We start from the raw sequence: 105,317 nt of genomic DNA, 5'->3' as shown, positions 1-105,317 counted from the left end.
CACAAACAAGCATTTCTGTTGCTGTTGAAATGGCACCTGCTTCGCTGTTATACTTTATATCTGTCCGTACCGGAAAATATATTCAGAATATTGCGAGTGCAAAAAGTCTTTTAATAAAGGAGCCTGAATGCATTTCAGTCAAAAAAAAGTGAATCCATGCTATTGATGTTTACATGAGGATGAGATTCAGACGTTCAGAGCCTCTATAAATTTAACTGAAAAAGTAGCTCAGCTGGGTACATTTTTGCTTCACAGACCCAGGGCTCAGTGCCTGACGGCTCAGATTTGTACTTGCAGGATTTGCCCATATGCTTAGTTTCCTGAGGGATTGTTCAGGTGCCACTTGCATGTAAGATTTGCCCTTTCTGTGAACTGGTGACCACAAAAAGTGTTTATAGTATGACTGAAGGTGTGTGTCTGTGTCTGTCTGAGTCTGTGTGTATGTGATTATTACATTATGCAGACTAGATTTAAACTCAATTCACTTTATTTTATATAGCACCTTTTACAACAGAGTCATCCCAAGGTGCTTTACATGGATGTGTTGTGATACATTAAACATCATTAGAGGGAGTAATACAGAACAGGAAAAAGGAAGGAAAGAAATGAAATAAAGAAAACCAGATGACAACGGAGGAGAGGAACCAAAAGCTCTTAGGTAAGGAGAAAAAACCTCGGGGGTCCAAGGTCAACTTTCCCCATGTGATAAAAATCTGTACATTTTTACATTTCTTTTGTCCCTATGATGATATCCCCAATTTTATAAAAATCTGTGAATGCAATCAAGAAACTAAACATGTAAAAAAAAAGTCATTTGGTTACTTATTGTCACGGTACATGCAGCACGGATCGGGAAAGCAGGCGAACAGAAGCCAGGGATCGGGGAATACGGAGTTTAATGCCAAAACACAGAGCACGCAACAAAACAACATCAATGACCAAACTGGGGATACAAACGGAAACGCGGACTAAATACACTGAACTAATGACAACAATCCGAAACAGCTGTAAAACACTGGGATTCCACATGAGGTTAACGAGGGGGCGTGGCACACATTAGGATCGGACGGAGCGGGGTGTGACACTTATGGTCAAGGTTAGGGCTGGGTAGGGTTAAGGGTGTCATTGCTGGGATTAGGCTTTTCCCATAAAAATTAATGGAGAGTCCCCACAAAGATATAATTACAAATGTGTGTGTATGTATGTGTTTGACAGACTTTGTATTTCCAATACAAAGAAAAAAATAAAACACATGAGATGCACTTCCACGTTTAATAAGCATATTATTTGATTTCCTTTCAATCTATGTGAAGTTGTATAATGATCAAAAAAAACAAGCACAATATTGTTTTGGGGTGAAATTTTCATTTAATGAAACAAAGTATAATAAACTGGCTCTAATTATATGATTTTTAAGCTGGAAATTTCTTATTGTTTAAAACCATGCAAGAATTCAATTGAATCTGCTCCTTCAGTCAGCAGCCATATATATTGCTTATTTATGTGATTTATGTGATCAATAGACAGACAGTGGGGGTGAGGGGGGGGGGGTTTAGAAAACTTACATATCTATTATTTTAAGCAGGTAAAATCTTTTTTGAGGTTATGCAATGGCAATAGAAGGGTAAAATATCTACTTATGTATGTGCGAAAGAAACTGATCAAAGATGCTGTCAGTGATGAGCAATTTCTTATGTTGTTTCCAATCTGGCCTTAAAGTATTTCATAGCCAGCGGGTAACTCAAAGAATTATCTTCTTTGGTTGGTAGACAGTTGTGTTTATGGAGTAAAAAGAGTCGATATCTGATTTGGGCAATATTTTTACACAGCAGAGACAGGGATCAATACCATCACTCAAGTCACAGCTAGATAAATAGCCAAAGACGGGCAGGAGCTCTGAGCACCACAAAGCCCATGAGAAGCCTGGGGAGGGTTTGCTGCAGTGAAGGCCTGTTTCGGGCTGTTTAATTGCATGGGAGGGTTTCCTGCAGGGGGGCGGCATGGTGGTGCAGTGGTTAGCGCTGTTGCCTCGCACCTCTGGGACCTGGGTTCGAGTCTCCGCCTGGGTCACATGTGCGTGGAGTTTGCATGTTCTCCCCGTGTCGTCGTGGGGTTTCCTCCGGGTACTCCGGTTTCCCCCCACTGTCCAAAGACATGCTGAGGCTAATTGGCGTTGCTAAATTGCCCTTAGGTGTGTGTGTGTGTGTGGGTGGCTGGTGTGTGAGTGTGCCCTGCGATGGGCTGGCCCCCCGTCCAGGGTTGTTCCCTGCCTCGTGCCCGTTGCTTCCGGGATAGGCTCCGGACCCCCCGCGACCCAGTAGGATAAGCGGGTTGGACAATGGATGGATGGATGGGTTTCCTGCAGTGAAGGCCTGTTGCGGGCTGTTTTATTGCATGGGAGGGTTTCCTGCAGTGAAGGCCTGTTTCGGGCTGTTTTATTGCATGGGAGGGTTTCCTGCAGTGAAGGCCTGTTTCGGGCTGATTTATTGCATGGGAGGGTTTCCTACAGTGAAGGCCTGTTTCGGGCTGATTTATTGCATGGGAGGGTTTCCTGCAGTGAAGGCCTATTTCAGGCTGTTTAATCGAATGTCTTTGCGTATCCATGCAGGAACCAGGCTTCACACACACAGCTGTTTTGATTATTACTCTCCAGCAGCTTTGTTACACACTTGATGGGCTTCATGTGATGCAAATATAACGGTGTCATTCTCCTTTTATGGATGCTTGGGGCAGAACATTGGTCTGTGATTTGCTCTGATTCTTGCAGTCGCCCCTCCCCATTGCTGCATCCTACTGAGGATAAATGCTGGTTTTTTATCACATGAAATAAGCTCTTGTAATTACTGAGGATAAAAATTAGGGACCTATTTGTTGTGTCTAGATGGCAGCTGCCGTTACATGGTGGGATCAGGGCAGCATAAGGCACCAAGCATCACCCCCTGTCACCACTGTTAGGGTGACAAACGCAGAACTGTGACCCCATCAGAATAGAATGGTGCAGGGACAGATGCTCTGTCGCTCACTCCGTCATATTAAACTTGCCTTGTGTGATGAGAGCCTCGTGCATAATGCGTGGAGTGATCCGAAGGTGAGAATGTCCCAGCCCTGCGTTTCTCTCGCCGCTTGCAGGGTCCATCTCCGTGGCCTCGGGCCTCAGCTGTCTGCTGGCTCCTGTGCCGGCTGCTGATGCAGCAGTAGGTGCACTTGCAGCCGCTGTGCGCCGGGCACATGTCGGAGCGACAGCCGCAGGGCTGCCGGACTCAGCGTGAGCATTCTCAGCACCCTGTGTTATTACTCTTTTCAGGTCTGTGACGACAGATGCACAGCATAAGGTAAGCCCCTCTCATACTTTTCTCCTGTGAGCCAACCCCCCCCCGCCCCCCCCCCCATCCCTCCCTCCTCCATCCACTGTGCTCATTCTCCTGTGCCTTCGGCACTGCTGGGTGCTCCATGCTTTTCCAAGCTGTTTAAGGCAGCCAGGATCGAGGAAATCCTCTTCGCAATGTGCCGAGAGGCTGTGGAAACAGGGAATCACGCAGGAATTCTGTAATCCCATCTACTGCGAATGAGATTTTGGCTTAATAAATGGTGAGTGTAGAGAATGCTAAAAAATATGTAGCCTATCATTTTGCGATGTGTCTGAGCTTGTGAGGATACATATGTGGGCATGTTTGTGTGCATATATGCAGAGTTTCCCTGTCGTGGGTGCTGTGAATGCATGCCTACAGTAATCATGTTGTGTTTAGCAGACAGTATCAAGCTGCATGTAAAAGTGAAGGAAAGCGAATGCAATGAAGGAGCTAAATTGCCAGTCATTCGATCAGATTGCATCCTTTCAGGGTTTAAGCCATAATTAAGGAAAGATACACAAAGTCTTACACAAGAGCTGTGCTTAAGCTCTGAGTTTTGTAAACTCAGTATGAGAAAATTGCTATAGATAGATAGATAGATAGATAAATAGATAGATAGATAGATAGATAGATAGATTGCAGTGACAACATATTTTGTTCTGTATTCTGGTGTCCATTATTTCCATCGTGCCTAACAGCATGCGAGTTTATCCTGGGAAAACCTGCGAGCCTGTGAATCTAAAAACTAAAATGCTGTTGTGGGAGGAGAGTGTGTCAGTCCCGTATTTCAAGTTCTTTCCATTAATTGCACAGAGCGAGAATTGAAAGTAGACTGTAGTTGTTTCTCAGTCACTATTAAGATACAAATATAATAGTTAATTATCCATCAAGTCAGGAAGTGGTGTTGAAGTCCAACTACTGAAAATTTTACAGGCAAAAAGAAGCGTGTGTATTAGAGACATCAATGTGATCATCTTTCACCCAGAATGATTTGATTGACAGCTGTCTATCAGTGCCAGTATGACTGTGTTCCGCAAAATATTGTCAGCCTTGACAAACATATTCCTTCAAACTGCTGTCATGCAGGGCAGTAAACCATTTTGTCTTATTACTGTTATCCCCACACAGAATCTTTAAGTGATCATAACACAGGCCTGCTCTGGATGTGGATTTACCCCTTCAGTCTTTACTGGGGGGTCATTATAGTGCACATGTTTGAAAAAGGCACATCAGGCTGTAATTTTTTTCTTACATACTCATATAAGAGAATAAAATGATAAATTGTACAGTGGGTGCTTGATAACATAAAATAGTTACTAGTAGATACCCAGATAAAAAAAAGCTAATTGCCTGGCTATTTACAAAGTTAATTTTTCTTACTAGCAAACAGCTATAGTATATTTGTTGTGACATTTCAATTAGCAAATAATCTTAACATTTCATCTGACTTGGAATAATTATCGCTGAATCCCTCCTGCATGGTAATTGCAATTTTCTTTTGGCATTAAAAGACAAAACAAATTAAGCAAAGTGAAATATGAAATACCATTACTGTTATACACTATATGGCCAGAGGTATGTGGACACCCCTCATAATTAACGGGGTTTGATCATTACGCCACAGCCATCGAATCTGCAGGAATAAACTCTGGCAGCAGAATGGATGGTTGTACCATTGAGGTTAGTGACTTGGCGTTGCTGCAGGACACCTGCTGCCTTCCATCGTGCCACTTTGCCAAATTTATGCCGAGCTAAAGCTCCCCTGGTGAATCTCACACCAAATGCTTTCTGTACTTTTCCAGCACAATTGCACATCCTGCAAAGCAACCTCATCCCCATGTCGTACTGCCTAATTATTCATCACGTAATTCTATTCCTATAATGTTTTGCACTGTTGTTTTTCCGACCCCCCCCCCCCCCATGCACCCCCACCCCCACTGTGACACAAGTTCCCTGAATACATGTGACATTAAAACTTGATCCTTGAAGTGATTATGAAGTGCAAACGCACTTGTGAACTTTTGAGGCACACAAAGTCCCAGAAAGGAAGCTGATCAGTCAACATTAACACACAACCTGAATGGCAGCATCTCCATTCAGCGATGTTCCGCTGTCTGACGGAACATCGCTGAATGGAGATGCTGCCATTCAGCGATGTTCCGCTGTCTGATGGAACACTGCCCCAGAAGAGCAAAGCCTTTTACAGCAGCAAGGGCAAATCCATGGCATATTAATACCCCCCTTTTCAAAATGAGAAGATGGTCTACTGCCAAAGCTGACAAGTTTTATTGAGAAAAATATGCAATCATCTGTGTCATTATGACTGGTTATGTTTCAGTTATGCATGCAATGAAGATACTTGCCCTCTGTAACGTTGTTTGTGCTGAGATTAAGTCATTACTATCATGATTAGAAACACAACTGGAATTCTAAAGCTAGAAGATTTGATTCATCCCGCTCATTGTCCTGCGCTTGTGCAACATTACAAATCTGTAAAAAGCTCCCCAATAATGCACCGTTTTTAGAGTGGAAAGAGAAATTTCTCAGTCAGATCAGCACGTTCCAGGGAAATTGCTGAATATTACCTTCACTGTGGGTCAGTTAGGGTCAGTGTTTTAATCCTATTATTTCTCTTTACCTTTTTTTCTTGTGTCATGATCTATGCCAGGTTTAGCAATAAATGACTTTCTTTTTAAAATGTTTAACAGCACTGATTATTTAGTGGGTTATTGCCTTTTTCATCATGACTACATTATTCTGAGGGTATAAATGTATTTTGCATATATAAAAGCATCACATGATGCTCATCTACAGTAAATGCATTATATTTGACATTTAGGGCATTATGCTCTCCAAGCTTATGCTATATCTTACACCCGAGTCTCAGAACTCCAGTCACATACATAAACAAAAGAGGCAGCAGACAAATAAACAAGTGAATTAGCCAACTAATAGACTGCATCACTTTGACAAAATACTTGGGCAACTGATCAAAAGCATGTTGTGTGGATAAGCAATGTGAGCGTGCAGTTTTATTTTTACAGTTGTTTGCAGTAGGAGGCGCTATGATGGCACAGTGGTTGGCACTGTTGTCTCACACCTCTGGGACCAGGGTTTGAGTGTCTGTCATGTGTGTAGAGTTTGCATTTTGTCATTGTGGGGTTTCCTCTGGCTCCTCCAGTACCACCCCAACCCCCCTAGTGAGTGACTGGTGTGTGGTTGCCCTGCTATGGGCTGGCGCCCCATCCTGGGTTGTTCCCTGCCTTGTGTCCTGCGATGGGTTGGTGCCCCATCCTGGGTTGTTCCCTGCCTTGTGCCCTGTGATGGGTTGGTGCCCCATCCTGGGTTGTTCCCTGCCTTGTGCCCTGCGATGGGTTGGCGCCCCATCCTGGGTTGTTCCCTGCCTTGTGCCCTGCGATGGGTTGGCGCCCCATCCTGGGTTGTTCCCTGCCTTGTGCCCTGTGATGGGTTGGCGCCCCATCCTGGGTTGTTCCCTGCCTTGTGCCCTGTGATGGGTTGGCGCCCCATCCTGGGTTGTTCCCTGCCTTGTGCCCTGTGATGGGTTGGCGCCCCATCCTGGGTTGTTCCCTGCCTTGTGCCCTGTGATGGGTTGGCGCCCCATCCTGGGTTGTTCCCTGCCTTGTGCCCTGTGATGGGTTGGCGCCCCATCCTGGGTTGTTCCCTGCCTTGTGCCCTGCGATGGGTTGGTGCCCCATCCTGGGTTGTTCCCTGCCTTGTGCCCTGCGATGGGTTGGTGCCCCATCCTGGGTTGTTCCCTGCCTTGTGCCCTGTGATGGGTTGGTGCCCCATCCTGGGTTGTTCCCTGCCTTGTGCCCTGTGATGGGTTGGTGCCCCATCCTGGGTTGTTCCCTGCCTTGTGCCCTGCGATGGGTTGGTGCCCCATCCTGGGTTGTTCCCTGCCTTGTGCCCTGTGATGGGTTGGTGCCCCATCCTGGGTTGTTCCCTGCCTTGTGCCCTGTGATGGGTTGGCGCCCCATCCTGGGTTGTTCCCTGCCTTATACCCATAGGCTCCACCACCTTCAAGTCCCAGAATTGGGTGGATGTTTACAGTAGCCTTACTGTATGTGTGTCGTCAGGAACAGAACATATTCCTGCCCCCGCACCCCCCTTTCTGTGATCTTATTGCAGACTCTTTAATAAGCCCATATTATAGGATGGGGAAATGAAACAGAGCAATAAAATATTATTATGTAGACAGTTTAATATGTTGGTCTGAATCTTTACTGGCTAACTGGGGCTATGAGTCCTTGAGGTTCTGGTTATTAAGTTAAGTGCTGTAAAATTTGAATAGAAAAATCTGTATGCATAAAGCGTTCTTATTGGCTGGATGTTCTGGTGTACATAACAACACTTCCAGATGTAAAGGTTTATAATGCATACATTGCGTACTACATGTGTACACCTGCTTGACTGTGCAACAGCGAAAGACGAGAATACCCAAAACATTATATATAACAATACAATAAATGCAATATTTGTTTTAAAATGACAATTGATGTTTGCATATAATAATCTGTCTGGAAAACTACAACAAACTCTACCCCAGCAAGCTCGTGGTGAACATCTGCCCAACAGAGCAGAAAACTAATTAACATCCATCACTTTTCACCCCCTGCATGTTGACTGGTGCACAACACGACTGCAGCAGAGAGCATGCAGTGGCCGCTTTGAGCATGCAAGGCTGCAATTCAGTGTAATAAAGTGCAAGACATGCTGCATGTCATGGATAATGTTTGTATGACATTTACTAAAAAAGAAGAACCATAATTATTATGCACTGAGGGTTACCCCTGTTATAGGGATCCGAAAGCATGCTGATGTGTGGTTGGGCTTCAAACTGTTCAGGAGAAGGTGTACATTTGGGCTGTTTACTGGCACAGAGTCGCTTCAGTCTGTTCTGAGCACATGCATTGTGCAGAAACACATAAATGTTGCAGAAACAGGTTCATTAAAAATGTACATATGCAGAGCACCATTTGCATACCCCTGGAGGAAGCAGGGAGGGAGAGAAGACGCCTAATCAGAGCTGCTCTGGTACTTATTCATATACAGAATATAGTATGCCCTGTTTTCACACCTACATATCTAGCTGCCAAAACGCCCCCAGCTTTCATTTAGATGGATACGCGATACATGCTGCACTTCCCCAGCTCTTCCTCAGATGGCATCCTGCAACGTCTGAAATGCTGGAGCTGCGGATTTTTTTGCATTTGATGTAGGACGTGTTTGGAATATAGGAGTCCCTGTGGCTCGGGAGACTCAGACAGAGAGGCTGGAGCTCTGGGACGCTGCTTGCTGCAGCTTCTTCACAACAATGACTCTTCTCTCCAATGCCGGACTTCTACAGCCCAGCTATTACTTTATCACTGTCCCCTCTGATTTCTCTGAGTTGTGTGCTGAATCCATTTTAATTGCCAATTTCCAGTCTCTGCTTTCGGCTCCTCGTAACAGGCAGGTTGGTGCCTCCCAGGAACGTCCAGTAGATATCTGACCGAATGGCTGCTACGTCTCATTACCCGTGTAACGATAATGAGAGCAGACATGCCCGTGTTCATCCTGATGCTAATCACAAAACCCTCTGTGTTTTTCTGTTAGATTGTCCATAGTCAGTTAATATCATCAGGTTAGATATGCTGGTGGCCAAAATGTTGGCTGGTTATTTCAAAACGTGTTTGGGAAGATTTGATGTGTTGCATAGACTTATTTAATGATTTAATGATTTAATTTAATGATATTCTTTCGAAAAATGAACAATATTAAACCTGAAACCCATCATTGTTGTTTTTATTAAAAGGTTTATGTCAGTTTAGTAAACTAGCTGGCACTGAAACACAGTGCTGCTGTAACATACAGAAATTTTATTTTTCTTTTGTTAGAATTAAAATTTGAATTATTTATATAAAAATATGAATGTAATGCTATCTAATTTCTTATATATAAAAAAATATGCAGAGATAAATATTGTGGACGCCACTAGCATATATGCATTTTTAGCTAACTATTCTCCTACGTTAATCTTTCATTGATTAACCTGTTGCAATGTCTTTAACTGGCTGAAAAGCCTGTGATCTTCGACATGATCAAACTGAAACAGTTACACTGTGTTTCAGTTTCATGCATATTGTTATTTTATTTCACTAGGGTATAAATTATTGGCGTGGTTACCTTGCCGTTTCATTAGCCTTCAATGTTACTGGTCGCTTTAGTCCTGTGAGTATACAGACACAGTGATTTAATGACATTTTAAGTCAGTGCAAACCTGCATTTCATTATTTTAATAAATCTGTAAATGATAAAAGGGGATTCCTGTGATATAGATGGTTGTTCAGGTTCTAGCGCTGCAGCCTTACCCAGCTCAGCTCAGTGTACTTGTTCCACCCCGTGTCACACAGGCTTGGGATGTGGGGTTTCCCTGGGCCGAGGGAACGGAGGACTTGGGTCTCTGTTTCAGGCAGCGTTTCATGTGACAATCAGCTATCGCATCTGGCCTATTTCCCTGAAAGCTCAGAGTGGCGACTGACTGCGCAAATGTATCACGTGTTTAAAAGCAGCTAGTGAGACTTTCAGATGAAAAGTCACCCACTGAGACATTTACTGCTGGGGAAGCAGGTGTTGGCTCCAAGGAAGGAGAAGTCGAATAGCGATTGGAGACCGGGAATGTACAGTTAATCTCCTAGCTGGGGATTGTGGAGCCATCTTAAGATGAGGTCTCCTGCGAGGCAGGGAGGGAGAGTGTAGCGGAATGTGGCGTGATTGACAGAGTTTCCTGGGGGGAGTTGGCCGTCAGCGTCTGCAGCAATCAGTGCTGGGTGAGTCATGCATCCTGACAGAGCCGCACACTAATCAAAGCCACGCACAGCCCTGCACCCACGCCTCTAAAGAGAAGCCCTGTTTCCGGCTCTGATATCCCTAATGCATGTGTGTGTGGCTGTGTGTCTGTGTCTCAGCTTTCTCAGCTTTTGTCCAAAGTTCTTTACATGTTTGTGGAGATGTTGTGGAAATAGACAAGCTTGGAACCAAATATGTTCTTTCAGTTTAGAGATTACTTAATGTATATATGACTATAACAGTTCTGCTCCTATACTTGTATTACCTTAAACTGACTGTTTTTTCAAACTAATGCAGGCTAATTGGAGTGTCTGACTTGCCCATATGGAGTGTGTGTATCTGTGCCCTGGTATCCTGCCTGAGGTCTATTCCTGCCTCTTGTCCTATGCTGCCTGGGAAAGGATCCAGGCACCGTGCAAATCTGTCCAGGATAAGCAATTGGAAGGTGAATGGATAATTACAGGGTGATTAATAGTTGAGCCACAATAGCTGACGCTCCATATGCATCTATATTTCAAGAAAGATCAATGAAACGGAATCCATCCCCAATGAGTTACAATTCATTTTGAGCTCCCCTAATAGAAAATAATATCCTGCATTTCAGAAAAGGAGATTCAGGGCATCCTTCCCAACTATGTGCACAATATACAGACAGGGAGACGTTCAAAACCATGGCTAATGTTTGGATACAGATCACAGGGAGATGAGGCCAAGAGCCTTCCCATAATCTTCACGCATAAGAATCTAAGACGGAGTATAAATGTGGTTATTTATTTAAGAGACACTTTTTTTCCAAAGCAGCAGATACGTGAAAGAGATCATCACAGGTTTGATCGTCACATGGTTCATGCAGACTTCAAAGAGTTCCCGGAAGTGCTTGGATTTGAATGCATTAAATACAGAGAGATAGAAAAACACTCTTTGGTGATTAATACTCAATTAATGCATTGATTTACAATATTTATGTAACACACCAACATGTGTATGTAGTTACAATATGTTTATAAATAAGTAAAATTCGGTATTATTAACGGTTAAGGTTACCTTCATTGCTGATGTATTTTAGTCTTATCTTGGTCAAGAGAGCTCTGCTGGTGTTTATTGCTTTGAATTCTTTTTCTTTTTAATTATTATGTTCATAAATTTGCATGGTAGTTGAGAGCAATTGTATTCTGTTGTTTGATATATTTCGTCGGAGGGGGAGGGAAGAAACGTTTCAAAGGTCAGATCAAATAAAATTTTCTAAAATTTCTATAGTTCATGGTGGTTTCAGTAATACTTTGCTAACTGAGGACCTAAATAATCTTAATGACTTAATCACTAATAAACTCAAACATGAATAGCCTTCCACTTTGTGCCCTGTCCTTGCATATAGTCTCCACCACGGGGATGTTCCAATCGCTCAAAATAAGGAATAAAAAAGTACGGAATTTCCCAGTGACATGGAGAGGATAAAAAAAAACAGTTGTGTCAAGTCAGCAGGAGAAATCTCACTGTAACTAAACATTACAAAAAGAGTGAGGTAATCATATTCAAACACTGCATTTAGACATTTTCATAAAGAGGACAACACTGGGAGGCTTCAGTGTTTGGTTTATTAAAAATAAAAAACGGAGCAGCTTGCAAAACCCAGGGAGTTGTGATCCAATTCTATATTTAACTCCTGACACCCTGCAAAAAAAAAAAATCACGTTTAGAAGCATTTTCTCTAATTACATGACATTGGGTGAAACAGCATTAAGGGAACAGAATTTACAGTTGTGGCCAAAAGTTTTGAGAATGACACAAATATTGGTTTTCACAAAGTTTGCTGCTTCAGTGTTTGTAGACCTTTTTGTCAGATGTTTCTATGGGATACTGAAGTATAATTACAAGTATTGCATAAGTGTCAAAGGCTTTTATTGACAATTACATTAAGTTTATGCAAAGAGTCAATATTTGCAGTGTTGGTCCTTCTTTTTCAAGACCTCTGCAATTTGCCCTGGCATGGTGTCAATCAACTTCTGGGTCAAATCCTGACTGATAGCAGCCCATTCATGCATAATCAGGAGTCTGTCAGAATTTGTGGGTTTTTGTTTGTCCACCTGCCTCTTTCGGATTGACCACAAGTTCCCAATGGGATTAAGGTCTGGGGAGTTTCCTGGCCATGGACCCAAAATGTCGATGCTTTGTTCCCTGAGCCACTTAGTTATCACTTTTGCCTTATGGCAGGGTGCTCCATCATGCTGGAAAAGGCATTGTTCATCACCAAACTGTTCTTGGATGGTTGGGAGAAGTTGCTCTCGGAGGATGTTTTGGTGCCATTCTTTATTCATGGCTGTGTTCTTAGGCAAAATTGTGAGTGAGCCCAGTCCCTTGGCTGAGAAGCAGCTCTACACACGAATGGTCTCAGGATGCTTTACTGTTGGCATGACACAGAACTGATGGTAGCGCTCACCTTTTCTTCTCCGGACAATCTTTTTCCCAGATGCCTCAAACAATCAGAAGGGGGATTAATCAGAAAAATGACATTACCCCAGTCCTCAGCAGTCCAATCCCTGTACCTTCTGCAGAATATCAGTCTGTCCCTGATGTTTTTCTAGGAGAGAAGTAGCTTCTTTGCTGCCCTTCTTGACACCAGGCCATCCTCCAAAAGTCTTCACCTCACTGTCCATGCAAATGCACTCACACCTGCCTTCTACCATTCCTGAGCAAGTTCTGTACTGGTGGTGCCCCGATCCCGCAGCTGAATCAACTTTAGGAGACGGTCCCGGCTCTTTCTGGACTTTCTTGGCCGCCCTGAAACCTTCTTCACAACAATGAACCTCTCTCCTTGAAGTTCTTGATGATCTGATAAATGGTTGATTTAGGTACAATCTTACTAGCAGCAATATCCTTTCTTGTGAAGCCCTTTGTGTGCAAAACAGTGATGACTGCACATGTTTCTTTGCAGGTAACCATGGTTAACAGAGGAAGAACAATGATTTCAAGCATCACCCTCCTTTTAAAGCATCCAGTCTGCTATTCTAACCCAATCAGCATGACAGTGTGATCTCCAGCCTTGTCCTCATCAACACTCTCACCTGTGTTAATGAGAGAATCACTGAAATGATGTCAGCAGGTCCTTTTGTGGCAGGGCTGAAATGCAGTGGAAATTGTTTTTTTTTGGGATTAAGTTCATTTTCATGGCAAAGGAGGACTTTGTAATTAATTGCAATTCATCTGATCACTCTATAACATTCTGGAATATATGCCAATTGCCATTATAAAAACTGAGGCAGCAGACTTTGTGGAAATTAATATTTGTGTCATTCTCAAAACATTTGGCCATTGCCGTACAATTGATAGGCTGTTTGTGGTTAATGTTACGTGTTGCTAACTTTATCTGTTAATGTTCCCTAAGTCTAGTAATTTGGCGGGGATAATCCACTAAAATGCTTTAATGCACATCTTAATTTGACACTGAGGTGCTGATAATATACAAATTGTTTTTTTTTATAACATCTTACCCTTTTAAAGTGCATCACAAAAGGTCTTTTCTGCTGCAACTCTATTGCGCTGCTAGTGTTTGATGCTAAGACTGGGAAGTATTGAGAACAAAAGATGTGATATGTGGATGTGGCTTTGGTATTTTGTATCTAGCACAAACTGATACCGAAGGTAACGAAGATCGTTATGCTGTCACTCATTATTCCACATTCCTCTCAGTTGATATCACGCCCCTACACCAAGTCAAGGTCAAAAGTCGAAACTGAAAAAATATAATCTGAAACTGGAAAAAAAAATCTGAATGTGAAAAAAAATCTAAAACCGAAAAAATAAGATTTGAAATCGGAATCTGAAAACTGAACAAACTGAAAAAAAATGAGATATCAAATATACATGAAAATGTACAATGAAAATAAAACATTTACTTAAAAAAAATCAGAACTGAATCAAAATCATATTTAAACCAAAAAAAAAACTTTCAAATACTTAATTTTAGTTTGAGTACATTGTTGTTTTTTAAAGTTCAACACCAAAACTTTTTTTTTCATATTAACATGTAACAAAACTACTGGTCCTGATTTAGCACCATAACCCTTGTTCAGTGGAAAACCGAAGGGAGCTGGAACCGCGCTATAACTAGTCTAACTAGTCTTCACGGCCCAGCTCGGGTACAGGTCGGTTCCCGTATGCCAGTGGAAAAAAAGCCGTAAATTGCAATGAAATATAATATAAAGAAATACAGTGGTAGAAAGCTCATTGAACCCAGTCAGACAAGCATGGCTATTGGTATGGAATGTCATGATTCTTTATGTTATTTAATAAACAAACCCCAGGCAGTGGTTTAATTCATTTGATGCATTATGTTTGTATGTTTTCAACTCTCTAATATTTCCCAACCATTAGCTATTACTGTGGACTCTGGAGTGAAGTAATATGCAGTAACCTAACAAGGCAATGAGTTTTTATGCCCGAAAGGCACCTATGATGTTGTGTATTTATTTGAAGATGGCAAACATGTGTTTCTACTCTGTTGGCAGGATCACCACAGGTAGACGACTCTCAGAATCCACGGAGAAAGCAAAAAACTGTGGGAAAGTGTGAGCTGGCCTCAGGGAATAGATTCTAGGTCTGACTTCAGCTTTCTGTAAAGAAAATGGTGACACATGAACTTAAGCGATAAAGGAAAACATGAAAAAGATATATATTGGGAAAACAGCATTAAAAAACGCCAGAAACAGTGGTAAACATCAGAAAAAGAGGTAAGAGCTATTTCAGATATTTTTATTCATTGTCATTCTCCAGAATGAACTGAATCATTGAACTGTCTCACAATACGGCAGAAACATCACATTCTAAACCTTCAAACTTCCGTCCTTTTTATATATGAGTAAAACAACGACTTTCAATCTCATCGACCACCAGGTAGCATGTCCTCTGGCTCATTACGGGTCTTCCATATCCCCCACATCCTTCATAACAGCCTTATTTGTCAATTGAGAGGAATCCTCTGTACGAGTTCTATAACTGACATAATCAGCTGCTTGTTTACGCTGAGGTCAGGTGATGCCCTCTGGCCAGGTGGGATCTCCATATGCCGCGCTGTCCAGTGAGACATAAACACAATCAGTATCTTGGCTTATATGTGCTACTCCTTGTGAAAAGTGGACAATTTTCAAAAAGATAATTTACATTAATGGTGATGACATTTTGTATCTATAAATGTAACCTCTTCTGTGTTTTATTCCAGTTTGATCTTTTAACTGTGATCTGAAAAGTTCAAATTACATTAAATTCCACTAAATAATTTTAAATAGATTTATTATGTAATCCTCTGATCAAGAGCAAATTGCCCGTAAAGTATTAATCACATTCATCTTGACATTTTCCAATACTAGAGATACATGAATATTGCTGTTTTTTAAACACACGAGTGGTGTGAACGTTAAAAACAGGAGCTGACTTTGATATCAGATAAAGGACGGATACACCTGACCCAGTGCTAGTACATGATTCACTTCTCTGAAGTCTTTCCACTATTGGGCTTTAAATAATGTCACATTGCTCAATGTCAATGCTTATAAGACATTATGAATTGGGTAAGAAAACAAGGGTGACATATTGTTTACAGCACATTTAGTCTTTAAAAAAGTAAGAGGAGGCATTTTTTTGGGGGGGGGGCATGCAAAATATATAGGCAATATAAAACAGCTCTGGAGATTCTAGGTCAAATGATCCCCTCTTATCAATCCCTTATCACGACCAAGAAGGAAAGATAGTCCGGTAACTGAACTTTAACTTTGTCATATACAATCAGTGAATGCTATATTTATACGAAACATTTTCACTTTCAGAATTACCTACCATAGTCTGCTGTGCTGGCGATGGGACAAAGCAGAGAGTCTCTATCTATGTCTGGCTTAACCTTCTCAGGGCTGCGGGGGGGGGGGGCAGCACCAGCACGATATTGAGGGAGGCATGAACAGAAAGAGCAGGCGTGCTGACAAATTAGACAAAAGGATTCATCTTGGGCTGAGTGCCGAGGAACACAAGCCTGACGACAAGAGAAGAGATTTGTCCTGGGATCTGCACTGGGGAGAGAGGAAAAGGCATTATAATGATTTAATGCCAGCAACACTTGGGGGGGGGGGGGATGAAGCAACAGAAGATTCCTGATTACCTTCAGACCTGGCCACACACATACACACTCACACACACGCACACACACACACACACACACATACACATACACACACATACACAGGTTTGTAATTATATCTTTGTGGGGACTCTCCATTCATTTTTATGGGAAAAGCCTAATCCCAGCAATGACACCCTTAACCCTACCCAGCCCTAACCTTGACCATAAGTAACCAAACAAGACTTTTTTGCATGTTTAGTTTCTTAATTGCATTCACAGATTTTTATAAAATTGGGGATATCATCATAGGGACCAAAGAAATGTAAAAATGTACAGATTTTTATCACATGAGGAAAGTTGACCTTGGACCCCGGAGGTTTTTTCTCCTTACCTAAGAGGTTTTGGTTCCTCTCCTCCGTTGTCATCTGGTTTTCTTTATTTCATTTCTTTCCTTCCTTTTTCCTGTTCTGTATTACTCCCTCTAATGAAGACTTTTGACATTTTTAGTTTTATGATTGAAGTCACATGTTTTTATAAGATTGAAGTTATCCTTGTGGGGACCAAAACAATGTCCCTACAAGGTAAAAAGGTAATGGTCCCCACAATGTAATAATTACAAAGAGTCACATAGAAATACTTGTGTTTTATAAAAATTTTGTGATGACTGTGTGTGAGTTGTTCTTACAGTTTTTTACAGTTATTTTCAAGCTTGTCTCAGTATCATGTCTCCTTTTTCATAACACTTAACATATGCACCAAGTTAGTAGACTCTACGTCAACTAAACGATGAATGATTTTGCAATGCTTTGATACAAAATGCATTCAATCACCACTTCTTCCAAAAATCATGAATATCTCACTCATTCAATGTTCCAAAGCAAAATTCTGTACAACTATAGCAATTTTTTTCAGACATTTAGATACGCTCTTCGAAGCATTTACGTTTCAGTTCAAAACATAAAATTTAGATCACTGTAGATGGAAATATGCTGCATGTTGACAAATGGAACTATATATACGCTTGACATAAGATAGACTATTCTGATTTTAGCAAAAGTTTATTCAGTTTTTTGGTTTGCAGCTTTGTTACCATCTTTCTGTCTTTACGGACCTTGCTTTGTGCACTGGGTCATGCTGGAAGAGCAAAGGGCCTTCCGCCTTCCCCGAACTATTCCGACAAGGTTGGAAGCATAGAGTTGTCCAAAACGCCTTGGTACACCGGCTCCATATTGATGCCTATGAATTCAGAATGGGAAGCCGTAGAGGTTCCTGTGGGTGTGATGGGCAGGTGTCCCAATGCTTTTGTCTATATAGGGTATAAGGATAAAATGTCAATGTACTTTGTCCCAGAAGAGATTTTTCCATTGTCACAGCTGTATATGTTTTCTTTTATTTTGCATAAATACAGAGAAACACATGATACAAGTATTTTGTGATGTTTGTATTTGTGTTTTTTAGTCTTGTGGGAAACAGCATTTGCTATAGTGATGATTTGGTGGTTGAAGTGTATTAAAGGTTAACGGTTGTGCTCGGGTGCATTTTGTGAAGCAGACTGTGTGAAGAGTTTTGGGAAAATGGACATGGTACTGAGACGCCAAACGTGTGAAAATTATTGTAAAAAACTGTAATTAATAATCTTTTAAGATTTATGTTGCTTCATATGAGCTTTTGTTCCGGTGATGTAAGACTGTAGATGTCATTAGGTTGTTGTTTCTGTCTTACTGGAAGACTGCTTGTTATGTGCTGTAGGTATGCTGTTGCAGTTTGAAAAAAACTGACTGCTCAGCAAATGAATGCAAATCTTATGCCATGTTTTGAGCCTGTGTTCACATTTCATTATTCCAGCAAGAATAATGTTCATAATGTCCATAGACATAACAAACCCTTATTTCCATTTGCCCAGAAACCGATTTCAGAAACTGTATTATCTTAGTATATAATGATGCTATCAGTTTTACTCATTGTTTACCAATGATATCACAGGAGTGGACAGATTGACAGCTCTGAATGATGTCAGAAAATATAGGATGTAAGAGAGAGCCACTGGTGAGGCCTCTGGGTCAAAGAGAGGGTCACTGGTGAGGCCTCAGGGTCTAAGAGAGGGTCACTGGTGATGCATTGGGATGTAAGAGAGGGTCACTGGTGAGGCCTCGGGGTCTAAGAGAGGGCTACTGGTGAGGCCTCGGGGTCTAAGAGAGGGCTACTGGTGAGGCCTCGGGGTCTAATAGAGGGCTACTGGTGAGGCCTCGGGGTCTAAGAGAGGGCTACTGGTGAGGCCTCGGGGTCTAAGAGAGGGCTACTGGTGAGGCCTTGGGGTCTAAGAGAGGGCTACTGGTGAGGCCTCGGGGTCTAATAGAGGGCTACTGGTGAGGCCTCGGGGTCTAAGAGAGGGCTACTGGTGAGGCCTCGGGGTCTAACAGAGGGCTACTGGTGAGGCCTCGGGGTCTAACAGAGGGCTACTGGTGAGGCCTCGGGGTCTAATAGAGGGCTACTGGTGAGGCCTCGGGGTCTAAGAGAGGGCTACTGGTGAGGCCTCGGGGTCTAAGAGAGGGCTACTGGTGAGGCCTCGGGGTCTAACAGAGGGCTACTGGTGAGGCCTCGGGGTCTAACAGAGGGCTACTGGTGAGGCCTCGGGGTCTAATAGAGGGCTACTGGTGAGGCCTCGGGGTCTAACAGAGGGCTACTGGTGAGGCCTCGGGGTCTAAGAGAGGGCTACTGGTGAGGCCTCGGGGTCTAATAGAGGGCTACTGGTGAGGCCTCGGGGTCTAACAGAGGGCTACTGGTGAGGCCTCGGGGTCTAACAGAGGGCTACTGGTGAGGCCTCGGGGTCTAATAGAGGGCTACTGGTGAGGCCTCGGGGTCTAAGAGAGGGCTACTGGTGAGGCCTCGGGGTCTAATAGAGGGCTACTGGTGAGGCCTCGGGGTCTAATAGAGGGCTACTGGTGAGGCCTCGGGGTCTAAGAGAGGGCTACTGGTGAGGCCTCGGGGTCTAATAGAGGGCTACTGGTGAGGCCTCGGGGTCTAATAGAGGGCTACTGGTGAGGCCTCGGGGTCTAAGAGAGGGCTACTGGTGAGGCCTCGGGGTCTAATAGAGGGCTACAGGTGAGGCCTCGGGGTCTAAGAGAGGGCTACTGGTGAGGCCTCGGGGTCTAATAGAGGGCTACTGGTGAGGCCTCGGGGTCTAAGAGAGGGCTACTGGTGAGGCCTCGGGGTCTAATAGAGGGCTACTGGTGAGGCCTCGGGGTCTAATAGAGGGCTACTGGTGAGGCCTCGGGGTCTAATAGAGGGCTACTGGTGAGGCCTCGGGGTCTAATAGAGGGCTACTGGTGAGGCCTCGGGGTCTAAGAGAGGGCTACTGGTGAGGCCTCGGGGTCTAATAGAGGGCTACTGGTGAGGCCTCGGGGTCTAAGAGAGGGCTACTGGTGAGGCCTCGGGGTCTAATAGAGGGCTACTGGTGAGGCCTCGGGGTCTAAGAGAGGGCTACTGGTGAGGCCTCGGGGTCTAATAGAGGGCTACTGGTGAGGCCTCGGGGTCTAAGAGAGGGTTGCTGCTGTGAGACTGGGGCGTAAGAGAAGTTCACTGTTGTGATGTTGAGGTATAAGAGAGGGTGTCACACCAGCGTCCCACTCTTCATATACATATATAAATGAATGGTGTGGATGTATTGACTGAAGTGACTTACTGCCTGTGAGCCCCGCTAAGTGCATGCTGGCCTGTCTTCTTTGTGCAGCTTCTTGCAGGAGCAGAAAGAGGATTTGCGCAAGCGCCTGTCCTACACCAGCCACAAGCTGGATCGGCTAGAGACCGAGTTTGACTCCACACGCCAGTACCTGGAGACGGAGCTGCGGCGGGCTCAGGAGGAGCTTGAGAAGTTTATTGACAAACTGCGCCGGTAAACACTAAGAATCAGGGGAAGCTGCATCCCCCCCCAGCGAGACACGCCGAGGCTGCATGCAAACCTCTCTCTCTGTTATTGATCTATAAGAGGCTTCTTGACTGTCAATGTCTTGAATTCATCATGAGCACATGGATCAGGGACGGCTAGGTTCTTACAAATACCAAAGCCTTTTTAGATGAACCAAACATCTTGAATTAAACCCTAAACCCTAAACATGGGAACTCCTACAAAAGGTTGCTATTTTAGTGAAACAAAAATAAGTGAAAATGGTTATTATGATTTTTATTTGGAAACAAATAAAATAACTTGTGTTTCAGTAGCAATAGCTTGAAGTCAATTTATATTAACTGTTTACCATTTACAGTGATTCCCCGCTATATTGTGGTTTACTATCGTGGTTTAGCTATTGCGCCCCCGCTATATACCGGACTTTTCCCTGACACGTCCCAGTTCTCTGCGTATCGTGTACCTTGCTTGTGATCCGATTGTTTTCGTTTTGTTTTAAGCCCTACGATGGCTCCCAAGCGTCCCTGCATGTTATAAGCCTTCTGATAGTAGTGAGCCTGAGCGCCAGCGCCATTCAGGAGAATGTAAAACTCCTGGATATGCTTTGGGAAGGAAAGCGTTACACGGACGTCACTCGCCATTATGGCTTGAATGAATGGACGGTACGATACCCATTACGTATACAGAGAGAGAGAGTGGGAGAGATGTGTATATATATATACATATACATCACATATTATTATTATTATTATTATTATTATGTTACTCCATATATCACGGATTTTCACCTATCGCTGATGGGTCTGGAACGCATCTTCCGCGATAGGCGGGGCATCACTGTATTTATAAGGTTATTGTTTTGCAATTAATATGCTACTGAATAGGATGGGAGAGTTGAAACAATGTTATATGAAAACATGCTGCTTTTTTGGACCCCATGATTAGGCTACGCTGAAGCACAGCCAAGTAGTTGATAAATAAAATAAAATATAATTATCTGCTAGCTCAGGAATAGTGCTGTCTGTGTTTCACACTCTGAAACAGACTAAATGCATATTCTGCATTCAGAGGCATTGTGACCCAAATCTTGGTCATGAAATATTCAGGTGGAAAATCCAAGCCAGTCTTCCAGGCGCGTGATGATGGGGATGGAGGGCGTTCCTGTGGAGCAGCAGAGGCTGTCTGTGCTCCTGCTTCTGCCTCCCTTCCCCTTCGCTCTTCCTCTGCCCTTCTGCACTCTTCTGAGCGAAGGGGAAGCCCAAACATTCTGACAGCCAAATGTAATTTAAAGGCTATTTTGGGCATCGGCTCGCTTGCTTTACAACTGCACCTGTCACAGTAGCGACACGTTTCATCATTAAAATCACTCTCTCCCTTCAGCAGCTCAGGATCTCTGGCTGGAATCCAGAAAATTAGGAACATCCAGGGATGGAGCTCCTCCCTTGCTGTCCGTCAGCCAGTCCTCACTCAGTAGAGTAGCAACACCTGGGACACTGCCAGCCAATCATAATGCTCAGGATGTGTTAATTGTGCGTGAAAACGTGCAAATACATTTTAGCTTAACCACGGCAAATGCACAGAGGATTGTAATAATGATTAATAAGGATCAATGGAAAGGTTCCACAAAACACTGGGTTTAATGTGCTCCTGTCAAAGTCATGCACACATCTCTGAATTGAGACATTCTGCCTTATTACATTCATTAAAGCCCAAATGACTGCCCTCACCCAGACCCTCACTGCTAACGTTGGATGGATCTTAGTTGAACAGGTCCCTGATTCTGAGTATCAGTCCTAAACACTGTTGTTTTATGCATCTGGTCTCTTATGACTGTAGGTAATTTGCTTCGTTTTTTTTTGCTGGGTAAGAGACATCAATCTCGTTCTTGCAGCATACAGAGCAGCTATGCAGCACTGCAGAGGATTAACCAGGATCTGGAGGATAAAATACAGAGAACGGTAGGTGCCCCCATATACGCCGAGAGGGGACCGACCTCTGCTCAGGAAGCCTAATTGTTTACTCAGGCCAGAGAGCAGGGTTTCCAACTGTGGTTGGCTGGCTGGAGTGAGATCTGAGAAAGTCTGCACAAACATTTACATGTATGTAAGAGTTTTATTACCTTGTAAATAATCTGTAAGGTTTGCAAACTACCTCAAGGAATTTGATGTAGGTCATTTTAGGTTTATAATGAACAAATATGTATTTGCCATAAGATTTTTTGCGTGAGCATGAGAGCAGGAAAGTGTGAGTGTCACGCCAGATGTGTGAGAGCTGGTGACCCAGAGAGAGGCAATGATCCTTCGGAAACAACTGCGAAGTGAATCATGATAGTAACCACCCAGAAGTGCCCCGCTGCCCCCACTGTAGGATTCGACCAGGCCACAGCCGGCGCACGCTGCTGCGGTCACGGTGAACAGCCACACTTCAATAGTGAGCTTGTGCAGTTTGTTTAATTAAAATGCTTTACTGTCTAAGCCTGTACACCCTTTTTTAATTTCTGAAAAATCTGAAATATAAAAATCTAACTAAAATGTGATATATCTTTAACAAAGAACTTATACTTTGTTTCTTTTCCAATTTTGCTTTTGATTTTAGTAGGAGAAATATCATCATCATCATCACCATCATCATCATCACCACCACCATCATCGTCACCACCACCATCATCGTCACCATATTCGTTCTCCTGGTGAGAGCCACAGTATTTAGGAGATATACTGAAACAAAAACAAGTATCTCTAGTGCTCTTACAAGAACAATGTGGAGTCTGGATTGTGGCCAGAACACGTTCTAGGGATGTCTAGAACATGAAAGTGCCAAATTTACTGAATGCTATCCACACTGCAGGAAACCAAGCATGGAGTGCTAATGTCATTATTCATGAAAATTAACATGTGCATTATTATTATTATTATTATTATTATTATTATTATTATTATTATGGTGCTGTTGTTGTTAGATTTCTGCTGCAATATCAAATTTAACCCTTCTATATTCAATTTTACATTCTAATAAATCAGCACATATGGATTCCAATAACCTGCCGTGTGTTAATTTCAGCATGTGGGACAGTAATGACAAACAGTAGCACATCTCCAGTTTCGGCAGAATCCAGGCACTGCGTAGCACTCTGACATGGTGCTGCTGGACGGGGGGGGGGGCTCTGTGAGAGGCGCTCGCCACTTAGTGCCGCTTCCTGTGCCTTAATGAGGATCCACCCGGCAGCAGTAGCGTTTCACAGCTCGCTGTCACTGTAATTTCATTTGGTGCTAATGGTTGGGGCTCATGATGCCAAACACCCACACGCTTCACGTTTCACACCCGACCAAAATGAAAACTTCCTATAGCAGTTGTTTAGAAAGCTCCCCGTTTCACTTTGCATTATAGGTGCTAAAGAGTTTCCTAATATTACAGACTTCCAGCATGACCTCACATGCTGCATGGAGAATGTTATCACTGGAAAATTGGTGTTTTTGTTTCCATCAACTTACCATAAATCCATCCACCCACCCACCCATTCATCCTACCACCCTCCCATCCATCCATCCATCCATCATCCATCCTCCCACACACTCATCCATCCATCCATCCATCCTCCCACCTCCCACACACTCATCCATCCATCCTCCCACACACTCATCCATCCATCCATCCATCCATCCTCCCACCTCCCACACACTCATCCATCCATCCATCCATCCATCCTCCCACCTCCCACACACCCATCCATCCATCCATCCATCCATCCATCATTTTCCATACCCAGTATCCAGCACCTGGTTGTGCCGTAAATTGTATCACTTTGTATCATTTATATCCTTCCACTGACATCACTCTGATTAGAATTAAAAAAAAAAAAAAAAAAACAGTCTCCATGGGATGCATTTGCAGACTGTCTCTAGGTTACCAGGCATGACTGTTGTAATGATCAAATAAATAGATTTCCAATTGCAACGTAAACATATTCCTTCACATTTATCAGCAACATAAAACTGATCTGGAGACTGTGGGAATTTTATTTGGATTTCTCAGTAAACTGGTGATGCTGTTGGGCCATTAGCCATTTATGCATAAAACTCTAAGTTACTCTGGATAAGTATATACGCCTCTTTTAGAGACAAACAAATAGTTAAAAGTTGAGTTAGGAAATAAAACCTGGTGAAAAATTTTAGTGGTTCATGAAGCCAAGTAATTGCATATTCCTCAACATGACAATAACTACGAAAAATCAATTTAAAGGTTAAAACACTGTTATGGTTCAGTAGGGGTTGTCTGGAATGTTTTATGCAGCTTCAAAAAATAGCAAAAAGCTGTGTGTTTGTGTGGGAGAGTGGCAGAGAGACACATTAGGTCAGTCTTATCCATTCCAACCCCTGGCAGACAATCAGAAACTGCGGCCCTACTACTTATGCAGTGTTGGTACTTAATGTGGCTGAAGATACAATACACACTTCAATGGGGCTGAGGTGTCAGGCTTGCAGTAAGTGCAGAATCAGTGCAGCCCTGTCTCACACCTTTGATTCACTAAGATCCGCTGTCATATTATCCAAAAACCATCCATCAGCTCAAGCATTTTGCTTATTCATGACACAAAGGATGTGCTTCTTCATGATTCTGCAGGCAATGATTTGCATGAAAAAATACAAAAGCATCCAGTATTCACAAGAATCCATAATCAAGAGATGGCAGATGTATGCAGATTGTTCTACCTTTGAGGGACAACAAACATGAAAGGAGTTAGACTTATTTTGGCACAGAGGACGCATCTCCAGGGGCTGTTTACTTGCTGGCTGAATGAGGCAAGACCAGTCTTGATGAGGCTCAGTGGAAGTGGGGGCTGTATCATTAATGACCCCAAAAGCTTGATGTGAGAACCTGTGATGAGCCAATGGAGGAAAAATGCGGAGGCGTGTAACAAAAGAGCATTTTGGCCACATGAAAATCAGACATGCTGCTGCATTTTAAATCATCACAGAATGAGCTAGTTACCTTATCAGTATGGAGTTGCAATAGTCAAGTCATGAAATGACAAGTGCCTGTACTTGGAACTGAGCTGCATACTCTGGCAAATAAGGCCCGGTAGGATGAATACACAAGACAGGGAGATAACTATAATGTGGTGGCTATCGTCACACCATGGTTCCTGGCAGACCTTGATGGAGACCACCCTGATGACCTAAGTATAATGACCGTGTGGAGGATGGTAGAGATGGCAGAAAAGAGAATAAGCTGAAGGTGATGGTCCCTCATCCAGGCCGCAGTGTTGGTGAGGCATGTGGAGATGTGAGCAGAGATGTGAGCAGAGATGTGAGCAGAGATGGCGCTGTCCTCAGGAGGGAAAGTCTCGAATTTGAATGAACTGTCCGGCATAGCAATGAGTATCTGAATTGTAATTCAACAGTTTGGGCAGCGTAGTACTTTGAAGGAACACGAACCCTGTCCTGGAGATACTGTGGATGCTGTGAGCAGCCTGGTACAGTTGGTGGTTAGGAGTGGAGGAGACAAGAACTTTTTCTGTAGAATATGCAACTTACTGTCACTCCGATCTAATTGGATCTTAGAGTGCTATTGCAAGCAGCAGCTGGTTACATGACACATCATTCTTTTTAGTCATGACCTTAAAAGCCCTCTAGGTGCAAAAGAAGAAAAGAAAACATAAAGGTTATAAAATATTCTAGCTATATTTTGCTAGAATGTCGTAAAATTTATGCTGAATCCAGTGTGAATTAATGAGTCTGTTACCATGGAGACTATGAGGTCTGTTTTGCAGTAATTAGCTTGATTGCTTTAGTGGCCCTTTTGAAGTCCCAGCTCTATCACAGGCTGCCCCCTTTGGGCCATCATCAGTGGTGTCAATATGGAAAATGCTGCTGCAGGAAGTGACACATCTTCCCACTCAGTGTTTCTGGTTAGAGGCAATAATATATACTTTGCATGTAGCATGAGGAAATGTTAGGTTCCACTAGCATAAACCTAAGTACATTTTATAGATGTACTAGAATATCTAGTGGGCATTGCATTGGTGTGTGGTTCAGTGGGTTGGATGGTTGCTGGTTTGAATCCTAGCCTTGGTGGAATAGTCACATTTCTGATGAGTCCTAGAATAAGGCCCTTAATCGCTGGAAAGTGCTCCAATGGTGATGAATGAATGTCCTGACCGTGTGTGTGTGTGTGTGTGTGTGTCTGTGGGAAGTGGAGCACAAGGTGGAAAGTGTAAGAAGCAGCGTTCCAAGGTACCTCTGCAAATGGCAAACAAAGGATGTCTGCATCTTATTCATTACAATGCGCAAGTTATTGTGGAGAGTCAACACAACTTTGGAAAAAAGTCATAATCAATGAATGATACATACAGACACAATAGCGGACAGCAAATGTACTACAACAGTTACTTACATTGATCAGTATTATCATGTCAATACTCATAAAATAATAAAGAAATTGCAGGTGGATTGAGGATTTTATAAGATCCCATGGCATTTTCTTCAGTAGTACTATTGGAATTTAATGCTAATAGGAAGTTGCTCACCAGTGTGTTGGGCGCAGAGGACAGACTGAATGCAGGTGTAAATTAGAGCTTGATGGTGAGGTTAGAGAAGCATTTCACTATCAATGGCTGGTATTGCTAATGCTGACGCTAATTATACTGTATCACAATGCCACAATCCATCCAGTGACAGAATCATAGCAAGCCGATTTTCAACATGCACTCTTTCTCGGATGCAGCTTTGCAACACAAAGGCTCAATTAACCTGCCAGCCTTTACACAGGAGAGAACATCACTATCTTTCACAATGATTAGGATGTGAGAAGTGAGTTGGTCTTCCCTTTTTTCATGTGTTTTGATGATGAGTCATTTTTCACCAAGATCTATAGTCCAAAACATGTTTCAAATGTTCACATAGGCCAAGTTTATTCCTTGAAGAATGTTTGTTCTGTGTTGTGCTTGTTCTGCTATGACATTTGCGGCTCGTCCTTTGCATGAATGTCACACCTTTCCCTTCACTCTGCTGCCCCTTGCTTCATCTGCAGTCTCAGCACCATGATGACGAGAAAAGAGCCCTCAGTCGCGAGATCGTCATCCTCAACAACCATCTCATGGAGGCTAAGATGACCATCCAAAAGCTCCGTGAGGACAATGTAAGTCTGCCAGCGTTTTGGTTGCACTGGATGTGAGAGGGCATGGACCCCCAATAAGCTGTGAGATAGACAGCTGCACTCTGGGTGATTTTTAGAGGATCACCAGTCACCGGTAACTTCAAACACGTCGGGTGATGGATTTGTCAACAAGGTGGATGCTGCTGAACTTAAAGGGAAGCTGTAAGCTGTTCAACATTTGGTGTGATGTAACTCAGCTCTGCCACTGTTATCTGTTCGACGCTGCTGATTGGGCAATAATTTTTAAATATTAATGGATTTCAAACCTAAATATTACATTTTTAAGTACAGCAAACTAAAAAGATTAGTACTTTAAGAAATGCAAAGATTCTTTCAAACAGAATCATTAATTAACAAATAAGTATGAATTAATTGAGTTTAACCTACCCTGATGTCTTGCCTTCTAAGTAGCTCAATGTCTATGCAATAAACATCATTTTACACATTTCAAATTCAAATGCACTTATCTTCATTTAATAAGAATTAAAAATAATGTACTAATTAGCGAGCTAATTATGCCATGTCAGCTGCGGTAGCATCTGCTGTGCCTGACAGAAAGGCAAAGTGGATGGTTTGCAGGGGGCTTGGATGTTCCACTGGCCTCTGTGTGACTCTCCTTAACATTTGGGCTCCGCATCAGTAGTGACACACAGCACAGCTGCTCCGTCGTGCGACCCGCTCTCACTCTCACTCTTCTTTCACACCTTCCATGCAGTTGATATCACTGTCAGAGGAAAGCCTGACATTTAGCTTTTTTTTATTGTTTTATTTTCCATGGCTTTCTCATTAGGCCATTTATTTTTCAGCAACGTTTGTAATGTATTTCTAGACGAACTCCCACGTTTACCAAAATTGCCTTCTGAGGAAATGCCTGCCCACAACACAGAGCCCAGCAGTAAACAGCTCTGGCCTGGTTAGCGCTGAGTTGGTGTAACGTTGCCGCTCAGCCTGTAAGTGGCAGCTAATCCCGGCCCAGACCCTCGCTCTGCCCACGGGATTGTTAACATGCCAGAAGCTGTTAGCTGCGGGATAAACACTTAAAGGTATGACTCACATTCTAGCGTTCGCTTGTAAGCACGACTCCCCAACACAATGACGAGAGATTTTTAAGCACTTCAGTGTATCTAGTATTGTGCAGGCTGTTTTGCTATGTACTAAATATACTTGGACACTGCAGCAAAGTCTGTTATACACCATCTGCAAACATTTAATACAGAGTCTTCCACAACTTCAAATCCACAATAAAATAAGTTATCTAATTTATGCCTGATATGAGTTTATATGCACTTGTGTAAATGACAAATCAAGGATCATTTCCTCACTGCAAATACAAGATACAATCAATAATTAATTGTAGTAAAGGACAGAAAATACATTACAGAATAGTGAAAATATAACTGCATGGCATCAAAAAGACTGTGATAAATGTATTCCTAATTCGGTGTAAGTGGACCAGAGGGTCCCCCTTGACTGAAACTTTGCTTTGATCTGTTCCCCTGGTTTGCCTGGGATTGTGAAGACTGTCCATCTTTCTTATTAATTTGGCCCACAGATGGTTGTAATTCAGCAGGTCTTTGTATAATTTATACATCATATATAAAGAGTTGTGAAACTGTAGAAAGACCCATTGGAAGCACAGGAGACATTAAAACTGAAACTCTGCTCCCATTTGATTCAAGCACACTAAGCAGATCTTCACAGAGGCATTCACTCTTTATATAAGCACTCACTTCACAGAGGCACTCACTCTTTATAGAGGCATTCACTCTTCATAGAGACACTCTTTATAGAGGTGCTCATACTTCATTGAGGCATTCACACTTCATAGAGGCACTCATTCTTCATAGAGACACTCACTCTTCATTGAGGCATTCACTCTTCATTTAAGCATTCACACTTCATAGATACACTCACACTTCATAGATACACTCACTCTTCATAGAGACACTCACTCTTCATTGAAGCGCTCTTCATTGAGGCACTCATACTTCATTGAGGCATTCACTCTTCATAGAGACACTCACTCTTCATTGAGGCATTCACTCTTCATTTAAGCATTCACACTTCATAGATACACTCACTCTTCATAGAGACACTCACTCTTCATTGAAGCGCTCTTCATTGAGGCACTCATACTTCATTGAGGCATTCACTCTTCATAGAGACACTCACTCTTCATTGAGGCATTCACTCTTCATTTAAGCATTCACACTTCATAGATACACTCACTCTTCATAGAGACACTCACTCTTCATTGAAGCGCTCTTCATTGAGGCACTCATACTTCATTGAGGCATTCACTCTTCATTTAAGCATTCACACTTCATAGATACACTCACTCTTCATAGAGACACTCACTCTTCATTGAAGCGCTCTTCATTGAGGCACTCATACTTCATTGAGGCATTCACTCTTCATAGAGGCACTCACTCTTCATTGAGACACTTACTCTTCATTGAGGTGCTCATACTTCATTGAGGCAGTCACTCTTCACAGAGGAATTCATTCTTTCATTCACTCTTCCTCAGCACATAGTAATGAACTCCATTATAAAAACCTGCATACAGTCTGTTTCATATACCTTCATTGATTTTAGTGTCTTAACTTTCTTCACATAAACACTTCTATTATCTGTTTGATGCAGTGCAGTTCATTGATATATCTGAATGCTTCTTTGTTTCAGACAAGGCTTGAATGTTTGTTTCTGGTATATTATGTTGTGGATGATGTATAATACTGTAGGGCCCAAATTTCCTCTTTCCAGTGCAATGTATATGTTCTGGGTGCACACAATTATCTTAAATTATATTACAATTGTATTTTACATTTCAATGTAAAAAATATACTTTATAATACACAAAGGCCATGTGGAAGTGGTGGCACTCGAGCTGCCAGCCTGCACTCACACTGACGGCAAACTGTCCTCCCCTCAGGACCTGTACAGGAAGGACTGTAACCTGGCTGCACAGCTGCTGCAATGCAACAAGTCTCACTACCGAGCCCACGAGCTTTCGGAGGTACCTGCGCTAATGCTAATGCTAATGCTGTGGCATGTTTTTATGACAGTAGTAAATATCAAATGTAATGAAGTGGTATCAGTGAAATGCTCAGTGTCCTCACCCCTCTAGCACATGGGTTTCTATCCTGCCGATTACCCCCGTCACAGTGAATGCTGTCAAAGAACTAAAAATGCCAAAAGTGTTGTATTTAGTTAATTTGGTTACTTATGGTTAAGGTTAGGGCTGGGAGGGGGCTAAGGCTGTCATTGGTGGGATTAGGGTTTTGCTTATGGCTGCCACCCATCACTTATAATACAAGATCGTCCCACACTGAAAAATTAACTGTTGCGTCCCATATTATAGGAGATGATCCCGTATTATAACCCTAGTTACGCTTAAGTTAAGTTTGAATGTGTTTCCTCTGCTTTTCTCCAACATTCCAAAAGTAAATGCTTAGGCAAATGTGCAGCATTGTTTGTCTGCATGTGTGTGACCTGCGATGGACTTGCATCTACTCCCTCAAGGGTTTCCCAGGGTCTGAAGGGTCACCCTGACCCTAGACTAGATAAATGCAATGGATTATGGGTGGCTGTTTAAGAGAATGTAACAGTAAGGCATGCCAGCCTCTTGCTGCCCTGTCCCTTTGCCCAGCTCCCTGCAGAGTTCCAAGAGCGTGTCAACTTGCAGATGGAGGCGTCCCCCCTCCGCCACTCACCCTACTCCGACTCGGTGCCCACCTCCGTCATCGCTAAAGTGCTGGAGAAGCCAGAACCCGGCGTGGCCTCCAGGGCTGCCAGCCCCATGCCCCCCATGCCCCCCGAGCTGCCCCGCCTGCCCGGCAGCCCGGTGAGCAGTGAGCGCCTCACCCTGCGCATGGTCTACAGGTCGGACGTGTATAGCAGCGACACAGCGCTCTACTGCTCCGATGAGCATGAGCACCAGGAGCTCTGCCAGAGCATGGAGCTGCACGAGCACCAGGAGCTCTGCCAGAGCATGGAGCTGCACGAGCGGGAGTCCAGCCCCTTCCAGGCCCACAACTCCACCGACAGCAACCCTGAGGAGGAGGCTCTCCTCCACTCCAGCTTTTCCCAGGAGCCATTTCTGGAGTTTGCCGGCTCGCTGCCGCCGTCCAGCTCCTACTCCAGTTTCAGTGGTGCTTCGGACGAGAAGCCCCGCCCCCCCAGCAGCAACCTGTCCTCCCCCCAGCAGGCCGCATACATGGAATGGCGGGATGGCGACTATGAGCACAAGAGCAACTCGTCCTACGAGAAGGACAGCCCCGGCTTTACTGAGTCGCACAGTTTCCAGCAGGTGGCTCACGCTTACCAGAACAGCAGCTCACCGGCGACGGTGCCGGACTCCCCGCTGCACATGCGTGCTGCCTCTGCCTGCTTCGGCGAGCCCTTTCCCGCTCGCCGCATCCCATCCTCCTACAGCGTGGGCTCTTACAGGCGGTATCGGGATCCCCGTGGCACTACTCATGACCCCAGTGATGAGCTGGGTGTCCGCTGGAGGCAGCTGAGTGTGGAGGACCTGAACGCCTACTCCTATGCCAGCACCGGGCGCGTTTCGCCTTACAGTTTCTCAGAACAGCACTACGTGGTGCGACCCGGGAAGGTGAAGCTGGGCCCCCTCTACAGCAGTCTGCAAGAGAGCGGCAACGTCTACAGCAACGTGCCAGAACCCGAGCCGGCTGCCTCCAGCCCGAGTCCGGAGCACGACCCCACCCTGTCTGAGCAGGAGCACCTGTACCTCGTCAAGGAAGATGACCTTTTCGACTCAGGAAGCCCCAAGGACGAGGAGAACATGGCAGGCAGCATGAAGGAGTATGTACACATCAGTCCCAACAGCTCCAACGAGTCCCTAAACCCGAGGGCGCTGGAGGTTCGCGAGCTGCAGCCCTACCCGGTGGAGAGGCAGAGCCCGGCCCTGCTCAGCCAGTCTCTGCCACAGTATCAGCAGTTCGGAAGCCTGGGACTCTCCAGGAAAGACAGCCTGACCAAGGCCCAGCTGTATGGGACACTGATGAACTGAAAGCCTGCTTCCCTGGGCTCTGCTGTCATGCGTCTCTTCTGCTCTGAACTTTGGGTCCAGTAGTAGGTGAGCTGACTGAGCATCCCAGCTGATTACTGCAGGGATTCTGTAAGTGACAGGAAATGTTTTAGTTTAAATGCCATTAAAAGTTATAGAACAATATTTATCAATACAGAGAAGAACTATACCTTTTTAAACATTTTACTGAATTGCAGAAATGCAACTTTATAGAGAGCTCAGTGAGGCACTATCAGTATTGGAATTAGTTTTCTAGATTTCACTCATTCATTCTTCTAATTTAAATTATGTTATATTGACCCAGGTCATTTCAATATATTAGTTATGGTAAATCTATACTTACCTATTCATTTCAAAAGCAATATACATCGGTGCACCTCTATAACTATGGTAATGGTAAATGAGCTACAATACACTACATCTACACTACACTACAATACATCTGGCATGACTTTACAAATCATTCAAATTCTTCAGCTTGGTTTTTACTATCGTACATTTTTTGATGTACTTAATTTGAAGCTGATTGTTAGAAAGTTAAATATTATTTTCCATGTTCAGTTATTGTTATTCTTTTTCATTTTTACATATGACCTAAAGATGGATTTATTTGATGTTAAAATGCACATCAGTGGCCTTGGATCTATGTAAGACCTGAAGGGACCAGTTTTGCCAAAATGGCAAAGGACCCTCTAAGGGGATATTTGCAGCTTGGTTTGTCTGGGATGACAGAACATTCAGACTGTTCCTGGTTCTTCTCTTTAGAATGATCTTATATGGGCTACTCTAATCTCAAATTATTGAAAATAGAGAATCCCCCTATTCATTTTCTAACAATAAATTACCACCTTGAGAGATTTGTTTTTTAATGGCTTTGAGAGATCTATTTGTTAGCCAACTAATAAATAGTGACATTTCTGAGTGCTTTTTTTCTCACGGTGCGTTTAGCCAGGCAGTCAGGGGCAGTTACAGCCCGCATTGGGTGGCCTGAGAGCAGAGAAGCATATTCTGTTGTTGTATAATGAAATAACAGTTCTGGTTTTGTACACTAGCACAGTGTGTGTGCGGCTGTTTTGATGCTCTTTGGTCTGACCCGAGCCCCCCTCCCCATCACCCCACTCTGCCTCAGGTTTCACCCCGTATCCCTTTGGAACATCCAGCACTGTTTACGTTGACTTTTCTCAGCATGTTTATACATTTTTACAGTGTTTCTTTGCTAATAAAGAGTGATGGCAGACCGTACATTTACAGACCCTCTGAAATTACTAATGCGTTTGCTAAACATCATTTGGAAAGAATACTTGAACATGCTTCATTTTGGAAAACAGGATCACTCGATGTGCACTTGATCAAAGATGCTTTTTGAGGGATACAGTCAGACCTGAAGAATCAACATGAAGCATGTGTGTCACCTTCCTGCAGTCCTTCAGACATACATAAACTTCCATTGGATTTCGTATTATGACCAGGATGAATGCAAAAAGTGACCTTGACATTGAACATAGTGTAATTGTAAATAATCAAAGTGCACTGAAATGCCACTAGATTAAAAAAGTTCATGTTGTGTCTAATGAATTTTATGGTAACACTTTACTTGACGGGGCACAAATGATGTAGTATTATACTTTTACTTACATATTAATTAACCACAAACTAAGTATTAGTTACATACTAATCTCATGTTAATTCATCATTAATTGTGACGCATATTTTATCTCAGTTTCTATATTTGTAAGTATATCTGTTAATTATGCAAACCATTGTGAACTACTGAAGGAAGTACTGAAGGAACAAGTCATGAATAAAACAAATGAAATACTGATCTCATGTTTGTTCATCATTAATGAATGGTGATGCTTCTTTTATCTCAAGTAGCAAGTATATTAATACTTCAGTAATAATTTGTACTTCAGTAGTAACTGAGTTATTACTAAGTATCTATACCCTGTCAAGTATAGTGTCACCAATTTTATTATTCTGCTGGTATTGGTTTTGTAAAGTCACGGGGAAAAAATGTGTAAATAAAGACTGACCTGCAACCTGACCTACAAATAGCCAGAAACATTCTGTTGTGTGTATAAACCAATATATTTCTATGGTTGTATATACATATAACCCCTCTAAAAACCCCATGGTCTGTATGTTCTTTAACCAGAGGCAGTACAGACACATGTATGTTTTCTTCTTTCTCCCTCTGCAGGGATGCAGATATTTGATTGGCTTGTGAGGCATTTATCTTGGATCTTTGCTGGTAGAACCTGGAGACAGACAGCATACAGCCTGCCATAGCTCAACATAAAATAGCATCCAATGGTGAATGTCTGCCTATACAGAAGCCAGACTCAGACGAATCATGTCTGCTTTCACAGAAGTCAGAGAGTGATGCAATTCACGGCAACAGCACTGAGCTATCAGTGCTTCTACGTGTATTTTACGTTGCAAAATAAGAAATAAGGCAAAAATGGCAAAATGCAAACATATAATAATCAGTGGTTTTATCTGTATCTAAAGCATGATCAAAGTATCAACAAAACTTAGGCGGTTCAGAAATTCCAGATTAAATTATCAGCATCATAAAAAGTCAATTCATTCATAATTCCAGTACATTCCCAACTTTACTATGCATTTTACCCCAGAGTTATAATGAAAAAAGCACATTCATTAATTCATCCTTACTAGGCGAAAAAATAAGCGTCTAGCCACAAACTGGCAGCACTTTTTTACAGTGATTCATTATAGTTTCTGTATCTGAGAGATAAAAATCGTTCGAGTGCCTAAGGGACTAGACACATTCTAAGTGTCACTGGTCTAGGTGAGAAGAACGACTTTCTCTCAATCCTCAGAGGCCGAGATTTTTTTTTCGGTACAATGTTAATGCAAAATCTCTCAGGCTGGAAAAAAATCTCTAGTCAGACCCTAAAATTTAAACTGCTTGCTGACTAAACAGAAGAAAATATTTATGTTGCTCAAAATATAACAATGACGATGATGTGTAGTTTTGTATGAGATTAAAACTAGAAACCGTGAACTGGATGGAGTTAAATAACAAAACTGTTGAAGAGGCATGGGAATTTTTTAAAAGCACATTATTGCAAGTACAAGAGGACTTCATACCTGTTTCTAGCAAGAATAAATCTAGGAAATTGCAACCTAGGTGGTTTAATAGGGACATAAAGTATAAAGTAAGGAGGAAAAGGGCTTTGTTCCAGAGATGGAAAATAACTGATGATGACATAATAAAGCAAGAGTATCTAAATCTACAGGCTGAATTAAAAAATGACATTAGACGAGATAAAAGGAATGTCGAAAGGAAGATCGCATTGGAGGCTAAGGATGACGTTAAAAGTTTCTTCCAGTATTTTAACTCTAAAAGAGCTCTAAAAGCTGAAATTACTAATCTGCAGGATAGTAAGGGTCTTATAATTGAAAACGACATTGACATAGTAAATGAGTTCAATGATAGTTTTGCACGGGTATTCACTGTCGAGGACACTAGTAACTTACCAGTTCTTATTACTAATTCAACATCGTCTATAACTAATATATATATAACTGAAGCTGATGTTTTGCAAAGCCTAGCTAAGCTCAAAATAAATAAATCACAGGGCCCTGATGGCATCTTACCTATAGTGTTAAAAGAGATGAGGGATATTATTTGCCGACCCTTAACATTACTGTTTCAAAAATCCTTATCTGAAGGTGTGGTACCTTCTGATTGGAAGCATGCCAACATAACGCCCATTTTCAAAAAAGGGGATAGAAGTAATTTGTCAAACTATAGGCCAATCAGTCTAACTTGTATAACTGGTAAAGTTATGGAGGCTATAATCAAAGAGAAAATGGTAGATTACCTGGACTCAAATAACATTTTGAGGGATAGCCAGCATGGATTTAGGAGAGGTAGATCCTGTTTAACAAATCTGTTGGAGTTTTTTGAGGAAGCTACTCAGGAAGTTGATGATAAGAAGGCCTATGATGTCATCTATTTAGATTTCCAAAAGGCTTTTGATGTTGTTCCCCACAAGAGGCTCTCACTTAAACTCAAAGCGACAGGTATTTTAGGAACTGTAGCGACTTGGATTGATAACTGGTTAACGGATAGGAAGCAGCGAGTAGTTATAAGAGGCTCGATGTCACAGTGGGCCTGCGTTCATAGTGGGGTACCGCAGGGTTCAATTTTAGGACCACTTTTGTTCCTAATTTACATAAATGATATAGACACCAATATACAGGTTTGGATGCTGTTCAACCGAATAGTTACTTCAGCATTAGTTCAAATACAAGAACTCGTGGCCATAGGTGGAAATTAGCGGGAGAACATTTCAAACTGGATTTAAGGAAGCACTTCTTTACACAGCGTGTAGTCAGAGTATGGAATAGTCTTCCTGATAACGTAGTGCAAGCTGAATCCTTGGGTTCCTTTAAATCAGAGCTAGATAAGATTTTAACAACTCTGAGCTATTAGTTAAGTTCTCCCCAAGCGAGCTCGATGGGCCGAATGGCCTCCTCTCGTTTGTATAGTTCTTATGTTCTTATGTTCTTATATACAGTAAACTGGTGAAATTTGCAGATGACACCAAGGTGGGTGGTGTAGCAGATACTGAACTAGCGGCTCAGCAGCTACAGCGGGATCTTAATTTAATTAGTGACTGGGCTGACACCATAGGTGGAAATTAGCGGGAGAACATTTCAAACTGGATTTAAGGAAGCACTTCTTTACACAGCGTGTAGTCAGAGTATGGAATAGTCTTCCTGATAACGTAGTGCAAGCTGAATCCTTGGGTTCCTTTAAATCAGAGCTAGATAAGATTTTAACAACTCTGAGCTATTAGTTAAGTTCTCCCCAAGCGAGCTCGATGGGCCGAATGGCCTCCTCTCGTTTGTATAGTTCTTATGTTCTTATGTTCTTATGTTCTTATTCCAAGATTAAATTTTCGTTAATGTGGTTTCCAGAACTATGAAAGTGTTTTCACAGAAAGTCCAGGTAATTACAAGAAAACAGGCTCCGAAGAGATGATTAAACCACATTACGAGGAAGAAGCAACTCCAAAAATGAAAGAATAAAGGACTTCAGCAACCACTGTGGCTTTTTTTGCAGTTAGTGATGCTCCCACAAAGAGAATCGAGGCTGCCTCTGAAGTCAGAGAACTGAGAATCCTGAAGGCCGTTGCTATGGTGACAGATGAAGGACCATGCGGCAGCTGTCTAGCAAAAAGTTTCAAAGGTGCCTTGAGAAAAGAGATTCAGAATCACCCCCCCCCCCTCCCGGGTGTGACAGATGCCCCTGTTAACGTGGGTGGTGGGTACTACACACCTACAAGCAAGTGCACCCACTAAGAGAGCCCTACACATTCCCACAGTCCGACGCAGGTCAGAATATGAAATGATTTTCCCAAGATCTACTCACAATCTACGTGACTGTTACATGTGGTCTTCAAGATGTTACACCCCCAATGATCACTATGTATCATATAGGGTAAAACAATAGCATAGAGCATAAAGATATGTGTGTGCTTGTGAGTTAGATGTGCATTTAAAAAGTAACTACGACCCCAATGAATGCAGTGATAGTAGTAACCCTCGAAAAGAGCCGATGTCCAGAGAGCAAGGCTGTGGTGTGATTTAATCTGCCGGAGCTGAGTCACTAGCAGTGGAGTCATGCGAAGATGATTCACAGTCACCAGACATGGAGGTCAGCCGGGGGGGGGGGGGGGGGGGTGCCCTACGGTCCCCCCCCTCCCCCCGTATAATGCTACCTTGCCCATCTGCTGGTCACTGATATTTACACCACGGTTATAAAACAGGATATGATTAGTATTTGGAGAAAAGAGATCTGTGAATCAGACAAAATTCAACTCTGCTTTAATGTAAGTGCCGTGCATATTTTAACTTTCCGTGCATTTTATATTTTTGGAGGCAGTACAAAGTTAATAAAATGATTCACATTCCATTATTTTCTAATAAAATTTAAGAAGCTTGTCTGGCTGATAAAAGCACTGTGTTTACAGTACTGTGGTCTGATCATGCATGTGATAAGTTAATTAATTGAATTACATAATTAAGTGATTAAGTAGATGTCTGGGGAGACCCCGAGGAAAGGTTTCGGAACTGAATCGATGTTCCTCTAGCCATCCAACAAGATACCAGTAATTTTTTGGAGAACAACATAAATTCCTGTTACTTTTTATTGCTCATTTTTGTATCTTTTGCTATATTCTCTGAGCAGTAATACTCACTTATTACCCAGATAAATAGCTTTAAACTTTTACAACCTAAGACTTTTGCACAGAAGTATATTGCCAAAAGTCAGAAGTGGGTTTGTGAGAAACGTAATTTCAATTCCATGTGTGTTCTGTACATGTGGCAGAATTGACAATAAAGCTGACTTTGACTTTGATACACTTCAAAGAAAATGTAGTCAGCATTATCACAAGAAAGACAAATATGAACTATAATCCAACTGATAATAAAGCAACCCCTTACATAAAAGTGCTTCAATATCTATTTCAGCTGTAGGTTTAGAATTTTTTGCTTTAGGATTTTTTTGTCATTATGAGAACACACCGCCCTCTATTGACGAATAAATATAAGTGCATGTTTTGTTATATATACACTTACGATAGTCTTCTCGAGGAAGGACATGCCTGTTTTTGAAGCAGATTTCGTGCATTTCTACCTAGCAGGGTTTCTGTAAAACACTGCATGGTGTCGATCATTTTGTCAAAGTTGTGTTTGCATTTCAAGGTGGCACAAAATCCGCTCCACATGAGCTGACTTTTGACTTGTAGGCGGTCAATATGCCAATTATAGGAACTATTTCAAAAGCCATCGCTCAGATATCTAATTTAGTCATAAAAACATTGTTTTACAAGTTCCAAATGTGTTTCCAGCTCAACCCCAAATACCCATCCACCCATCCTTTCTGTAACCACTTGTCCTGTTCAGGGTCGTGGAGGGTCTGTATCCTCTCTCAGAAGCTACAGGCGCGAGGCAGGGCGCAACCCAGGCAGGATGGGGCGCCGATCCATCTCAGGGCTCAAACTCACACACTCTGTGGGTTTCAGCTGCGGGGGAAAACCAGAGTACCCAGAGAAAACCCCACAACGACACGGGAGAATATGCAAACTCCACACACAGCCATAACAGAGACTTACACCATGGATCCAGAGGTGAGGCGACAGGATCCAGAGGTGAGGCGATAGGATCCAGAGGTGAGGCGACAGGATCCAGAGGTGAGGCGACAGTGCTAACCACTGCACCAACAGACTGCCTCACCCTAAACCTCCCTTTTCCCAAACATCCATCCATCCATTTTCTGTAACCACTTTTCCTATTCAGGGTCATGGAGGGTCCAGAACCTATCCTGGAAACTATGGGTGCAAGGCTGGGAGCAACCCATGATGGGGCGCCAACCCATCACAGGCCATTCTCACACAACATTCACTTACACACGCACACCAATGGACAATTTAACATGTTTTTGGACTGAGGGGGACACTGGAATACCCAGAGGAAACCCCACGACACAGGGAGAACATGCAAACTCCACACACATGGAACCAAGGTGGAGACTCGAACCCTGGTCCCACTGCCAGCAAGCTGCCCTTTCCCAAACATTATTAGTATATTACTAGTGTGATGGATAGATAAATACGGGCCGTTTTATGTATATACGTTATACAGATGTACATATACATATATGTAACCGGGTGGAAATACAGGGAGGAACGTAGTCCCTTTAAGGGAGTGACGCTGCGGAGTGAGGTCATCACTCTGCGTAAAGGGAAAGGGAAGCGTGTTTGGGTTTGGTGGACATGCGGTTACTGAAGAAGAGGGATCCTCATTTGGTCTGAATTATTAGTGAGATATTTGGGGAAATCCCTGGGGTTTATTGTAACCAAGGAGAAATTGGAAGCGTCAGATTTAGGAGGACGTCAGATGAGGGAGGATTGAGCGTGGACGCGGTGGTGGTCTGGCCTGGTGAGCTCAGCAGGTGGTAGTTGCTGGGTGAAGAGAGGTGTTGAGGAAGCCACGTGTGGAGAAACGGCTGATAAAAGGGGACTGTCACTACTGTAATTGTACTGGGGATCTTTTTCATGTTTTCTTTTTTTTATTATTTTCTACTTTCGAACGAGAATAAGGGGTTTATAAAACTTCTGGTTTGCCTGATTTAAGGGTTTTCTTAAATTTGGATTTTTTTACGGAGGGCAAATTGTAATTTTCTTTTCTTTATTTAATAAATGGGATGGTTAAATTGTCCCGGTTCGGTGTCCCTGCATTGAATAAAAGATCCCACATAAAAAGTTGCTTGTTGTTTCGTGGATACTTTACCCGGCAACACACACACACACACATATGTATCTCAAGGCTAAACAACCCTGTGTTGGATAATCATTAGGGAAGATGAATAGTTGTATTTGCAATATGATATATTAACAATTTCGTTTTAAAAGCTCTAAAATTATATAACTGTGATGAAGTATTGGGCAGATATTTTTGTTTTCAAATTGCAATATATTTAACAGTATGTGTGCTTGAAATTATGCCATTGATGTGTTAGCAAGTCAGTGTATACATTTGTGCGATAAGCTCAATAAAGCATGAAAACATTCATTTGCGGTAAGCATTCATTCTATAATCACAGAAGGAACCGTGACAATGGTAAGAGTCACCTTATTTATTTCTACCATTATTTAGAAATTGGAAGGATGACTGATTTTTATATCTGGTGTGGACCCTGCTAATATCTAAGAACCTGTATGGATAAGCACCCCCCTGCTGAATAACTGACTAGACTTCCCTGAGCTGCAAAGGCTTCTCCTCCAATTTTGTCACGCTCCTCTATTCAGAGCTGCTTTAGCTCAGTGATATTTTCAAGCATGAACGCTTCTTTTCAATTGCTGTCACATTCCCCAGCCATTGTGCTGTTATCTTCCTTGTATATATGGAATCACTGTCTTGTTACATTCCCTTGTGGATAGATGCAGAATTAATGATTCCCTCAATAAGGTGCATTGTCAAGGTCCTAAGGCAGCAAAACACCCCCAAACCATCACACCCCCACATTACTCACCACTGGTACACTATTCTTACTGCACCACCACATACAGTATACTGACATTCAGGACAGACCCAGGTACTTTTAAGCAAAGTGAGAACCAGTTTTCATGGTATTTTTTTATTTTAGCAGTGGTTCCTGCCTCCTGTATTTCCAGTTTAATCCATCTTTATTAGAGAAACCATAATCACAGCACAGCCACAAGCCAGTTTAAGAGAGGTTTATTATCCATTGTGTTTTGTGCATTTGGATTTTTTCATGCAATAAGATGCTTCCAATTAGAAATTCCAATTTTCAAATAGGAGTTTCCACTATAAATGACCAACTTCCACAAATTGTCATTCATACCAGGAGGTACATTATCATTACATTCACTTATCATCCTGTTGTCTATCCATCTTGTGTCTATGTTCATTGTCTGCAGGAGCACATGCAAGCAAGCATGTCATTGTACACAGTACTCATACTTGTACACAATAAAAAGAATTGAATTGGAGTTTCTAGTCACTGCAGAGATCTGGGGCAAAGTCATGTGTACCTGGGGCTTGACTTTTTTTTTGGAAAGATTAGATATGGCCCCGAGGTCTCAGACCTAAAATGTTTGTAATTTAAAATTTACACAATAAACCCATCTTACCACAGATTTGTAGTTGTGCACACACACACACACACACACACACACACTAAACGAAAACAATCATGCAAAATAGAAAGTACGTTCACGTTAAGTTTCACTTACAACGGAACCAGCAAGTAACCAACTGAGAACTGTACTAGGTACATTTGCTTTTTTAGGAATATTGAAGTGGCTCTTAAAAGAGCCTTTGGTTTCTCTCCGCACAAACTAGGGAGGGCGGGACCGTCAATGAAAACCAGTTTATGCACGTTCACCACGGATACGGCGAGCCAGCTGAATATCTTTAGGCATGATGGTGACTCGCTTGGCATGAATGGCGCACAGGTTGGTGTCCTCAAACAGACCAACCAGATAGGCCTCACTTGACTCCTGCAGCGCCATAACAGCCGAACTCTGGAAGCGCAGGTCGGTCTTGAAATCCTGAGCGATTTCCCTCACCAGACGCTGGAAGGGCAGCTTGCGGATCAGCAGCTCGGTGGACTTCTGGTAACGCCGGATCTCTCGCAGAGCCACAGTTCCGGGCCTGTATCGATGAGGTTTCTTGACGCCGCCTGTGGCTGGAGCACTTTTACGTGCCGCTTTGGTAGCCAGCTGCTTCCTAGGCGCTTTGCCGCCGGTGGACTTACGCGCGGTCTGCTTGGTTCTCGCCATTGTGACGTTACTCTGCTTTGGTTTTCAAATGGCTCCCAGCTTTATAAAGCGGACACAGACAAGCTGATTGGATGAAATTATTCGGAGCTTCCATTGGTTCGACTGAGACCCCTAGTTCCGCCAAATATTCAAATTACTATTGGTACCCCATCCGTTTCTGCTCTGAAATTATATCGATACTTAAAGCATATTTGGGCAAGCGTTTAAAAACGGAACTGGTTTTTGTAGCATGCATAAAAGCTTACATTTAAAACACTAAGACACTAGATGAACTACTAATCTTAGAGATTAACATGCACACTTAACATACACTACTAATCAGTGATCACGTTGCACTAATAGTTCCTTCAACGAAATCGCTTAATATTGGCTTAGTCGGGGAATCTTTGAGGCCATGGGTTTCCGCAGTTCTCGACCTACAATCCCCACTATGTGGTTGAAGCATGCAAGCGTTGCCGCGCGCACAAACAATAGGCCTATTCATACATGGTCACAACAGTAAATCCAACAAATAAAGTTTTATATAAGCCTAGCGATTAAATAACAATCGTAATTGTTTAATGAAGGTCGGCGCCGATAAAATCTCAGCATAAATAGGTAGATCCAAACTGGATTTAAAGTGCCCTTTGAACGAAATGTACGATTAACCAAGTAAACGAATCATAAAAAAAAATCAATTTTAAGTTAAAACATTTAAATGAGATTTAAAACTTTTTGCTGTTCGTGGAATTTCAGTTTTAATAGTTAATTTATTTTCTATGATCAAACACCAATAGTAATTATTTTTAAAAAGTGAATGAAACCACACTATTAACAGAAGCATGATGCAGACATAACATTGTTGAGCATACTGCAACACTGAAGCAACAATAGTCAAAATTATGAACGCATGTAAAATGAAATATTAGCTAAATGTCAACGTCATATACTAAAAAAAAATCTGTTACTTGTTTGCATTTCGGATAGGTGACCCTTATATAAAGCGCGAGATATCGTTGAGGAAGATGTATGCATATCTTGTTGGCCAAAGACGCAACACGCATATTGCGAAACGACATTTAGCATTTTTACGTTATAGTGGGGGGGAAATGGTTAGTCATGTATTCGAGTTTGCCACTTTTAAACATGGGTAGATGGTTCTTAAAAGAACCTTTGAGTTATGCCGTCAAACAGATCCGATTGTCTACTTGGTCTTAGCCGGCTTCTCAGTCTTCTTGGGCAGCAGCACAGCCTGGATGTTGGGCAGCACGCCGCCCTGTGCGATAGTCACGCCGCCCAGCAGTTTGTTCAGCTCTTCGTCGTTACGAACGGCAAGCTGCAAGTGACGAGGAATGATGCGCGTCTTCTTGTTGTCGCGGGCAGCGTTACCAGCCAACTCCAGGATTTCAGCAGTGAGATACTCTAGCACAGCAGCCAAATAGACCGGAGCTCCAGCACCAACTCGCTCAGCGTAGTTACCTTTGCGGAGCAGCCTGTGGACACGGCCAACAGGGAACTGCAAGCCAGCCCTGGAAGAACGAGTCTTGGCCTTAGCCCTAGTTTTGCCACCGGTTTTACCTCTTCCGCTCATCTTAGGTTTTGTGTTCTGCTTATACAGGGAAAAGCTCAGTGAATACCGTACTTATAGAGAAATAGTGTGTTGTGATTGGTCACAACTCTAAATGTATTTCGTCCAATCATCTGAAAGAACTGGGGCAGCCAATAATAAACGTTGCTAAAATAGTGTGGCGTTATATGGAAGTATTGCTGATAGAAGATATGATGGTTATAATGTATCTAAGTACAATCACTTTTAATATTTACCACCCCCCTGAAATAATCTTCTAATAATTAATGCTTTATAATAATAAAATAATAATACTAACACATATTCTACTGCTTCGTATTGCAGAAGTCTTAAAACAATTCAGCCAAGACATCAGCTTTACTTAAGTATTCAAATTACTTGTGTTGCCTTTATTGATTCATGACAAGATAAAAATCTTTTGCTTTTTCTTGAAGATGGTAGATGGTTAATGTAAAAGATTCTTTATCGCAAAGATTAGATCGATTTAAGTTGTCTTTTTGGGGTGCGTGTATTTTTCGCATTGCTAGGCCTGGGTTTAGCGACTACTTTTGCGTTCTTTGGGCTCCTGCTGACCTCCTTCGCTGCCCAGGCTCTTCACCATCTTCAAGCTGTTACTATGTTTGTGAAGGCCCGTTTCTTCGGTTCCTCTTGGGATACTTCTAAGTGTGCATGTTCATGTATTTGAGTGGATTCATCCCCCGAGCTGCGAGTGTTATGTTAGAAACAAAACGTTTTTTTCTCCCCAAATGGAGGATTATACAAGCATTATTCAGGAGCATAACGTTACTTTTTATTCAATGTTCCATTTCTGATTACATCATATTGATCTTCTCTCCCTATCAAAATTGATTAAAGAGAATTACCCGTCTCTAAACTCTGCAAAGAAGCTAGTTGCCATCTCCAAATTGTCCATAGTATATTATTGTGTGTGTGTGCCCTGTTGGAGGCCATCATCCTGTTCAGGATATATCCATGCATTTTGCCTCTACCAGTGATAGTCTCCAGCTTGGCTACTTGAAGAGTTCCTATTCCTTTATATTTGCAGTTCCCAGCATTGTGTGCTCGCATATGAAGGACCTTTCGATTTGCGATACCTTTAATCAGCCTCGGAGCGGCGCCGCTCTTCTGCCACCTACTGTTCCCGCCGGTTTCTGCCCCATGCTTTCACCGCAGTGGCTCCGCCCAGCGCCAGTAAAACTGTCCAAACCACAGTGAGGTAAAAGGTTGCGGTGTTTACATCCAAGATGGCTGCCGAACCAAGCAGGGAGTGGAGTGACGAGCAGCTTCAAAGTGATGATCTTCCAAAAAAAGATATAATCAAATTCTTGCAGGATAACGCGGCCCAGTCGGTATGACCAGTGTTTGAGTAATGCAGCGGTTTGCGCGCTAGCTTACTGTTTAACTAGACCGATTCACTAACCGAAGTGCGCACATGTCGCATCAGGTTACTGCATGGAGGCTATAGGCAGTTAGCAAGTAAACTAAGTTACCATTCCAACCTCCGTGTACCAGAAAAATCTGATAAATATTAATGCCAATAAATGTCAGAGTCGGACAGCAAAATATATTACCCATACGTACAATACTTATTTAGGTGCACAATGTATTAATATCATATATACTTTTGTCAATTAGGTTGTAGTGTCTTAATTTTTTATGTCCGATTGTTCTTATTGTAAAATTTCAATACTTGTCACCCTGCAGTTTCTCGCTGAACATAAGCTACTGGGAAACATAAAAAATGTTGCTAAAACAGCGAAAAAGGACCGTTTGATTGTAGCCTACAATAAGCTGTTTGAGAGCAAGGTAAGTGTATTGCCTGTTACATAGAGCACTAAGGCTGAGTAGCAGTTATTATTAGTTGTTGTTGTTATTAGTATTAGTCTTACGACCCGGATTGTAATAGTCTTTTATAACTCCGCTGCCCTTTCGGTGAGTTCGTCTGTGTTCGCCATCCCTCACACTATTACAGCCTTTACTTTTCCATTCTAATAGGCTGATTCACATTTGATCAATTCCTTTATAAGGCCTGACAAAGACTGAAGGGAGAAGGTCATTACTTTTAATTTTGTTCTGCTTCTTATGATTCCTAAATACTCTGATTGTGTTTGTCAGAGTTATAGTTTGACTGCTGTTGCTGGTGGAAGGAATTTAATAAAAAAAAAAAATTTTAGGAAAAGTTACGCACTTGCCTGAGGTCAGGGGTGGCTCTACAAATATTGGGCCCCCAATCCAGTTATGTTCCAAATATTTGAGTCCCTCTTCCTAAGACCCCGTCCCCTTTACTGCACCCCTGCCTGAGGTAATTGATGTGCCTGATAATCCATGATGGGGGGCACTATAAGCTACTTCAGGTTTTACAAACTACTTTAACATAAAGGCTCCTGCACTTGGCTAAATAGTTCAGTTCTTATTGTGCTTTGACTGGTTTGTTTCCTTGATTGAAAGACTCATCCAGTTGATTGACGTTAACATTAGTGACACGTGCATCATTATAGGAGACTGACCAATCAGCGCACAGCAAGAACTCAGTGCTAAGTGAAATCCTGGTCTTATTAATTGAAATGGTCCTTTACAAACCCTGTCTGAGCTCAAAGTGCCCCCCTGACAGGGATTATCTGGTCATCTTATGCGCCCGAGTTGAGTGAAGATGATACGGTGCCATGGGAATTCCCCACTGTGATCAGGGCATGCGAGGTGAGGTGAGCTAACGCTGAACCTTTCTGAGTCGCTTATGTGAGAAGATTGTTCAAACACAGGACTATATGCCCTCACCCTCCCGAATGATGTTAAAGATAATTCTTGTGAAGGAAAGTATGGTGGCATGTTCTCTTTCGGAAGGGCATAGCTGGCTCACCCCAGAGAGCTGTGGCCTGTACTACGAAGTGGGGTTACTGGCTTATCGGGGTAACTTGTCGGTACCACAATTTAAATGGACTTCATATTCGTTCACTTACATTTTGCCCAGACTACCTTAAATCCGAAAAGTTCCCCCGATAAGCCAGTAACCCACTTTGTAGTGCAGGCCCCTGGTGTTTCACTGTCCTGTTGCCACGACATCCTGTAACATATTTCTTTGGTAATGATGTGCTCATGTCCAAATGAACACCAACCAACTCTGAGCATGAATGGAGTTCAGTGTTTCAATTTGCTGTTCCCAAGTATGGATGTTTATTTCAGATTTTTTTTTATCACTGATTGTCGACACTCATTAATGGACTTTTAACTGTTAACTCATAAGAAAAAAATGTACTATTCAGAATTGATGCCTGTCTGTCATCAAATACCAACATACTAAACAAAATAACAAAAAATGCTTTCAAAATTAGAAGTGCTTTATTTTTTTCAAGTGCAAGCACTTTGGCAACTTGTTGATTACAGTATTTACATAGGTCACAGACTTTGCAATTGACAAAACAGATTTACAAAATGAAACAAACATTTAATTCTCCAGCGCCAAGTGCACTTAGCTGGCAGGTTTGACACAGCCTACATCTCCCATGTAGCAAAATATTGTAGAACTCAAATGACCTGCAGGTCCCTGCACACTTTCTAACGTATAGCATGGAGAATGCTGTAACAAAAACCAGCTCCGCTATCAGGTATATTTAATGTAGCCTAATTAATGATCAACAGCCAACTGCACATGTCAACACGCCCTCATGAGCTGATGGAAACATACGCTTGGATATACAGCCTTTTTCCCTCTGTTAACCAAACTTAACCAAACTTTTAACATCCTTTTTGTAAGTTACAGCAAATAAGCAAAACTGAGTTGCATGTTTTCTTTAGATTCAGAAAAAGAAGTGAAGCCTGCTGGCACACAGCGCAGGGGGGGGAATCTTATCCGCAAAGGGCCGGTGTGTGTGCAGGTTTTTGGGATAACCTGTAGGTCAGCTGTTCAAACCCAGGTGAGAGGACTCTTCAGCCAATTAGTCCTCTGATTAGTAATCTACAGGGTTGCAGCGAAAACCTGGATACACACCGGCCCTTTGCAGATAAGATTGCCCACACCTGCATTAGCGGGATGACTTTTTTTTTATTCTGTAGAGAACAAGATCAGTGATCAGTGAGCCAGATTCAATAACGCATTATAAACATTTTGTGGGCCAGCGTGTTGAGATCTCTAAATTAAAACCCTCAACCTCCACTAGAACATTATCGTAATTATTTCAGTAGTAGTTGAGGCTAGAGGTGCTAACATTGAATTTTGATCAGGTTGAAACATAGGGCTGCAGTTTTGACATGTTAACCAATATATCGTGCATAACGAAACCAACTAAAACCGTCATCTTCCACTATGAAAATGGCTGATCTTCCAATGCAATTAGCTCCATTATTTCTTTAGTAACTCTAGTGCTGCTAACTTTCAATGTTGATAAAGTTTAAATATTGGATTGCAATTTCGGTATGTTTGTTCCATCGTCATTAAGACAATATGCAATGGAAAATAAGAAATAAAATGTATTGTTCAAGAATTGTGAGAATTATAATAATACATTTTATTTATATACTGCTTTACTTTATTCTATGCAAGTGTCTTCGAGATCTTGTAAACAAACAAAACAAAAACAACAAGATGTGTTATGGATACGGTAGGTTATACGCTTGAGCAAACAAAAAGGTTTTTAGCCTGATTTTGAAATCTGAGACCGAGATCAATTGATGAATTGCAGTAGGGAGGGAGATCTAAAGGTGGGGGAGCTAAATAGGGAAATGCATAGTCACCATAGCCATGGAGTTTGGATGGGGGATGAGGAGAGCCAGAAGAGGAGGATCTATGACTGCAGGAGGGAGGAGAGCCAGGAGAGGAAGATCTATGACTGCAGGGAGGCTGGCAGGGGAGAATCAGTTCAGAAAGATATGATGGGGCTTGGTTATTAAAAGACGTATTTTAAAGTGGATGTGTTCTTTTATAGGGAGCCAGTCCAGGCTCTGAAGTATGGGTGTGAAGTGCTGGTAGGAGCGAGTGTGAGTGAAGAGGCAGACGGCAGAGTATTGGACTATCTGGAGTTCATGGAGAGATTTAGCAGTGATACCAGCGAGTAGTGAGTTGCAGTAGTCAAGATGGCTAGAGATAAAGGCATGAATGAGGGACTCCGCAGTAGAGTTGGAAAGGAAGGACCTAAGGATGCTGCGAAGATGGAGGAAAGCTGTTTTACTGTGGAACGTATGTGTGGTTTAAATGAGGGTTGGGTCAAAGGTAACACCAAGGTTGGGAACCAGAGGAGAGGGGGAGATGGTGGTGTAGTCCCAGTGGAGGCTAATCGGCATCATTTTGCTGAATGTGGAATTTGACCCAATGACGATTAATTCTGTCTTATCACTGTTAGGTTTTAGAACATTGTGGCTTGAGCCCTTGACTTTGAGACCCTCAACTTCTGTACAACATTTTGTTTTCCAGTTAGGGCTGCAGTGCTGTTCTACTTTCACGGTGCCCCACGGTATGAAATTCGATGGTTATCACCATGTACATTTGCTTATTACTGGTATTGTTAAACATGCAAGCGAACAGAGGATCTTACCTGAACGTGTGGGTTTCTTTCTGGAATCTCTTACACCGTGTTTCTGCCCAATCAGTACCACCTGTCCAATCTGTTCATCCTGCCATTTTATGATAAACCCATATTGTCTCCAGTAACAGCAAACTACAGTGGTCACTTTATTGCAGGGGTGGGGAACCTGTTCCATGGAGAGCCAGTGTGGATGCAGGTTTTTGGGATGACCTCTCAATAGTGTTAATTTCGTCAGACGAGACGAGACGAAATATATTCGTCAACGACCTTTTTTTTCATGACTAAGACGAGACGATGACAAGACTGCACCACTGTCCAAAAACGCTGACTAAGACTAAATTAACATGGATTATTGTTGACGAAAAAAGACGAGACGAAAATGTTTTGCATAAAATAAAAACTAAGATAAAATCTCTCTTCATTTTCGTCTACAATCGTCTCTGCTTTTTCATCAGCTGTTACGGCTTTAAAATATTCAGAACGATTTCGCGGCTTCGCGCTGTTGCTCAAGTTACAGGTCTCATACTCCTGCTGAACACACAACACACAAAGCGAACACGAGTGACGAGCGACGACGACATGCTAGGTCGAAGGAAGAGGCTCGATATTTGGTCGCATTTTAAGTACAATGATACTGACAAAAAGTCAGAATGTGTCATCATAACTGACGGGAAACATTGCGGACAAAGAATTTCGGGGAAAACACCACCAACCTTAAACGACATCCTTGTAACTTAAGTTGTCAGTCGGAGTCTGTTGGGACCCAGCTTTTGAATTGTGTTGGTTAAAATAAAATGCTCTTCAGAACAGGTTAATCATTTGTGAATGTGTCTCCTAAATCAGAAATTGAAAACCAGACACGTTTAACATTTGCATTCAACAAAAATCATTCAACAAGTGTATTTTGTCAGGTAATTATGACATTTAACCAATGTTTGAGATATGTGAAACACTTTGTTTTTTTTACTGAAATGTGTATCAGTAATAATCTCAGTAATAATGTGTTATTTTAAAAAAGACTAAAAATTTTTGACTAAAGCTAGACTAAAATATATTGAGTTCTTTTTTGACTAAAACTAGACTAAAATTAAAAGACTTTTAGTCGACTAAAACTTGACCAAGATACCTTGAGTTTTCTTTTGACTAAAACTAGACTAAAATGACGAGACTTTTAGTCGACTAAAACTTGACTAACAAAAAAAGATATGTGAATGACTAAATATGACTAAAACTAACAAGGACATTTGGCACAAGACTAAGACTAAGACTAAATTAAAAATAGGTGACGAAATTAACACTACCTCTCAATCAGCCAATAATAAAACAGTAATAATAAAACTCCAGTCCTGGGGACCCACTGTTATTGGCTGATTGAGAGGCCAGTCCTGTGGACCCACTGTTATTGGCTGATTGAGAGGCAAGTCCTGGGGACCCACTCTTATTGGCTGATTGAGAGGCCATCCCAAAAACCTGCATCCACTCCAGCCCCCCATGGAACAAGTTCCTCACCCCTGCTTTATTGTTTAGTGAGAACTGAAGTTAATGATTTTGCTGACTGGAAAAAAAAATGCTTTCTTTGTTTGCAATATTAATCATTCCCTCTATAACTGATTTCAGAATTCACTCCGGTCTTCGGTTTCCAGTTTTTGCATCAACGGTCCCTAAATATCCTGTATATAAAATAAATATCAGTGTATAATTTGATCCATTTAAATTGGATCAGTGGTTCAGTGTTTAAAAAGGTGTGATTTGTTCATTATTGTTAAAATCAGTTTCATTCAGCTTGATAGTATAAGCAATATATTTTATTAGATCATTGATGTATATTTAGTTCATTTGCGACATGAGGATCAATAAAGTATTGATTATTATTATTTGCAATGTGCCTTATCAATTATCATGCCTTATCGATTATCATGCCTTATCGATTATAAGACATCCTGCTCCACATTTCCTCCTCATTTCTTTTGTTCAGATGGGAGACATACAGCTTTCTTATATCATTTATTTTCAAAAGGGAGACTTTTACACATACTTCCTTTTAAAAAATTCTTTCAGGTTTCAGCTATAATAAAGTGTTTATCGATCCAAAATATTGAGGGAATCCCGCTTCATTGCTTTGCCATTCGTGACACATTTCAGGAATGATTTTGATTTAGTCCAGCAGAGTTGGTGTTTGGACATGCTGTCCGTGGTCCTTTAAATGTACTGCAAGAAAACAGCTTCTGTTCTCCATTTGGTTACAGGCCTCTTCAAAGAGGTGCTAAGTGTGTGTCAGTTCTTTATGTCGGCACTTGCCTGCTGTGCGTGAGCGAGCTAAACACTCCCTAGCTGCCTCAGTCCTGTATGAAGTCAGTGCATCTCTCAGGATGCACTTTATGAGAAAGCAACCAGAGTATCTCATTCAACATGGTCTTGCTGCCTCTAGTTCTAGACCTTGGAGTTCCCTGTGTTTACTGGTACCCAAGCCAGATGGTACATTTAATTTCTGTACCAGCTACAGAACAGTGAATGCTTTGACCAAGACCAACTGCTTTTACCTACGCAGGATGGAAGACTGTGGATCGCACAGGTCAAGCCAAGTTTGTTAGAAAGTTAGACTTTGCTGAAAGGCTAATAAATTAACTCCTAGCTAATACTGATAAATAATGAAGCTTGCCGGGATGATGTGGTTTATTTGGAAACTTGGGGAACATCGCCTCTGTATCTATAATACTGTGTATTCATGTCTCCAGTGAAGCTTGCTGAATGTGAGGTTTTTTTTTTTTGTGCTACTGTGACATACTTGGGTAAACCAGCACTAAGGCTGATGTGCTGGTGTTTTGCGCTGCCAAATTTCAGTTTTCTTACACCTGACCCTAGACCGGGATGTAACAGTAGTATTAATAATAATAACCAAAAACTGTTAGTCTGTGTCCAATTAAAAATGTTATACTGATGTATGTATCTTTTTCCTTACAATAACTAGCGGTTTAAAGGAACAGACCCAGTGGAAGAAGTGACAGAAGAGATGAAAGAAGTTAAAATTGAAAATAAACCCAAAGAAACCAAAGCAGATCCAGCTGATGAGGTAAAGGAGCCTCGTCTATATGATTAATCACAGAAAAAAAAGCATTGATATGATGGATTATGTGGAAGCGCATGACACCCAGGGATGAAACATATCCAGCACACAGCTGCGTCTCTTCTCTTAATGTTCCAAAATTAAGTAAAAGACTGAAGATGAGTGGTTTAATAAAAGGTCAATTTTGCACTAAAAACCATGTTTTTTTCCATCAGCTTTGATGTTAATTTTCCTTAGTAGTCCGATGACACTTGAACTGCTTCAACTCCTGATCACAATCACACTCGATAAGCTGCAGTTAAACACATATTCCTCAAAAGGGTTGAAATGTTAGTGAGTGCTGAGCAATTTATTTGTTCCTCCTGAGCTTTTGGCTCTATCACTCAGGGCCCACCGAAGTACACCAAGTCAGTGTTAAAGAAAGGAGACAAGGTCAACTTCCCCAAGAAGAGTGACACCGTGAGCTGCTGGTACACTGGCACCTTGGAGGATGGCACAGTCTTTGACACCAACATCCCCGCAAGTAAGGTCTGCCAAAGACCAAAGGATTTTGGTATCGCGGACTATCCGACGCCTAGTAGAATGGATGAAGTGAGACATACTACACATTTCTCAAATAGTAACCGCATTTTCGTACATCAGATTTGTTTGACCATATCTTGTAATTGAAGAATGAATGTTCCATGAACTCCAGCCTTGGAATCTTCAACTGGCTGTAAAATCTGAGGGATTCTGTCTGCCGTCTCTGCTATAGCTGCCAAGAAGAAGAAACAGAGCAAGCCGCTGAGCTTCAAGGTTGGAATGGGCCGTGTCATCAGAGGGGTATGGATGGAGCCCTGTCTTCCTGAGTGGCGGTTTACCAGTGATCTAACCATGTTACATGATGTATCTTTCTTGATTCTCTGCTTGTGTATGCCTATGATGTATTTATCTTTCGTACAGTGGGATGAAGCACTCCTGACGATGAGCAAAGGGGAGACGGCTAAGATTGAGATAGAACCAGAGTGGGCCTATGGGAAGAAGGGCCAGCCGGACTCAAAGTATCCTCTAGCAGTCTTACAAATCGCCCCGTAATCTTCAAAAGTACAAAACGTGTCGCGTCTCCAATTAGCCTGTTGCCTTTGAGCATTGCAGTTTCACACAATCAGGAATCGTGACGGTTGGGCCTTCTAGTGTCCCAGCTGTTACAAAGTAGTCTTCCAGAAGCTCTGTGAGTTTTACAATCTTTGCAAAGGTTTAACTTTTCGTATTATCACTGTAGATAAGATTGGTCAGATAGCACTTCCCTGATCTGCACTTTTATATTGGGTTGTGGGAGTAGTGTAGGCCTCTATCAGGACTGGTAACATATACTGTAGATTTGCTCAAGCTTGTGTGTATGGTACAGATTTAAAACACACCAGTAATATGAAACCGTCAGCAGTGTCTTTACCTTAACCTGCATTTTTTTAAATCAGAATTCCACCAAATGCAAAGCTGATCTTCGAGGTGGAGCTTGTGTCCATTGAGTAAAGAGCAGAACCCAGGGAAAGAAGTGACCATGCAGTGAACAAGAACTCAGTGCTGCACATCTGGATCCATCTTTGTTTGGGCCACAGCGTTAAGACAAGTGCAAAAAAAAGCTTTATACAGTTTTCACAGCATTATACAAGCTTGCATGGTTGTTCTTATGCCTGTCCAATCCAGGCGAAGCTCTAATATGTTTTTTCCCTCTATGGTCCCTGGACTTTTCCCCACATCAGATAAATGCAAATAAAGTTTGGTAAATTAAGTACCAAATAGAATGTGATGCAGTTAAGGTATTACAAAGTGGTCAGTATGCAAGGAGTACATACCTGCATCTGGTAGATCATGGGTTCAGATCCTATGGTCAGAAGAGTCTCATCGCCATTGGGCACTTGGACAAGGCCCATAATGCCGACTAAGGAATGCAGGCTGATTCTCACTTGTCTTTATATGAAACATGGAGGATTTAAAGTGATGAAACTGTGTTGATTTTAGTATAACCTAATGATGAAATGTTTGAAAACACATTTGTGCAATATTATTGTGCAACAATAACCCATTTAACAGTGGGAACCAGTAATTTAAGAATTAAGGCAATATTTTCACCTCCTGACACTGGAGTTGAGCCTTTTGCCTCCTATCACAAGGACTTGATTCATGTCTTTGGCATTTTGATATTTCCACTTTATTTGAATGTTTATCAGAAGCACATGAGCAGAAATGATTCCATGTAAGTTTCCCATTCAGCACGCCTGTGTCATGACAGTAAGCGGGAAGAACAGAATGGCTTTTCCTCTCCATAGGGGAGCGGATCACTCCTTCCAGACAGCGTATCCAGTCCCGCTCACATGCCCCCTGACTCCACGCTGAAAGGGCGGCTCTTTATGAGTTGGCATTCGGACCTTTCTTCTTTCCGAATGTGGGCACCACGTTGACAAAGCGGCGGTTGTACTGGATGCGGCGCTTGGCCCGGCCCGTTTTCTTTTTCTTCTTTTCCTGTTTGTCAACCTGGAGTAGAAGAAAGTTAGCAGCTCAGAGCTGAGGCTAGATGCAGCACCACACACGCATAGCCTTGGTTTAAAGGCACACAAAAGCAGATCAAGTCCCACTGTCCACTTACCTTGGGAGTCTGTCCGCGGACCTTACCGGCACGAGCCAGGGAGCCGTGAACCTTTCCTGTGAGGTCAAGGCGACGGGTTAGTTAAGTCACTGGGGGGGATTGTGAGATCAAACTGAATTTGCTCATGTTCACAAGAACATTAAAAGTACATCAACATGTGACATTGCTCCCTGCTGGAGACTGACTGAATTCTACTGTGATGTAGACAAAACCTGGAAATGATCAGACCATGCTAAAAAAAAAAAAAAAAAAAAGTTTTATATAAATCAGAATCAGTACTCATTAAGAGAATCATTCTAATCAATTTGTAATCAGAATCAGTGTTCCAGAGCCAACCAAAATGTTGAAAATTACATCTATTGTGATTCTAACTGGGATTCACAATTGGGTATTACACTAGAAAAGTACAGAACCATGTGCCATCTAGAATAATCCAACCCAATGGGTCGACTGATAACACAGAGACGAAGCAAGGCCACTGTGGGACACTAACCTCCAAGCATCCTGGCCAGCACCTCCAGGGTGCAGTGCTCTGACACGCCACACTGGCCCAGGCTGGCTGCATCATCCAAGGGGGAACCAGCCAACAGCAGCACCTGCTCCTCAACAGGCACGCCTTCTAGGAGCTGCACCTGGAGCTGAAGGGCAGCACAAGACAGCACTGAACTGGCAGGCGGCAGCAGAACACGCACACCGCCATCCAGCCCCCACCGGCATCACCGTTTATGAGGCTCTCATTTCTGATTGGGTTAATTCAATCCAACTTCCCAGTTGACTGATTGCTGCAAACAAAATTTGTTAAGAACTGGCCAAAATCCTATCATTTTACGAGGAAAGCAACGAGCACAAGTGAGCAAAATAGTGGTTTCCAAGGACTGAGTAAAGATTTGGACATAAAATGTGGGTTTAATCTAAAATTAATGACACTCTCTGTTCATTATACAATTGCATGCAAAAAAGCAAACAAACATTCAGAGTTCAGGAGAGCCTACGGAAGATACAACAGTTGACGCTATGGGAACATCACAAGAGCTTAGAAGCCTCACCTTAATGTCTCTGACAGTCTCAGTGCCCGTCACCTCCAAGGCGTGGGTGTTCTGCGCCCGCAAAAACAGCTGCATGGTCACCTGCATGAAACATTTACATTTAATAGAGGCTTCTGTCCAAATTGACATACAACAGAGGATCAGAGAGCACGGTCAGCCACCGTCCATGGAATATTACGGCTTGTGCGATTTGCTCACGGACCCAACGGCACAATGGTTACTCCGGTGGACACAGAATTTGAAAGACCTTCCCGACATCATCCCATATACTCGCAGATAAGAGCTTCAACTGAGAATATGTAAAAGCTATGCGATCGTAAGTTGACAATATATTTTATTGATCTTTCTAGTGCTCCAGGATGCAGTTCCCATTTAATTCAACTAGACTCATTTGAAATTTCCAATTATTTACCAAACGATATCACATTTCACTGTAAAATTTATTCTTAAGTGGCTACAAACATTGTTAAACGCTACTGACGGTATTAGTACAGTGAGATATCAGCGAAAATAGAAAATGCAAAACGCGTGACACTAGTCGTTTATATATACATATATATAAAACATAAACAACAAGGCAGATTTCTGCTCTTTACGATAAAATGAAAAAAGAGCGATCATTTAATTAGCATTAGGAAACTACAGACTGGGTGACCTGCGTTACTCGCCATGGTAGAAACACGCATTTAGGCCTCTTCGATATTATTTTTAAAAGAACACTAAATAAACACCTCGTCTTTTCGAAAACAATTTCAGGTCAACGAAGCATTAGCCTCAAACGAGCCGGAGTCTGTCTTACCTTCTAAACAAGTCAGTACATACAGGAACTAAAGAGAATCTCTTCACTTTTTATATCTCCCCCTGCGTACCCTCGCCACACTACGCGACGAAAAGGACCAGCGGCTCAAAGCGTGCGCACAAGTGACCCTCAAAGCATGATGGGAAAAGTGACGTCAGCTTGTAGGCCTTAAGTCTTCTGGGCTTCTCACGGTTGCGTGGTACCTGCGTTAAACGATCAAAATCGGGGGTGCGTTTCCCAAAAGCTCCCTATAATTACATAATTGGGCCCATTCAGATGCAGTTCCAACATTGTTAATTGATAAGGTAGTGAGCAGCTATGCTTTTCGGAAACGCACCCGGATGTTTACATTTAGGCGTCCTCTCCTAGCAATGAGCTGTTGTCAATCTACTTCCAGATCAAATTCCTTGAATTTTGTATAATTCTTTTGCATTATAATCTTTCAGAAGCCTGCTTTGAAGTTTGATAAATGTACCACTGTATGTGCATGGTTGTGTTATACCTCAGTGTTTTACACTGTAGCCTCCAACCTCTAGGACTGTAAATTAGCATATTATATCCATATTTACACCCCTACACCACACATAAAAAAAATGTCTTTCTAAATAGGCAACATGCACATACCTTGTAATTATCCGGCATGACATTGAAGGACCCCAGCCTGATGACCTTAACCTGCTGGGGTCAAACCCAGCCTCTCCACAGTGCCATCGCTTACCTACTGCAGTGCATAGTACTGAACAGTGCAGCAGCTCATTTAAAGATGTCAAATTTAATGCTGTTTTCCCCCCTTAGCTTTTATCTTGCCCAGTTTTTCCACTAGTTATTGTTCAACAGGGTGGGGCTGCCACCCCCTACTGCCATGGGGCCAGCAGTTTGCCCACACTAGTAACTGTTGGCCATTGGATCTGATATTATCATTGCGATAGTCACATGACCTTTCACCACATGCAGATTCATTTAATTTCCTCCATTCCATCTGGGTGCTTAGCTTTTGCCACGGAGTATATTTTCACTCACAAACAACCAATTTGAGTATCCCACCATATTATGCACAGAGTATATTTAAAAACACAGGACTCCTAAGACGTATGGTTTATTATATGTTGGTTTTCACAGCCACGTTACATTCATTTTGCTTCATTGCAAACTCATGTGTACAAGGAATATACTAAAAGAAAAGCACTTCAAGCTCATGTCTACTCCGACCCCACCCCACCCCAAAACCCAAATCATTTTGAATACAGGTCTTATTCTGATGACACATCACATTGGTGGAGGGGTGTAGTACTGGCCATAGGCCCACGAGTTCTGGTAGCTGTAATTCTAAGAGAAGAGAGGAAGGTGTTATGTACAAGGAAAAAAAAAGACCATTAAACTCTCACTCAAAATAGCAGACATGAGACACTGGAGACTGAGCATCCAGGTCGGCTGCGGGACTCGCCTGATACCAGCTGTAGCTGTATGACGCTTGGCTCGCCTGCATATCGGCACTCATATGGCTGAAGTTCATACTCACATCTTCTGTGCACCGTCTCTTTACCTCCGGCTCCTGGGAACTGCATAATGAATCCAGTACAGTCCAGACTTAAGGGAAGGTCAAATAAACCTTCAAGACTAGGACTGACCACTCAAATGGTCAAGTTTGTATGACATCGCTGTTCCTTACTCATTTTCAGTCTCTCTCTTAGAGGACTCGTGTATTTTCAAGAGCTTCTGATGTTCCTCATACGAAGACATAAGCCTAAGAAATAGTGAAAGAACAGATCAGGAAAATCAGATGGAAAACAAATGCATATGGGTTCTCCACTGAGGGAGAGAGACGTACATGTTGATATCACTTCCAAAGTCCTCTAGAAACTCCATCTTGCGCTGGGAAAAGGCGAGACGAGATTCTAGGGGCAGAGGGCTTCTCAGGGCCCTATCAAAGCAGGCCACAATCTGGTCTTCATTCTCCTGCACATCCCCACTGTACTCCAGCTCCAGAAGGTTTAGGTACAATTTTGGACTCATCTGGGATACATACAAAGAACAAATCTCAAGTGTACTTTTGCAATAAAGACTGCAAATACTAATTTTGGATACTTTCCTGAAACTAAATATTATATGAACCCCTTTTAACACGTTATACATTACTTGACCAAAATTGCAGCATGACGAACATGTAAATGTAGCTTGGAAATGCAAGCATTTTTTATTTCAGCTCACTTCATCCACTTTAATGGCATCCAGCAGCACATTTCTGGCCTTCAGCAGATCGCGCTGCGTTTTGAAGAAAAGTCTCGCCAACTTAAGGGAGTAAAATGCGGCCTCACTGGGCGTTTTCCCATTTTTAATAGCTTCCTGCAGTAGAGACTCTGCCTTCTCCATGTTGCCCCGGCGACGCTCCAGGTTGACACGCCTCAGTCTCACCACAGCCAGGTGGGGCAGCAGATCTTCCAGGGTTCTCAGGATCCTCCTGGCTTCTTCCACATTACCTTGGAATCGTCAACCACTTTAAGATGATCGTTTACATTGAACTGCAACTGCAGCTTGATGAGATCTTCCAATGTTCTAGTGTCAGACTAGTTTTTGTACAACTATCAAAAGCAAGCAACAGTTTAACTTACCCTGCTGTTCCTCAAACATTGCCCACAGCAAATGAATAGAGGGCTTTTTGGGCAGATGTGTCAAACAAGCCTTCGTATAAACATCACGTGCCCCATCGATGCTGTAGTTCATCATAAACCTAGCATACTTCAAAAGGGAGAGAGTGACAGAAGGGAGGGGGGATAAATTGCCACCATGAGGCACATTCTGGTTGTCCCACAATGATACTGACATGAACACGGAATTCTCAGACCCGTCAGCACCTTCATGGAACCATTAAGATTAGTTTCTGTAAGGTAGGATGGAGAGATGCAACGTAGCTTTCAAATTCAGCAGTCAAATCTGGTGGCAAGGAGGCCATCCCCTAACACAACAGAGCCATATATCATCATAAGGTATTTGGGCAGGAAGGAATCTGAATTTTCCTAAGGAAGGCAAAGCCAGAAAAGACTGATACCTTGATCCAGAACTCTTCATAGAGAGCGCAAGCCACCAGGCATCTCTCAAAGAGCATCACCACTCGCTCAAGGGACCCATTCTCCATCTCAAAGTCCAAGTACTCTCTCCATATAGCCAGCTGAGCTCGTTCGAGGGGTTTCACGTGGAAGTAAGGCCGCTTGATCTGGCCAGAAGAGAAGAGATTTTAGAACGCCAGGAAGAATCATTTGCGAATTTAGGCAAACTGAAGTGAAAAAAGTCACACTGAAGCAAAACTGATGCTGCCCCTCAGAATACAGGCAGAATCTTTAACTGGCTCCACAGACTTACCCCATCCTCAAATGTCCAGCGTTTGCTAACCTCATTCTCATTGTGATTAAAGATTTCTTGTCGCAACTCAAGTACTCTATGGCGCATATTCTCGATCTCAGTCACACGCTGCACAGAAAGACATTTGAATTGAGATCTTACTTTAACCTAGGAACAGAAACAGTGCACCTCCATCAGACGTTGTTCAGGTACAGTTCTCACCTTGGCAGGGTCGGCCAAGTCCTCAGTTCCCAAAGGGAGATCTTCACTGGGGGTAACCTCCTCCCCACTCAATTTGTCCACAGAAGCCAGTTCCTTCCGGAGCTTTGAAAATTCCTCCAGTGACAGAAAATGTTTTGGCAGGTTGTTCTGCACATGCTCCTTAAACCTAGAGCAGCAAGAACACACTTAGGGAGCCATGTTTATTCCACCCTGTAGTATGTATGAATTTTAATTATGTAGACTACAGAAAGTAAACCCCATTGTGCAGGCATTCCATATTTAAAACAGCCAAAATCCTAAGAATCTGTCACATTGAAAAATGGAGATATATCCCCAATGTCGCAGTAAAAACTCCCTGACCTTGATAGAGACACTCATAATACATTTAACCATGAGCACATGTCTGCTTCACCTCTGATGGTGTTGGCTGTACAGTTGGGTGGGAATGGCCAGGACACGGTCATAAAGAGCTGTAACGGCAGCCAGGTTGCCCACCTCCGTCTCCCAGGCAATGTAGGCTTCCCAGAGACGGTCAGAGCGGAAATCCAGGCCCGCAGAGAACACTGCGTGCTCAAACACACTGCAAAGTCATCAGTAAAGGCAGACTACAGGCAAGATCTACACACCTCACCCACTGACAGAATTTAATGTACATGCAAGTTAGACACAAAAGTCTATTACATGTGAGAAGGCTCACAAGTGAAACAGAGGGCCGGGCTAAGCGTACACTCACAGTCGCACACGGCTCTCAGCCTCAGCACCATCAGCAACCTCCCGCACAAAGTCAACGTAGTGCAGCCACAGGTCCACACTGACCGGGATGGCTTGTAAACCACGGCGATACACCTACAAGGAGAAAGGGCACCGTGCATGTCACCAGGGGCAGTGGGGAACAAGTACGGAAACTGAGGATGACACATTTAACTTAATTTGTGATCAGAAAATATGGTCACAAAAGACGACGTACGGGAATTAGCCGAACATTTTGACTACAGGAAAGCTGTAATAGGATGAACCAGAATATGTGCATGGGAAGGCTTCATATTCCTTGCAAATCTAGAGTGGCACACCATGCAGGAGGAGGCCTGCTCTACACGAGGAGATTGACTCTGGAATCAATGCCCTCAAAAAAGCAGCAGATCCTGAAGTGTTCCAGCTCCAGGAGGCCTGCTGGAGGAAAAGTTCCTCCGCAGGTCCTGCAGGTACCTCATCCGCCATCTGTATCCCACTCAGCCTCTTCTCCGTGTCAGCATACTTCTTCCAGTAACCATAGCAGAAAGGGTACTGGGAGAAAAAGGAGTCAAAAGCCTTGCGGGCAGCACCTATGTGATTCTGAGACAGCAGCAGGAATAGTAAGTTTATGAGCTACATGGACATAGCATGTTACAGCCCCAGATACAAAAACCACACCTCCTCCTCCACATGCTGAAGTAAGTAGGTCCAGCCATTGAAATCTTCAGGGTTCTCCTCTACTGCTCTGAAGAACCTTTCAGACTCCTCAGGGAAAGGAACCTCCTCAGTTATTCCAACCTTGGATGAGTCTTCCAGCTCCATGTTGGTCGGGCTTCCTGGTACTGATCCCACAGTTAAATGTGCACCACACCCTGAAGATTCTGCTGGCATGATGGCTTCCTGCCCTGGCGGTGCACACTCTTCCATGTGGCCACATTCTAAAGCCTCCGGCTGCTCCTCTGTGTGGGACGGCTGCATGGACCCCGAATGCTCATCCTCCTGGGACGGCTGCACTGAATGCGGCTGCATGGACCCCGAATGCTCATCCTCCTGGGACGGCTGCACTGAATGCGGCTGCATGGACCCCGTATGCTCATCCTCCTGGGACGGCTGCACTGAATGCGGCTGCATGGACCCCGTATGCTCATCCTCCTGGGACGGCTGCACTGAATGCGGCTGCATGGACCCGGAATGCTCATCCTCCTGGGACGGCTGCACTGAATGCGGCTGCATGGACCCGGAATGCTCATCCTCCTGGGACGGCTGCACTGAATGCGGCTGCATGGACCCCGAATGCTCATCCTCCTGGGACGGCTGCACTGAATGCGGCTGCATGGACCCGGAATGCTCATCCTCCTGGGACGGCTGCACTGAATGCGGCTGCATGGACCCGGAATGCTCATCCTCCTGGGACGGCTGCACTGAATGCGGCTGCATGGACCCCGGCTGCTCTAACAGTTGTAAGGGCTCCTCTTCAATCAGTTCCGAAGTTACCAAATGTTCCACCTGATCAAATCCCAAAATCTCCAAGCCTTCTACATGACCCAGCTCCAAGCGTTCCAGCTGCCCTACCTGATCCAGTTTGGGGGACCGTGGCATTTTGATGGCATCAGGGCACAGGAGTTCAGCCTGTAACAGACTGGGCTCATCATCTGGTATAGTGCTGACAGTTACAACAAATGGATCAGAAGCCATCTGCAGACTTTCAATCCACAAGGTATCTTGAGTGGGGGGATCAGTGGGAAAACCATCAGCCAAGTCCAGAGAGTCACAGCTCCTGCTTGGGTCAAAGCTCAGCATGCTTGTCAAGGTTTCCTCCAGGGGGGGTTTGTCTGGAGAGGGAAAATGCCACAGGCCCTGTATCACCAACATTATAGTATCTTCATGCACTAAAGCCTGCACTATAAATACATGTCATTAAGGAAAGAAAGGTGGTGTTGATGGACATGCATTAAAGTAGCCCTTTTTTTTAAACAATTTAAAGTATAATTCAAAAGCTCCTAAAACTGTCTACAAAATAGGCCTACCCTCAAAGTCGTACCAATTAATATTGGAACTGCGGTCTTTATTGAATTGTTAGATTATGTAACCGTGACGTGCTTACATTTAAGCGCTGGTAGTTTCAGACGCAGTATAAGAAATTATCCGATTACTTCCAAAACGCATAATAAACCGCCTCACCAATATCATACATACAACTAAATTACCCGATGCGGCTACTCAGGAATCACATTTAAATTACAGCATGATGTATCATTTTTCATTAAACTTACCAAAACCTTCCATCTAAATTTATTTTGACTACAATAAGCACGGCAGTCAAAATCTAATTAAGTGCAATCTAACACACGAAACACCGACATTCATTTAATTCCCAACAACTCGCCAAAGGGCGTAAGTTTGTACGCTTGCGCTATATTACCTATGAAGCAGAGGGCGGCTCTGAGAGCACGGATGGTTTGCAATGAGTGACGTTGCTATGGTTAAAAAGCACTTATTTTAATTATCATAAAAGACTGGAATTAAGACTGGTTGCAAAATATAAAATTTGACTTGCATTATTCTATTCTAATAAAACTTATTTCCACCATTCTACATTTTTTTCAGCTCAAACGGTAAGGACGATTAAACGTTATATATTATGACTTGAAAGAGATTAAAATAGATCTCAGAAAGGATACAAACAAGATGGAAGAGTCCGTCACCTGCGAGCGGCAATCCTAATCTATTTTTTTCTATTGAAAAGCTCATCTGCCAGATTTTGTTCCAAGGGATCAGCAATCAGCTACAACAGGTGCAGAAGTTCGTTTATGTCGCTATACGTCTGAGTCAGTTGTATTTTTTAAATTATATATTATTTGATAATTTGTAGCAGATTATTTTCAGTTCATCTGTTAAAAATGGGGCTTTTCTGAAATCAGTCAGAATATAGGTATCATCGTCTGCTGTGCTTATAACAGACCGCAATGCATTAGCGCATTCCGGATGCTTAAAATCAGAAAGCCGTTATTCCAATCTAATGTCGCTATTTTACAAATGTATTTTTCAGAAATTATTGGTGTTAAAACATTTTAAGAGAGAAAATTCTACAGATCTATGATTTTCAAACATTAAATGTGCAACTGAAATGGCATCATCAATCTTTAAAACCGGAACATTATCTGATTGTCATTGCACTTGACAGGTTGGGAGGAGTCATTATGTTGTCTGATCATCTCTGATGGCAGCAGGCAGGAAGGACGCCCAGTAGGGTGGAATGAGCCGGTGGCTAAATGTGCTCCAGGACAGCGCCCCCTGAAGCAGAGAGGCAGAATTGTTCATAATATTGTGAGTTTGTTCAGGGTCAGTCCTGTGATGGAGTTGCATGGCCTTCTGGATGGGTTTGTTCAGGGTCAGTGCTGTGACGGAGCTGGCCTTCTGGATGAATTTGAGGCATTTGGTATTAAACAATCGTGTACATACCTGATAATACAGACATTATATTCCCCTCTTTTTGTGTGGGCTTTAGGGGGAGTGATATGTTTTCATATTTACTATTAAACAGTAAATTGAAGTTTAATTTTACATCACCTAGGATATATTAACTGTGCTATGGGCCTTTATGCAGTGGGCAGGGGTAACATTACAGATTCACATTTATTTTACTGGAAATTAGACAATCCAAGAAAATCAGTTTTTGGAAAAAATGAGTAGGCCTAATATTAATATAAAATAGAGAGAAGGAAAATTAATCATAAAGTTCAGTTATCAGTCAAGTTCAAGGCTGTATATGCATCCAGTGTCTTAACAGCTTTCTTGTTTTTTAATCCATGCAAGGTTTGGAAATAAATTTTTAAAGTCCTGGATCCTTGGTTACTTCTTTGCCCATTTACATCTATGAATAAAATATTTTCCTTGTAAAATAAAAATGCTCAATATGCATATCCTTTTACTTTCAACATCAGTCTTTCCATACACGAAAATAATATCCTTTTCCAATTTCATTTTTACTGTAAAACTCATTAAATAAATGTTCAACTTCCAACCAAAGAAAATGGTTAATGTGCAGTCAACAACAAAGAGTTTCTGGGGGCCAAAGGTACTTCCTGTTCCAAATCGCATTCCATAGCTTTATGTGCCATAATTGCGCTGTAACTGCGCGGTAACCGCACCCCTACGGCGACCCGTGGTTTTATCTGGCTAGGCTCTACAGCGCGCAAAGAGGGCGGAGTTTGACTTCCCGTTTCAGCCCGATGATCAGTGAGCATGCGCACATGCTGATGCCATAGAGAGGCGCCTGTGTGCGCGCATGCTGACTGGATGACTACTGCGTGAACTGCGAGAGGAAGTGGCGGCCGATAGAGGTCCGCACCTTTTCCGGTACATAGGAGAGCCGCTGTGCGACCGAGAGCAGCGAGAGAGGCGGGGAGGATCCACCGGGGCGGTGCGGGGGTTGCTGCAGTTGCAGGTATCAGGAAAAAAATCCGTATTTGAGATCGTGAAAATAAGTAATGCGCGCTGAAAATTGTGATTATGAGTATATTATGTTGACGGAAGGACAAAATAGATCTTTTTAAAGTTGTTCTTTACCTCCCCCTCCCTTTTCTGAACCGCTCTAATGTTACAGGGAGAAGAGAAGAGGTATCTCTCGGATGAATCAATGACATTTGGAGTTACTGCGGTCCAGGTGGTTCTGTTCCCAGCGGCGGTGCTGTTATTTCATCTTTGAAGCTTTATCGGGGAGCATCTGGAAATTGCAGGGCTTGGCAGCTATTTGCAGATCGGAATAAAGCCGAAAGGAGGACCTCGCCAGACCAGGAGGAAGTCAGAACTGCTGTAGGCTTCGAGGGCCTAATCCAGACATCTCATCTTTTGAATCTTATCAGCTATTTCTTTTTGTGATATCGATTTTAACGTTCCCTACGTCATCGGAGAGATTCACGAAGTTGAGTTACTGTATTTTAATGTTGGAGACAACTGGCATTATTCGAAAAGTCAAATATAAAGCAATGCATGTGTTCCGGCGCTCGCTGTAGGTGTGGGTCTGAAAAGTTCCCGCACGCAGCGCTGTCCGGGCTTTCGGTTCGCGGAATCCTTCGCATGTCAGGCTGCTGCTGCCATCATGACTTTACGCTGAAGTCAAAACAAAGGAAAACTGACGCAGATCGGTACCGCCAGTGCACAGTGTCTGTCGGTTTTTGATCTTTTTAAGCCTCTTCGAAGAACTTTAAGTGAAGACACCAGTCTGTAATATTCTGAATACCTCTGTTAATGCTTAAATACCGCGCCATCACCAGAAAGTGTTCTAGAAGTGCCGTATATAATTAACCCCTCCTGGTTTACAGACTTCTTGCTGGTCGTTAAGACGAAAACGTTTAACACTTTAATTATATATTTTTTTTTAAATCGCCAGAGGCGCGTAGCGACCACAAGTAATTTCCCTGGATATTTATGCAAAATTTACAAAATGGGGAAAATGCTTTCCAAGATATTTGGCAATAAGGAGATGAGGATATTAATGCTGGGACTGGATGCAGCAGGAAAGACTACTATCCTTTACAAACTGAAGCTGGGCCAGTCCGTTACAACCATTCCCACTGTCGGTTTCAATGTGGAGACCGTCACCTACAAGAACGTGAAATTCAACGTGTGGGATGTCGGCGGCCAGGACAAAATCCGGCCCCTGTGGCGGCACTACTACACGGGGACGCAGGGGCTAATCTTCGTGGTGGATTGCGCCGATAGAGATCGGATAGACGAGGCCAGACAGGAGCTGCACCGCATCATTAATGACCGGGAGATGAGGGACGCCATCATCTTGATTTTTGCCAATAAGCAAGACCTGCCCGATGCCATGAAGCCGCACGAGATACAAGAGAAACTGGGTTTAACCCGCATCAGAGATAGAAATTGGTACGTGCAGCCCTCCTGTGCGACGACGGGTGACGGACTGTACGAGGGGCTAACTTGGCTAACATCAAATTATAAATCTTAATCGCTGTGACTGTTGCAAAAATGAGAAGTTGACGCAGTCAGTTAATAAATAACATGACTTCTCAGAAGAATAAAGTTGATTCTCTTATTTTTCTTTATAATGAACATCAGCATTTATTTTATTATTTTTCTTAAAAATGCCAGGCTTTTACATTTTCTTTGTACGTTTGTCACATTTGACTTAATTGTTGTACTTTAATTGATAAATGCCCCCTCCCCCACCAAAAGGCAATTTTGGCTTTGTCTAATGTGTGTGTCTTGGAGGAAAGCGGATCATCTGGTTATTCTACACTTTTTTTCCCAATCCCCCCATGCTCAGAGTTAAGGTTCAGAATGCTTACAGTCTTAGGTGGGGTTGGTGAAATGGGATTGTGTTTGTTGTAAGAAGGGTAGTATGCAGGTTGCCACTGAACTAAGGTACACTGTCAGTTATACGAAGGACAGATATGAATTGCTTGAGTTTGAGATTGGTTTCCATTGTAAATTCCTCAGTCATTTTAATCTGATCTAAAAAATGAAGGATTATGTGCAGTGTCACCTGATGTCTCATTATCTGGTACCTTTTTTTTTCTTTTTTTGCTCTGATCAGGGTAGTGTTCCTTTAGCATCAGTCGGAAAATATAACAATGTAGCATAATTTTGTATGACATTAATACAAAAATAAAGTATTTTATATAACAATACCTCACCTCTGGAAAGCGTGGGCAACATTGTAGCACTGGAATAATCCATGATCAGCATAAGTAACTTATCAGTGTAGACTCCATTGTTTGGAGTCTGACACACCAGAGCAAATTTCAGGCATGTCTGATGGTATTTGTTTGGTTATTTCATGCAATATGCATAGTTTAAATATTGGTACATTATATGGCCAAAAATTTACTGAAGGATTTCTGGGGACTTTTTCAATTTATTTTTTGTGAATTTGTTTTTTTAAAGTATGGATAAACACACAAAGCTTGCAAATAGTAAGGCATCTTATCAAGCAAATGCTTTTTTCTCACAGGTTTCATCTTAGGGGTTAGGATTTGTGGATTGAGATTGAAAGCCACTTCTTTGTGCAAGAGGGAAAAGCCTGATTATGGCAGCTTGTGCTCAGTGATTAAAGCTTCCAGAAAACTCGTGTGAAAGGAGTAAGTGAGAGCTTATCCATTAAGATACCGGCCTTGTCAAATAAACTGCAGTCAGGAAGTGATGCAAACGTTTCACTGACCAGAGGTGGAGCTAAGAGGTGACTGCTTGCTTTGTTTAAAGAAAAGAAGTCCACCAACGACAAGGGTGTGACCATCTATGCCCAAAATGCAGCTGTGGTCCACACCTTTTCATGGAAACCACCCAGTGATAGCTGAAGAATCAGGTGACTCATCTGAAACGTATATCGAACTGCATCTCCTGCTGGTGAGACCAGCAATATCTAACAGCATCTCCACAGTCTCCACCAATAAGAAAAGTGTTAGTTGGTTGTGTGGTTTCAAAAGTTTTTCCATCCCCTGTAGATGGAAAACGCTTCAAAATCCTTACACCCTTGTTTATGTCCCTGCTTTCAGCAAGACAGATTAGACCATCTCTAGCTGACCGCTGTGGTTTGAATGCAGGAAGTTGCCTTTAGAGTTTTCCTGTGCACCTGAAATACGCTCAGGGTTGCAGGCTAGTGGTCACCGGCTGATATTTGGACTACAGCTTGCTAGTAAACAATGCAGTGCGGGGCCCAATTCTCCTCAAACTGCTTGAAGTTTTTTCCAAATCTTTCTCTTGGAGCTGGCTGGTTCCTCTTTAGTGGAGGCGTTGGCTGTCTGCTTCTGGCTTGGTGAGTCATGAGAACGTGACCGTTATCTCTGTGGTCGGCCTGGTTTGAGCGTCACCTGCCGACAGTAGGTGGGGCGTCAGTCACTGCAGACGTTCACTGCAGCCTTGTCTGATGGCACTGAGGGAGATGGGCTGTGTCTCAGGGAAGCATGAATGCACTTGTCACGTTTACAGCTGCTTCAGTGACTAACCAACTAAGATTTTGCTTATTCAGCCCTTAAACACAGGTAATTAGGGTTAGAAGTGTGACTGAAACAGACCATGGATTCTGCCTCATTCTTAAGTACTCATTCTTAACTTCTATGCATGTGCATTTAACATCGAGGGAAGAGGTTCCATATCGTCACCTGCACTTTGCCAGGCTGCAGTACCAAAAAGGTGTTTGTTGTATATATACAGGGTTGTCCAAGCACTACATGACATCCATGCCACTTAATATGAAATGTTTTTCAAGGTTCTCACAGCAAGCTGCAGACATGGATGAGGTACAGGTGCAGGCATGTCCCGCGGGTGGAGGTGTGGTCCTGTGGCAGGGGCGGAGAAACTGGCACCACTTTTCATCTGATTCCACGAACGCACTTCAGGTGCTGTCTTGCTCATGCTGTTTGCATGGAGGATTTCTGAAGTTCCCACTTAATGTTAATCTGCAGCTGCTTCAGAGTTAATCACAGATGGGATTACACTCGGGCTCACTAGTAAGGTTTCCATGAAAATGTAGCCTTGGTTACAAGTGTGTCATTCAATCACTGGAATAGTGGAAAAGGTTTTCTAGGACTTGGAAGCGGGGCAGGACACACTGTAGCCAGCTTGCAGTTCTGTATTTGCAGTCATGGAATCAATATTCTGTGATATACCGGCCTCCTGTCACCCTAACTGACTTGCGGCTGCAAGGTGCACGGATGGAGTCGTTTTTGTTCTGAATCGAAGCAGTTGAACAACGGTTCAGACAATTTCTAACTGTATCAGTGAACATTGTTCTATATAAATGACATAATTTAACCCTGTGAAAGGTAATGGTCAGAGATGTATAGTTGAGGTCCAGAGAGTCCAGACCAAGATTTTGTTTTAACCAATCAGTTGAGTACTCAGTGACTGTTTATTGGGTGAGCTTTCCAAAGCCTTAACAATATTTCATTCGTAGTTCTATCTTACGAACTTACAAATGACGTAGCGTTAAGAAGGTATGGGAAATTCACCCTGTTCTCAACTGATTGGTCGAAACAAAAGCTTGGTCTGGATTTTTTGTTCTTGGACCTGAACTATCCTCCTCTGGTGATGGTGATTCATGGCACAGTTACTCTCCTCACTTTTTTGACTGGTATCAGTGCACCTCCCAGCCACCTCTGCTGTGTTTAGTTTAATTTGATTGCCTGCCACCCACCAGCTGACACTAGAGTCCAGCAAAGTACAGATCATTAATTTGTTTTAGTTAATACGCTTGTGTTAACATACATCCATATAGTCAAAATCATGGAAACCCCTAATATTACATGAATGTCAAGGATCTCTTAAGTCTGGCCGCTTTGTCTTCATAACAGCTTCAGTCCTTCTTAGAGCGTTGTCATACACATCCTGAACAGTGTGCAGTAGGATATTTTATTCTCCGTCTGGAAGAAAAGCCTCTGGTTCTTTGGGGATTTGTGGAGGTTAAAATCTACTTCACACTCTTCTCTTTAGAATGTAGGGTGAGTGAAGAGGTGACTCATCAAACCATGTGACTCATCAAACCACGCTGCTTTCCCCCATCACTCAGGGCTTTGGCTTTTGCATTATGTATCTCTGTGTTGCCTTTGGATGGTAACGGCATAAAAATACTGGGATTGAGCCATTTCACTTTCACTCTTGTTACTGTTGCACTGGGCTCCGCCTCCCGCACACAGCTTTGACATGACAGCTTGGGCTCCGCCTCCCGCACACAGCCTTGACATGACAGCTTGGGCTCCGCCTCCCGCACACAGCCTTGACATGACAGCTTGGGCTCCGCCTCCCGCACACAGCCTTGACATGACAGCTTGGGCTCCGCCTCCCGCACACAGCCTTGACATGACAGCTTGGGCGCCGCCTCCCGCACACAGCCTTGACATGACAGCTTGGGCTCCGCCTCCCGCACACAGCCTTGACATGACAGCTTGGGCTCCGCCTCCCGCACACAGCCTTGACATGACAGCTTGGGCTCCGCCTCCCGCACACAGCCTTGACATGACAGTTTGGGCTCCGCCTCCCGCACACAGCTTTGACATGACAGCTTGGGCTCCGCCCCCTGTTCTTTCATCAAACCTCAAATGTTTGTAGATGTATACAAGGCCTAACTCTGCCAGTGACTAATGTTCAAAATAACTGTGTTTAAATCAGTGATTTCCCCAAGCACGATATGTATCTATTGACCTTTGGAAATGTGTAAAGCAGAGCTTTTTGAAGATGCCATAAATTCCCCGTTTTGATGGGATGTAAAGCACAGCTGTCACTTAGCACTTCCCCACTTATTGCTCAAATTTTCAGATACACACAAATGTTATATTTTTAATGGGCACCTAATGCAATGCTTTATGCAGCAAATGTTTTGTTTTATATTATATCTAATATTTCTCAACTCCAGTTAAATATCCACTGTTTTCCATCACCTTGCATCCAGCAGAGTGAGTCTGGAGGTTGAAAAGTGCCCTGGATGGGATGCCAGTGCAGCCCTCACATGCAGTCACATATCAACAGGTTAGGGAGACTCCCAGAGCACTTTGAACCATCGCCATTGAACACAGGGCTACATGCAGGAGTCATACTGGATGGTCCCAGGGAGAGATGGACACCCACAGCCAAGGTGCTATGCAGACACTGTGCCTGCCTGTCATGCATGTTCTTAAAGCGATACTGAGTACTGTGCAATACTGAGTACCATGGACAGAGTGCCACCCTTCAGCCACTGCACCTGCCTGACACAGAGGCTCTTAAAGCGATACTGAGTACTGTGCGATACTGAGTACTGTGGACAGCCACTGTGCCTGCCTGTCATACAGGCTCTTAAAGCGATACTGAGTACTGTGCGATACTGAGTACTGTGGACAGAGTGCCACCCTTCAGCCACTGCACCTGCCTGACACAGAGGCTCTTAAAGCGATACTGAGTACTGTGCGATACTGAGTACTGTGCGATACTGAGTACTGTGCGATACTGAGTACTGTGCGATACTGAGTACTGTGGACAGAGTGCCACCCTTCAGCCACTGCACCTGCCTGACACAGAGGCTCTTAAAGCGATACTGAGTACTGTGCGATACTGAGTACTGTGCGATACTGAGTACTGTGCGATACTGAGTACTGTGGACAGAGTGCCACCCTTCAGCCACTGCACCTGCCTGACACAGAGGCTCTTAAAGCGATACTGAGTACTGTGCGATACTGAGTACTGTGGACAGCCACTGTGCCTGCCTGTCATACAGGCTCTTAAAGCGATACTGAGTACTGTGCGATACTGAGTACTGTGGACAGCCACTGTGCCTGCCTGTCATACAGGCTCTTAAAGCGATACTGAGTACTGTGCGATACTGAGTACTGTGGACAGCCACTGTGCCTGCCTGTCATACAGGCTCTTAAAGCGATACTGAGTACTGTGCGATACTGAGTACTGTGGACAGCCACTGTGCCTGCCTGTCATACAGGCTCTTGAAGCCAGAGTGAGTACTGCGTACATCTGTTTGAGGTTCACGTGATTTCATTTTCAGCAGTCCAAAGGCATGCGATTAGCCAATTAGCATCTCTAAATTTCCCACGGTGTGTGTGACAGACAGTTAATAACAGCAGCAATGAATGTATGTGTCCATGATTTCCACCTTCAGCCACTGGGGGAGGGTGTGTGTTTACTTACAGTGTGCCTGAGGTACTGGGGGGGGGAGTCCAAGCACACTTCTCTTGGTTCTTGACAAGCATGACGGGGAGGGTGGCATGCTGGGGGGGGGGCGCAGCTCTGGCTCTGGGCTTCACAAAGCAAGTTGCTCCTTCTCTCTTCCTTACCTCGGAGTGAGTGTGCTCTGTACAGGCCCACGGGGAGGGAGCCATGCCCACACGGACTCATGCCCACCGCCTGTCAGCTGGGCATTGTTGGGACGCTGTCACTGTTTCCTCTATGTCCTGATGAATCCTGTGAGGCCCCACCATACCCAACTGCACTCTGACCTCAAGCTGCATTTTGTGAGAGGCTGCTGGCATTAACTGCCCCCCCCACCCCACCCCCCCTTTAGACATGCATCGCACCAGTCAACCTCGGCCCCCCTGAGAGCCCTGAGTGGTGCAGCCCTGCAGGCCGAGCACAAGGTCTGACGGAAGTGAGCAGTAGGAGTTTGCTGTTTTAATGACTTCAAATTCCAGTGGAGCCTAAATGCTGACTTGAGGTCACAGCCCGGGCAGTGGGGGGGCGACTCATCAGCTGTTCCTCTTTACAGCCTCCCTGCTGTACCCCCCCAGCCTACACCCACCTACTTATGGGCTGCTGGCCCACATGGGGGCCTCCGCCCCCCTCCACACCACGTGACAGTAAAGCACCTCCAGGAACCCTTCCTTCTCCAGTGTAAAAGGGGGCTGTATGTCGTCCGGCCAAGAGGCTGTCCAAGCCCCGTTTGATAAATATCATGCAAACTGATGAGTCAGTCGCTTTCTCTGGGCTTTGCTTGGTAAAGAACAAGAATGATTTATTATTCAGATGAGCTGTCTCAACTCGCAGTGCGTAATGCTGACTTTGCATTTCCCTTGGCTGTGGGCATGTAGCCCTGTGGGACACAACAAGACACACACACACCAAGGGAGACACACACACAGCAAGACACACACACCCACACCAAGGGAGACACACACACCCACACCAAGGGAGACACACACACAGCAAGACACACACACACACACACACCAAGGGAGACACACACACAGCAAGACACACACACACACAGCAAGACACACACACACACCAAGACACACACACACACACCAAGGGGGAGACACACACACAGCAAGACACACACACACCAAGGGAGACACATACAGCGAGGAACACACACACACCAAAACACACACACACACGCAGCAAGACACACAGAGCAAGCATATACACCAAGACATGCACACCAAGCACACACCGGTGCATCAGTCCAAGTGATCGTAATGCACTTAAAATAAATCTGCTATTCTGAGAGCAGACAGCAGCAGCATCTGGAGGTGAGTGTGCAGTTACACCTGGAGAATCACGCTGGTTCTGTGGAGGCTGCACATTAAACAGGGAAACCAAAGACACTGGCTTTCCGCTCTAGCCTGCCCACCCTGGTGTGTTTCCTGCAGAATTCAACTGCATCAGCATTTCACTGGAGACATTAACAGAGTGGCCAGCAGATCCTTGGCTTGTGTTACTGATGGATATATGTTATATAAATTAATAGGAAAAAAAATAAATCAAAAATAATTTCATTCATGTTGATGATTGGCAGTTTAAGGCCATTGCCTGATGTCTGCCACAGCTGTGACGGAGCTACGGCTTGTCAGAGACGATCAGCTGCGTTTCTTCATTATATGTGATGTGTGTGTTTTGGGGGGTTGAGGGGGGTCAGCAGGGTGGGGCTACCCCCCCTTTGGAGCTGGACAAGCACTGAGCCTCGAGACACACAGATCTGTCGTAGGAGAAGCCTCTGCTGGTTCGGCTTTGCTGGCAGGACTGAGGGGGCCTGATTGACCCGGAGACACCAGGGACGTCACATGGGATGACAGCATACGGGCCCCCAGGGGAGGAGCTGAGCAGGAGCCCCCTGAGAGTCATCCTCAGAGTCCCGATGACGTAAGGGAACATGCAGAGGGATAGTCTGCACACACAAACAGTGCCAAAATTGGGCAGGTGTGTGGATGCTTCCGCGCGATCTGACCCCTTGATGTTCTCACACTCAGATGACATTACATCTTACTCTGTACTGAGTTATGACCAAATATGAGGCGGGATTTCAAAGTTTGTGGAAGCAGAGACCAGTTCATGGTGTAGGAAACGCAGCTGGGACATTAGCTGAACAGCGTAATTTCTCTGCTCTTTCTGGGAGCTCATGCCAGCCACTGGATGCCTTCACCACCCTGATGATGTTTTCTAGTTTGATTACTGAGGCTGGACGACTTCTCAGCATAATAAAGCCCTTTTTCTGACAGAAGGAGTCAAGCAGGATGATGAAGTATATAAAGTACATAACCGTAACGTGCTATTGTGCCCATTACATAACAATGTTCAAATCCCATAATAAGCTACACTGTTCCATGTGCATTCTAGTGTTTGTCAGTGTGCAGCAAATCATGCTGAGGAGAGTAGCTGAACTAATTAGCACAGCTGCATAATTAAACAGGGAAATTACTCCAAATGCCTTACGGCTTCCCTAGTACCCTGAGCTGTGAAAGGTCAGCAGGTCTTGCTGTGAAACATGTTCTGCCTTGCAAGAAGATACCCAGAGCCTCATATGTGTGTCATCTGTCTGAAGGTTTGGTACAGAAGAGGAAAGGATCACTGAAGATTTGCACTTCTGAAGATTTAAAAAATACATTTTATTTTCAGAAATGGACAAAAAAAAGCATTCACCTCCAAAGCTGTGCTCTCTGATGATTAGCATCTGTGGTAAAGCTTGCAGAGTTTTGTTGCACATGTACAATAAGAATAAAGACATCCGTCTCATCAGCTTCAGATAACTAATACATTTTTAAATAGCTTTGAAGTATTTTAATTTCTAAATCACAAAAGTACAAGCATTTAATGCTGAATTTATGGTATGTGTTCAGTATTACCTGTCAGATTTAAATTAGCCTACTGTTTCCTCACGTCTGGCGTTTGTCTTCCTGGAAATGCACGGCCCGTGCTGCTCAGAGGAACCTGCCCCCCCCCCACGCGGAGAGCTGCTTCTCATGCACCTTTGTGGAATTTTGGGACAGGTTCCCAGTTATCCCTGGGAGGAATGGAAGTATATTTTCAGCGTAGAGTGTCACGGCTGAAGCTCCAGTTAGATAGCTCAGAGTTGTTAAAATCTTATCTAGCTCTGATTTAAAGGAACCCAGGGTTTTAGCTTCCGCCACACTAACAGGAAGACTATTCCATACTCTAACTACACGCTGTGTAAAGAAGTACTTTCTTAAATTCAGTTTAAAATGTTTTCCAGCTAATTTCCACCTATGGCCACAAGTTCTTGCATTTAAAATAATATTAAAGTAGCCGTTTGCCTGAACAGCATCCAGACCTGTTGGAATCTTATATACCATAAGTATATGCTGTTTGAATATGGGTGTCATATTAGCATGCTTCCAATCAGAAGGTACCACACCAGTAGATAAGGATTTCTGGAATAGTAAAGTTAAAGGTTGGCTAATAATGTCCCTCATCTCTTTTAAAACTATAGGTAAGATGCCTTCAGGACCCTGCGATTTATTTATTTTGAGCTTAGCTAGGCTTTGTACCACATGAGCCTCAGTTACAGTATACATATATTGGTCATAGACGCTGTATTTGTACTAAATGGTGGTAAGTTACTCATGTCCTCTACTGTGAACACCCGAGGAAAAGAATCATTAAACTCATTTACTATATCAATTTCATTTTCAATTATAAGGCCCTTACCATCCTGCAAATTAGTGATTAGCCCTTTTCCTCCTGACTTTATTCTTAATTTCCTTAGTAAACCACCCTGGCTGCAGTTTTCTAGATTTAGTTTTGCTGGAATCAGGTAGGAAGTCCTTCTGCACTTGCAACAATGTGCTTTAAAAAATTCCCATGCCTCTTCAACAATTTTGCTATTTAATTCCATCCAGTTTCTAGTTTCAGTCTCATACCATTAAAGTTAGCCTTCCTAACATTGTATTTTTTGTTTTGGACTTTGCTCTTGTTTGAGTGAGAAAATGTTATGTGTACATAACACAGCATACAGTGTCAGCCAGTATCAGTCACGCACATTCTGACATGATCAACCGAAGGATAATCTTTAGAAATACTGCACAGCAGGTCCTGGGTTAAGTGAAGCGTCCTGTCAAGTGTGTGTGTGTGTGTGTGTGTGTGGGTGGGGGGGGGGGGTCGGCCACATGGCTACGAACCTGAACGAAGCGTCCTGCCAAGTGTGTGTGTGTGTGTGTGTGGGGGGGGGGGGGGGGGTCCAGTCACATGGCTGAAACCCGAACGAAGCGTCCTGCCAGGTGTGTGTGTGTGTGTGTGTGTGTGTGTGTGGGGGGGGGGGGGGTCCAGTCACATGGCTGAAACCCGAACGAAGCGTCCTGCCAGGTGTGTGTGTGTGTGTGTGTGTGTGTGTGTGGGGGGGGGGTCCAGTCACATGGCTGAAACCCGAACGAAGCGTCCTGCCAGGTGTGTGTGTGTGTGTGTGTGTGTGTGTGTGTGTGTGTGTGTGTGGGGGGGGGGGGGGGGGGTCCAGTCACATGGCTGAAACCCGAACGAAGCGTCCTGCCAGGTGTGGGGTGGGATCCATGACAGCTGCGGATACAAAGTCTGTGCTGTTAACATAAAAAAAACATTAACTAAAGTGACAACTATTCACTCTGAGCCCAGAAGGTCGCAGTACTGACTAGCTTGTGGTTATAGAAAAAGATGTGATGAAACAGATGAAATGGTATTTCAGAATCTCCCATTGTGTGTATGTGTGTGCCCTCTTGTGGACTGGCATCCCGTCCAGGGTGTCCCCTGCCCTGTGCCCTCTGATGGACTGGCATCCCGTCCAGGGTGTCCCCTGCCCCGTGCCCTCTGATGGACTGGCATCCCGTCCAGGGTGTCCCCTGCCCCGTGGCCTCTGCTGGACTGGCATCCCGTCCAGGGTGTCCCCTGCCCCGTGCCCTCTGATGGACTGGCATCCCGTCCAGGGTGTCCCCTGCCCCGTGCCCTCTGATGGACTGGCATCCCGTCCAGGGTGTCCCCTGCCCCGTGCCCTCTGATGGACTGGGATCCCGTCCAGGGTGTCCCCTGCCCCGTGCCCTCTGATGGACTGGGATCCCGTCCAGGGTGTCCACTGCCCCGTGCCCTCTGATGGATTGGCATCCCATCCAGGGTGTCCCCTGCCCCGTGCCCTCTGATGGACTGGGATCCCATCCAGGGTGTCCCCTACCCCGTGCCCTCTGATGGACTGGGATCCCGTCCAGGGTGTCCCCTGCCCCGTGCCCTCTGATGGACTGGGATCCCGTCCAGGGTGTCCCCTGCCCCGTGACCTCTGATGGACTGGGATCCCATCCAGGGTGTCCCCTACCCTGTGCCCTCTGATGGACTGGGATCCCGTCCAGGGTGTCCCCTGCCCCGTGCCCTCTGATGGATTGGCGTCCCGTCCAGGGTGTCCCCTGCCTTGTGCTCTATGGGACAGGCTGCAGGCATCCTGTAATTGACTAGAGGTTGGAAGATGGATGAATGATTGATGTTTTGTGCAAACCTTTGAGCGCCCTTAATGATCGAATACCTGATAGATAAACCGGCTATAAATGATACCTATAGACTCATGTATTGTTTAGTTATCTGCAGCCAAGCAGTGGCTCACCCTATAATCCCACACCATGAGCAATTTTAGCATTCTTAAAGGTGGGGAGCATAATTAATATAGAGGGGCCGACCTTATCATTACCCAGTGATATTGTGGCTCAGCACTGTGACTAAAGTGCAGTAGACAAGCGATTCCACCGGTTTTCTTTTTCAGACTCTCCACTCAGGCCACCTACTTGGGATTATCTGCTCCCCCTCCTGTCCCTAAACAAGGTCCAGGCCCCACAGTGCAGGAAGCTGAAGCTGAAGCTGCAGGATGGACTCCATCAGCAGTGGCACAAATGAGGAGCAGCACTTTACAGGAGTTACCCAGCTGGCCGACCCCAGACCATATCTGCACCTGTCAGACTAGCTCCTTCTGCAGCGATGCTCAAACACACTCTGAACGGTGGATGAAGGAAAGGTGAGAGAAACCTGCCTTGCTGACACAGTGAGCAGGAGAAGTGCGACGGCATGTGAGCACTATTACCTGGAAAAATTAGAACCGGCTGAACAAAAGGAAAACGTGAGAGGAATACATTTGATAAAAGGCGGAGTGTAACCTAGACGAGGAGATTCTAACGTAACACTGAAACAAGATATACATGGGATGGCATATGAAAGGTATATATTTTAGTATTATACTCTAATACTGACTGTCAGCAGATATTTAAGCCTTGGTAATATGCATATTCAGATGGATGGTACCCGTGTAAATAATGGATGGTACCCGTGTACCTGATGGATGGTACCCGTGTAAATAATGGATGGTACCCGTGTACCTGATGGATGGTACCCGTGTAAATAATGGATGGTACCCGTGTACCTGATGGATGGTACCCGTGTAAATAATGGATGGTACCCGTGTACCTGATGGATGGTACCCGTGTAAATAATGGATGGTACCCGTGTAAACGATGATTGGTACCCGTGTAAATAATGGATGGTACCCGTGTAAACGATGATTGGTACCCGTGTACCTGATGGATGGTGCCCGTGTAAACGATGGAGGATGCCCATGTAGATGCACCTTCTGTCAGAAAACATGTGCAATTAACAAAAGCTACAGAACATCTCCATTCTCTACCTGAATATTTACAATAGTTAATATAACTTTTTTTTACACAGTATATAATTGTTTCCCTTAATCACTCCTCATGCATACAAAACACTTCAGAAAAATTATTTGCAATAGTAAAATATTTCTGACATTCATTCACAGTCGCTAAGTTCCGTAATGGAAACATGACATTATTGACATTTCCTTCCAAACTGGGTCTTTCATACATTTTCTCAGTCAATACGCAAAGCAAAGCGCGTGATGGACTGGGCACATATATGCTGTTATGTACTTCGTAGCATTTAGTATCATGTGTTTGTCTCCATCTAGTGGGGAAATAGACGAAGTCGAATTAATAGACCATCCAACCATCTTCTAATACCCTGATTAGGGCACAAGACCCGGAATGGGACTCCAGTTCAAAGCAGGGGGCATAGATCCACAAGGGGCAACTTAGAGACGCTAATCAGCCTGACTTAGTTATTCAACTGAGAGAAAACTGGTGTACCACCACTTTACTTTCGCAGAACAGAGAGAAGTAGGGACTCTATAATTGGATATAATAATAATAATAATAATAATAATAATCATGTAATAGCCAAATGTAGTTTCCAAATTTACCACTTTAAATTTTTACATAGATGCTCTGATATACCTACAATGTACTATGATATATCTACAATTTAATGTATAACTAGATATATAATACACCGTTATCTACCTGCCAGACGTGGTGCTTCCACACTAGAAATGAATAAAGCATTTTCCTCGGGCGTTAGGTTTCCGTCTACTGCCTTACGTTAACTGTCGTAAAACGCCGCCTGGTAACTGCACTGACATTCATTGCAGCACTCCTTTCCGGCAGTGAGAGCAGGAAGCGAAGAGGGCAGGCGAAACCCGACAAGAGCAGAACCGAGATACCAGAGGAAATTACTTGTTTATTTTTGTCTTTACACGTACAGCTAAGGCTTTAGTCGCAGACTGCTTACTGTAAAGTTTTATACGCGCTGATTTTCATTCGTCTACATTTTATCTGAATGAAGTGGAATGGCTGAAGTGCCGTCTGGGCCTAGTAGCGCATTGCCTGCATCCCCGGCTGAAATGCTACCCTTCGCTGGGAGTGGATTTGTAGGGTGCGTGGAATCGGAGGATCGGGTGTGCGGGCGAGCAGATACTTCAGCTGCAGTGACAAGACAATCACAGACGTGTGATGGGAAAGGAGCGAATAAAACGAACCGGAATCATCTGTTTTCCCTCTCGGCAGCCGTGCACTTCCACACACATACGCAGCCGCAGCAGCTGAACGGCTTAATCGGCAGCACAGAGGACGACCCCCTCGTCATCCACCACAACGACGTCCACAGTAATCCTAATACTCATCATCCGGCTCACAGAACGCCCGACTGCGCAGGAGATCCTTCGATGCTCGGCGAGGGCAGGGAAAGCAATGTAGAGAACAACAATTTTTGCGACAGAAATAGTACCAGTCAAGAGTACAACTCGTGTTCAAAAAGCACTTCCTCCCATTCAAACAACAACATAAAGAATATGCCGACTATTTCTAGGACTGATGGCCGCCCAAGCAAGCTCGTTGTTGGAGACGGGGTGGTTAGGACTGATAACCTTACATCTATAGACAGAAAGATAACGGAGGATGGAGAGGAAGCCGAAGTACGACGGGCCGACGTGGAGTCGGATACGGGGAACACGCCTGTGTTGGACATGGAGAGACTAAGCCTAAATTCTCTGCCTGATCGAGGAGGGCAGGGCGACGACGACATCCGATACGTACGATACGAGTCGGAGTTGCAGATGCCAGATATAATGAGGCTAATCACCAAGGACTTGTCCGAGCCCTATTCCATTTACACATACAGGTACTTCATACACAACTGGCCGCAACTCTGCTTTCTGGTACGTATGTCCTCCACCCGGTCCTTCGCACTCGGGAAAGCATAGGGAGAAGTCATCCCCTTTGAGCAGTGTAACATTAGTGAAAACAAACAGCGTGTTTGAATTTTTAAAGGTCGTTTTATGTGTCCATTTAACAAATTTCTATATTATAATTGTTCATACTTGCAACAGATATCTGACGTCTTTAACCAGGATTGGTAATCGCTCGCTTACAAAATAATACAGATGACGCAGGCTAACATTGATATAAGTACAAAGATTAAACTGTCATGCCTTGAGGATTTCTGCCGTGGCCTAACACGTAGTCAGAGATTAAATTTCACTATAGTAGCTTGTGAAGCTATGCTTTAGCGCATTGCACATGCACGGCCTGATAGCGCTAACATTATACGTTCCCGATCTCGTGCGTTCGCAGTGGTGGTTGTTCTTGTGTGTTCTGTGCTTATTGGCGCAGGTTGTGTCTAAAGCATCGCCCTGGCATTCGTTGTGGCTCACACCTGCTCCTTACTGGGAAAAGTGTGTGTGACTGGTCATACACTCAGTGTATCTCCCAATAGTTCTGTGGTTTTCAGCCTTTGCTTTGATGTTCCCTGGGTAATCTCTGTATTTTCTTCCAGCATTATTCTCACTATTGTTTTAAGTTAATTCCCAGTTAATGCACTTTAGCTGTCATTGCAATCTTGTTAAATGAGACATAGCACATTCTTTGTTGAACTGTTATTGATAAGCTAAGCTGATAGGAAAAAAGACAGTGAACTATTAATGCTTTAGGATTGAAAGTATCGTTTATTTATGAAAACATACACTTCAGGCTTGTATTGTATTAATGGTGCTTTTTATTAACTGAAAACGACTGGCTTAGAAAACTGGTGGGAACAAAATTAAGCATCTCCACACGGGAAGGTGTGCAGGACCAGAAGCGAATCCTAGGGGCCAAAGTCCGCGTACCCCGATTACCCAGCTAACCCCACTTACCCCACTTACCCAGCTAACTCCGATTACCCAGCTAACCCCGATTACCCTGTGTACCTCCTGGGCATGTTTGTGTTTGAAAAGAAGTTGTCTGCAGGTGCACAGCAAACAGATGAACAGTCAACAGGTGGAGGGATTGATAGGTTTTTAAATTAACCAGCACATTCTAAAACACTTCAATGACAACTGTGTGTAATGTGGTCTTTTGTCCAAAAACTCATTCTGATTTTTTTCTGTTGACTTTTTTGAAACCGTAACAGTCTAAAACCACTTTGTGCCATTTGCAAAAGTAATTATTGTATTTTAGAGGAACCACAAATATGAAGACTGCTAGTTCTTTACTGCATATTTAAGCTGGTCCGTATATTAAAACGAAAGCGGAGGTAGATATGCCCTGTGTTGGACAGTCATAATGCCTGCCAAATACCAAATACCTACATCCCAAACTAAAGACTTGCTTAGGTAGGTACAGTGCACATCCTGTGAGTTCCAGTTAAAAAATGCATAAATGTAGGTGGATAATTAGTTTTTCACATTAACCTGTGGATGAAATGAAGGAAGCCGTTTGAGATGTTTTTATCAAATTCATATGCATTTTGCTTAATACATTTTACTGCATTCTGCTGGTGAATTACTTTGTGTAGGTAACTGGTTCAGTTTGATGGTGATTTATCTGGCAATGGGTTTCAAGCAAACTCCAGTAATGTTGGGGATAAACCTTACATAAACCATTCAGGAAAAGTTTGTTTCACTCTGAATGCCCAACTTTGCTGGTTTCGGCAGTATTATGCCACAGGTAATCTGTTTGGTTCCCTTGTTTAATGACAGCTTAATGAGCATCCAGTTGCCTGTTATTAGTGGAACTGCAGGCTGTTGTGGCGGAGTTTGCGTATGATCGCTAACATTGGGTGATACTGGCTGTGCCCCGTCATCGGCTGGCTTGTTTGTGCTCCTCAGGCTATGGTGCGTAGCGAATGTGTGGGCGCCATTGTGTGCAAACTGGACATGCACAAGAAGATGTTCCGTCGGGGCTACATCGCAATGCTCGCTGTGGACTCCAAGTATCGCAGGAAAAGCATTGGTGAGACCTGACACCCTTTGTGCAGATCCAACCCGTGACCAGGAGGGGTGCTGTCTGGTGCGCCTGCCCTGCCTCTTTTGACATGGGATATGCGGCTCTGTTTCAGGTACTAATTTGGTCAAGAATGCGATCTATGCCATGGTCGATGGCGACTGCGATGAGGTACGAATCCCCGTCACTCTGAGGGCTTGTTCCCATGTAACTGTCTCTGTGTTGCTGTCACATAGGAATAACAATAGTACTTTACTATAAGTTGGATTTTTGTGTTTCTGTAAGATTGGGTCTTATTTCTTAACAGGCTAGTTGCTGTGTGTCATTTAAAAGCATCTTTGTTTTTCTTTTTTGTGCTGCAGGTAGTGCTGGAAACTGAGATCACCAACAAGTCAGCGCTGAAACTCTACGAGAATCTGGGCTTTGTGAGGGACAAGCGCCTCTTCCGCTATTATTTAAATGGGGTGGATGCACTACGACTGAAACTGTGGTTGCGCTAAACCCCCACCCCACCACCCCTGCAGGTTTTTTTTTTTCCTCGCCCTCCTCACCCCACCCAGCCCCCACCGCCACTCTCACACCAGCCTGGACTCAGGTTCACGGAACAGAATTCTTAACCAACAACAAATGGAAAATGGAAGCTAGGAATTTAATTAATAAAAAAAGACTCAACGCAGACTTGCTAGGTGAGACGTTCAAAGTCGCACTGGAGGTCGGGGTCTGTGAAGTTGCCCATACAGAGTTCAACATAAAAGACGCAAAAGGTCATACAATCAGACTGATGTGGGCAGCAGCGGAACAGATGGGCCCTTTTTACTGCTGATTTTACAAACTCCAGTAATGAGAAGAGGGAACTACATAGAATACAAAGCAAGTGATAAGAAAAAGTTAATATCATGGAATTTATTTTTATTGCATTTTTTCATTTTTATCCCTTGAGCTGAAGTGTGTGCGTGAGGGAGGTGAGTATGCGAGTGTGTGTTTACAGAGATGTGGGCCAGGTATTAGTTCCATTGCAGTGTGTGTTTGTTTCTACGTGTTTGAGATCCCTTTGGAATGGTGCTCTGTTCTCGACGTCCTTCTGTCTGCTCTGGTTGATGCAGTTAGCAGGTACACCTGAATTCTTGTGGTCCTAAGATTCAGAGGGAAATTCTACAAATACTCTGTAAATGTTCTACTTTTTTGATGGACATGACCAAGTAGAATGAGAAAACTGCAAACACATTATTCTGTATACCGTGGCCAGCTAATGGAATGTTTAACAAAACAAAATCAAATAGAATATTGTTTTGAGATCACTCTTTGGTGTGCTCCATAAATTGTCCCTTTGAATGAATTTTACTTAATCAGTGGTGTGGGTTTTTTCCCTCTTTTTAATGGCTGGTTGGAAATGCATTTAGGATCAAGGAAGGTTACATGTCATACTGAATCTGGAAATAAGCAGGAACTGTGCGTGTCTGCAGCGGTCGCTGTCTCTGGGAGCTGGTTGTGGTTCCAGCATCTATGTTGTTTTATGGTTGCGTTTTGATCCTCTACTACCTCTTGATCTGATCTTTTCTCCATGAGAGCAAACAAACATCTCATTGCAGAGGTGCCCCTTCCTCTTTAAATTGCCCTGCTCTGTACTGTGTTATCCTCGCGTTCCCAGTCAGTTTATGGTGACCTGCTGTGGATGCAGGATACACCACATTGAAAAGTTCAAGTATTAAAACTAAGAAGAAAATATGTGCACATGAATGCATTCTAATCCTGGCAAATAAAAAAAAAAAAAGATTATGCATTGAAGTCTCCTTTGAATTTTTTTTTCTGTAGTGTGTTAACTAAGGTTTACATTTCAGAATTAAAGCATTTCTTTAATTCTTTGTATGTTTGTGTGTGTGTGTGTGTGTGTGTGTGCCAAGAAGTTTTGTGAGACACATCAAATTTTTTTGTGAGACAGATCAAATGCTGGAGGAATGTGTGACATCTGTCAAGCATGGTGGGGGCAATGTGATGGTCTGGGGCTGCTTTGGTGATGGTAAAGTGGGAGATTTGTACAGGGTGAAAGGGATCTTGAAGAAGGAAGGCTGTGTCACTCCATTCTGCAATGCCATGCCACACTCTGTGGACGGCGCTGATTGGAGCTGATTTCGTCCTGCAGGAGGACAATGACCCAAACACAGCTCCAAAAACTGTGCAGGAAGTATTTAGGGAAGAAACAGCCAGCTGGTGTTCTGTGTATGATGGAGTGGGCAGCACAGTCACGGGATCTGAACTGTATTGAGCTGTTTTGGGAGCAGCTTGACCAAATGGTACGTAAGAAGTGCCCATCAAGCCAATTCAACTTGTGGGAGATGCTTCCAAAAGCACGAGGGGAAATCTAATCAGATTACCTCAGCAAACTGACATCTGGAATGGGCAAGGTCTACAAGGCTGTCAGTGCTGCAAATGGAGGACTCTGATGAAAGCAAAGTCTGAAGAACTCTATTTTAATTTCAAAAATGATTATTTCTAACTTTGCCAATGATGATTCCCTATTAATTTAGCTATATTTCCTATTCAATCTCACTTTATGTATTTTTCATGGAAAACATGGAAATTTCTAAGTGACCCCAAATTTTTGAACGGTATAGTAGATTGGTACTTTGGAACATGAACTTAATTCGTTCCAGAAGGCTGGTTGAGTTGCAATTTGATCAAGGTCCTAGTCAAATTTCCCCATAACGAATAATGTAAATGGGTCCTTATGCTAGATTTTCCCTGACCGACCGGTTCGAGGTCCAAATCGGGAGAATTGAACATGTCTCGCCCCAAGTAGGTTTTAGCAGGAACGGTTGAGTTCCAAGATTTTAGTCGAAGTACTAATAAAAAAAAAATTGGCAAACCCGTTCGATGTCCAAACTAGTCAAGTTAAGAGGCGTTCAAGTTCCAAGGTTCCACTGTACATGCTTAGGAGAACAATGTTTTGTAATATCCTGACATTTCATTTTATGCTTTACAGTGGTAGTATTTTTTTTTTTGTTTTTCCATAATATTTTCTCTATATGCCACAACTTGATAAAATGACTAGTGCAAATGTAATAATGTGGAATTGAAAGATCCACATTTTCCACAATTCACCTTTTTCTGTGCATATATTCATTGAAAATGTTTACTTGTTTAACTTCCTACCAAATCGGCTATATTGTAGCATGTTGACCATTCCTTTGTAGTTTCCTGTTCTTACACAACCTGAGGTGGCACCATTACAGAACCAACCCCCCAAAACTAACTGGAAGCACAGGTATCATGCGCTCATACAATCCTATAGATTCCCAAAGTTATATGGCAACATTGCATTTGAATATATACCATATGATCCGTGTGACACATCACAAGGGTATTATCCTAAATTTGATTTTCAAATGAAAATCAAAGTCATGTTTTACACATTCCAGTTGAGTTAAAAAAAAAATAATACAATTTTAGCATCAATCAGGATATCCATCCATTTTCTGTAACCGCTTGTTCTTTTCAGGGTCACGGGGAGTCTGGAGCCTATAGGCACAAGGCAGGGAACAGCACAGGACGGAGCACTCGGCCCTCTGCAGGGCACAAGGCAGGGAACAGCACAGGACGGAGCACTCGGCCCTCTGCAGGGCGCAAGGCAGGGAACAGCACAGGACGGAGCACTCGGCCCTCTGCAGGGCGCAAGGCAGGGAACAGCACAGGACGGAGCACTCGGCCCTCTGCAGGGCGCAAGGCAGGGAACAGCACAGGACGGAGCACTCGGCCCTCTGCAGGGCCCAAGGCAGGGAACAGCACAGGACGGAGCACTCGGCCCTCTGCAGGGCCCAAGGCAGGGAACAGCACAGGACGGAGCACTCGGCCCTCTGCAGGGCCCAAGGCAGGGAACAGCACAGGACGGAGCACTCGGCCCTCTGCAGGGCACAAGGCAGGGAACAGCACAGGACGGAGCACTCGGCCCTCTGCAGGGCGCATTGACACAGGCAATCTGGTAACTCCAGTTAACATCAGCATGTTTCTGGACTGTGGGGGAAAACCCCACAATGACAGGGGGAGAAACATGCACACTCCACATACACGGAGCCACGGCAGAGACTCGGACCCTGGTCCCAGAGGTATAAGGCAACAGTGCCAAACACTGCACCACTGTGCCACCCCTAGCAATCAAAATATACAAGAACCAAAGAAGTGCAGTTAGGCTTACATGGCATCTCTGACATGCTCATAGTGTCTGAATGCGGGTTGTGTCGCATGTCTGTGGCTGACTGGTTATCTCACTTCAGACACGCCATATGCTCCCTAACGCTGCTCAGAATAAGTGACTGGAAGCTGGATTGAATGATTTTCATCTAACATTATCATTTCATTCTATACTATTTTATTTTTCAAAAAAATTCCTAAAACAAATAACCCTGCTGTCTCCCAGGGTTTGTAGCCTTCTTACCCCCCAAGCAGAAGAATATCCCATGGCTCTGCTGTGCATGGAGTATGTCTGGAGTATGTCTCGGCAAGATCGGATGCTGAACGGCATCCGCTGAAGAAATAAAAGTGTAAATGTGATGTGTATGAGGTGCTGACTCTGGCCATCTGTGGGTAACATTCCACTCACACCCAGGATATGTTGATGAAGCCCCTCGAAAGCAGGGCGCAGTTTGGAATGTAAGGTGGGTCACATGACATCTCTTCCTTCACAGCACTGTCAAGCTAAAAGAAAATGGACTTTTTTTGCATCTGCTTTAAGAAGGTCATTATGAATGAATGAATGAAAGTTACATTTATATTGCGCTTTTGGAAACACCCAAAGTGCTGTGCAGAACCAATGGGGAGCCACTTCAGCCACCACCACTGTGCAGCACCCAGCTGGATGATGCGACGGCAGCCATTCTGCACCAGTACGCTCACCACAGAGTAGCTAAGGGGCAGGAGAGAATTCACCAGTTAGATACAGGGGATGATTAGGAGGCCAGATCTGATAGGGCCACAGTGGGCAATTTTAGCCTGGACATCGGGGTACCACCCTTACAGTTTCGAAAGATGCCCAGGAATATTTTATGACCTCAGAGAGTCAGGACCTCAGTTTTTACGTCTCATCCGAAGGACGGAACCATTTTTACAGCATAGCGTCCCTGTCACTGCACAGGGACACTGGGATCCACACTCACCACAAGATGTGTTTCCCCTGTTAGCCACAGTGACCCTGTCACTGCACTGGGATCCATGCTGACCACAAGATGTTTCCCCTGTTAGCCACAGTGACCCCGTCACTGCACTGGGTGGTGTTTGGGTTAGCATGTTTGTTTTACTTTGTTTTGGCGTCTGGTACACCAATCACCCCGTTTGTGATGCCCCTAAGGATCACTGAAGAAAATCATGATGTCCATAGTAACGGAAAAAATACCACTGAGCAGAGAAACCAGCCGTGGGACCTTGGCAGTAGCTCAGTGGGCTAAGCTGCTGTGCTTATGATCAGAAAACTAGTGTTTTGAGCACTGGCCTTAGTGGAAGAGTCACATGTCTGTGGGCCCTTGACTGAGGCCCTTAACCCCCAGCTGCAGTGGTGCTCCACGCTAGCTGACCCTGCCCTGTATAAAGTACATGTAGATCTCCTTTGGAAGACCTCATGGGCTTACTACACCTTTGCAACAGTCCTCATTACAACCGTCTTGTAACTCGTTTTAGGGCACATTTTTGCTAACCAAGGTACAGCTCTGTATTACTAAGAAAGAAAGAAAAACATTGATAATGCTGAAAATCTGCAGCAAGACATGTTATATTTCATAAGCACTAACCAACTAAAGCCATGGAGGAACTTATGTTAACTGGTCAGTTCCAGGCCCAATATTATTTTATTTCCTAGATCTATGTACTTGCACTTGTCTTTAATGAGCTTCATCTTTCTTTATCCAAATTCAACTTCATATTTAGTCTTCACACCTTTCCTTTAGTTTATCATCTTTACTTCTACAAAATGGTAAAAATTTTAAGTGGTGCCACACAAATTGTTCACGTGATGATGGTAATGATTGTATTTATTAGGTGGTTATAACAACAGCGTTTTCCAAAGAATACAATTTTATATTTTTTTACATATGATGCAGCACACGTAACAAGAAATGTGCATCAAAGCTATACTACTTAATGGAAATAATCCAGCACTTGGGTTTTAAACACTAAAATAAGAATATTAATACATGGATATCAGAATGATATACATACGATTAAATCAAGTAATTGAATTGAACTAGTAGTTGCACAAGCCAGTCATGTCTCTTGACATGTGTGAAAATAAATCTATATGCATCCATTCCGAGAACGTGAGCGGAGTGGAAAGACTTTAGCGGGAGCAAAACCCACTCACATCTTGAAATAAATCATTTCTACTTGAATGTGGAATTGGCTACTCAGTCATTTTGATGCCAGGATATGGTTTAAGCTAAGATTAAAATACAATGCAGATTGTTTTCTTTTTTGGAGCGAGCGGTGAGCGATTTCATTGGAGCTGGGTGAAAACTAAATGGAGTGGGGAGCGATAATCAGCAAGGCCCGGTTTCTCGAAACGTTCTTAATGGTATGTCATTCGTAAGTTCTATCTTTTAACACAGAACTTACAAACAACGTAGCATTAAGAAGGTTTCGAGAAACCGGCCCTGCTCATTTTCACTCCCTGCTCCAGTCAGTTTTCACCCAGCTCCAAAGATATATCTCCCAGAGCGCTTTGCAGTGGCTGTGAGCGGGGGGAGCGCACCGCTCCGTGAACGATGATGAGCGGAAATTATCATGGATGCGTTCTGCTCACATGCTCTGCACCCGTCTATCATAAGCACTTTTCCAGTACAGGGTGAGGATGGGCCTCAACCGCCCTGCACACACAAACACACACCATCAAATACTACGCAAAGTATAAGGCTACAATGCTACCAAGAGCTACCTTCAGACTGGTTAATGTGACATTTTCTCTAAACAATGTCCCATGCCATCGGGTGCCACCAATCACAGGGCAAAGACAATCACACACCATGAACGTATTTAGAGACAAAGGTTTACCTAAACTTAATGTTCTTGAACTGCGAATAGAAACCAGAGAAGCCAAAGAAAATGGGGAGAGAATGAACGTGCCTCACAGAAAGAGCATGGAAATCAAATCCCTAAGAATAAATTACTTTTCAAAAAAAAATATATATAAATATTCATTTGGAATCGACTGTCATGAAGCCACCTATCAAAAAATACCACTGCTGGTGATTATGACTTGGAAATGTACAAACTTCTCTCATTTGCAATCATTGCTTTCCATTATTGTTATCATTATTAACCATCATTGACTATTTGCTTTCTTTACCGCAGTTTCAAAAAAAAAAATTTTAAGAAAGGAATTTCAAAGTGTATTTAGATCAGCACCAGTTAAAGCCCATTTGGAGCCTAACTTCAGAAACCCATTTTACTTTGTCTCAGACAGTGTGGCCTCTTGTTGCCTACTGGGTTGACCGACACCAATTTAATGACATTTGTTGTTCCTCTGTTGTACCCGTAAAAAAAAACTACTCACATCAATCATTTGTCGTTCTGATTTATAGTATTTTTCATATTGTGAAAAAGCCTACACTTTGTGAACACTGAAAATAAATATTTGGATATGAACAACCAGCAATTCTTGCAAAAGTCAGTGACATTTTCTTACACTCTTGATACAATTGCATTTTAAACTCTTTTTGCTATTTGAAAATTAGTTTTAACAGAAGATACAGCAATCCTGCGTGGGTGCACATCGCACGAAGCTCTTTTGATAAATCACAAATAAAAGGGACAAAGAAATGCTGGACATCAGAGCAATTAAACCCAAATCAAAAATGTTGCGAAAAACACAAAAATTCAAGCGCTCTTTAAGGGGAAAAAATATGAAGCACCATATGATAGCTGGAAACTGGACATATAAAACTGAATAGAGAGGTAAGGAGCATGCACTAATTACAGTGTGTAAGGAGCATGCACTAATTTCAGTGTGTTGCTACACCCACTACACCTCAGGGATGAGAACCTGAGTGCAGCCGTGTGGCAGGTGACACCTCAGCACCACACTAGTCCGAATTAACCAGTTTTTCCCAGTAGCTGGAGTGCCAACCCTGCCACCAACCCCCAAGTTTTTCCCTGTAAGTTGGAGGACTTCCTTATAGGACTGGATGTAGATTGTCGTCATACCCAGGATGAAGCATCCGCAGGTTAAGGACCTTGATCAAGGGCCCAATGGAGTAGAATCACTCAGGGAATTCACGGGACCTCAACCAGCAACCTTCCGATTGCTGGTACAGATCCCTAGCCTCAGAGCCAGATGCGTGAGAGCTTACAACCTTGCATTCCGTGTGAGTCTATCTTTCGGTGGCTAGCGATTCAGCATAACGCGAAATTAGGAACCACTTGCATTGCCGCGAAACACTATGAAAGCAGCCCAAAAACCCGTGACCTCCTAATATTTACCCGATACTGTATTTTCAAAATAGCTGAATTGATCAGGAAAACCCCGGACCTGGCAACTAGGAACAAAGTAGTGCGTTTTTTCCCTTAGGCCACTTAAAATTAATAAATTGTTTTACATGATTCAAACTTCTAAAATATTGGTGAGTAGGGGATTTTATATTGTTAGCGAAAAGACGAACGGCAACAGAGATACACTAAAACTAGAAAAGTTCTCAAACAGCTCGCGAAGGGTAATATTACTCGGTATATTGATGCTCTTTATTTTAATACCGTGGACCCACACACAATCTGACAAACGATAAAAACCATTGTCCGAGAAGCGTCAAATTGAAAAATCCGAGGCTGACATTCAAGATTTTTCACCCACAGTTTTTGAGGTGAAAAAACTGATTTTTTGAAAAATACAAAATATTAGAAAAATCGAGACGGCACCAAAAAATTGAGGCGGGCGGCCATGTAAAACAGTTTATTAATTTTAAGTGGCCTTAAACATTAAACAAATATTGATTGGCTGAAAAAAATCCTGCCCTCCATTGGTAGAAACCTCGTCATTTCTCTCCTTATTGGAGGATTTGCATGGGCGCCGAAAATCAAAATATACGCCCCCAGTAATTCAGGCGCCACTGACTTTATTAAGTTAATAGTATAATTGTACTATATCCATGACAAGAAACACCAAGTGAAGCGTGGAACTTCTAGTAAACCCTTTAACCACGTATATGTCAATACTGTTACTTCAGGAGCAAAACACCTAAATATATAGGAAAGTTACATATAAAACGTGATCATCCACAGATGCTTCCCGGTGCAGCAAATACATAATGTACATGTCCAAAACAACTCACACGAACATCCGCAAAATACCATACCATAGGCAACTCAAACGTTTATTACAAGCCTGATGGTATGGACGCACATATCAGTTACTTGAAATGTGTCAGGTCTAGATACAACTGCAATCCTATTTTCGCAACGTTAGACTTAGCTCTTTTGGAACAAAAGTAGGCGGCTCTTAAAAGAGCCTTTTGGTGGTTAACGAAAGTCTACGGCGCCAATTTACTTGGTCTTAGCCGGCTTCTCAGTCTTCTTGGGCAGCAGCACAGCCTGGATGTTGGGCAGCACGCCGCCCTGTGCGATAGTCACGCCGCCCAGCAGTTTGTTCAGCTCTTCGTCGTTACGAACGGCAAGCTGTAGGTGACGAGGAATGATGCGCGTCTTCTTGTTGTCGCGGGCAGCGTTACCAGCCAACTCCAGGATTTCAGCAGTGAGATACTCGAGCACAGCAGCCAAATAGACTGGAGCTCCAGCACCTACTCGTTCAGCGTAGTTACCTTTGCGGAGTAGTCTATGGACACGGCCAACAGGGAACTGCAAGCCAGCCCTGGAAGAGCGAGTCTTGGCCTTAGCCCGAGCTTTGCCACCAGTTTTGCCCCTACCGCTCATTTTGCTGCACTACACAGATAACTAAGAAATGACGATGCTTTACCCTCTGGGCTTCATCACTTATATGGCATACAGCCGTTTCATTGGCTACATGCATTCAAGGCAGAATATCCAATCAAAGTGAATAGACCGACCAAATGTTGAGCGGTGGCGCGGTGAAGCTGGAAGTTGATTTTTAGAAGAAAAAAAATGCTACGTATATACTGAGACTACGCATATTGGCTGGAACTCAAATATGTACAAAATACAGACATTTTGGTAAATTATTTCGTAAACGAAATAAATTCTGCGTTCTAACACACGGGAATGTGACAAACCGCTGGAATCGGAACAAAAACAACTGAGTTCTGAGTTCTACATTTCTAATTTGATACAGTTTAAAACACGCTGTACACATGCATTTTCAAAACAAAATCCATTAAAGGTGTCGCTATGTCAACGATAGATATAGAACGATTAGTAACTTCGTATACGCTTGCTTCATGAGGGGAATTTCTTCCCAGCATGCGAAAGTGTAGAAAGTACAGCTGTAATAGGACCAAAAAGTTAACAGTCGTGGGTATATAGATGTATATTCAGACTAAGTACGATGCATTTTTGAAGACGTGCAGTCATGGGGGTAATAGAATACACATTTTATGTTATTCATGTATCTATTTATCACCAATTGCTAAATAAACAGTACTGTTCTGTAATTTACAACCCATCTAAATGATGCCCCTTTATATACAATGTTACTACTTCATGCACTTGGAGCTTTACGTTTTGGACCAAACGTCTCATAATATGGCACTTATGCGAAGTCACACGTGTAACTAAGTTTATGATAAATATCTAGTAACTTCGTATATGCATGCAACATAAACATAACCTTTTCCGTTTAAAGGCAGGTTAAAGTGTACATACTACAGCTTTAATGGGAACAAATAACGGTCGTGTATCATATTTGTGTCAAACTGACTACGATACATCTTTGGAGCAGGAAAAGCTTGCTTAGGTGAAATATAATTTAAAGAAGACAATGCTCTGTCTCTGAGATCAGTGGGTGGCTCTTAAAAGAGCCTTTGTTCTCCAAGGTCTGGAAGTCAGCGCCTGTTCCTTCACTTCTTCTTGGGAGCGGATTTTTTGGCTTTGGTAGCCTTGGGTTTAGCGACTTTAGGCTTGGCTGCCTTGGCTTTCTTTGGGCTCTTGGTGGCCTTCTTTGCTGCCGCCGGCTTTTTCGCCTTCTTGGGACTCTTGGTCGCCTTCTTGGCTACGGCCGGCTTCTTTGCCTTCTTGGGAGACTTTTTGGCGGCCGCCGGCTTCTTCGCTGCTGAGGCCGCCGCCTTCTTGGGCTTCTTCGCCGCTGCCGGTTTCTTTGCTGCTGGCTTCTTGGCCTTAGGAGCGGCTTTCTTCGCGGGCTTCTTGACGGTTTCGCTCGGCTTCTTGTTCAGCTTGAAGGAGCCAGAGGCGCCGGTTCCCTTGGTCTGAACCAGAGTCCCTTTGGTCACCAGAGCCTTAATCGCTAGCTTTACGCGGGAGTTGTTCTTCTCCACGTCGTAGCCGCCGGCTGCCAGAGCCTTCTTCAGAGCGGCAAGAGACACGCCGCCCCTTTCTTTGGAGGCGGACACAGCCTTCACAATCAGCTCCCCGACACTGGGACCTGATTTCTTAGGCTTAGGTGCCGCTTTCTTCTTGGGTGCCTTGGCCGGAGCGGCTGCGGGAGCCGGAGCGACTTCTGCCATTTTCCTATAACTCACTTTCGGATGTGCCACACAGTCAGCGAGGCTGGTCTGTTCGTACTGGTGCGTCACGGTGGGTCCTCCTTAAACTCGCCATGAGAACCATGTAGACTCAACCTACACGGCCCTGTCTGTGCAGAGCGCGCGACGCCGCTTTCACTTGTGCTTTCTTCTCGCACAAAACTTCGCTAAAATCAGCCGAAGAGATGTATTAATGTCTGCTAATGAATGTGGCCTTAAAACAAGATCCTTCCATTTAAAAGTGAGCCGTATTTTTTGCAGAGAAGGGACTGATTATTACTTGAATTCCTCAAAAAGTTTACTCTCAATGTGAAGGCTGTCCAAAGTTCATGGCTTTTGCCTTCATTTCAGGGAAAAAAACACATTAAAATATTACAACTAAAGACCATCTTCGAGGTAGCGGTTTATAGCAAGGCCAATTGCATTGAAATAAGGTGGTAGTGTTCCAGTAAAGTCATCTAGTGATTTTTCAATCGGACCAAACTTGAGTTCATTAAAGCACATTTAAAATATCTATGCTATTGATAGTAGAGATTATTTATTATCAGGCTAAAGCATAAATGAATCAATGACATAACACAAAGGACATAGAACATACAAAAATGGAATACGTCTTAATGATTAGGTGCCAACATAATTATACAAATACCCAGGAGGTATAAATCGCTTCTCTAAATAGGCAGCACTCTTTCCCTTAATCACAGGTAACTCCCGATGAATGCTTAATGCTCTTATTTGGAGCACTAAAGACAGTCATTTACAAGTACGTAGCTTATTTCATCATTATACACTCAGTCTAACGTCTCAATCAGTCGTGTTTCAATGTTGCATATGAATGTCCCGTCTGTATCGCGAATAGAAAAATAAAGCACTATATCAACCAACAGACAGGACTGTACGTAATGAGGAAAACTATGGAAATTAAGGATTGATACGCCAGCACATTTCAATCCACGCTGAATCCCGCCCGTCACTATGAGATACTTTAATGCTTTAGCTGGTAGTAGTAAATGAACGACAGTTGAAAGATAAAAATGCAGCCTATATTACAAATAGAAATTTCGCTTCTTTGACTTTGTGGGCGGCTCTTAAAAGAGCCTTTGGTTTCCTTTTGCAAAGCGGCAGAGGCTTTACTTAGAGCTGGTGTACTTGGTGACCGCCTTGGTCCCCTCAGACACGGCGTGCTTGGCCAGCTCGCCAGGAAGCAGAAGGCGCACGGCTGTCTGGATCTCCCTGGAAGTGATGGTGGAGCGCTTGTTGTAGTGAGCCAGGCGGGACGCCTCACCAGCGATACGCTCGAAGATATCATTGACGAAAGAATTCATGATACCCATGGCCTTGGAAGAAATACCCGTGTCCGGGTGAACCTGCTTCAGGACCTTGTACACGTAAATGGCGTAACTCTCCTTCCTGGACCTCTTGCGCTTCTTTCCCCCTTTTCCGGCAGTCTTCGTCACTGCCTTCTTCGAGCCCTTCTTGGGCGCAGACTTCGCTGGCTCAGGCATATTTTCTGCTTGTTTTCGAACAAGAACAATGAGATACTGCTCCCTCGACCTCCTTATATGTCGCCTGTATGCAAATTAGGCGGGAATCACTGGACACATTTTCATTGGGTGTTAAAAGCCCGCCAGATTGCATTCAGATTCTATTGGCTCAGTTCTGCGTATACACTTTCTTCCGAATAAACCGTTTCCCAGTAAAGATAAAAAACACAAATGTTTTACACAGGCATTCAGGAGACATTATGGTAGCTGTCAGCAATAACATCTTAGTTTACGGATTATTTGCAAATTTAACTGACTTTCGAGAACCCTGCCATCCACCACTCTGCACTCAGACCGAATAACATTCTCACTGTATGATGCAACTTACTGTTTTACATTGTATATGGCAATAAACTTTTAAATCTACCGGACATCCCACCAAGTTTACTGCTGTTTTCCAACTATACCTGTCCTGTCCATTATCTACTTAAATATGTAACACTACGGTCCGCGGGACATTATTTTTGAAGGGGTCTGGTTGGGACAAAGCCTCTCATGACCTTGATCAACTATAGAAATGTATCTTCGATACGAAATAAATTAAATCGCAACCGGGAGCAGTTTTCAGTCGAAATTTAGTTATATTTACGGGGTAGTAAGGTCTGAATCTAATCCAAATGTTATCCTATTGTCCTAATCACAAAAAGGAAATGGGTTGGCTGTTTGAAGACAATGGGGCCATAAAACCAGGTTCCACTCAGGCATCATTCCCTATCAGTAATCTTTAAATATCTACATGTAGATGCATCATGACCATTTGCTTTTTTAGAAGTAATTGGGTGGCTCTTAAAAGAGCCTTTGGGTCTGTAGATTTCCTCGCTGTCGCTTTCACGCTTAGCCGCCAAAACCGTACAGAGTGCGGCCCTGACGCTTGAGAGCGTACACAACATCCATGGCGGTGACGGTCTTTCTCTTGGCGTGCTCGGTGTAGGTAACGGCGTCGCGAATGACATTCTCCAGGAACACCTTCAGCACACCACGGGTTTCTTCATAGATCAGACCGGAGATACGTTTGACGCCACCTCGGCGGGCAAGACGACGAATAGCCGGCTTAGTAATACCCTGGATGTTGTCGCGAAGGACTTTACGATGGCGCTTAGCACCACCCTTTCCGAGTCCCTTACCTCCCTTTCCACGGCCAGACATTGTTACTTCTGCGTTCAAAACTAAAGTAGATAAATCCTTCGCTATTCATGCTGTTATACACATAAGCACTACCTGATTGAAACCAGGGAGCAACTTTCAGGCCGATTGGTTGCCTCCGCCTACACATTTTTCTCCAAACGGTTCCTTATTCTTTAATCTTGCCTTGCCTTGTTTCGACTCCTTGTCTGTGTTTGCTTTCAAAATCATTGTTATTATCATGACTACACTCTTGGTTCTACAAAGGTTATTTTTTTAGAAATGCTGGAGTATGTGATTCTGGCCTTTTAAACATTTTCTGCTTCTGAATAAACAGCTGGAATATGAAATACATGTGGATGCTTTTATAATGAGACTAGGACGTTTTCGGCCAAAGTACATGGAGGATATGAATCCATAAATTGAACCACTAAGTTTTGCAAACCAGTGGACAGAATATCACCCCGTCACCATGATCTATTATTTGTCTTGGCCACTTGGGGGGGGGGTCATTTCAGTTCTGTAAGCAACACATCTTGTATATTATGTTCCGTTATTCAGATAGTAGATTTATTTGTAAGTTATCGGTCTTATGCAAAGTTGTATAGAATTTTAAGATGTTCCAAACATCAGAGACCACAGGACACATCTGAACAAGTCCATGTTTACATGTCTGTTTACTTTTCAAAATCTCAAAAAATGTGAGGCCTGCTCACCTCACAAACTTTTTTCCCTCACGATTCATGATGACATTTGGCTGATGCTGAAATAACTCGAAATATAGTCCAAAAATAAAGCTGATTCATAGATATCAAATTGCAACATTCAGAAAGTAACAATATTTTGCTTACCTAAGAATCACATTTTTGTTTTAATCTATCAACTTTGTTTCATTACATAATACAATAAAATCTCATTAGTAACAGCATCTTGCTCAGGGTGCATTAAGCAGTGAGGTTACACCTTTTATGGTCTTTGGACTGTTCTGATTCGGTGCAGTGGCAGTGTTCCTGTGATATGTGGTGCTTCCATATGAATATGGTATTTTTAGTAAAAGAAAAACCACTGTATGAAACAATGCAAACCATCTGATTAGATTAATTTTATTATATCTAAATTCATATGCTTGCCTGTCAGAAAAAGACAACAGTGAATAAATGCATATAAAATATTAACATCTATATAATTTGGAAGTAGATGAGCTTACAAACCCAACTCTGTGCACAACTACAAGTGGGTAAGCACGTATCACTGATGTATGCCCATGACCATCAAAATCACCAATGATCTGTGTCAGTGCAAGCCTTGGGATGGCTCGTACCAGACCGGACAGCCTTTAATCACACATCCATCAAAAAGTTCTGGCTGCCAAACACTCACATAGGTATCCCCACAGATGATCGTGAGCACCCCACAAGCCTTGGAGTGTTGGAGGTGCTCTGACCAAGTCCTCTGGCCGTAATGCTTTGGTCCTCGTCAAAGTGACTCAGATCTTTACCCCTGGGCATTCCACATGCTTTCACCATGTTGACCAAGAGTCCTGAAAGCTAGCTTAATATTTAAAGCATTCCCAGACCTTGACATTCACTGTATCGACGACAGTCAGCATTATTCATTTCTTACAGGGCTGGGCATGATGTCCTGACTCATCGCTGCATAGAGGAATAAAACTTAACACGTTCTCAGCATGGCTGTTGCCAGCCTGGAGCCAGCATAGGATACAAGATAACAATTCATCACAGTAGACATACACACACCCAATCTTGCTCTAAATTGATGGACAATGCAACTGCACACAACTGGCTTACTAGACGGTAAATAACCCAGTCGCTGTATACACCATATGTATTACATAAGAGACTGGCATCCCTCCCTAGGTGCATCCTGAGATCCACTTCAGGTTTGATGTGACCAGCTGATAGGTAAAGGGCAACAGAATATAGATGGATGTGCAGATTTTATACACCTATTGCACTCTTCATTTTGCATGTCATCCTATATGTCAGGCACTATTTTGAAAGCAGCACTGACTGCTCATTGAGCACCATAAACACTAAAAATCATACTTAAAATCTGCAGGTTTTGGTCTCCAGTATTCTCCAGTAACTTGCAGTCCGTCTAAAACGCTGATGAGCTATGATGATCCCTCAGAAGTGGAAGACACACTAGTAACCCTAAAACCTCCACCAAGTAGAGAAAAGGAAAAAAAGATATACATTTTATATTTATATATATTTATATATATATATATATATATATATGCGCAATTGTTAGCAATATCAGTTGATAACACATTACGCACGGCGCTTTACGTATAAAACACTGTAGCAACACATCCACAGTTGGACAGTTTGTGTGACCGATTTAATGAGCCACAAATGAGAAGTTGTGCTTAAACAGGATAAAACTACAACTTTCCCTTCTGTTGATAAAGGCCGCAGTCGTCTTGGATTCTGAACTCGGGATCCCCTGTGCTGCTCCGAGAAATACATTATATATTTTTATACATTATATATTTCAAGCAAGAATATTTCAGATGTTATGTAAAATTCAGCACTTCTGTGATCTTTGAGGCGGCTCTTAAAAGAGCCTTTGTTTCGGTGTTTCCACTTAAATTCAAGCACGTTCTCCACGGATACGGCGAGCCAGCTGAATATCTTTAGGCATGATGGTGACTCGCTTGGCATGAATGGCGCACAGGTTGGTGTCCTCAAACAGACCAACCAGATAGGCCTCGCTTGCCTCCTGCAGCGCCATAACAGCCGAACTCTGGAAGCGCAGGTCGGTCTTGAAATCCTGAGCGATTTCCCTCACCAGACGCTGGAAGGGCAGCTTGCGGATCAGCAGCTCGGTGGACTTCTGGTAACGCCGGATCTCTCGCAGAGCTACGGTTCCAGGCCTGTAGCGATGAGGTTTCTTGACACCGCCTGTGGCCGGAGCACTTTTACGTGCCGCCTTGGTAGCCAGCTGCTTCCTGGGCGCTTTGCCGCCAGTGGATTTACGCGCGGTCTGCTTGGTTCTTGCCATACTTACGACTTCACTCTATTTCGAATAATAGAACAGTAGTTTTCTTCGCCGTAACACAAACTTATAAAGCAGTACTAACCCGCTTTGATTGGTTGATGGTCTTTCCACGCCTCCTTTGGTACAGTGGCGTCTTCGTTCTTCCTCTTATTGGATGATGTGCTTTGGCGCCCAAAGTCAAACACACCCCCAGCCTTTTCAAGCATAACGAAGGAAATTATAAATCAACGTTCTATCAGAAAGTAATTAGGGCAGCAAAAACAAGAACACTAGATGAAAGCTCAAGACTACTAATTGCATATGAGCAAAATGTGTTTTGAAATAGTACTTATGGGGCAGAATGATGCGTAGTAAAATGCAAGGCTTTGTTCAACGGAGATTATGCGCACACTCACACACACTAAGACGTATGTAGGGCATAAAACCCAGTCATGAATTAAATTTTATACATTTTTGTCGTCCTGTCGAAAGCATGAAAATCAACCCCAAAAATACTTTAACCACGTTCAGTTTTTCTTGAGAGAATTTCACGCAAGTATCCGCACACAGTACTGGCGTGTGCTGTAATAAATTCTGACCAACCTCGTTCGTAGTTCTATATTAGTTTCGTTTTGTCAATATTATTCGTCCTTAATAGGGTTGGGAAAAAAAATCAGAGACGGCGTTTGACGCAGCTTTAAGGCAATAACCTTTATCTCGTAAACCAATTAAGATTAAAAAAAATCATACTGATTTTAGACTTTTTGTAACTGCACTAGTCCTGATATTTCGCAACGCTTTACCAATAAGTCGAGAACAGTAGAAAAAAGAAACAAAACACAGCTGACCAGAATAACGTTTTTCATATATTGATTTTAACCCTTTTGAAAAAGAAATGAGTGGCTCTTAAAAGAGCCTTTTGGTGGTTAACGAATGTCTACGGCGCCAATTTACTTGGTCTTAGCCGGCTTCTCAGTCTTCTTGGGCAGCAGCACAGCCTGGATGTTGGGCAGCACGCCGCCCTGTGCGATAGTCACGCCGCCCAGCAGTTTGTTCAGCTCTTCGTCGTTACGAACGGCAAGCTGCAGGTGACGAGGAATAATGCGCGTCTTCTTGTTGTCGCGGGCAGCGTTACCAGCCAACTCCAGGATTTCAGCAGTGAGATACTCGAGCACAGCAGCCAAATAGACTGGAGCTCCAGCACCAACTCGCTCAGCGTAGTTACCTTTACGAAGCAGCCTGTGGACACGGCCAACAGGGAACTGCAAGCCAGCCCTGGAAGAACGAGTCTTGGCCTTAGCCCTAGTTTTGCCACCGGTTTTACCCCTGCCGCTCATTTTACCGCACTATACAAACGACTAACAAACAGCAATACCTCTTTTCTGGGCTTCGTCACTTATATGACATACAGCCGTTTCATTGGCTACATGCATTCAAGGCAGAATATCCAATCAAATTGAATAGACCGACCAAATGTTGACAAAATATATTTTATATATATAAATTGAGAGAGAGAGCGAGACTACGCAAATTGACTGGAATTCTATTAAGATTCTATTAAAATTTCGCTATGTACACAACACAGACATTTTAGTAAATGTAGTAAATTCTCCATTCTAACGCACTGGAATGTGTGAAACAGCAGTTAGGCCTATGACATCAGAGTTTTCTTTATGTCATATCTGTGTTCGGTTTTTCTAATGTGCGAATGTCAATGATACCGTTTAAACACGCTGTACACATGCATTTTAACAACAAAATCTACTAAAGTCGTCATTATGTTACGATAAAAATGAGATATACAAACACTTTGTAACTTCATATAGGCTTGTGTTTACGCTGTTGACCAGTCGTGTTATATAGCTGTGTATTCAGACTAAATAAAATGCATCGTTGATGTGCCATGTTGGGAGCAGAGAATTTAAAGATAACGCTCTATTTCTGAGATCAGTGTGTGGCTCTTAAAAGAGCCTTTGTTCTGGAAGTCAGCGCCTGTTCCTTCACTTCTTCTTGGGAGCGGCTTTTTTGGCTTTGGTGGCCTCGGGTTTAGCGACTTTAGGCTTGGCTGCCTCTGCTCTCTTTGGGCTCTTGGTGGCCTTCTTCGCCGCCTCGGATTTCTTTGCTTCTGGCTGCTTGGCCGTAGGAGCAGCTACCTTAGCGGGCTTCTTGGCTGTTTTGGTCTGATCGTTTAGCTTGAAGGAGCCAGAGGCGCCGACTCCCCTGATCCGAACCAGAGTCCCTTTGGTCACCAAAGTCCTAATCGATAGAATTATCCGGTAATTGTTCTTCTCCACGTTGTAGCCGTCGGCTGCCAGCACTTGCTTCAGAGTGTATAGAGACACGCCGCTCCGTTCGTTGGAGGCAGATACAGCCTTCACAATCATCTCTCCGACTCCTCTATTTTTTTTAGATTTCGCTTTCTTCTTGGGTGCCTTGGCCCGAGCGACTTCTCCCATTTTACTATTAACTCTTCACTTTCGGAAGCTGGTCTGTTCGTACTGGTGCGACGGTCGGTCCTCCTTAAACTCGCCATGAGAACCATGTAGACTCAACCCACACGGTTTCATCTTCGTGGAGCGTGCGACCCCGCTTTATTAGGGGAGACCGGGTATGGTTGTAACATGGGGTGAGTCGTAACACCACCAATTCCAGCAATCAGGAATAGGATGAGAGTTATGTGATCATTTCAGTGTTTACATACTCCCTCCCTAAACCCACATGATGGATATCAAGGCTGGAAACAGGTACATGCAGATTTTACAAATAAAAAACAGATTTTGAGGTAAGAAAGTAATTTTTTCAACCAAGACTATATTTTGTTTAGCATTTATACTATTGCAGATAAAATCATATGACTTAAATAAGATTAAATTGTAGTTTCTCAGGTAAACTGTGATGTATTTTTCCCCTGCTAATTTCAAACCACTATCCTATTACAGCTAGTTAAACAATAGCTAAGAGGGGTGGGGTGGGTTGTAACACATCTTTAAAAAGTGTGACAACCATCCCCTTAAGTACAACTAAGGACACTTTCTTGATTTTAATAATTTTACAGAATGTCTAGACAGTGGAAAAGAAAGACTGAAAGAGGTGTGTCTGCCAGTGTTTTAAAAAAAAGCATCTGATGAGGTCACGAGGAAGGGCAAGTCAGTCAGGTCAGCTGCGAAGGCACATGGGATCTGCCATGTAACACTGAGCACAGTGAGTAGATACTGCAAATCACTGCAGAAGCTGAGAGACCAGGGGTCCAGTGATCTTCCCAGTGTAGCTTACCACAGCATGTGTTACATCCTACCCCGGTAGTGGGGCAGGTTGTAACAAAGGAGCACCATGTATTTGTCATGAACTCACAATGTCTGTGATATTCTTGCAGAGGTTTGACTTGGTGCAGTTTGTAGCAAGCAAATGTGGCTACTGTATATAAAAGTTTCAAAACTCTAGCTCAAAAATTCAGTGAGTTATAGGTGGTAAAGCAAAATGTGTTACAACCATACCCGGTCTCCCCTACTTGTTTTCTTTTCCCACATAACTCCCTCGAAGTCATCCGATGAGCTGCATTAAAAGTAAGATGTGTTTTCCCCAAAGACCCCACTGAATATTATTTGAATTACTAAAACTTTGCTTTTAGCTGGGCCAGCTAACGTTCATGACTTTTGGCTTAGTTTTAGGTTAATTAATAGCTATGTTAAAACATCTCATCTAAGGACCTTCCAGGCAGGGGCGCCGCTAAGGGGGGGAAAGTTGGGACAATTCTAAGGGCCCACGCCCTTTAGGGCCCCCCAGAGATCTGCTTTATTAATAATAAGTTACCGTAGGGGGGCCCAACCTCATATTTTGTCATAGGGCCCAAAATTGCTAGCGGCGCCCCTGCTTCCAGGTAGCAGTTTTCAGCAAAACCATTTGTATTGAAACGAGACGGTAGTGTTCCCGAAATATCAGACCGCACTGTGACGTGCCTAGTGAAGCTGCAGTTGTATCTTAGCGAATGTAGCTTTGTTACTGCTTTGGTATTTAAATCACTACTTTTTTTATCATTTATTTA

At 43.3% G+C, this 105,317-nt stretch overlaps 13 protein-coding genes, 3 long non-coding RNA genes and 1 pseudogene across 24 annotated transcripts; 6 read left to right on the top strand and 11 right to left on the bottom strand.

Moving 5' to 3' along the window:
* The first annotated feature begins 3,421 nt into the window (after nucleotides 1-3,421).
* Nucleotides 3,422-34,459, top strand: LOC111844404 (brain-enriched guanylate kinase-associated protein-like). Of its 8 annotated transcripts, none has more exons than XM_023812865.2 (7): nucleotides 3,422-3,588; nucleotides 14,705-14,926; nucleotides 20,036-20,197; nucleotides 22,101-22,167; nucleotides 27,239-27,346; nucleotides 30,298-30,381; nucleotides 31,015-34,459. In XM_023812865.2, exons 2-7 carry the CDS (start codon nucleotides 14,856-14,858, stop codon nucleotides 32,395-32,397), a joined length of 1,875 nt encoding a protein of 624 aa, XP_023668633.1. In that variant the 5' UTR covers nucleotides 3,422-3,588; nucleotides 14,705-14,855; the 3' UTR covers nucleotides 32,398-34,459. The 8 variants fall into 8 exon arrangements, with proteins under 8 accessions (XP_023668633.1, XP_023668634.1, XP_072559078.1 ...); XM_023812866.2 differs by lacking the exon at nucleotides 3,422-3,588 and adding an exon at nucleotides 9,882-10,180; XM_072702977.1 differs by lacking the exons at nucleotides 3,422-3,588; nucleotides 14,705-14,926 and adding exons at nucleotides 22,577-22,618; nucleotides 22,808-22,898 and having other exon boundaries at nucleotides 20,058-20,197.
* Nucleotides 34,460-38,186: 3,727 nt separating this feature from the next.
* On the top strand, nucleotides 38,187-40,979 carry LOC111844434 (uncharacterized). Its single transcript, XR_002838384.2, has 3 exons — nucleotides 38,187-38,282; nucleotides 39,361-39,647; nucleotides 39,754-40,979. It is a non-coding gene; the product is annotated as an uncharacterized lncRNA (long non-coding RNA).
* A 699-nt stretch (nucleotides 40,980-41,678) lies between these two features.
* Nucleotides 41,679-42,762, bottom strand: LOC111844413 (histone H3-like). The gene has a single exon (XM_023812882.2). It carries the CDS (start codon nucleotides 42,759-42,761, stop codon nucleotides 42,351-42,353), a length of 411 nt encoding a protein of 136 aa, XP_023668650.2. The 5' UTR covers nucleotide 42,762; the 3' UTR covers nucleotides 41,679-42,350.
* A 1,121-nt stretch (nucleotides 42,763-43,883) lies between these two features.
* LOC111844453 (histone H2A-like) lies at nucleotides 43,884-44,338 on the bottom strand. Its single transcript, XM_023812937.2, has one exon. The coding sequence runs from the start codon at nucleotides 44,329-44,331 to the stop codon at nucleotides 43,945-43,947; it is 387 nt and encodes a 128-aa protein (XP_023668705.1). The 5' UTR covers nucleotides 44,332-44,338; the 3' UTR covers nucleotides 43,884-43,944.
* Nucleotides 44,339-45,518: 1,180 nt separating this feature from the next.
* Nucleotides 45,519-54,679, top strand: fkbp3 (FKBP prolyl isomerase 3). The gene is made up of 7 exons (XM_023812935.2): nucleotides 45,519-45,677; nucleotides 46,033-46,134; nucleotides 52,813-52,914; nucleotides 53,296-53,431; nucleotides 53,663-53,730; nucleotides 53,851-53,948; nucleotides 54,366-54,679. The coding sequence occupies exons 1-7, from the start codon at nucleotides 45,573-45,575 to the stop codon at nucleotides 54,418-54,420; spliced, it is 666 nt and encodes a 221-aa protein (XP_023668703.1). The 5' UTR covers nucleotides 45,519-45,572; the 3' UTR covers nucleotides 54,421-54,679.
* LOC140581143 (uncharacterized) lies at nucleotides 47,643-52,817 on the bottom strand. Its single transcript, XR_011984183.1, has 2 exons — nucleotides 51,146-52,817; nucleotides 47,643-50,054 (listed from the first exon to the last, which is right to left on the bottom strand). It is a non-coding gene; the product is annotated as an uncharacterized lncRNA (long non-coding RNA).
* Nucleotides 54,680-55,076: 397 nt separating the features above from the next.
* faua (FAU ubiquitin like and ribosomal protein S30 fusion a) lies at nucleotides 55,077-57,537 on the bottom strand. The gene is made up of 5 exons (XM_023812936.2): nucleotides 57,380-57,537; nucleotides 56,581-56,661; nucleotides 56,028-56,172; nucleotides 55,535-55,590; nucleotides 55,077-55,422 (listed from the first exon to the last, which is right to left on the bottom strand). Exons 2-5 carry the CDS (start codon nucleotides 56,653-56,655, stop codon nucleotides 55,297-55,299), a joined length of 402 nt encoding a protein of 133 aa, XP_023668704.1. The 5' UTR covers nucleotides 56,656-56,661; nucleotides 57,380-57,537; the 3' UTR covers nucleotides 55,077-55,296.
* Nucleotides 57,538-58,459: 922 nt separating this feature from the next.
* On the bottom strand, nucleotides 58,460-64,426 carry LOC111844397 (pre-mRNA-processing factor 39-like). 2 transcript variants are annotated; one of them, XM_023812849.2, is made up of 14 exons: nucleotides 64,351-64,426; nucleotides 62,348-63,570; nucleotides 62,144-62,269; nucleotides 61,671-61,783; nucleotides 61,350-61,517; nucleotides 60,938-61,103; nucleotides 60,737-60,844; nucleotides 60,426-60,590; nucleotides 59,989-60,115; nucleotides 59,588-59,856; nucleotides 59,208-59,392; nucleotides 59,049-59,123; nucleotides 58,824-58,938; nucleotides 58,460-58,705 (listed from the first exon to the last, which is right to left on the bottom strand). In XM_023812849.2, the coding sequence occupies exons 1-14, from the start codon at nucleotides 64,418-64,420 to the stop codon at nucleotides 58,646-58,648; spliced, it is 2,970 nt and encodes a 989-aa protein (XP_023668617.2). In that variant the 5' UTR covers nucleotides 64,421-64,426; the 3' UTR covers nucleotides 58,460-58,645. The 2 variants fall into 2 exon arrangements, with proteins under 2 accessions (XP_023668617.2, XP_023668618.2); XM_023812850.2 differs by lacking the exon at nucleotides 64,351-64,426 and adding an exon at nucleotides 63,943-64,053 and having other exon boundaries at nucleotides 62,348-63,501.
* LOC140581162 (uncharacterized) lies at nucleotides 64,127-65,360 on the top strand. The gene is made up of 3 exons (XR_011984227.1): nucleotides 64,127-64,284; nucleotides 64,416-64,463; nucleotides 64,854-65,360. It is a non-coding gene; the product is annotated as an uncharacterized lncRNA (long non-coding RNA).
* A 552-nt stretch (nucleotides 65,361-65,912) lies between these two features.
* On the top strand, nucleotides 65,913-68,330 carry arf6a (ADP-ribosylation factor 6a). Its single transcript, XM_023812984.2, has 2 exons — nucleotides 65,913-66,116; nucleotides 66,276-68,330. The coding sequence occupies exon 2, from the start codon at nucleotides 67,116-67,118 to the stop codon at nucleotides 67,641-67,643; it is 528 nt and encodes a 175-aa protein (XP_023668752.1). The 5' UTR covers nucleotides 65,913-66,116; nucleotides 66,276-67,115; the 3' UTR covers nucleotides 67,644-68,330.
* Nucleotides 68,331-80,839: 12,509 nt separating this feature from the next.
* LOC111844473 (uncharacterized) lies at nucleotides 80,840-84,852 on the top strand. The gene is made up of 4 exons (XM_023812977.2): nucleotides 80,840-81,920; nucleotides 83,850-83,973; nucleotides 84,080-84,135; nucleotides 84,327-84,852. The coding sequence occupies exons 1-4, from the start codon at nucleotides 81,054-81,056 to the stop codon at nucleotides 84,462-84,464; spliced, it is 1,185 nt and encodes a 394-aa protein (XP_023668745.1). The 5' UTR covers nucleotides 80,840-81,053; the 3' UTR covers nucleotides 84,465-84,852.
* An 8,456-nt stretch (nucleotides 84,853-93,308) lies between these two features.
* On the bottom strand, nucleotides 93,309-102,626 carry LOC111848839 (uncharacterized; annotated as a pseudogene).
* Nucleotides 94,942-95,767, bottom strand: LOC111844468 (histone H1.4-like). Its single transcript, XM_023812962.2, has one exon. The coding sequence runs from the start codon at nucleotides 95,586-95,588 to the stop codon at nucleotides 94,965-94,967; it is 624 nt and encodes a 207-aa protein (XP_023668730.1). The 5' UTR covers nucleotides 95,589-95,767; the 3' UTR covers nucleotides 94,942-94,964.
* LOC140581004 (histone H2B) lies at nucleotides 96,216-97,120 on the bottom strand. Its single transcript, XM_072702760.1, has one exon. It carries the CDS (start codon nucleotides 97,109-97,111, stop codon nucleotides 96,737-96,739), a length of 375 nt encoding a protein of 124 aa, XP_072558861.1. The 5' UTR covers nucleotides 97,112-97,120; the 3' UTR covers nucleotides 96,216-96,736.
* LOC111848841 (histone H4) lies at nucleotides 97,958-98,303 on the bottom strand. Its single transcript, XM_023821176.2, has one exon. The coding sequence runs from the start codon at nucleotides 98,294-98,296 to the stop codon at nucleotides 97,985-97,987; it is 312 nt and encodes a 103-aa protein (XP_023676944.1). The 5' UTR covers nucleotides 98,297-98,303; the 3' UTR covers nucleotides 97,958-97,984.
* Nucleotides 100,820-101,315, bottom strand: LOC140581120 (histone H3). Its single transcript, XM_072702930.1, has one exon. The coding sequence runs from the start codon at nucleotides 101,297-101,299 to the stop codon at nucleotides 100,889-100,891; it is 411 nt and encodes a 136-aa protein (XP_072559031.1). The 5' UTR covers nucleotides 101,300-101,315; the 3' UTR covers nucleotides 100,820-100,888.
* Nucleotides 102,627-103,275: 649 nt separating the features above from the next.
* LOC111848840 (histone H1-like) lies at nucleotides 103,276-103,731 on the bottom strand. Its single transcript, XM_023821175.1, has one exon. The coding sequence runs from the start codon at nucleotides 103,729-103,731 to the stop codon at nucleotides 103,276-103,278; it is 456 nt and encodes a 151-aa protein (XP_023676943.1).
* Between the last annotated feature and the right edge of the window lie 1,586 nt (nucleotides 103,732-105,317).

Source organism: Paramormyrops kingsleyae, chromosome 19, assembly GCF_048594095.1.
Source record: "Paramormyrops kingsleyae isolate MSU_618 chromosome 19, PKINGS_0.4, whole genome shotgun sequence".
NCBI lineage: Eukaryota > Metazoa > Chordata > Actinopteri > Osteoglossiformes > Mormyridae > Paramormyrops > Paramormyrops kingsleyae.
The sequence above is the reverse complement of the archived record's forward strand: the minus strand, read 5'-3'. Positions and strand labels throughout refer to the sequence as shown.

Bases quoted from the DNA above. Each gene is read 5' to 3' on its own strand.
- LOC111844404 (XM_023812865.2), top strand. From the start codon at position 14,856: ATGAAAAAGATATATATTGGGAAAACAGCATTAAAAAACGCCAGAAAC. The intron at 20,198-22,100 runs GTAAACACTAAG...TCGTTCTTGCAG, and splicing joins TTTATTGACAAACTGCGCCG to CATACAGAGCAGCTATGCAG. The intron at 22,168-27,238 runs GTAGGTGCCCCC...CTTCATCTGCAG, and splicing joins AGGATAAAATACAGAGAACG to TCTCAGCACCATGATGACGA.
- LOC111844413 (XM_023812882.2), bottom strand. From the start codon at position 42,761: ATGGCGAGAACCAAGCAGACCGCGCGTAAGTCCACCGGCGGCAAAGCG.
- LOC111844453 (XM_023812937.2), bottom strand. From the start codon at position 44,331: ATGAGCGGAAGAGGTAAAACCGGTGGCAAAACTAGGGCTAAGGCCAAG.
- fkbp3 (XM_023812935.2), top strand. From the start codon at position 45,573: ATGGCTGCCGAACCAAGCAGGGAGTGGAGTGACGAGCAGCTTCAAAGT. The intron at 45,678-46,032 runs GTATGACCAGTG...GTCACCCTGCAG, and splicing joins AGGATAACGCGGCCCAGTCG to TTTCTCGCTGAACATAAGCT. The intron at 53,432-53,662 runs GTAAGGTCTGCC...TCTCTGCTATAG, and splicing joins TGACACCAACATCCCCGCAA to CTGCCAAGAAGAAGAAACAG.
- faua (XM_023812936.2), bottom strand. From the start codon at position 56,655: ATGCAGCTGTTTTTGCGGGCGCAGAACACCCACGCCTTGGAGGTGACG. The intron at 56,173-56,580 runs GTGAGGCTTCTA...GCTGCCCTTCAG, and splicing joins AGACTGTCAGAGACATTAAG to CTCCAGGTGCAGCTCCTAGA. The intron at 55,591-56,027 runs GTTAGTGTCCCA...TTGACCTCACAG, and splicing joins GCTGGCCAGGATGCTTGGAG to GAAAGGTTCACGGCTCCCTG.
- LOC111844397 (XM_023812849.2), bottom strand. From the start codon at position 64,420: ATGAGCTTTTCAATAGAAAAAAATAGATTAGGATTGCCGCTCGCAGGT. The intron at 60,116-60,425 runs GTATCAGTCTTT...TCCCTTTTGAAG, and splicing joins ATGAAGAGTTCTGGATCAAG to TATGCTAGGTTTATGATGAA. The intron at 59,857-59,988 runs GTAAGTTAAACT...GACGATTCCAAG, and splicing joins AATGTTTGAGGAACAGCAGG to GTAATGTGGAAGAAGCCAGG.
- arf6a (XM_023812984.2), top strand. From the start codon at position 67,116: ATGGGGAAAATGCTTTCCAAGATATTTGGCAATAAGGAGATGAGGATA.
- LOC111844473 (XM_023812977.2), top strand. From the start codon at position 81,054: ATGGCTGAAGTGCCGTCTGGGCCTAGTAGCGCATTGCCTGCATCCCCG. The intron at 81,921-83,849 runs GTACGTATGTCC...TGTGCTCCTCAG, and splicing joins GGCCGCAACTCTGCTTTCTG to GCTATGGTGCGTAGCGAATG. The intron at 83,974-84,079 runs GTGAGACCTGAC...GCTCTGTTTCAG, and splicing joins GTATCGCAGGAAAAGCATTG to GTACTAATTTGGTCAAGAAT.
- LOC111844468 (XM_023812962.2), bottom strand. From the start codon at position 95,588: ATGGCAGAAGTCGCTCCGGCTCCCGCAGCCGCTCCGGCCAAGGCACCC.
- LOC140581004 (XM_072702760.1), bottom strand. From the start codon at position 97,111: ATGCCTGAGCCAGCGAAGTCTGCGCCCAAGAAGGGCTCGAAGAAGGCA.
- LOC111848841 (XM_023821176.2), bottom strand. From the start codon at position 98,296: ATGTCTGGCCGTGGAAAGGGAGGTAAGGGACTCGGAAAGGGTGGTGCT.
- LOC140581120 (XM_072702930.1), bottom strand. From the start codon at position 101,299: ATGGCAAGAACCAAGCAGACCGCGCGTAAATCCACTGGCGGCAAAGCG.
- LOC111848840 (XM_023821175.1), bottom strand. From the start codon at position 103,731: ATGGGAGAAGTCGCTCGGGCCAAGGCACCCAAGAAGAAAGCGAAATCT.